At 38.7% G+C, this 121896-nt stretch overlaps 2 protein-coding genes across 2 annotated transcripts; one reads left to right on the top strand and one right to left on the bottom strand.

Moving 5' to 3' along the window:
- Window positions 1–1990: 1990 nt before the first annotated feature.
- MFSD9 (major facilitator superfamily domain containing 9) lies at window positions 1991–12273 on the bottom strand (the record flags this gene model as incomplete). The annotated part of the gene is made up of 6 exons (XM_084235440.1): window positions 12238–12273; window positions 8723–8810; window positions 7686–7729; window positions 6188–6317; window positions 3867–4076; window positions 1991–2781 (listed from the first exon to the last, which is right to left on the bottom strand). The coding sequence occupies exons 2-6, from the start codon at window positions 8790–8792 to the stop codon at window positions 1991–1993; spliced, it is 1245 nt and encodes a 414-aa protein (XP_084091566.1). The 5' UTR covers window positions 8793–8810; window positions 12238–12273.
- Window positions 12274–23286: 11013 nt separating this feature from the next.
- TMEM182 (transmembrane protein 182) lies at window positions 23287–60618 on the top strand (the record flags this gene model as incomplete). Its single annotated transcript, XM_084235866.1, has 5 exons — window positions 23287–23418; window positions 23655–23754; window positions 25339–25437; window positions 44789–44926; window positions 60398–60618. 5 exons carry the CDS (start codon window positions 23287–23289, stop codon window positions 60616–60618), a joined length of 690 nt encoding a protein of 229 aa, XP_084091992.1.
- Window positions 60619–121896: the final 61278 nt, after the last annotated feature.

Here is a 121896-nt window from a genome sequence, read left to right as displayed (position 1 = left end):
GCTTGCATGTCTACAGGGGATGCTGATACTATGGGTCCTCAGCCAGGCTGAGCAGCATCAGACTGTTTAAGAGGAACTATAAGAAAGTGTCAGCTAAAAAGGAATCATGTGCATAAAATGCTGAAATCACTAATGGATAGTATTAAAATATTTCTCTACTCTCTCTAAGATCAATCTTTGGTTTTCAGATTTCCATGTGTCTGATTAATTATAAACTCATTAAATTTATAGGCTTATTTTAACACTGAAAATAGTGCTTTGATTTTAAAAATTAAAACATGGCTATATTTAAAAGCTCCTAGGAAACAAGCCTATTCTCTGAGAGTAAAAAAAGCTTATCTTTGGAGAAATTTTTCTGAAATTCTACTTCATTACATAAACCCCTATTTCTTGTCTATTGAGTTGGATATCCACAATTTAGCATGCTTCTGAATTTTATATTGTATTTCATTCTCATTAGTAGCACTTGGCACTTGAATAAAAGTTCACAATTACAACACAATAGAAAGTTAATATTTTTCTTATAGCTGGACAGGAAAAAGGATAAACTTTAAACTTCCAATTTGTTCTTTATCATAAACATTTGAGCTTACCTCACACAACTTCTAAAACTACAAGAATATGTTTTCTGCTTTACACATAATAAATATTAAAGTTAAAGCAAATCACTGCATTAATATATTATTTGGAATTATCAATGGATTGGGTTGAAAACAGGAATAATATCCTAGTGGACTAATTTAGAGGACTTTGCTGGCTGTGTGAGGGAGAAAGGAAGTTCCTAAACAATTTTTATTGAAATTAACATCATCCATACAGTCAGCAAGTGCCTTGCAAGCAGCTCCCTGTGAGTTTGTACTCAGCTCACTCTGGGTCTCTCAGCTGGTCCCTTGGGCAATGTGTTTGGAAGGGTGATTCACTCTAGGCCTCACAAAAGGCATATTAATATTTCCCTGTAGATCACTACAGTGCTCTGTCTTCAGGTGTGGTAGTAAAATGAAATGAAGGAAATTATTTTCAATACAAGATGCTGAAGAATTAAGTTCCTCCAACGTGGCATGATACCTGACTCTCTTACTCTACATAAATCATTCCTCTTCAAAGCATTTCTGTGCTTTGGCTTCTATCACCAGACTGGTAGAGTGCTGGCCTCTAGAAGCAGATCTGCATGCCTGACATCAGGTAGATTTGTCGGAAACACAAGCTCAGCTGTCTGTGGAGTGTGGGGTTTCAGAGGCAATGGACATGGAACAGACCCCACAAAATGCTTTCTCCTATGATTGCACACACTGGAATTATACAATTAACACTGATTATACAATTCTAACAGCTAGCTATTAACAAAAACAACCAAGTTTCTGGCTTTTATTTTAATCAAGAGCAGTATATCTCAAAATAATTATTTTTCTAATAAGAAATTGCAAGTTGTGCTTACTAAACATAGGAAGTTTCTGGGCCTCACCCAGGCCCATGAATTAGTCTCTGAGTTTTAACTAGTTCCCCAGCCAGAACAAGTATTGCTAACCTTGTTAGGACTTTCCTGTTGTAATAAAGCAGCTTCTCCAACTCTAAGATTTTGATAGCAGAAAATCTCCTTCTTAGCTTATGGAATCTAACATGAAATCTGGGCCTCTCTTTTCATTTAGTAGGGAAATCCTTGCGGTCTCTTCCCTGCTTGCACATATTATGTTCTGTTGTCCCACCATTATTTCCTTATTCTGTAGTGGGGAGCATTAACACTCTTGAAAATTTTAACTACACTGGCCCAGAACAGACTTAGGTAAATATTTAATATCTTTCAATTTGGAAAAGCTTTGCCCTGATTTTAACCTTCCTCCATCCGGGTCTGACTTGGATGCCACCAAAACAGTCCCTCGGATGTAGTTGTTTCACTTACACCATGACCCCTTCCAAAGCCCTTTTCTACTCATGCCTCTGTCCCTCATTCATACACTTTGAATTTTGTTTTCTCATGTAGTCCAAATCAGTTCTATTCACTTTTCAATTTATCACTTGTATCACCACTGTATAGAGGTTTGTTTAGTAACATTATAAAAATAGCCACTAGGGCTAATGCTGCTCCCAGACTGGGGGGGCCACAAGGGCTAACCTCCTGGGCAACTCCTGAGAGGAGGGGGGCAATGATCCGGCCCATCGCTGTCACTGACTGCCCCACACCGATGAGGGTGCCGCTGGCCTGGATGCCCCCGACAGTCAGCTGGAGGTCTGTAATGCACGTCCTGCCAACGGCAGTGGAGAAGGAAAGGAGGGTTGAGGAGAAGATGACCATGCTGGTGGTGTGTGCCGTGGAGTAGAGCAGCAGCAGCAGGAAGGTGAGCATGTTGGAGTGTAGCAGGATGGTGTGCGAGTCATGCTTGTACAGCCGCATAAGGGGCCCCAGGGCAAAGCCCGCAAGGGCCCCTATTGCGCTGCTGTAGCTGATGAGGTAGCCTGTGGTCTTGGGCCTCACCCCAAAGCGTTCCTCAAGGGCCAAGACAAAATTACTATGGTAAAGCATGACCGCCACAGCCATCAGCAGGCGCACTAGAAATATGTCCCACATCTCAGAAAATATCAGGCTCTTCATATTCTGTAGTGTGGACACCACTTCCATCCAGGGCAGCCGAGCTTTCTTCTCACTCGCCGTGGTCTCATGAGTGGTATGTGCTCCCAGCATTTGATGGTCTCTATTTCCTAACCCCCCACCATGCTTCCTTAACCACAGGCCATTCTTTGTGCTGTCTAGTTTTACTTCATTCCATGGAAATAGCCAAACCAGACCTGTTAAAACGGCACAGGATCCTGTTTCAGTAGGCTGAATGCACACCATTCACACAGTGTTCCACAGGGGAGAAACAATTATTTGTATTAGATTACTATTCTGTATTTCTGTATTAGTAAATTTACTAATTTATATTTTTTAATCCAATTTCTAACTGTTCCCACAGCTACTTCTACTCCACTTTGATAGCAGGGTTCTGCTATTCACATTTTAGAAAAAAAGCATCTATACCTACAAAACATTTGCTATTTTCCCCTTAGCTCAAGAGCCAATGATGTTTTCCTAAATCCCTTTACATCTAAATTCTTATGTTTTATGTTTAAATTCTTCCCTTCATTAACTTTCTGATTCTCTGCCTATCTACCATCCATCCATTCATCCATTCACCCGTCTATCCTCATGCACCCACACACTGATTATTTACAGAGCACTTTCAGAATGCTAAATCCTGTACTAAACACTAAGATTATATTAATAAGACATGGCATAAAAATCCTGCCCTCAATACAGTTAACAGGATGCTCCCCAGGCTACTATCACTCTTCTACTCCTCTTCTAAAGTTTTCTTGGCTGAGGGGGGAGTAGGAAAAACCTGACACCAAGGACTTGTCAGAAAGTACGTTTGGTTGGGAAGAGACAGATTTGGAAGAGCTATGAAGAAAACTGGATTATTTTAGACATAATGATCAAGGAAGACCTCTTTAAAGAAGCAAATGTTTGAGACTTGAATCAGAAGAAAGAGTAGTAGAGATAAGGGGAGAAGTAACAGGAAGTTACAGTGCTCTCCTGTGGAATAAGCCTAGAATGCAAGACGTCAACTGGGAAGCTAGTGCAACTGAAGTCACATGGAGGGAGGCAGAGAGGCCAGGGCCAGTCGCCCATGTGGGGCTGTGTGAGAAACATGTTCGTTAGCCTGGTGGGAAGCCACATGAGGTCTGCGGCAGGGGAAGACATGGTCCAACATTCATTTATAAATAATGAGTCTGCCTATTCTAAGAAAAACAAGTTGTAAGGAGATAAGAGTAGGTAAACTGGTCAGAATGAATGCATAAATCAATCTTCTCACAATTAAATGTCAACTTACCAGCATTGAGAATGAAGACAGAAAAGCAGATGAAGGCTGTTAGATAGAATCCACCATCTAGTTCAGTAAGATACCCTCCAACCATGGGGCCTAAGATGAAGCCCACACTGGATGCTGTATTAAAATGTCCAATTACCAGTGGTCGTTCCTTCTCTGCAACCAGATCAGAAAGCAGAGCCCTTGAAATGGAGAGTGTGTGTTTAAAAATACCTGCAAGGGAACAAGAAACATGTTCTGTCATGTTTTCCGAGTCAAAAGTGTCTTGCTTGTAATCCTACCCTTTAAATGTTTCTGATCTCTACTTTCTCTGAATGTCTAGAGCCTGTAGGTTCCATCCCTAGCCTGTCTGCACATTTAGTTGGTTATCTTCCCTTTGTCAACCAAGAGGTTGAGCCCTGTTTGTCCACCACCTCTCCTGATGTCCCAGTGTATCCAGGCCTCTGTTAGCCAACTGTAATTCATAGTGGCTCCTATATAAGAGCTAGCATTCTGTAGTCATTCACTCAGTGAACAAACATTGACTGTATCCCTACTCTAAGTCTGGCACTGTCCTTCACCTGATCCTGAGAATAATGCAAGAAACGGGGGGGGGGGGGCGGGGGAGGGATCCCTGTTCTCAAAAAGCCTGTGTGTGTGTGTGAGTGTGTGTGTGTATGTATATGATGACATATCCATCTAACCAATTCCCATAATTCCAGCAGATTTTCTACTAGTAAGCAGCTTGTGAATGTATTGATTAAACAAACTGAGAGCTGTTATCTTACTTAATGAGATTAAAGTGCATTTAACAGCTTTATATCCCTCATACTTTGCTTACATATTTGACTTATATGCACTCATATACCCATATGAGTAAACACACTCATAAATACGCTAATGGACTCTGGTGAAATATGTGTCCTATGATTTTGATCAATACATACATAGTGGGAACTCAATAAATGCTGCTGTGGGCCTGCACAAGTTGCTTCTATGTGTGACGTGACACACGGCTGGCTGCTGGTGGTCTCCTGTGAGGAAGCACTGCTCCGTGCATCACCATACTTAAACACACTAATTAGTCCTGGGTTCTGGTTCCTGTTTTGTCTCAAAACTTGAGTGGGCCTTTTTCTGATAACCAGCAACCAGATCTTTGAGAAAGAAACACACAGATCCTTGTTGGTATTAGATAGAATGATTCTCTCCATCTATTTCCTTAAATGTGAGAAAGGATTAGGCTAGAAGCTGACCTCTAGGCCTTGTAGGAATTCCATGATAAGTTCTGAATAATATGGATGCCAGTTCACCTTCCACACCTGAGGGAAGAGGACTATGGTAAGAATATCTGTGAGCAACCCAGACAAGCCTTCTCCTGCCTTTCAGAGGTGAGCAGTGGACAGAGGAAAGAAGAGAACACAAGGTGTCCAGCTCTGGCATTTTAACCTCAGGCTCACTTTTTCGACACAAAGAACTAAACTTACAACTGAGCTTGGGCAGCAGAATCCCAGCAAAACCCTCCAGGGCTCCCTCATGCTCATGGACCATCAAACACTGCAGAGGTTCTATGGACATGAGAGCATTTTTCTGTATAGCTTTCCCTGATGGCAAAGAGTATGGTGTCCACATCACAGAACTATCACTGTTCAAACCAGGCTCACTGCATATTAAACAAAAGCATTTAATCCTCCCCATAAATCTCTACCCATTTTGTAAAAGAATGTAAGTTCTATTCATCTTATCTGTTTCTCCAGACTCATGAGTAGCCTTCTCACCAAATGGAGGAGCATTTTATGTTGTAAGAAGAGACACCGCTATCCAAACCAAGAATATACAATAGCTTCAATGCACATGCAACAGCTATCAGTTGATTTTTGTAAGTGGTAGTTGGGCTTGTGAGGGTGGCTGATCACATTTAAAGTAAAGACTTTCATAAAGCATTTTCTAAAGTCAACAAAATGTCATGGCATGAATTTTGGAGTGTGAAATCCAAAGACTTTCAAAGTAAGTATACATATCACAGAAATGGTGCAGAAATCCTAAGTAAGCTGATAAACTATATGTTAAAATGACGTATTTTATGCTCTATTCCTTTGGGTATTAGTTTAAAACAAGCCCCATTTCAAAACTATGGGCTTTGACAGGGAGAGAAAAGTAAACATAGAGCTGTCAAAGGCACTGAACAAATTCTCACTGACTGAAGCTGACAGGTGGACAGTAGGCGAAGGTCCTGCTGCAGATTAGCATGCTTTATCACAGAGGCCATTAGGGCAGCACTATGTACATGTATGTACATGTAATTGATTTGTTTTGAATGAAAACACACACACACACAGGCAACTCACCCACAGGGACTCTAGCCAGGGTGAACAGAAACACATTGGTTGATGCTCCAAGAATAAGGTAACCTAGGGCGCTGAAGAGAATGCACACTAGCAAGGAAGATCGTCTTCCCACCACATCACTCCAGCAGCCCTGAGAAAGCAAGAAATACAGAAATCCTTTGATTCACTGTAGAGCCACCACCACTACCAGCACCACAGAAATGTCCCCAATTGGGGCCTAGTGGAAAACTTCAGGGAATTTGGTTTATGATCCTTAGGTGCTCAATTCTGTAATACCATTTATCAAAATAAATTATTTTCTTTGATCTTTCCACAAGTAGAAGGGTAATATACATTTAGCTGTCTTTACAGACAGAAAATTTAAGATAGTCCCTATGATGACCTTCATTCTAATTACTCCTATACCATCTGATATTCAGCATTTATTTACTTCTTTGGTCACTAAAGCAATGACAGATAATTTTTGCATAAGAAATAATATGGGCTCAGAGTAGATACTGAGATTAAGTGACTTCATCAAAATATTTAGACTCTATGTCTTAATTTCCTCATTTTACATGAAAGGGAGATTCCAAACTATTTTGCTGAGTTATTGTAAAGGCTAAAAAGAGAATAAAACTATTATTGTTATCACAATTTGATATATAAAAGATTTTAAGATCAATCAAGAAATAGTTTTAGTTACCTAATAATTCATTATGGAATCTGAACAAATTTTATGTTTTACAATTTATTTTACAAGCAAGTGACTATCTGAAATGTATAGTACAATTTGAGAAATGTGAGACCAGCCGCTATTGAGATCAAGGTCATGGCTGATAATCTTTGGGATTACACTGTTCTGTTTGAACTGCCTAAACAGCCACAGGGCACAGGTCTCAAGGCCACAGTGACCACTGTTGTGTGCACAGAGGAGCAAGAAGGGCAGGTCAGTTAAGTATTCTGAATTTCAAATTGAGGAGTCAGAAATGGAGTGACAAGCTCAGCTCTGGGTCTTCCTATCCCAATCTCGATATACAGCCTATCATTCCACACAGTTCCTTCTGTCTATACCTTAAGTTGTATGATTAATAAGGTTGAAACACACAATTTCAAATAGAATCTTAGGGGGCTGAATGGATATTTGATTATTGTCAATTAATTGAATCAAACAAAACTGGTAATAACTTCTGTTGCCAATCATTTCTCCTAGTCAAAAGGTATCAGGGCGTCATGGGAAGAACATGATATAAGTCATCAAGTAGATTCTCATTCTGACTCCATGTGGTTCTTTCAGAATAAGTCATCTGAGTCCATTAGGCCCTTGTCTTCTCAGGTGTCAAATAAAGAGCCATGATTGAAGGATCCTTCTTGACCTAACTATACTGTATTTCCTAATCATCTGCACATCTTCTTTCCTTGTAACCATCAAGCCTCCAATTTTACTGCAGCAATGAATGGCTGCCAGAGGCGATTAACTATGCTTTTAAGACATGCTGCTGGATAAAAGATAACTTACCACCATCGTGCTAGAAAAGAGTTGCAAAATGCCATAGGAGGAGCCTGCAAAAAAAAAAATCAATAACATCAATAAAATAAGCAAGACCCATCGCCTGAATGGATTAAGGTGTTAACAATTACATAGAAATTAATGAAACACATTAGAGAAAAAAGACAATTTTTAAGATTACCCCACATTTTTAAATTTTTTTTTAATAAATCTTTTTCTTTTTTTTTATATTTACTTATTTATTTATACAAGCACTGGGTACAGTCAGAGGAGTGGGAGGGTGAGAGAATTTACCAGAGACAGAGCGGGGAGCAGAACAGGCAGAAGGACCAAAGAACACTGCTGAGGGGAGCAGCAGCAGGCATCAGGAGAGGTCTGTGCGCCACGTGGGACCCTAACCCCGCGGCCGGGCTCTAACCGGCGCTGCAGAGGCTGCAGGCAGCTTTGCAGGCCAGTCCTCAACCGCAGTGCCACCAGGGGAGAGGCCCTACCCCACATTTTTTTTTTCAGTTAGGAGAATGTAAGTACTTCAGTCTGTGAAGAGTGTGTAGCTCCTATTGAGGAGACTGCACAGAGAGAACTCAGGGGAGTAAACATTTGAATCTTGGAAAAATTCTATAGAGTCTTAAAATTTTAATATTATCTCATATCTCAACACTTCAGTTTTACAAAATTTAATTTTATAAAGAACTAAGAAAGGTTTATGGAGAGCTTTCAGCTTTATAACATCCTATAACATGTCCCCTCTGCTCTTCATAAGAACCTTCAAGCTCCTGAGGGTCCAGGATAGTTTCAAGCACACTTTTCAAAGAAAATACAAATCATGGCATGGGCCAGGACTTACCAAATATTATGCACAAAATGGTCCAAGAATATTTGCTTTTGTGAATGATCAAGGCTTAGTCTTAACAATTTCTCATTAGTTAGGACTGCTCTAAATCCTGCTATTTCTACCTCTTTAGGCCCAATACTGATTTGTTCTTAGGTACTTAATTCAGGGGATTTAAAATTCAGTGCATGGAAAATGCACAGTATTAACCACTCACCTACTATTCCAGCAAGTGTTGGACTTGCTCCAAGAGATTTGACATGAAGGCTCAATAAAGGGACAACCATGCTTACACCAAACAAATCCTAAAAAGCAAAACACTGATTAAATCAATTTAGAAACTGAAGCCTAGTTGCTTTTCAAGTGGTGATATTAACATACTTTTAAAAAATAACACCAACATCAAAAACTTTGAGCAAACAAGAAACCATAATTGTATTCTATAGTATGTTGTACACATCAGGTTAAAGTTACCAACAAGTCCAAATACACTGTATACAGCTGCTGCCTGTAAGTATCTGGGCCACCCTCACCTGAGTTTAGTTTTTTTGTAGTGATTCTTAATATTCAAGGAAGGATGTGCTGCAAAAGTTCTTTAAATAAAAAAACAAAAACATCTGTATGGGTAATGAAGTAGGAGAGGTGAGTAATGCATACTTCTTGGCAAAGAAGTACTTGTTTAATAATATGAATTTCCTTCCCAAGAAAGTGAATGATCTGTGATTTACAGTCTATGAGATAATACTTGAAATGAAAGTCTCAGCAAAGCAAGAAGGAGAGAAAAAAAAGAGCAATGCTGAGTGATGGCCTTATATTTAATATCAAATAATCTTAAATAGCTCAAATTTATGCTACCAGAAACATAATTTAAATTTTAAGATAACTTAAAATTTCTTTTGGGTAGGAGCAGTTTCTTTTGGGCATTCCTACCTGCTTTGTTCATTCAGCCTAACTGATATTTGATACCATTTAAAAGACTCAAAATATATCAGCTACCTATTGTATTTTCTGGATCTTTCAGAAAAGGAAATTTTCCAACAAAATTGTTTTTCAAAAATTTTCCAGTGCCACTTGTCACTTTTTATTCAAATGTTTATTCTAAACAAAGGCAAGAAACCAAATATTTAAGTAGATAGGCTGAGATATAAGGGAGTCTCACTGCTAGCTTTTCCCCTCAGGAAGTTCTGCTCTAAAAAAGGTCTTCTCCTTTACTATAAAAGGCAACTGCTCTCTTGTGGAGTCACAGTTCCCTCAAAACCACCCTTTTGAATGCATTTAAAATTTGGCAACTTGTCATGTGCTAGTAACCATGTATAAGGAAATCAGACCAGAGAGATGTCAACCTTCCAAGGAATAGCTACATTCCAAAGTTTAGGACCCTTTTCAGGAAATGAATGCAAATATTTCTTGATTTGTGAATTATTGAAAAAAATTATCAATTGACTAAAGCTGAAGAAATGGAATTCAAATCTCACCAGGAGGAAAGAAAGGACTAAAATCCTAGATCCTAGCAAATCTTAGCATGTAAGCCAAAAAGGGCCTAAGGGTCATCTTAATCATTTTAATCTTCATTTCTAAACAAATTAAAACCTGGAAGCACAAATAAGAATTAAAAACAGAATATTTTGTTAAAAGATTTTTTTAATCTTGTTCCCTTCCTCTCAATTACAAACCATTTTCCCAAAAGTCTTAGGGTCTTTACATCTCTAAATATATTAAAAATCATAACTGAATTATGTGTAATATTTCCTAGATTGTTATCTAACAGTCAACAGATCCTTCAAGGATACCCAAAGCTATATATAATTGTTCACATTTTCCATTAAAAAAATTCCTACTCTTAACTTATGAAAAATCTTTTATTTCCCTCTGAAGATATTAGCGACCTAATGCTTTCCCTGAATATCTTATTAAAATTTTATGACAGCCACACAAGATTCACTATGTGTATAGCACAAAGAAAATATGTGAAACGCTCTGAATATTCAGATTTGTATTGCAAGTCTGACTATAATGAATGATCTGTGAATTTGTTTTATTTTAAGCTAAGACTATTTTGAATTCTAGGTCATCGTGGTTTCCAAACTCTATGAACCATATTCTGGATTTTCCAGATGAGAATGCAAATGCTTTTCATTTGGCAGAACCACACAGTAGTACTACCTGGGATAAGGCAGCAACAGCTTAGGGTCTCCATGTCCAACCAGAAAGGGGATGACAGCTACCTCCCCTTTCAAATTTGAAAACCCGTCCCACTCAACTGGTTTTGAATACTTGTGACTGGACTGGAAAGCAGAAGAAGCATCTACATCCTGAGACTGAACTAAGAAAAAGATGAAAGCAAAGGAAGTAAGAGTGCCACACTGAATTAAAAGACACTGAGCCTAGAGGTGAGGTCTGCAATGTCAACTAGAAGAAAAGGCCCTCTCTATATCACTGCCCTCCCTGAGTGTCCACAGTGGTGTGCTTACTGTGACTTGGTGAACATGCATTCATGACTGCCTTGACTGTTGAACACTTTGCTTAAGGAGAGGAAAGGTCAACTGCTTACCTGCTTCCTTCTTCATTGATATGGCCATTGTCCTAACTCTAGCGAGGTACAGGACTGGGGAGAAGTTGTGGTCTTAACCTGCATCTAGGCAGAAAACATAATTCCTTTTTTGCCAGGGCCCAGTCCCTTAAGGACCTGAGGTAGTATTCTTCCAATGACACATAATATGACCGGTTCCGTTTGATCTCAAAGAGGAAATCCTACTAGATACTGATCCAAGTGCCCTAACCTAAACTGGCTCAGGACTAGGACAACTGAACCAGGTTTAAACTTGGAAAGAGGGGGAAAAAAAAAAGGCAGTCTAGGATTCCTGTAGATAGTGATTCCATGAACTACCAGCATAAACTTTCTAAAAAGATTATAAATTCTTCTGGCAAGAACTTTGTATTACAGTGATGTAGCTCCACAGTACCTATATATAGGAGGTTTTCAGAAATTCTACGAATAATAGGTAAATGCATGGATGGAAGAATGACTTGCCCTAACATACGCTCAGCTCTCTAAGCTTTCCATTCTAAATGGAAAGAATTATCCTTATTAAACCAGGCCACACACACACACACACACACACACACACTCCAAACAAAATCAAATCTGCCTTGTGCAATATACAGTTTGTCAAAGGCAGATGTGTATGAGTCACTGTGACTTGACTTTTAAACGTTCCAGTCTACTGGTAACTTTAATGAAAATGTGCTTAATTCTGTCCAAGTGGGGTCAGCAAGGGTGATCTCCCTGATCTGGCCACATAAAAAGGCCTGTGTGTTCTTACTACAGCCACTGGAGCAGCTGGGCTTTCCCAAGCTTGCCCTGGAGCCCAGGCTCTTGGTCCAGCGGGCACCCACGACATCATCTAACACCTGGCGGTCACCCTGGAGCGTACCTGTCCACTAGTCATACCCGAAGCAATTGCTGGCGTGTGTCAAACTGCAGGGAGGGGCGTGGCGCCATGAAGTGTGGCCAGTGAAAGCACGAAGGGCAAAAGGTAACATGGGCAGGTGTACAGTGACGAGGATTATGGGGCAGGAGCAGGTGTGCGAGGGTGGGAGGCACCACGGGCACGTCGCTGGGAGGCTGCCTGGGTGAGCGTTACATCCGCCTTGGGCACTTCAAGAAAAAACACGAAACTGGGTTCCAAGTCTGGGACTCAGTCGGTTCTTCGCCCCCAGCCCAGCACTCACCAAGAAGCCCACCAGGTAAAGGCAGAACAAGAAGCGGCGGGTTTGCAGCGGACTAGGAGCTCCCGCCTCGGTTCCTGTCCTCGACTCCCGCCGCGATTTCTGTGTCTCCGGGGCCAGCCCCGGGGCAGACCGCAGGGCCCGCTCGTGGCCCGGCCAGTGCTCCATGCAGACGTGGGCAGGGGGTGCATCGACGCCCGCAGCAGCCGTCGGGACCCGCCTCGGCGCTCCGGCCCCGCCCCTAGCGGAAGCGGGCGGTGTGCGCCTGCGCACAAGGGAGCACAGCGAGGCTGCCCCCAGGCGGCGGGAGGCTGCAGGTGCAGCTCGCGGCTTGCACGCACCTCGAGGCAGGGGCGGGCACCTTGCCCCCCGCGGCCCGGGAAGGATGCACTGGTTTCGTGAGGGTAATGATAATGCCCTCCGTTTCCTTGCTTAAAGACCCTAATGTCCCTGCCATTGGAGGGCGGGAGGGAATTGTGTGATGAGCCGTACCTCGGAATGTGGAGGGGGTGACCTGCGCTGGGAACAGTTCCAGCTGGAACTGGATTTAGGGCACGAGTTGATTGACCCAGAATAAGTTTGATTTGGCCCCACCAAGCTTCAGTTTGCTTACTTGAGAAACAGGAGGAGATAATGTACACCATCCTCACAGCTGTGAGGAGTCTGAGGATGCTTTACTGGACACTTCTCTGGTGCTGTGCAGCGTGAACAAGATATATCTCAGCCCGAGTCTCGAGTTTCCTGATGTACAATAAATAAACATGGTAAATAGCAAACAATAAATACAAAATATTTAAAGAATAATACCTCAGTGAATACAAGAGTGTACTGACTAGTGATATAAGAAAACATAGTCTCGTGGAGGCAGAAGATGGGGGAGCTGCATTAGGACATTAGCTTGGATGAGATGACATGTAAGCTGAGAAACTTTAAAGGAGGTAAGTATATGTGCCTGTAAACTGAACATTCTGAGACACCAGAGCTGTAGGCAGGGGTGCCAATCATCCAGGACCTAAAATGCCATGACTTGGGCCTCCCTGGTGGCACAGGGGTTAATATGCAACCTATGAAGTTATCTGCAGCCACTGCAGCACAAGTTCAATCCTGGGCTAGGGAGCTACCCACATAGCTCAGCAGACCTCTGCTGTCTCACCCACTGCTCCCCTCAGCAGTGTGTTTCAGTCGGTCTGCCTGTTCTGCTCCCCATTCTGTCTCTGGTGAGACCTCTCACCCCCCCACACCTCTGGCCTGTACCCCAGTTCTTGTATGCATAAATAAATAAATCTTTAAAAAAATAAAAATAAAAAAAAAAAGCCATAACCTATTGTGACTTCAATAAATGGGAAAAGCAGCACATGGCATCTAATAATGTGTATACATCACTTAGCACGTTTGACTGACACAGGGTATATACATAATACCTAGCAACTAGGTTTATTAGACCTTGTATGCAGGGACTTACTTCATCACTTATTTAACTTTCATTCTGGTATCAAGAAGAGCCTGAGATTTTGATGAAAATGTCAAATTATTTGTGCAGATTACTAAATTAGAACCTCTCTTGAATTCAATTCTGCAGCTTTTCATGTGAAGTTAGGACACTATTTAGGAAAGATCAAAATACTGGAATTTTAAATGAAGACATGTGCTGGATCCAGGTAAAACTGACAATATTTTCTCTTTTTAATTCCTCATTTTTTTGTTGAGGTGGCATTGACTTAACTCCTCTTTAAATATGTGTTAGCACAACCGGCGCACTACCAGACACCATTAATCATCCACCTCCAAGATGAAAATGAAAGTTATATTAGTTTTTTACATTATAATTCTTTGACAACTGATATTGAAATGGAATCTATATAGAGCATCTAACTCCTGGTCTTAGGGTGATACTTTAGTACCCTACTCTTATGTTTTCACTTAATCTTAGTTACTCCTATAGAGTTTGTAGACCCTATCTCCAAACATACCCAGGGCATTCTTGTTGGGGTTAGGAATTCAACATAGGACTTTGGTGGGACACATAATAAGAAATCCTGCCATAGAAAGATTCAGAGTTGCCTCAGTCTTCTCATTGATAAAATAGGTGGGTGGATTGTCTTGCCTCTTACAAGTCTCCCCCACCCCCATTGGGAAAATCATCTGGAGTAGAAATTAATAGTCCACCTTCTTCTTATGGACAAAAAAGGACAAAGTGACAAAAGTATGTAAGGAGAAGGCAACATATCCCAGTGCCAAGAATAAATAAATATTTCTCTAAATTAAGACTCAGGTCATTATTCCCAAGTTTCATGTAAAGTACTTTCACAACCAATAGATGAGGGGAGCCTTTTCAGTCACAGAATTTTCAGCATATGGAGTATAACATGTGCCCTCAGAAAGAATTTCGAGCAAACAGGATGAGTAAATGATATCAAAACTGCAATTTTTTTAAAGATTTATTTATTTATGCATACAAGAACCGGGGTATAGGCCAGTTGCACAGGAGGGTGAGTGGATTCACCAGAGACAGAGCGGGGAACAGAACAGGCAGACTGACTGAAATACACTGCTGAGGGGAGCAGCGGGCGAGACAGGAGAGGTCTGCCACGCCATATGGGATTCTCGGGTGGTGGGGATCAAACCGGCACTGCAGAGGCTGCGGACAGCTTCACAGCTCTGTGCTCAACTGCCTGCGCCAGGGGAGGCCCAAAACTACAATCTTCTAAAATGCATATTGGCCATGCAATAGATGGATGCCTGTAAGTTATACATCATTTTGATTTCTAGTTCTATATAGCAAACATTTCTCTTTTGGTCTCCAGTTTTGTTTCTGAAATGATTTTTTTGTATTGATTGAAATTGAAATAAACAAATTCTAAGGTTTTTAGTCCCTTGGAAGAGTTAGTGCCCTTTAAGTGCACTAATAGAATTCTTTATGGAGTTGAGCACAGAGCTAGGAAGTGAGCCTTTTTAAAGCAAAGGATATTTCTGTAAAATAGCTTCGTTTGTGTGAGTTACTTGTATAAGGATTCTCAATTTAATGAAGTGTAAATGGCCTGAATTAATGAGGTGAATAATCTTATGGGTCTTGCTAGTGTGCTGTTCAATGTGAGCTGTTTCATCAGTGCCTTGGTAATTTGATGGAATCATCTTCGTTAAGGCTGTTCAGCGTCAAACACTATGAAAATAGTAAGTCCTGGTAGCACAGTCTTTGTGTTATATAAAATCCTAACACCTGACCAGTGTACCATGAAATGCAAGTTTTATGTTTGGCCACCAGATGGCAGTGTTCAACCCAGTTCATTTTAAGTCACTAGGATTGCTATTTGATCAGCTAAATTTTACTGAGCACCTATCTACAGCATTATGTTAGGTGTTAGGGATGACACAGTAAGCAAAAAAATAGAATCACTTATAACCTCCATAAATTAAATTTGTTGTTCCTGTACTATATATGAGATATGAAATCCTGTGAAATAATCTTTAAAGATTATGGGATGTGGCCCTGTTTCCTGATGTCACATTGGTGGATGGGGGATGCAGTGGGGAGAATGACACATAAAAAACAAGAACATACAGATATGATCAAAAAGATCCTTAGAGACACAGAGAAATAGTAATAGTTCATTGGTAGTAAACATCTGTCAAAGATCACAGGGAAGCAATGGATTTTAGGGTTATCACTCATATGGTTTTATGTATAGAAAGGACTGTGGAAATATGGTCATTTGTTTGTTTTCCCCCAGGATAAAATGTTTTTCGAAACCCAGAATTTTGGAGATGTTGAAAAAGTAATAATATGCACTTTCCATACATTACCTAACACCCTCACTGGAACTATAAGATCAAACACTTTCATACTTATGTAATAAAATATATGAGAATTCACACTAGCTTATATACCCCATCATGTCAGTTAGGTCTAATTTGCTAAAAGCTTTTGGTTATTGGAATGGCAGATAAGTATTCTGGACCTTAATATAGAATCTACCCCCAAATTCCCCCCAAATCCATTCCAGTGTTCTGGAACATAAATCACCAATTTGTAGAAGCCAGAGTTTGATTTCAATATTTATTTACAAATTTGTTCAGCATTGTTGGGTGCTAAGCATTGTCATTCTTAATTTTTTTAAAAACAAACTGAACCATAATTTTGTTTTGAGAATATCTAAATAATTTCATTATATTTTGAGATAATTAAGAATAAATTGCAACATCAGTATTAGAAATTATGGCCTTGGAAAAAAAGAATGTTTTGCTCATTAGCACTCACAAATTAAATATGACTTAAGTTTGCTGCTAAGTTTCAGTGAATTTATGATTAAAAAAAGCACAGTTAACTAAATAAGACACTGGATCACAAAACAGACAAAACTTTCCACTGCTTACAGACATCCAGCCTTTGGTTTTTATTTAATTTGTAAAAAGCAAGGCGGAAATTAAAAACACTGTTTTGGAAAGCCAATGATCTTATTGTACCCTAGATTTTAAAAGCTTGACTTTCAAACATTTTTTAATAAAAAAATTAAAAACACTTTTCTACAATTTATCTAAGTGCCACAATTCCTCTAAAATGGAAGTTGTTTCCAGAAAGTCAGAAGTCTCTCCAAATAAAATTATAACAGTAGAAATAATCAGAATGAGTGGGAAAATAGGCAGGAATGAGCAAAGAGTTCAAGGAACTTTTAGAATGAAAAAGCAAAATGGAATAAATTAGCCAGTGTTTTAGCTGGATATAGTGTACCTTCTAATGCTTGGTTTCACAACATGTCTCTGCTTGTCTGCTTCCGTTTACTCTTTATCTGTTCTCAAAAGTATTTGGAGTTCCTGGACTCTACTGCTGCTGTTATTAGAAATGGACCTGCCCATCCAGGTTGTCACCCTCACCTGTCCTTGTAGTGGTCTGGGCTGCTCTGCTTTTTAGGACTTGGCTTCTTCAAGTTGAATGATGATGGTGACCTGGGGATACGAGATGTCCCATCCCCACCCCAACGGGAAATCCTACTAAAAAAGAAAAGTATTTGAATTAGCTTAAATGAACACATACAAAAATAACCACAGGTACCAGGTTATAGAGTTATGTGTTCAAGAGAAAAATTAAAGGCACAGAGAAGGAAACTAGAGAAGATGGGACAGGAAAATGGCCCGGGTGGGAGTGGGGGATCATGGATGTCATTTGATCATATATACATTTTCCTCTGAACTTCCAGGTACCAAAGTGAAGTGAGGAGGAGCATCTCAATGTCATGAAAATATAAGCTTTCTGAGGTCAGAGAGCACATTTTATTCACTATCACTATTCCAGGACATGGTAACCATAGAGCAGGAAAGTAATAAGTGTTTGATAAATATTTGTCAGTGAATCAAGATTTATAGAATCCATAAGTCTAAAAGCAATAGTTGTGCTGGAAACACAAATGTTTCTTAGCAGTTAGAAATTTTCCCTGATCTTCTTAAGAGGATACTGTAGATGTCCCTGGGGACCAACATCTCCACTAACATCTTGAAGAATAATGGGCAGATTTTATATGGGGCTTTCATTCATTTGTTCATTAATTATTCAATTAATTCATTCACTGTACAAACAATTCTTGACCTTTCCCCCAAGACACAGGAATTCAAAAGTTGTTTAAAAGACAAAGATATAATTAAAAAAAATATTGGTAAGTGCTACCCCTGTGTTTATCGCAGCACTATTCACAATAGCTAAGATATGGAAACAACTTAAATGCTGGAAAATGGATGATTGGGTCCAAAAGATATGGCATATATATACATGGAATACTACTCAACAATCAAAAAAGATAAACTCATGCCATTTGCAGCAATATGATGGAGCTGGAAGGGATTATGGCCAGTGAAAAAAGTCATGAGGAAAAAGAAAAATATTGTATGGTTTCACATATAGGGGAAATATAGGGAAACCAGGAAAAGGGTCAGAGGAAAAAAAAAAGACAAAGCTAGCAGGCAAATTATAGATCTGAGACTGAGCAGGGGTGGGAGAGGGAGCATTCGAAACAGGGGAGGGAAGAGCACAAAGGACTCTTGCGATGGTTCTCGGGTGAGGTGTGATGGGAGACTTATGGGAATTACAACTGAAAAGAAGAGAAATCAAATATTGTACAAAAATGTATTGTACAAAAATGAACAATAATGTAAGAATTTTTTTAATTGTTAAGTACTTTGAGAGTGCTTTGCCAAAAAGCATGCAATAGAGACTTGGGCTAATGTATTAATGGAGAGTCCATCAGATAGATGGATGAGAAGAACCTTCTAATCAGATGTAAACCAAATAGGCAAAGATTTAGGGACCTGATGGTGTCCCAGGAAGGAGAATGATATATAGGGGTATAGGGCGGATTAGGGGTATTTGGTAAGAAGTTAGCCTGTTGAAGTAAACCTGAATCAGATCTGAAATGCTAACTAGCTTACGGAGTTTCATTTTATTTTATTTTATCAATAAAGATCTCCAGCTAAAGGCAGGATAGAAGAGAACCCTAATGTATGTAATGCTGAACTCATTTAATACTACAGTGCCATAAAACTAAGAATCAACTATAAGAAAAAAAAAAAAGCAGGAACACCAATGAATACATGAAGACTAAAAACATGCTGCTTAATAGCAATTAGATAAAGAGAAAAATCAAAGCAGAGGTTAAAATGTACTTTGAGATGAATAAAAATAATGATACAAGGTACCAGAATCTACAGGACACAGCAAAAAAGTAATTGCATTACAGGCCGGCATTAAAAGGCAAGAAAAATTCCAAATAAACAACTTAATATCACACTAAAATAACTTGAAATAGAGGAACAAACAAGACCCAAAGTTAGTAGAATGAAGGAAATTATAAAAATAAGGGCATGAATGAAAGAAATAGAAGTCAAAATGTCTATTCAGAAAAAAATTAGTGAAACTAAGAGCTGGTTCTTTGAGAAGATACAAAGTAGAAGATACAAAGTAGAAATACAAACCTCTAGCTAGGCCAACAACAACAGCTACATAAAAAGAGAAAACATTAATAAATAATAACATATGAAAGTGGAGAAAATATTTACAGAGTATATATATAACTAATAAAGGATTAATATACAAGACATATTTTAAAAACTCACACACTTCAACAATATAAAATAAATAACCCAATTAATAAAGGGGCTGCAGATATAGACAATTCTCCAGAAGGCCAAAAGACCTGTGAAAAAATATTTATTGCCACTTCTGATAAGATAGATACAAATTGAAACTATGAGATACCATCTCACACCTGTGATTAGACACACATTGAAAAGACCCCCCAACAGCAAGTATTGGAGAGGATGTTGAGAAAAATGAAACCTCTTCCCTTGTTGGTAGGAATGTGAACTGTTGCAACCGTTACAAAAAGCAATCTGAATTTACCTTAAAAAACAAAAAATGGAAATACTGTGTCAACCAACCAGCAATTCCACTCAAGCATACAGCTATAAAATATGAAACCATCAACAACAAACCCCATATGTTCCACAAAGTTCATAGCTACATTATTTATAATAATGAGGACATGGAAACATCCTACATGTCTATCAAGAAAATGTGGTCTATACACATATCAAGAAAATGTGGTCTATACACATGATTGAGCATTGTATAGACATAAGAAAGGATGAAAAGATCCAGTCATCTATTTTTGGGCATTTGGGTTGTTTCCAAAACTTAGCTATTGTAAACAATGCTGCTATAAACATAGGGGTGCAGGTGCCCTTTGGAATTAATGTTTCTGTGTCCTTTGGGTAAATACCTAGGAGTAGAATTGCTGGATCATATGGAAGCTCTATGTTTAGTAGGTTGAGGAATAGATGAGTGGATCAAGAAAATGTGGTACATATACACAATGGAATATTACTCAGCAATCAAAAAAGATAAACTCATGCAATTTGCAGCAACATGGATGGAGCTGGAAGGGATCATGCTCAGCGAAATAAGCCAGAAAGAAAAAGAAAAATACTGGATGGTCTCACTCATAGCAGGAATTTAGAAAACTTAAATAAGGGACCAGAAAAAAGACTAATTATAATAAAGTAAAATTCAAAATCAACAAGCAACTATAAACCAGAGACACACTACCAGGGGTGGGGGGGGAGGAGTGATTAGGGATTAGGGTCAAAATAAGGGGGGTGAAACTGTATGGGGAATATAACCAAAATGAAAATGCATGCATTGTGCAAAAATGAAAAATGATGTAAGAATTATATAAAATAAAATATATTAATAAAAAAAAGAAAGGATGAAATGCAGCCTTTTTTTTAAGATTTATTTATTTATGCATACAAGAGCTGGGGTACAGGCCAGAGATGCAGGGGGTGAGAGGATCTACCAGAGACAGAGTGGGCAACGGAACAGGCAGAATGACTGAAACACACTGCTGAGGGGAGCAGCAGGAGAGACAGGAGAGGTCTGCTGCGCCTTGTGGGTTGCTCCCTGGCTGGATTGCTTCATGGTGTGATGCTTAACCCCTTGCGCCACAAGGGAGGCCCGAAATGCAGCCATTTTCAACAAAATTGAGAGAATTGTATGCAGAAAAGTCAAAATGATTAAAACAAGTACTGAATATATACATAGTAGATAATTCAATAATGTAAGACACTAAAAAAACAGAGGACATCAGTGAACATTCTGAAGGCTCTGAGGTTAAGAGGGAGAAGGAAGGGGAAAGGAAAAGGGATGGTGGTGAGGGAAAAATAAATAAATAGGGCCTCCCCGGTGGCGCAGCAGTTGAGTGCTGGGTTGCGAAGCTGCCCGCAGCCTCTGAAGCGCCGGTTCGATCCCTGGCTGCTCCCCGGCCACCGGAGGAGGGTCCCACATGGCGCGCAGACCTCTCCTGCCGCCCGCTGCTCCCCTCAGCAGTGTACTTCGGTCCTTCTGCCTGTTCTGCTCCCTGCTCTGGCTCTGGTGAATTCTCTCACCCTCCCGCGCTTCTGACTGTACTCAGTGCTTGTATAAATAAATAAATAAATAAATCTTAAAAAAAATTAAAAAAAAAAAATAAATAAAAATAAAATACTTCTTTCTTTTCCAAAATACCAATCCTTGAGAGGCTCATTTTTTTTCATATAATTTGACTAAAACAATACCTGGCTCTACATAGATGCAAAAGCATAGATGAGAACTCAGCTACCTTTTATTAAACCAGGAATTGCAAGAGAATTGGGAAAAAAATGTAAGTAAAGCCATACTTTTCAGAATATATTTTCTTTGGGGGAAAAGTACTGCTTTTCACAAAATATTTATATTAACATAATGGATTTGTTATTCATTTTATTAAGTAGCTTTAAATAATTTGTCAAATTTAATTTCTAACATGAGATGATATGTATCAGTAAAAATACTGCTTTCAGAATCTACAAGCAGCTATAAACCAGAGACACAGTAGAGGGGGGGAGGAGGGATTAGGGTCAAAATAAAGGGGGTGGGAATTTTATGGGGACTATAAGCAAGATGAAAATGCATACATTGTGCAAAAATGAAAAATGATGTAAAAATACATAAAATAAAATACTTCTTCCCATTAAAATCCCTTTGAGGGCCTCCTGGTGGCCTAGGGGTTAAGTCTTAGGACTATCACTGCCATGGCCTGAGTTTGATCCCCATCTCGGGAGCTAACCTACGTATAGCGCAAGAGACCTCTCCTGTCTGCAGGCTGCTCCCCTCAGCAGTGTATTTCAATAGATCTGTCTGTTCTGCTCCCCACTCTGTCTCTGGTGAATCCTCTCACCTCCCTTTCCACTGACCTACACCCTAGCTCTTCTATGCAAACAAACAAATAAATAAATCTTTAAATAATAATAATAGTAATAAAAAAAAGTCCCTTTGGTCATGAACATACTGTAAACATGCAAAGGGTTTCTGAGACCAAGAAGTTTTCACACCACTAGCATTGCATATTACTAAGAATATTTTTAGATGCAAGATACAAACTCAGTTTGAAGGCCATATGCCAAAGATGTGTCTCTTCATTTCTTGGTCTTTCTCCCCCGAGTGCTGGCTTACTACTCAGTGGATTGTCCCCAGATAAGGGGACGATGACCATCAATAGCTTCAGGTTTACTTCCTTATTAGCTTAAAAGCAACACTTTTCCCAATGCAAAAGCTGTGATATAGACTTTCTTCAGGCTGGCTTCCATCACACTGTATCCCTTAGACATCACCACAGCTCTGCTTGACCAGGTCGCCTATGGTCCATCCCTGGAATGGAGACTTGTGTTCAGTCAGTCAAAGAGTAGGTAGGGCAGCTCATCTGAGCACCCTAAGAATGTTTTCCTATGGGAGGGAAAAGAGGGATCAAACTGATTTGAAAAGTGCTATTTTTACATCAATAGTGTATACAAGTACATTTTTATACTTTAAATCATTTATTCATAATCTTTCAAGCACACATCTGAACATCTAGGTTATAAACTTGAACATAGCATTGTTTGACTGTTTGACCCACTACTTATTTTCTGTCCCCAAAATGTCCAAAAGAAATTAAGAAATTACTTATAACTTCAACTGTCTTCAAGAGAAGTCTCTGTGGTTCTTTATTTTTATGACTTATATACCTTCAAAGAGTGTCTTTCGTGTCTTTAGGGTTGTAATGGTCATTCTAAACTAAATGGAGCTTGTTCAGACACTTAAGACCTCGGGCCAATAAATCAATGACTTCATACTATTTCATCTTCTTTTCACTTCTATGGATTACTAAATAGCAATAATGATAATTCTAACCAATTCCTAATACTCCCTTTTACAGCCAGGGGAAGGTCAGCTATTTTTTGATTCCCATGGGGGAGCGAGAGCAAGCTTCTCAATAAGTATCTTAAAATAGCTGGCCATTCTCAGCTGCTGGGCTGGAGTCCAGACAGGGGAGAGCAAAGGGAAAACAAATCCACCAGCTGGTGTGGATGAGAAGCTACCAAAACATGAGCGAGAACAGGCTTCTCAAGAAGATTCTGTCTACTCAAAAATCTTTATTCATTTTTTTTTAATTGAGAAGTTAGGTGTCTGCCATTTCTAATTATTTTATTTAAAGGGAAACAAGTGAATCGAAAATGAGACTAAATATTGCCATCTTTTTTGGGGCTCTCTTTGGTGCTTTGGGAGTTTTTCTCTTTTTGGTGGCTTTTGGATCAGATTATTGGCTTCTTGCAACTGAAGTGGGGAGGTGTTCAGGTGAACAGAATGTGCGTTTCTTCTTCAAAATATTGATGTACTTGGAAGTGAGGAGGATAGCCTTACATATCTTCTTGAAATCAGAGAATAGTAGTGGAGTGTCTATTTCTTCATAGAAGAGATGTAGAAATCTACCAATCATTATTTCTTGGAATAAAATACAGTATTTGAAATTTTCCTGGATGGAATTGTTTTAGATTATGTTGCTTGTGTTGATAGCAAATTGCTTCATTTGTGTTTTGTGCAGATAGAGAACATCACTTTCCATCATGAAGGATTCTTCTGGAGATGTTGGTTTAATGGGATTGTGGAAGAAAATGATCCTGATATCTGGAAGTTCTGGTATAGTAAGTAAAATTTAGTTTTATTTCCCCCATGTCTTTAAAATAAAAATGAATGGCTTCTAATGTAGTGCATGTTACTTACAGAGTAGAATTGTATTCTTAATTGTAGAATCTCAATAAGTTATCTTCAAAGTTCATGATGTGATTCTTTTTTAGTAAAGAGAAATAATTTTATTTTGTAACATAAAATAAGAGTCAATATTTATGGTAAAAGTGAATTATCTACTATTTTTGCATATATTTAAAGTACCCTAACCTTAATAAGACAAATGCTATCTATAATTTTTTTCAAGTGTCTATTATTGCTGTTATCAATAAATGTATTTTTTTTTTGGTACAAACCCTTGAAATCTCAAATTTAAAAATCTGGAAATAGGGATGTGTTACTTTATATTTGTGACTTCAAAGCTAAGAACAATCTTTTTTATAATGAAACTTAATTACCAGCAGCAGTAGATGAAAGCTTCCTCTATTTGGGCTTTAACCAAGGCTGTGGGCAATCTCAAGAAATGCCTTGCTTTTGATGTTTGCATTCTCGCATAGAAACTTTAAAGTTCCTTTTTGAAGTAGAATAGCTTCTTAAAAATATGAGGTATTCTTTTAACTGTATTTCCTAGATTGTATTAATCTTTGAAAATCAATTCATTGAAAATAACTAGCCTTTATCTTATTGTGTCCAGCCCACAATTACCTACAGCTTATTGTGTGTTGAAATTATTAGTCTCCTTATCAAATATTTCTGCGATAAATCAAAGTATTGTATTTATATAATAGTTAAGTTTATGGAATATATAATAAAAATATGAACTTACTGAAGACCTAAGCAAGCTGATGGCAAGGTGAGATATATAAAAGTAATAAAGTAATGATGAGATGGTATTTTGAGAGGGATACTTGATAAACTATTTTATAGTCCTTTGGGGAGGAGAAGAAACTAGCAATTTGCTGTGAAATTATTTAAACTTTGGCAGTGGAGTAAGTCAGTTGGCAAGAGGAAAATTTTGACAAGGACATAGAGAAAGGAAGAATATTCTACTCCTTTTTAAAGAGCAGAGAGCAAAAACTTCACATTTTCAAACAACATACAGTGTTGCTTTTTCAAATGCTAAAAATGCATTTGAATTAACATATGTGATCTAGCATTTGTATCTTTCTCCTAAAAATAGAATGAAGGGAAAAAAAGTCATACTAATTGGAACTAATCAAGGTTAAATCTAAGTTTATTAGATTTTTAAAATAATTTTTTGTGTACCTGTTATGTGCCAGCAATTATGTTAGGAACTGGAGAATGTGATTGTGAACATAAATTAAATACGGTGTATTCAATTTTGAGAGGATATTAGGGCATTTTCTCTTTTGAAATATACTTTTGCTAGAGATTTTGAATAAATCCACTTTCTAGGTCTCCTCTGCTTATTCACATAATTTTTTTAGGAGTTTGTATCTTACTATTCAACAAATCTCTGAGTTAAATTGAACCTGCAATTTTATTTTCCTTGTGTACTCTCAGAGACTGTTCTTCTCTTCTTTCAGGAATGACTCTTCATGCAGCTTTTCAATAACAAATAACATTATTTTTCTTCCTAGCCAACCAACCATCATCAAAGAACTGCACCCATGCTTACCTGTCTCCATATCCCTTCCTGAGAGGCGAACACAATTCTACTTCTTATGACTCTGCAGTTAGTAAGTACTTCTGTCCTAAGAATCGTTCTAAGAAGGACTTGTCTTTCTAAAATTTATGTGGGCAATTAAAAAACAATCTCAACATTTTATCTGGTATCAATCTATTGTATATAAAATAATAGGATATCGTATCAAACATACCATTTAGAATTCTAATAGAATATGACATTGGTCCAAAAATAAAGCCTTTAAAATTTATTTGCTATTTTAAAAGGTAATTTTTGAAAAGTGTTTTGTAATTTGAAATCAGAGATGTTCATTAGGATTTAATGACCTAAAACTTGTTAAGGATTTAAATGACCTAAAACTAACCTTACACATTGAAAATATTTTATAATATAGCCTGCTTTTAAAATTTTTACTTGTAATTCTTACATACAAGAATATAATTTTACTATTGTATCCTACTAAATGACTGAACTTTGTTGTATGTGATATCCCATAGAAGAAGGAGAGATGTCTTTAACTAGGAGTTGAGATTATCTACTTCTTTTGTGTTTTCATGTTATTTGTTCTGTTGAATGAACATAAACTAGTTTCTATACAAAGTACATAATGCAGAGTACATAAATATATTTTTATAGGAAATACATAAATTTAATATGTCAACTTTATTTTCAGCTGATTTCATGAAGATTTTAATAAAGGGTATTTATCAAACCTTAAAACTATGGATTAGTATAGAATTTCCCAGTGGTATAAACAGAGCTCTCAAATTTTACTTTTCAAAGAGAAGAGCCAATCTACTTAATGCTCTAAATAAATTTATATTAGGATGAGAGAAAGGAGTAGGGGAGGATAGAAAGAGAGTTTTAAATTGAAGGAGAGATTTGAAGGCATTGATTTGTGATTGTGGAGTCTGGCAAGTCTGAAATCTGTTAGCCTGAAGGCAGGAGATTCAGATAAGAACTGATACAGTCTTGAGTCTGAAGTGTGAAAATTCTGGTAGGATTTCTATGTTGCAGTCTCTGGAAGAGTCCCTTCTTTAGGAAATCTCAATTGTTTCTCTTCAGCTGATTGGATGAGGTCCACTTCCCATTATCTACTCTAACTATAGTCTATTGATTGTAAATGCTAATCACATCTAAATAATACATTTACAGCAATATCTACACTAGTCTTTGACCAAAAGCTTGGCACTATAGACTACTAAGTTGACACATAAAATTAACCATCACTTTACATCATTTGTCCATTTTTGGACATGAAGTTTACATCATTTGTCCATTTTTCATCTTTCTGTAAATATACATTTTTATATATTATGGCTTCATTTTGAATTTGTCAAAGGATATAGCATTTTCTTATATCATATCATTAGCATGACATTTAGAGCCAGCGTGAGGTCTGCTATGGAAAGAGGTGCTCTGGCGTGCAGCTATGCTTGTTCACCAGGATGCTGTGGTCTGTCATCTTTGAAATGTGTGTACAGTGGATGCCTGGTCCCATTGAACACTGCATGAGCATTTTATTTACATCTCTTCTCATGAGAGAAGAAATTGCATGCAAAGAATGGGATCATTTTATATTACAAAAAAATTGCAAAAAGCATGTCCCTTCCCTGTCATTCTTACTTTATAAAATGAATTAAGAAATAGTACAGGTTGACTTTTCAGAACATTAAGTTTCATGAAGGGCTGCAGATGTTTTAGTATTGTGGTTATTATTCCTATGTGGAGGTCCTGTGATGAGAAGGTATGTAAGCACCATGTATTTTTAAATAAACCTACATATTTGAAAATCTGTACCACAAGGAGATAATGGTGAACTTAAAAAAACAAGGTAGTATAATCTATGCATAATAATTATGATGGAGGTGGATAGTAAATGCATGTCAGAAAAATTATACTGCAATTACAGTTAGAATTATTATGTAGCACTGCATATAATTACTGTGTCATTTTTTTGGATCTAGTGACAAAACCTTATTCCAGTTTTTTTTTAAATTATCAAAACTCCTCTTTGGCACACCTATTGTAACTCTTTACTGACTTTAAGCAACTTTATCAAACACTTTGAGTAAAAATGACTGAGAGGCAAAGAAGCATGTCCCACAACAGAAGTAGTATATACAAGTCTCATTTATCTTCATAATAATGTACAACAATACCTGATATTACATTTGAGTGGAATTTTTTTTTATTTCCTTATCTGAGAGAAAAGCATGGATATCATCCAAAGGACTCTACTTGGCTAAAATTTGTGTTTCCTAGTTAATGAGACCACATAATCTTCACTAGACTCCAGAACCACTATTTGACTTCATAATTATCAGGCATTATAAATTTGCCAAACTTGTCAAATTGAAAGTATAGTCTATAAAATCTGATGTATTTTGACCTGTCAAATTATTACTAAAATTACTTAGTATTCTTGAGTTTTTATAGTTAACATTAGCCAATGTATAAATCAGTGAAAATGATGCAGTGGTATACGATTTTTCTGGAAAGACTATTTTAGAATCATTGTATTCTGCTGATGAAATTGTTCTTTTCATAGTAAGGGGACTGAGATGCCACAGGAAGCCATTTGGCTGTTTTCACACTGCAGAGTGGATACAAAGGTGCAGCTCTTTGGATTTTGTTTATTGATAATCTTATAAACAACAATGAACGAAAAGGCTAATTTTAGTGCCCACTATCATATCTTTTTAACTATAAGTCTTCTTAGTTATATTTCAACAACAATAATAAACCAAAAAATAACCAATAATAAACCAGGTTAAATTTATGTTGGTTTTTCTACCTTTCTATTGATATATGATCTTGTCCTATTTGCAGTCAGATCAAATATGACATTTTGTTTCATTTTTAAAACCCTTAATACATATTTGAAATTCAGTGATACTCAAATCTAGTTACTTAATATGGTCCCCAATCTAGAGAGGGTGGTCTTGTTCTTAGAATTTTTTTGGAGATAGACTTGATAGTTCAAAGTTCATTAAACATTTCTATTATCCTTTGAGTTCTGTCGGAATTTAGATGTATTTTATTCATGCTTGAATTCAGTCACAGTTCATTCCTTTAGTATCAAACCCCTTAGTGATTAATCATGTCTTGCTTGGTGTCCATAGCCTTTTGATCCTATCCTACCTCCATTAAAGTGTTTATTACACTTTATTGTATTATTTGTTGCCTCCTTTCCCCTTTTATTTACTGGAACTCATTAAAGGCACATAATGTAAGTGACTCATATATATAACCTAAGATTCTTCTGCTAGGGTTAAAATCTGAGCTATAAATGATCAAATTAAAGAACGGTTTTATAGAAAAGAGCCTGGTGTCATCAGTGATTTCACCTTTCATCTGTGAGTTGGAACAAACATGCACACATAAGCTCGCCACTTCAGAATCAGTATTTGTCCTCTGTCTCAGGGTCTTCATATGCACCACCCTCCCCGCCAAATGTTGTGCCTCTCTTCCCAACCTCTCCTATCGATTCTCTAAGAAAGCAGGCTTATTCTCTGAGCTACTCCAAACTTCAGTTTTCTAAGGTAGTCTCCCTTGGCTGTCCTGTTCTCCACTGTCAGTGGACCAGACCAAAGTCTGCTTTATAAAACCCATTCTTTAATTTTATCATTCATGGCACAGTATTCATCTATTTACTTGTGTAATTCTTTTTGGCATGTGCTTTTACCCAATTCAATTCCAAATCCCATGGAAGTGGAGGTTTATATATTTGGCTATCGTTGGATCCACGGTAGACTGAATAGTACATTAATAATTTTGAGAGTCTCTGTACTCTATATACTATACTATGTGTACTATATTGTATTCTGTGATGTTGTAAGTACCTACCGATATGTGTAAGGATTTTTAAAACCTTTGCTAAATGTATCTAGATTACTCTTAAATTTTGTGAAAACTTTTTGTAATTTTCAGGTCTTTAACATTGTTATCATATTTAGATGTGTTTTGCTTTTATTGTCAGCATTCATTTATTTAGTATTTTGTCCAGGTCTTTCCTTCATCCTGAAGTGAAGATACAAGGATAGAAACAGGAAAGAGTCAGCTAGGTAAGATATTAGTTAGCAATGCAGTAGGCTCTAAGAAAAAGAAAATAAACAGTAGCTAAAAAAAAAAAAATTAGAAATATTTTTCTCCCATAACAAGATGTTCAAGTGCATCTGCCATAATGATGCTGTTGGGAGGGATTTTTCAGCCTTTTCCCCCACCATCCTTTGGTAATGGTTAGCCAGCACCTTCGTATTCTTTCACCTTCTGAAGAGAGCCCCTGGAATTCTGTCGTTTATGAATAACAATTCTCTAGCCTTCAGAATTGTGTTACATGGCTTCTGCTGGCTGGGTCATGGACTTGTTATCTTTCTAGTCACTGGAGTAGTGGAGAAGGAGGCAGAACTAAGAGTGAATGTTGAGAGGATCAACCTAAACTATCCTCACCAGCAACTAGCTTCATGATCCTGCCTGAATGTCAGCAGGCTTAAACAATGGCAGAAAAGCAAAGATGAGAAGGGAATAATAGAAATATCCAAAGAGTTGATGTGTAAAAGTTGGCAGTCAAGTAAACAAATAAAAAGCTAGAGAAATCTAGGGAGATGAAAAAATTTCCTTTTGAAGAAGGTGTCATTCAGTTTAAACAATTGACAAACAGTAATATTGTTACTTCCCTTCAGTTTTAGTGTATTTCTCTCCAGTCCCTTCTATATGAGTATTGTACATGTTTTTAATCATTATAAATACTCATGTATGTTTCACCTTTATCATGCGTTTCTCTGTGTTTTTATCTAAGAGCTTCTCAAATTTTAAATATGCAACTTTCTACTTCCACTTTAAACATTTTATGAGTAATTTTTTCATAATTTATCTCCTTTAGATTATATTTTAGAATGTAAATGGTGAATCAAAAGATAGGAGTTCATTTTCTTAGTTACTGTTATTGTGCCATAGCATCAAATCACTTGCCACCCAATATTGAACTGTGAATGATTTCAGCGAGGGAAATTTGATAAGGAGGACAGAAATATGAGAATCAAGAGGAGGAGACAGGTTTTGAAGTGGAGGATAGGGATTTCATTTGGATTTAGACATATTATATGTGCATTGATGTTGGAATACCAGTTTGAAATAATTCTGCAATAGCTTGATGTGTGAAATTGACTTTGCTGAAAACATTAATTAGCATAACAGATGCTGGTGAGCAATAACTGAGGTGGTTTTTGATATCAGAACAATCTTTCAGGAAAAACATCACAGAGAAGAAGACAGTAAAATATCTAATATACTTAGATGGAGAAAGAAAGATGTGAACACAGTCTACAAAGGAGAAAGAAAAGGAAGCCTTAAGAAGCAAGATGAAGAATAGCCTGGTGTATTGTCAAAGGGGCAATTGTCCAATGAAGGGGACAATCTTGGGAAAGAGTTTGGGTTTTCAATGAGAAAGGCAGATGAATGAAAATAAGAAGGGAGAAAGAGGGAACTAGATAATACACTAGTAGTGCCGAAGTTCTGGATGGCCAGTAGCACCCTTCCCACCAATGGCTTAGTTGCAGGGGCCCATAAAGGCAGTCTTTCCAGGCATATCCCTCTACAGCTAAACCTACATGCCCTGCTGATTTTGTCTGAGATCTTCAGACCTTCCGCTCTGCCTCCGACTGCTGCTCAATGTCCATTCCCTTGGATTAGATCTCCGGGGTCCTGTCCTCTTTTCCTGGCAATGCCCTTCTTCTCCCAGGAAACCTGTCCATTTCCCAATATCCTGTTCAGTCTTCTTGGACACATGTGTTTGTATGGAAGGAGAGAGACTGGGGAACCTTATTATAGATGCCAAGGGTCAGAGTTTAGGGTCCTCTTGGACTTTGCCATTTGGAATGGATTTAGTTGGCAGGGTTTGGTTTTTTGGTGTTTACTGGTGTAAAGTGGTTATTTTCGGAAATGTTTTTGCCTTTACTTAGTCCATTGGATCAGCAGTTTTCCTGGAGTGTGATAGACCAGGCTTTTGTTTTCTGTGTCTGTTACCTTTTTCTGGTTTTTGGTTCCTCTAGCACCAAGAATGAGATAAAAAGAAAACACACAGAACTGAACACTCTGTCATTCCTTGGGTTCCAAGATCTGTAATTGCTCTTTCTCCCTCTTCATCTTTCTAAATCCTTTTTGGCTTGTTTCTTAAATGATTTTCAAGGGGTTTAGCTGTAATTAAAAGAAACAATTGGAAAAACATATCTGCTTCATCTTCCTGAAAGCAAAAGCTCACTTTATCTGGTTATATGCTGAAGGAACAGCTGGCCGGATTTGCTAATGGACTGGGCGTGGGGTGTGAAGGAAGGTACACAGCCAATGATGACCGGTTTTTGTCCATAGCAACTGGCGGGATGAAGTTGTTATTATTAGAGATGGGGAAAGCTGAGGGAGAGCTTGTTTTTTAGAGGAAGCTTTAGTAATTTGGGGGCATGTTAGGTTGAGGATACCTAGTTATAGAGGTTTTCGGATAACAGAGTCTGTTAGCCAAAGGGCTGGGTAGGAACTGCATGTGAGGTCACTGCGTAGAACTATATTTAAAGCCATGGAAAAGAGGAGATCATTTGGGGAGTGAATGCAGAAAAGTCCTTCAGTCTAAGGACTGGGCCCAAGGATGCTCCACTGTGAAGAGGTTAGGGAAAAGAGGGGGCCCCACTGAATATGAGCGGCTAGGGAAGTAGAAAGTAAACTAGGATGGTGTTCTAGAACCCAGACAGAGAATTTTTCTTAGAGGAGGAAGTAATAAGCTTTGCCAAGTGTTGCCAAGAAGGCATGGACTGGAATCTGACCTTTGGATCTGGCAGACAGTCCACAGCAATCTGACCTCGTGTTTTATAACCTGGATTTCTTCCTTCTCAGACTCACTACTACTACTTTCCTTTCAATAGATTACATTTTGTGTCATCTTTTTTTTTCTTTCTTCCATCTGTCAGGGTAATATATGAATGATAAACATAAATGCTGCTTGATAAATTTCAGTGCTGCCATGAGGAATTAGACCTAGTGAATTTATCAATAATTGGAGCCATATAGTGCTGACACACCATAACGATTTCTTCAAACCTATTCATTTACAACCTCATTTCTTATTTCTGCTTATTTAACCTACAAATCTATTGACAAGTAAAAAATACTTTTGTTATCTTAAAATATCACAATTATTACAACAAAAGGACTTATTTTGTTTCGTATTATGAATTGAATGGATTGATGGGAACAGACATGGAGCTCCTATTATCTGTGCTCACTGTGCTAACCCACCTACTCTGCATATATTGCCCTCTGGGATCTTAAAGACAGCACTGTGAAGTAGAATTTATTACTGTCTTTTCAAAGCCAAGGAAACCCAAGTGTTTTTAGGTTTCTCAACCTAAAGATAAAGTTCTGCAATCAGCTGCCTGCATCTCCATAGCCACCTTCTTGATAACACTGTAGGGGAAATGATATTTCCTTTACTCAGCAAGTAGTATGTACTTTAAAACAAAATCGGGGCCTCCCCGGGGGCGCAGCGGCTGAGCGCTGGGTTGCGAAGCTGCCTGCAGCCTCTGCAGCGCTGGTTCTATCCCCGGCTGCTCCCAGGCCACCGGAGGAGGGTCCCACATGGTGCGCGGACATGATGCTCAGACCTCTCCTGCCGCCCGCTGCTCCCCTCAGCAATGTACCTCAGTCCCTCTGCCTGCTCTGCTCCCCGCTCTGGCTCTGGTGAATTCTCTTACCCTCCCGCACTTCTGACTGTACCCAGTGCTTGCATAAATAAATAAATAAATAAATAAATAAATAAATAAATAAATAAATCTTTAAAAAAAACCCAAAAATCGATTGGTTAATTAGGGAAGAATTGGTAAGGTCTATTATTCTTGTTTTTAGTTTTGCTATATCTTGAGTTAATATCAGTCTTTCTTTTACTATTTGTTGCTCTTACAAACATGTTTGGGCACATAGAAATAAGATTAAAGTGACTTTTAAATACAGTTATTTTAAGATATGATTGATTTTTATGAAGTGGTTTTCCTACTACTCAAATTCATTGCTTCCAGTCTGTGCTAGTGGAAGGTATTATTTACATCAATAGAGCAATTGATTTCATTGTTGAGAGATGTGAAGCATTTTATGGAAACCAAAGTGTTAACTTGTTTCCAGAGCAACAGCTGTTGTTATGCAATCTAGGGGTTATTTGCTGTAACAGCTTGCTCTATGTTGAGTAGCTAGAGAGGGAAGTTTTCCAAAGATGTATCCTATCTCTGCAAATAAATAAAACCAAATCCCCCAAATAGAGTGTACTGAGCAGCTAAGGGAATGTATGTAATACATGTTTGATCTTTTCAATGGTTTTCTCCATAAATGGCTAATTTCAGATGGCTGTCTTTTTGAGAGGAGACTTAGAAGTTCGATCTATTCAGTTCATTATCAAAGGGAAATATTGACAATCACTTGCTGGGACTCTAGCCAGAAGATTTAAAAAGGACTTCTGAGACTGTTGGTTCTACCTTTTTTAAAAAAAAATCCAGACACATAGCAATAGATAGGGAGGTTGGTTAAGTTACTGGCTGCTGAAGAACACACAGCAAATAGTTGGCAAGTCTCGAGAACTCAAGGCCGGCAGTAGACATCATTTCTACCACATTCCATCAGATTGATCCCTGGAGGAAAGTCAAAGCAAGTCAAAGCAAGATACCCAGGGCTGCAGATACTTGGTCAATTCGTGTATCTTGGAGAGAGAGTGGAGAAAATTTGCCTCTCAAGTCTGTTGGTGAATAAGCAGAGTGTGAATGTTTGTCCACAGTAAAAGAGACATGCTTGTCCTGCCAGATGCCAGCTATGTCCCAGCTCCTTGTCTGTCCCCATGGGAGGCTCATATTGCACTGGCTGTGCTAGCACTCCTTGCATACGTGAGTCACATCCCTAACTACGCAGGCCCTGACTCTGAGCTGGCCAAATGTCTTTCCAAGGCATTTGCTGGCAGGGACAGGCGACTACTTGCCTACATAGCCCTCTCACCCCAGCAATGGATAGTCACTCTCATCTGTCTGCCTTTATCTTCCTCCAAGATTCAATTCCTGCAGTCCTGCGTTTCCCTTTAAGAATCACTTCCTCCAAGAAACCTTCTGAGTATGCTAAGATTGAGTCAAGTGCCCTTCTCAATTCTTGCATAATGAACTGGAGTTTCTCTCCTTGCCTGTGGCATAGCTGATGGTCATCTGCCTGTATATTTCCATCCTGCTAGATGGCTTGATGGCACATGTTATACATTTGCTATGTCCTATCAACAGTAAGTGTTTATCTCCCACAGTGCCTGAAACAAGGTTGATGTTGAGTTAGTGTTTGAACATGGGTGAGTAAGAGAGTGAAACTCAATTTTGTTGTTCATCACTTCTTTCGATGGGTGTTTTTGTGATAAAATAGAGGGGGAAACATCAAATTTTAGTGCTATGGAATTCTGAAACAAACTTTTCTGATGCAAAAATAGTAAAAACTACTTTGGGTCACATTCCTAAGAGAAAGATTCCTGGATGTATAGTTGCAGTATGCCAAAAGACCATGAAATTCCCTAGAGAAATGTGATTTCCAGTCTGTTAGAGATTTATAGATGCAAATTATGTAAATGATGTGAAAATGAAGATTCAGGGGTCCTAGAGTACTTATAATAGAATGCTTATGTCTAAGTAAACAAGACTTTGCAATAATTATTTTATTTTCTAATTTCTGTACAAAAGTTTTGGGCAAGCAGGTTTAAATTTATTGTTCAGAAAGTATGCAAAGTGGTCCTAAAAATGTTCCTTTAATGACTTACTTTAAAGAGTAACAGATTTTTCTCTGGTGTAGATCAGACTTAAAATGGGAACTGGTGAAAGAGAAAATTTGTTTCTCCTCTGCCATTTTTAGAATTGAGCAGGAATACTTACAGAAATCCTTGTTCTTGATTATTATGCACTGGGTATTCAGAAATATAAAAATGGTGATTACACAGTCCTTAGTACTCTTTCAGTGTCCAGGAATTAACATCTCAATCTTCTGATTCCTCAGCTCTTCTTTTACAAGTGCCTATTTCTCTCTCTTAAGAACTTAAGTGACAAAGATTCTCCAACTATTGTGGTAATGAGACCAAAATCATGAGTTCATTTCTTTATATTAGTTTGCTTCATTCTGTTCCATGACCATCAAATACTCCCCTGACCTTAGCTATACCTTGACATTTTAGTGCGGACTGAGTGATAAATTGATTATTTACTTATTCGTGTTTTAAAAGCACCTATTACACACTAGGGTTAAAACTTCTCTCGGATTGGAAAGATGGGGAAGACTGACCTTGTCCAAAAGGAGGAGTAGAGGTGGCTATCAAAGAAAGATAATTCAGAGGGCTAAGTCAATGGCTGCCTTGTGTCAAGAACACTTAGTGAGCAGGGGTGTGGGGAAGGCATTCTGCTCATTGTTTACCTGTACTTAACTCTTTCAGTTATCTTAATACTATAAGTATCATTATTATCACATTTTAGAAGAGAAACTAAGGCATGGAGAGGCTACGTAATTTACCCAAAGTCATAGAGCTAGGAAGGAATATTCCAATTTGTGGGTCTATCTATACTCCTATTAATTCTATACTTTCTGCCTTTTGGTAGAATTAGGAAATAACTCCACTACGTCTTTTCAAGGAGGGAAGGATACTTGATCAAATCTGGAAGAAAAAGTAGGAAGACTTTATTTTGGCAAGAGGAAATGGAATTGCAAATCCTAGAGGCATGATACCAGAATTTTAACCCAGAAAACTTCAATGTCATTTCAGCATTTCTGCAGGATAAAATAGGAGGAGCCAGAGAGGGAGGATTTGAGTCCGGAAGGCTTAGATGAAGCAGTGTCAATTTACTTGAAAAAGCACAGGTAGAGACTGGTATAGAGACTAATGGTGTCTGAGACAGAGAACAGACAGCCCCAAGTTCAAATTTTGTGACATTAATTTTTGGAACTTTACTTAAGATATCTGTGAATTATCTATAAAATACAAAATAGGAATCATTGTGATGGCTGTGACAGATGAAAAAATTCCTGCAAAGGCTGACCCACTGCGTAGTGACTGGCTCCTTCTCAATGAAATGCCTAGCTGCAGAGAGGCACTTTAGTTTATGGGCCTCCACCTGACTGCACATTCCATTCTCGAGCCCTTTAAAAGTACGAGTGCTTATGCCCACCTTCAGAGAGTCTTAATCAGGCTGGTCTGGAATCCTGACCTGGCTATGATGTTGGAGTCTGCTGCTCAGACTGAAGGGCACATCCAATCCAGGAGCTTCAAGGCCACGGGGGTCACAAGAAGACTTGGAGCTGGAGGTTGACATGGTTGCTCACCTCATCTCCTGTATTGAAATCAGAGGGTTTTTACAATAATATCTCTGGTCAGGAAGCAAAAACTGTTTTTCTTTTCCCCCTTGGGTTCAATGAATAGGGCCCTGCAAAGTGGACTGTACAAGGGCAGTGGGGAAAGGTTTATTATCACGTCTGTATATGGAGGCCTTCATAGAACAGTGACGACCCAAGGGAGCCTATATCTCTCTGAGCTTATATACCATTTTAACAGAAAATTAATGGAAGTTAATATTTTCACTATATTGGATTTTCCTTCTGGTGTGGTCACTGTAGCTCTCCTACCACCAAAGAACCCACTGGCCTCCGCTGTAGTCCCTTAACAATGCTACTTCATTAATAACCAAACTAAAGAAACAAAGTGTTAACAACAACAAAAATAGTCATTTACTATTTTGAAATGCAAAAAAAAAATACAAAACAAAAACCAACAAAACAAAACCAAGAAACAAAACAACACACAATGAAAGTGAAAATGTAGGTAGGAGTCTAGCTGGGGTGGTAACCTGTGGGAATGTGATTAGGAAATACATTGAGGGAAACTGATGGAAGATCAAGGTTGTTGTAGTAAGGGTTGTTTGCAGATACATCTTGATGCTGACTGTCTTCCTCATGGTCATGGAGGGCATTTATGTCAGTTATCATTTCTCAGAAATTTTTCTATTAGCAAAGATAAGAAACTTTTTCTGCATGCTTAACTCTTGCATCCAACTCAGAATAATCTTTATTAATTAATAATTCTTAAATAATCCTTGCCTAATGAATGCCTAGGTGGCAAATATAATGTAGTGTTTACTGATGATGATTTGTGTGCTAGACCAGAAACTTATACAATGTTATAGACCAATGAAACTTCAATAAAAAATTAAAAAAATAATATCCCACAGTGGCATATTCTGGAGTAACATATTCTGATCCCTTTCACCTTGTTTCTGAGAAGCTTGGTTTGCTCCCTAATTTGACCCTGAGGGAGCTGGCTGTTGCTGCTGTCCAGCTGCATTCCTCTCCTAATGCCAGTTGTTGCAGCCACTGTGCCTTCTACCTCTAAAACTACAGAGCCACCTTGCCCAATAAGTCTTCTCTCATACCCCTCTCCCCCAAGATCTTTAAGAGGGAAAAAGGAGACAATGACCGTGCATACACTCTCAAACCTAGAAAGGTCCCTACTCAGATGAAGGAACCCTAACTTCTGCTTCAGGAACTTATCCAAGGTATTAGCCAGTGGGAGGGTGAAGGGCTGCCTCTCCTGACTCAGGCACTTCCTCCCTCTCAGTTATTTCTCCACTGCCAATATTTACAGTAGGGCTGCCAATAAATGTCTATCAGGTCTCTTAGGGTTCTTTTTGTCCTGAAGAAATCAATGGACCGTGCAGAGCACATGTTTTGGCTTGGTGAGTCCACAATTATGGAGCTCAAACATGGACATACTGTATTGCCTGTCTCTGCTTTGGTGCAGGCATTACTGTATTTTTAGACTCGCCTGGCACTGCCAAGATGGTAGTACATAGAATTGCAGGACAGGCTTGTTGGCCTGTGTAACAGAAGCGATTTGCCTAAAGCTATAGTAACATATGCTGAAGGCTCTCATTTGCTGCTGGATATGGTGGAGGAGGGTAGTGTGTTTTGTTTTGGCTTCATTTAGAACATTTTATAGCACTTCACAATGTGTGTGCTTGAGGATGTGTTGAAACATAGGATTAGCTTATGAACTAGCTTTGTGAGGTGTCTGAGGCAAGATAGCAAGTTTTGAGAAATGAATCTTAAGTTTATCTTTAAACTGCAAATACAATATTTATATTTTTACATACACAATGAAATAATTTATCAAAACACTATGAATTTGGAGTTGTGATTGTTTGGGTTGACTTTTCCCTCTATGAAAAGAAAGAAGGTTTGTGGTAAAAATGAAAAGATTAAGAAATCAAGAGGAGATTTCTTAATGTCTTAACAGAACAAACTCTTCTGGCATACAAATGAAAATCCATAAAGACAGCCGGTATTCTTTCTCACCACGTATAACAACAGTATTACCAAGGTTTATCTCATCTCTATACCCAAATGTCCCATTTAGGTCCCACTGAGTTGCTATAAATAACTATTTAACTCGTTTTCATTGTTAGATGCTTTTTCTTGCCAGATCATTCCTCATACTGTTACAGGAGTGACATCCTGATATGCATTCTGTCTGGGACCCACGGAAAAGGGCCAGTTCCATTGAAGAGCATGTGAGGGCTTACTTCTATGTTCATCATTTCCTGTTCTCCTCATCAATCTGAGGAGTAGCTGCAGGGCACAGCTTTTTATTCTAGAATCCATGGAATTCTTTCCTACTCTGATTGGAACAACCTTCCTTCTGCCTTGTGGCTAATGAATGCCTAGACAAACGCAAGATCCAGCTCCACCATACTTAGTGCAGTAAGAGAGCTTTTCACACCCCTGTTCAGTCCTGACAGTGCTCGATGTACAATAGTCCAGTCGCCTCCTTGATAATTCTGTGCATATCTCCCTTGGGGCTCTCATATGGTATTCCCTTGGTCAGACTAAATTAGTGAGGACATAGGTTATGTCTTAGTCTGGTTTTTGGTGCCTGACACATGGAGAGCCGTTGAAATATGTTTGCTGAATTAAGTGGCTTTTGGTTGTCAGCCCGGCACCCATTTACAAAGCAAGCCTGCCGGGGTCCCTTTTAGCGGTCTCTTGTGAGACACCAGTGTGAGTTATTGGATGAATGTGAATGGCTTGGAATGGAACTTATTCTAAAATAAGCCACAGTCAAAACTTCAGACGGCTTTTGCTTGTTGTCTAAATTAATGAGGTCTTACTGCAATTTTACTACATTCTTATTGCAAAAACAAATCCAGCAGCGTTTTATTTTTTTAACCCTTTATATGGTATTCAGAATAGATGCCAATTCTGCCATTCACTTCTGGTCTGTGGTAATCTGCACACAAGAACAAATATGCATGCGCACATATATACATACAAATACATATATATTAACGGGTATAATTAATAGATTTATTTATTGATGTATACAAGAACTGGGACACAGGCTAGAGGTGTGGGGGGTGAGAGAATTCACCAGAGACAGAGTGGGAAACAGAAAAGGCAGATCTACTAAAACACACTGCTGAGAGGAGCAGTGGCCGAGACAGGAGAGGTCTGATGCTCCATGTGGGCAGCTGCCTGGTGGCTGGTGGATTGAACTTGTGCTTCAGAGGTTGCAGATCACTTCATAATGCTGTGCTTAACCCCTTGCACCACCAGGGAGGTCCTAGCTCATTATTTTTAATGATCTTTTCTGTCCTGTAATTTTGGGTGATTTTTATATTCCCCCCTAAAAGATTCTTTATAGATGACTCTGTACACTTTCTAAGTATGCTACTTAGGGATTTGACTTTTGAGGCATACTCTAGATATGAACTGCTTTGATATATGTTGAATTCTGAAATTTAAATATGAAATGCCATTAATACTTTTTTGTGATGTACTTTTTGTGACTAAAACTGAGATATATGAACATAGATTTGAATATCTGATATACATTTAGTTAACAAAGTAGACAATTACTAATGACTTGGTGTCTCTTTTCTCTATTGAAAAATAATGGGGTTATCTTCAAATGAAAACTAGAAAGTGCTGTATGTATGTGAGAATATTGTAAAAGATATAAAATGATATACCTGCATGAAGTACACTGAGATAATAATTCAGTATACTCAGGGCTGCTGATTTTCAATCAAGATCTACTGGAACAAAGTTATTAAATAAACTGGTAGTGGTAATATGCAAGGGAACAAGTTTTATCTCTTTAGGAAAATAAAGTGAGTACTCTAGGAGAACCATTTCTGTAGTTAGACTAATTACTAATCATCTTCCATGTAACACCTCCTGACCAAAGAGCACTTGGTAGGTTAAATCAGCAATTTATTGAGAATCAACGGAACTTCATTTCTTTGAAAATCGCCATTAATTCTTGCATTTCACAGATGAAATGAAGCTTTCCTTTAATTAATCCAAGTTGTGGTGATATAGATTACATGTAACTACATGTCGTTAATAGACATTCAATATTGGTTAAGCATTAGGTTATATTTAATGGTACCATTGGAGTTTTGAGATGTTTTCATTTGGCATGCTTCAAAGACAGAACTCTGTAGTTTTTAAGGGCTCATAGAAAGAACAAGGAAGCAAACTAAGTTTTTTTGAGAAATATTCAAAATCTAGAAATTTTAAACACTGTAAACCACTAATCGAACAAAAATGTCTTCCCCACCAAAATTTCCAAGTTAGTTATATATTGAAACTGAAAGCTTGTCCCCATCCTAAATCCATGAGATTAATCATAGCTTTTAAGGGTCAACTGCATTGTTGACAAGAACATTTTTTGACAAAGTGTATACTACTACTACTACTGCTACTAAATATACCTGAATGATCATGTGTTTATTGTTTTCATATATTTTCTCAATCCAATATTATAAACTTATAGGAAGAATTTTTTTTTTCATATTAGAAAATTGAGGTCTGTCAGTCACACGGTTAGTAAGCAGAGGGCTCCTGCTATCATGTGGGATTCTTTTTTTTTTCCTTTATACATTTTTTACATCATTTTTCATTTTTGCACAATGTATGCATTTTCATCGTGGTTATAGTCCCCATACAATTCCCACCCCCCTTGTTTTGATCCTATTCCTCCCCCACTTCCCTGTAGTGTGTCTCTGGTTTATAGTTGCTTGTTGACTTTGCTTTTTACTTTATTATAATTAGGTTTTTTCCTGATCCCTTACTTAAAACATGCTCACTTTTCACTTTATTCTAATTGCCTTAGTTTTACTTCATAGTGGAAGTACTCTACCCACTTCCATAAGATGGTTCTTCATGACAACTGAACATTTTAAATTTGGAATCAAAATGTGTTGCATATGTAAACTAGGTAATATAATTAGCTAACAAACTGGAAGTTCCAAGAAATTTTGAAATAAGCTTGAAGTTATGCACTTTGGAATGTTGAACACAGGCAGAAAAATAAAGCACGTGGTGACGGCAGTACGGAATCTCGCTTCTTGCTATTTCTATATGGTCAAAACTCTCTAGGCAGCCAGGTTCCTCTTCCCTTTAGTACAAATCTGTTATTCCCGCATTTCACATGGGTCCCAGAATCAAAGCCAAGCTGCTTTGCTGGAGCCAATGGAAGGACAGTAACTAGCAGTTGTCAGGAACAACAGCAGCTCTTCGGATCTTTTATTGCCCATTTCTGTCTGACTCTTTTTCTCTCTTCCCCTCACCAGGCATTTCTTCTCTTTCCTATAGTACCTCTGCTTCTCTCTGTAGGAGAACCAACCTGCTTTTCTTCCTTCTCTATGGCCTGATTTATCCTTTTTGCCCTCTTGCTTACACGTGACCTGGGAATACCATAACCTTGGAATACCATGACCTTGGAATACAATGCCCCTTCTGCACCCAACTTCAAATGCTTCCCTGAGTTTCAGTTCTACTAATCTCCTCACTTTTCCACTTCTCAAAGATTAGTCCAACACATCTTTTCAAAATGTAGATTATAAGGCATGGCCTAGATGGAGATCACTGTGTTTTGGCTCTCTTTGTGCCAAGTGCCTGACCTCATTGTCAATATTTTGGGTATTTTTGGTAGAGACACCTGGTGTAAAACATGGCCAGTGCCTTATCAGTGGTTTGTACATAGGAAACTTCCCATAGAAGATAATATGAAAACTTTGTAAAACTTTCTATATCGGCAGTCTTCTTTCCCAAATACAACATCTGTACTGCTCTCGAAGCTATAATCTAAAGGATTTCCAAATATTAGTGGTACATAAAAAACAGTGTGCAAGGCTCTCTGAGGGAAGTAATTCACTTTCCTATTATGGAACACAATGCCACCTGCTGTGTACTGTTAATGCAATTTAAGAATAACAGCAATAAATGCAACCACAAAATAAATGTCATTCTTTGTTCATGCTACACACTTCACATACATTATTAATTATTCTTCTTATAGCTATAAAGAATATATAAAAATGTTTCTCTTTTTTCAGAAAAGTTATAGAGGTTCAGGAAACTTTAACTAGTATAAGATTACATAGCAAGTGATAAATACTCAGCTCACTTTAATTCCAAACTAACAAATTTTTTACTCAATTATGTGAGCATTTTTTTACTTTAATAATAGTCAAAGATATTTTTAAGAAAGTAAGATGAGAAAAGGAGTCTACTATATTTGCATAGATATTTGCCATTTCTGCTTTATTCCCCTGCATTCCTAAAGTTTGATGTCGTTTTTTCTATAACCTAAAGAAATTCCAGTTTCTCTGGCTAGAAAGTTAGTGTTCTTTCAGAGTTTCAACACAGTTCCAGGCGATTGTGCCGCAGTGCAAAGTTGCCAGAGAAAAGAGAAAAAAAAGGAACAGATTCCCCTATTCACTGAGTAATGGGAGCCCTTTATTCTAATCTTCAAGCCAAAGGGTTGGCTCATATTTTGGAATCTTAAATGCCCATGTCTACCCTGGGAGAAGTGCAGAGACTGAAGTTGGCCTTGAGACAGGACTGGGAGAATAAAAAGAAAGAAATAAATCAGGGGATTTCCCCCATACTCTGGCCTGCAGGGGTCCCTTCTGCTTCTCTAACCAGAAGGATGGCTTTGTTCTGTTTTGTTTTGTTTCGTTTTGCTGTTTGCACCTTTTATAGTGTTTCCATTAGGCTTGCCACGAAACCTGCTGTGGGTTAATAACATAAAGAGAAGGAATATGTAAAGTGTAAGAATATCAATATCTAGTAAGCTCTGGTAGGGCAGGATGGCAAATATTTGGTACACAGTCTGCACTCTGATTTGTCACACACAAAAGGATCAGCGCTTCTTTCCTGCTCTGCTCCCACTACCACAGACTACTTTCCTAATACCTGGAAGCTCCTGCCAAATGAACAGCATTGACATGTGTAGAAAAAGAACTACCTTTAATTCCTTGCTTCAAGGTTTAGAAATTTCATTGTTCCTGTCCCATCTACAATGATTTCTTAACTCAATTTTCTATCTTCCCATCCACTTTTTCTCTCTTTAAGATTCTAGTTGATTGACATAGATTTTATTTAACAGGTAGGTTTGTTGAGGAAAAAAATAATCATTCTTTACTTTCAAATTGTAGTTTGGCTAATATGTTTTACTGATTTTTCCTTTATTTCTACCAATAGAAATTTATTTTAGTGGTTTAGCCTTTAGGAAATGATGAATTTGTTTAATACATTGGCAATTATCCTGCTCAAAAATGGTCATTTATTAAAATCCTTTATTTGATTACTGTAACTCATCAAATCTACTATCCATTTATCAACAACTTATCCATGAAATCAGACTTTCCGGTCCTTGATCAAAAGACTGATATAACTTCTTATTTTGAATCATTGTAGTGCTAAATATTAATAGGAAGCTGTACGCCTTAACTCTATCTGATTTAAAATCTGTTTGTACATTTTTTTTGTTTTAGTCATTGTTTTTATTACCTTATGACTACTTTCCAAAAGAGTCACATCTACATTGAATTATATAATTTGCTAAATGTTTGCCATTGTTATAATCAACACTTAAGAATCACTGTGGTATAGGCATTACCTTAGCTGTAAGTAAGAGGCAGTAAGTAGCTTTTCATACTTCTGTACATTGGTATGAAAAATCTAAAAGTAACCCAAGTGGGCATTTACTCAAAAAGGTTATTTCTAGAACTCTAGGTGTTCCCTTTTCTAAGGTGGAAAATATGGTGAGAAAAATGAGTTCCAGAGTATATTAAGCATTCGTGTGCTACTAATACCAAACACCTGTTGATTGAAGGCCAACATCATTGATTCCAAAGTCACCTGGTGAGGTCTCCTTTTAGAGATAATTCAGGGCCTGAGGCTGGAATCTTGGCTAGAGGTGCTATGGTTGAAATGTTAAAAAAGAAGAGGAAAGAAACTCACTGTGTGACTGTCTGCCCTGCTCACAGTCTCTTCTCTTTTTCTCCTGGGGTCTCCAGTATACCATGGTTTCTGGGCAGTGCTAATGCTTCTGGGAGTAGTAGCTGTGGTGACCGCAAGTTTTTTGATCATCTGTGCCGCCCCCTTTGCCAGCCATCTTCTCTATAAAGTTGGAGGAGGCTCCTTTATTGCTGCAGGTATGTATAGTATAATGGGTGTGTTTTTCAGCCATGGTGTTTCTCCATATTTGCATATTTTTCACTTTCAGTTTCAGGTGAAGGATTCTAGTAGGAGTAATGAAATAATATACATAGCTAACATTTCTGGAGTGCTAACTAGATATTAGACACTTTCCCAGGGATGTTTCCATTTTCCAGGTGCAAATACTTAATTAGCATGTCAGTCTTTGCTCTTTGTATCCACATTAAATGGATGAGGACACTAGGTGGGAAATCTGGGCTACAAGAGCTTTTCATTTATTTATTTATTTTAAAGATTTATTGGGCCTCCCCGGTGGCACAGCGGTTGAGTGCTGGGTTGCAAAGCTGCCCACAACCTCTGCAGTGCCGGTTCGATCCCTAGCTGCTCCCCGGCCACCGGAGGACGGTCCCACATGGCGCGCAGACCTCCTGCCGCCCACTGCTCCCCTCAGCAGTGTACTTTGTCAGTCTGCCTGCTCTACTCTCCGCTCTGACCCTTGTGAATTCTCTCACCCTCCTGCACTTCTGACTGTACCCAATGCTTTTATAAAATAAAAATAAATAAATCTTTAAAAAAATAAAGATTTATTTATTTATGCATACAAGAACTGAGGTGCTGGCCAGAGGTGCGGGGGGTGAGAGGATTCACCAGCATGGAGAGCAGAACAGTCAGATCCAATGAAACACACTGCTGAGGGGAGCAGCAGGCCAGCCAGGAGAGGTCTGCTGTGCCATGTGGGTTAGCTCCCTGGCTGGCCGGGGATCGAGCTCATGCTGCAGAGGCTGGTGATAGCTTCATAATGCTGAGACTTAACCCCTTGCGCCACCAGGGAGGGCTATGTTTAGTGCATTATGTACTATAACTAGGATATGGTCACAACCTAAGAGCCAGTGATAGAGAATTGGATCAAGAAGATGTGGTAAATTTATACAATGGAATAGTATTCCGCCATAAGGGAAGATGAAATGTTGCCTTTTATGGCAAAAAGGAAGGAGTTAGAGGGAATCATGTGTAGTAAAGCAAGTCAGAATGATAAAAACAAACGTTGGACATTTCCATAGCAGACGATTTGACAAAGTAAGACGCATGCAATAACTAGTGGACACTAATAAACAAAATGAGGCTTCTGACTTAAGAGTAAAAGGACAAAGGGCCAAAGAAGCATGAGGGGTGGCAAATAACTAAGGATGGGAAATAACTAAGAAATGAAATAGAATAAGATACAGTAGGGCCTCCCCTGGTGGCGCAGCGGTTGAGCGCTGGGTTGTGAAGCTGCCCGCAGCCTCTGCAGCGCCGGTTCAATCCCCGGCTGCCGGGCGAGGGTCCCACATGGCGGGACAGACCTCTCCTGCCGCCCGCTGCTCCCCTCAGCAGTGTACTTCGTCAGTCTGCCTGTTCTGTTCTCCTACTCTGGCTCTGGTGAATTCTCTCACCCTCCCTCGCTTCTGACTGTACCCAGTGCTTGTATAAATAAATAAATCTTTTTTAAAAAATAAGATACAGTAGCACCTACAAAAAAGGTCAGACTCAAAATGATTAAGTTCTATTGTAACATCAGTTAAGAAGGACAAAGTGTTGCCATATGAGACAGGGATAGTAAAGGGAAAGAGCAGATGGATGGTTTTCAGTTGTCTCTATAATCATTGCAGGGACAGCTCATGATACTATCCACCTCACTTCTTCACTAGCCAATTGTGGAATGTTCCTTTAAGCACTCTTTTTGTATAGTATTGTACCTAATTTTTCAGAAGGAATAAAAAAAAATCAGATATGATTCGATTTCTTTGTTCAAACAGCAAAAAACAACCTCTTCAAGAAGAGAGCTATTTATTGTCTTTTTTTCCAACTCTTTTTTTTCTTCACTGTCCACAGTGTTTTTCAAGGACCTGCATTTAGCCATTTGACCTCATAATTTTAAAATAATTTTAAGAAATTGAGATATAATTCACATAACACAAAATTTACACCTTTTAAGTGTATAATGTGGTGTACTTTTACAGGTTGTACACCCCACAGAAAACCTCATGCTCCGCTCTCCACTTTCATCCCTGTCCTTAGTTAATTATAAAGTATTTACCATCTTTATGGATACTAAATATAAACGTAATAACTCACTGTGTAGCCTTTTGTATTCTGCCTCTCACATCTCATAATTTATTATCTCTCATCTTTAATTCTTGATTCCATAAAACCAAACCCCCTATATGACTTACAACTGAATATCTTCTTTACCCAATATATTTTCTCCTCCAAACTGCATTTACCCTTGTTTCATTCAAAGCTCTAGTTAAGGTGAATATATTTCCATAGTCTTCCTAGAAATAGCAGCTCTTAATGAAATGTGTTAATATTTATTTCTTTTCATTTCTTGTTTTTTTTTTCTAACCTATAAAATCTTGGTCAATAAGAGCAACAGTTTATTGCTAATACAATATGGGCAGCTCAAACTTTATAATGCAAGAATGCTCTCATCCTGGGTTTGGTTTTATCAAAGGGGTGTGTGTGTGTGTGGTGTTGTATGTTTAGTGCTTTAAAAAAAAAACTTGGTAATTTTTTCCATTTATAATATACTTTGTGTGAGAAAGAAGTATATCCAAAGAGTTATACTTGGTTGATAATTCTATAGGAAGAAACAGCATTTGATATGCATTCATGTACTATGAATGCCTATGACTACTGAGCCTTATTTTTCAGTAAAATTTTTGTTGCATGTGGGTTGGAGGCTGAAGTCCACTTTTCCTAGGTCTTCATGCAAAAGTCCCCTGGGAGTTTAGAAGTGTTCCAGTGGTGTTCTTTGAGTCAATTCTGAAAGACACTAAAGTAGACAATTATGATGATACTTCCTTTTAAATTTGACTTTTAATTTCCTTCATGGCACCATGCTTTATTGTTTATGTATGATTGTTTCCCCAGGACACAGAGAGACTCATTTAGACGAGATAAAATATTGCTAGTCATTTTATCAATATATCAGTGCAGGATAAGTAATGTTCTCAATAATAGCTAAGGTTTACAGTCTAGTAGCCAAAATGTTATAGTGCAGATTATAGGACCAATAAATCACCCTTAAAGTGGAATACTTACTGACACGAGAATTTCTTAAATCTTGCAGTTATCCATTATTAACATTACCAGATAATGTTCTTAGGCAACTTATCCTTTCAAAGTTGAAGATAGAAACTTATATGCTATGCTACGCAAAGATGAGGAAAAATGGAGTAAACGCTAGTTTTGTCAGCCAGCCAAATTTTTTCTGTGCCACATTTATTATAGAATCATGCATTAAATTGAATTGAATTTATAATGCTTTCTTTGGTTAGATTTTTTATTTTCAAAATGCAGTGTTCTCATGCCACACACTTTAGTTTTCCAAAGTCTCTTCCAGGCTTGCCTCATCATTCCCCTCCTGAGTCTTCTGCGCTGCCTTTTACCACACTGTGCTATGCCCAGCAGTGAGCGACAGGTGTGGCTTGGGACCCCAGTTACTGTGGCTGCTTTATCAATGCCACAAACAAGGTTGAACACTCTCTTTTTATTTGGACAGATGCCTCAGGACAGGGAAGATCCAAATCCCAAATGGTATTTTTGGGTGTGTGCACTTAGAATGTCTATGCCATCAACAAGAGGACTGTTCTGGGGCATTCCATGCATGGACGAGGCGTGCTGGAGTCACAGCTGTTCCCTTGAGTCAGGACTGGACCATGGTATCCCTCGGCCTCTGTCAACTGGCTTAGAGCAAGGTTTGGAGGGCCACTCCCTGCTCTCCCTACCTCAGCAGGCAGCCCAGGCCATGTGTTTCCTGAGGAAGTTCAGTTCAGGACCAAGGATATGATCATTGTCAGGACATTATGAAACCGAGCCTTGCTTCAGTGAGTTGCATCACACAACTCCAGCACACCTAAACAATTGCTGAAAATTGTTTACTGTGGACTGCTGGAGACCTCTTAGATGCAAAGGAGCTGACACTTGTCTTTCCCTAACCCTGTGATACTACAGGTGACAAAAAAGATGCAGGAAGAGTTAGAATGGGTAGGCATGGCATCAAGAACATCTCAGTAATATGGAGACAGTTATTGTTCAGCTGAATATCTCCAATGTCTGGGCAAAGCAACATACAGATAGGAATAGCTATGCATGAGTAAGACTTCTGAGTGTGCGGGAAAGAATTGTGATGTGATGTGGGTGTTTTGGCAGTAAGTGAGAAGCCACAAAGCTAGAAATTGGTATTTTATCAGTATATCAGGATAGGAAGATTTTTCTTCCATAATTGAAATGAACTTCTCCTGGATGACAAACTGGTGTTACTTTTTTCCACTAAATGTTAAGCTAGATAGAGTCTCACCATGGTGGAGTGCCTAAAAAACCTGAATCTTGGCTAGGCACCTTGTTAGATCCTCAGGTTGGTAAGATTGCATAGACATTTTTAATCCAGAAGAATATAGGGGCCCTTATTCTCACCCCAGGTTTGACAGTAGAGGAAAAGATACCTTTGCATTATAATTAGTCTTTTGGAACATGATGAAGGCCAAATGGTGTTGTGACTCCTGCCACCTGTGGCCTCTGGTTGTGCTCCTTCTCCAGAAGAAGAAGGCTTTTTCACAGGCTATTATGGGTCACTAGGAGCATGAGTGGAGTGAGTTGGGGTGAATTGTGTAAATCTTCCACCATGTGGGATGCATATCCCAGCACATATCCTTCTCTGGTTCACCCTGCTCCTTTCTGTTCTGGAGGATGGTGCTTTCCAGAAGCATAATGGTGCAAAGCCTCTGAAAAGTAAGATGTGAAGGGAACATACAATTATCATATCTATCAGGTAAAACTGACTCAAAGTAAATAAGATTTGTGGTTGTTTTCCTCTTGCCTTCCTTCAGAAGATCAATGGAATTTAAATAGCTCACCTATAAGCCACATTTATCTTGACATGAGATAGGAGATATATTTGTATATATATATAGAAAGAGAGATATAGATGTACACATGTGTATCTCTGTATATAAAATGGATGCATAATATTAGAGATACTGGGGGCCTTAATCATAGAAAAAAATAACTCACAGAAGCCAAGAGGCACATTTCAAACACTTATTTTCCTTCAGCCAGGGATGACCACAGGACTCACAGGCAGCATTTGGTGTCATGCCTTTTCTGTACTCCCTCCTCCAGATAAAGCAGAACACAGAGCAGGCAGAACAGAAGAGTATGTGGAAGAAACAGAAGACCAAGAGCAGGAAGGGATTAGGAAAGAATTGCTGACAGCATGGAGGCAGTCGTTCTAAACTTACAGGCACGGCATCTCCCTGCTCACACCTGCTGTCTCCTCGTCTATATAGTGAAAGATCTGAGCTATAAACAGCCGCTTACCCCATCAAGGAAAGATCCTCTGTGTGGTTACAGACCTGGACAGTCAGCCTGATTTTCTTAGGTTCTGTGTTTTTCTTACTGTGCAAGAAATAGACTTTCAGGAGAAAATCAAAATCATCACTTTGTAATAGGGGTCAGAATATTTCACCAGGTTCCAGGACTAAACATTTTTTCAGAGTTTCTTGAGGCAGGAAGTGAAAAGAAAAAAGGTGATTACTAAAAACAATGTGTTACTGATATTTTCACAAGATGTACTTCTTGTGGAGTCCCTGTTTCCGATTTTCTATGAAACAGAACTGGCAGATGGATTTCTCTTTTGTTCAAACAAAAGACTTAGGTACACTAGGTAAACAGAACCAGCAGATGGATTTTCCTTTTGTTCAAACAAAAGACGTAGGTACACTAGATCTGCTTTTCAAGGAGCAGTTGCCCTCAGGTTGCTGCTTTGCTTCATGTCTTTAGTTGTCATATTTGGGATTCTGTCTAGAAAAAAATACTGTTTTTGATACTGACACTATTGTAATGTAAGAAGACCTTCCTTCACATATTGATGTGGGATTTTAATTTCCTCCATCTGACATTTCCTATAAATGTCAAGCGCTAGAATAAGTGAACTTTGGTTAATATTATATGTGAAGGAGCTATGAAGAACTTTTGTTTACTAAAATATTTTAAAGCCATAGTACTTTTCTTTCTCAGATACTTCTTTGAAAGTTTATTTCCCCCCCATATTGCTTTTTAGCTAAAATAAGTAAAGCGGGCTGTCCGAGTCTGGTCTTTTCTTGATTTTGATGGGGCACCAACATAGTAGATATATGACACTGAGGTGAGGAAATAAGTTCCAGAGGAAGGTTTCAAAAGGACATGTAAGACCAAGTTCTGTGAGTCTCTTTGGAAGGAGAGAGGAGAAATAGCTGTTTCTCTGGAAAGAGCTGTGTGGGCTGGGCTGTGTATGTCCTTGTGGAGAGACTCTGGGTTATGATCTAACCCCTGCCCAGAGAAATCTAAGGAGTGCACGGTCAGCTCAGTAATACCTTCACTGGAACTTTTCTGGAAAATCTTGAACTTCAACCTTGAATCAGTGTTCCCCACCCTCTTGAAAATATATGTATTTGTACTGCTCTTCTGAGAACGAGGATGACAGGCCTGGCAAGTGAATGCTTTTATGCACATGACATATTATTACAGGGTATGATTAATCTCCACCCTGAAAGGGAGTTTTCAGATGTGTAAGGTACCAAGATTCTTTCTGGCCTATAAATAGGCTCTCTGGTTTGGGATTAGGTTTGTCATGGTGGGAAGGCAGAATGTGTTTCCATCTGCTTCATTCTCCTTTTCCAAAGTATGGGTATAATTAACATCTACTATTTACTCTGTACTGTAAGGGATTTAATTTCTTTGCAAAGGTTCTCTTTCATTCCACACCCTTTCCCCAAATAGTCACTTGTTCAGAAATAACTAGTAGTGAGCGGATAAGGCATAACTGATTTCTTTACTGTATTTTGTTATGCATTTTCTGAGACTTTTAAAATGATTTATACTTTCTTATGTAGAAAGAAAAGTCATTAAATATAAATTCACCTGCATGACCCATCAGCACATACTGACTATCCTAGAAGGAATTTTTACTTCCTATAACAGAAGGACTCTTGGAGGGGGCAGGAGGTTTGTGTGATTGAACACTTTAAGCTGAAAGTGTCCTTAATATGAAGGAGTACAAGTCTGGATTCTCCTGATCTTTTCTCCAAAATGTTAAGTAATGGGACTGTGAGGTGACTGGTGCCACCTGGTGGAAAATTCCAGTAGGACATTGCAGACATTGGCAGCAATCTTTCCCTTATTTCTCTGAGGAAATCTTAGAACAGGAAAGCACTGTGGTGGGCTTATTCTCTTACTTCTTGGATAGTCATGAAAAAGTCCAGCCATATGAAAAAAATCTTTAAAATAATTTAGAGACTAATACTTGTTAGTCATTAGCAGAAGCACATGCCAAAGCTTAATAATAATAATAACAAAACTTTCAGTGTTTGTTATGTGCTGGCCATGTTCCAGGCACCAAGATATGTGCTTTGCCTCCATTAACGAACACTTTGTGAGTTGGGCACTTGCATTATGTCTGTTTTACCAATGAAGACTAGAGAAGTAAAAACTTGCTCAAAGTTACTCAGCTACTCAAGTGTCAAGATTGTCAGCCAGTAAACCTTTGGGATGGGATTTGACCCAGGACAGTCAGAAGCCAGGCATGTGCTCTTCAACCACTTCTTACTTCCTCAAAGTTAGTTATTGTGAGGATACACTTCCTCGGCATAAATAAAACTGTGCTACTCAGATTAAATCCCTAAGTATTGTAGAGATGATTTCACCCCCATAATAATTCTCTACCAATAATTGATTCTCAAGATATTGTAGAGTACTGAATATACAGCATGTTTACCTAAAATTATTATGCCAGTCTAAGAAAGTAATAAATGTTTGAGAAATATAATAGATATTACATAGGTTTGGCTAAGTAAATAAAAACATGAGGCCAGAAAATGAAAGGGGAGAGGCAATTAGTTTATTAGGAAAGTGGTAAGATGAAGTCTGGGCAGCAATGAATATTTAGAAATTAGATCAATGTATTAAGGTTTCAGAATATCTTAGGGGCCTCCCTGGTGGTGCAGCGGTTGAGCGCTAGGTTGCGAAGCTGCCCGCAGCCTCTGCAGCGCCGGTTCAATCCCCGGCTGCTCCCCGGCCACCGGAGGAGGGTCCCACATGGCGCGCAGACCTCTCCTGCCGCCCGCTGCTCCCCTCAGCAGTGTACTTCAGTCCTTCTGCCTGCTCTGCTCCCTGCTCTGGCTCTGGTGAATTCTCTCACCCTCCCGCGCTTCTGACTGTACCCAGTGCTTGTATAAATAAATAAATAAATCTTTAAAAAAAAATCTTAGAAAATTGGAGAAAAAGCAATAGAAAATGAATTTGAGAAATGAAGAACAGAGATAAGGCTGTTTATGGTAGACCATTATGTATTAGTAGTTTTATAATTTCTGAAACATGTAAAAATAACATAATTTAATTATAAGAGAAAACAGTAATATATCAGTATAAAGAAAATCATTAAAAATGTCATTTAAATTATATTTAAAATCTTCCAGCTTACTTTCCCAGAAAAATTAATTTTATAATGAATGAAATAATAGATACAAGGCAATGTTGAAAATACATTACAAAGTAATGGTAATTTATTACTCTTTAGAAAATGTTAGAATTACAAATTTTCTTTTTCCCATCATATACTTTTAGAAAAATAAGTATATATTTTAGTCACTGCAATGGACCTTTGACAATAGAATTTGATAAATGCCTCAACACTGCAGTTGTAAAGATTTCTAGTAGAATAAAAGTTAATAAATATTAATACTGGTTTGCAAATACTGTGGCATTTTTAAATGTTTATATTCAACATATTAGTGCTCTGTGCCTTTAAAATATGTACATAAATGTAATGACCCTGTATATAACTTACTTTGTGAATTTTATCCAGTCTTATGTGAATGTGGGGCACAAATGAAATAATGGGCCTGTGTCATCCCTAACATGAGAGAGCACTGGGATTATCATTCCATTAATGCTACTATCCTCGCCCACACTCTCCCACACTCTAGTTTTTTTTCTTCTATACTTAGCATGACGAGTCCTCTACCTTCCAGACAGCTCCATCTGGACAAGCAACCTAGTCTTCTACCATCAACTTGGAATATTTTCCTTATTGCAGAATGTTTTAAAATGTCTTCAGCCTAATGTGTTAGACCCTCAAGTTTTCAGTTTGAGTTATGCCCTGAGCTAAACTTGTAACCTTATACAACCACTGCAGACCTCATTCTCATCCTTTTGAAACGAGACACAATGCATGAGCTGATGCTTTTATTCTAAGTAACTTACTTTCTAGTTCTTCATAGATGCCCCTGCTGAATATTGTCCTGTCTCCAGCGTGTGTGAATTCTCCACTGAGATGTATTTTTCTCATTCTAGTTTAGTTTTCACCTTAACTTCCTTCATAATGCATTTTTTTTCCCTTTGGCAATGGCCTTTCTAATGCCCACTGAAATAAGTTGCCACATCACTAAGAGAGACCAAGGAATCACCTTGAATTTATGACTCTTCCCCAATAACTGCTCATGATTCAAATTGTTAAAGTCCATCTCAAAGTTAGTTCAGTTACATATAATGGGCCTCCCCGGTGGCGCAGTGGTTGAGCGCTGGGTTGCGAAGCTGCTGGCAGCCTCTGTAGCGCTGGTTCGATCCCCGGCCGCTGGGCGAGGGTCCCACATGGCGTGCAGACCTCTCCTGCTGCCCGCTGCTCCCCTCAGCAGTGTATTCCGTCTGTCTGCCTGTTCTGTTCCCCGCTCTGGCTCTGGTGAATTCTCTCACCCTCCCACGCTTCTGACTGTACCCAGTGCTTGTATAAATAAATAAATCTTTAAAAAAAAATAAAATCAAAAGTCAAAGGTCGAGTTTATTGCTTTCAGTGACTACAAAAGACTTATAATAATAGGTAGATGTACTTTTAGGCAAAAATATAGGGGTTTGACCTATGTTTTTGAAAAAGAAAATTTTCATTTCTGTGGCTAGCTTTTCTCAATAACATTTTTTTTTAATATTTTAAAAATTTTTTATTTAAAGCGGGAGAAACTACCTTTTTTTTTTTTTTAAAGATTTATTTATTTATTTATACAAGCACTGGGTACAGTCAGAAGCGCGGGAGGGTGAGAGAATTCACCAGAGCCAGAGCAGGGAGCAGAGCAGGCAGAAGGACCGAAGTACACTGCTGAGGGGAGCAGCGGGCGGCAGGAGAGGTCTGCGCGCCATGTGGGACCCTCCTCCGGTGGCCGGGGAGCAGCCGGGGATTGAACCGGCGCTGCAGAGGCTGCGGGCAGCTTCGCAACCCAGCGCTCAACCGCTGCACCACCGGGGAGGCCCCCAGTAACATATTTTTAAATCTGGTTTTTATAATACAGTCTGAAAGGTCTGTACAGTCTGCCTCCTTTTCCCACTCAGTTTCTGTGGAATGTTGAGGACATGCAGTTTTATTTCATAACCTGTAACTAGGGATTGGGGAAATTCTTTTTTGTTTACAAAATATGATTGCTTATATATTGTTTTTCATTAGCAACTGTGCTCCTAATGAACATTTGTGACTGCATTTGATGGGGCCTTGTTTCAGAAAAAATGCTTACCAAGCTGAATTCATGAAATTTAGAGGGACAAATTTTCACCTTTATAAGAGAATTCAGGGCCTCCCTTGGTGACGCAGGTGGTTGAGCACGGTGCTGTGAAGCTGTCTGCAGCCTCTGCAGCATGGGTTTGATCCAAGCCGGCAGGTAAGGTACCCACATGGCGCAGCAGACCCCTCCTGTCTCACCTGCTGCTCCCCTCAGCAGTGTATATCAGTCAGTCTGCCTGTTCTGTTCCCCACTCTGTCTCTGATGAATCCTCTCACCCTCCCGCACATCTGGCCTGTATCCTGGTTCTTATATGCATAAATAAATACATCTTTAAAAAAATAAGAGAATTCATACAAAATCATAAGCTTCAATAACTTCCTCCAGCCAGTAAGTAGAGATCTAATAAGTTCTTGGTATAACTCAATTATTTGACCATATTTTATTACAATCACAACTCTTCATGGGCTTTGGGACCATATTTTAATTATGACTCCATTGAGCTATTTTATGACTTTTTGTTAGACTTCAAAAATGGGTATTACAAAATTTAACTGAAAGTAAATTATGATTTCAAATGAATGACTAAATTTAACTTCATTTAAACAAATTATTACCTAAATATTAGCAATATTGAAAATTAAAACCTAAAATCACAGTGGCAACTGTTCAAATGTAACTCATTTATTACTCATGACAGTTATTGCTTATGCTTGTGTGAATAAAGGTCTTAAGATATCAAGGGATAATGATTAAGTTTTTTCTATAATATTAATATTGTCCCACAGAAGAGAGATCATTTGGTAGATGGACAAAATAAATATTACTTTTATATCCCACCAGAAGAAGATGTGTCTTTCTAACAAATGTACTTTGTATCATTTCTAACAAATGTACTATCCCAACATACTTTTTTTTTTAGTCATTCATTTTTTGTTTTTGTTTTGAAATATTTTCAGATTTATGTAAAGGGTACAAGTCCATTTACTCTAAGACTCCAAGTCTTGCTAACTTTTCCAATAATGTGTTTTATAACAAAAGAATCGAGTCCTGGATTGTGCTTTGCATTTAGTTGTTGTGTCATTTCAGTCTTCACACCAGGACAAATTCTTTTTTGACCTTTGTGATCTTGGCTCTTTTGAAGCATCCAGGCCTGTGATTTTCTAGAATGTCCCTTAATTGGTTTGTCTGATGTTTCCTCATGATTGAATTTGGGCTCTGTGGTTTTGGCTGCAGTATCATGGCAGTGATGCTATATTCTTCTCATTATGTTTCATGAGTGGTGAGTGACATCAGTTTGTCTAGTCACTGGTGATATGAACTGATCACTTGAGTAAGGTGGTATTTGCTGGATTTCTTTAGTATAAAGTTATTGTTTTTGCCTTTACAATTAATAAGTTTCGTGGAAGAGATTTTGAGCCTATGTAAATATCAATTTTTATTTTATCTACTAGTTTTAGCATCTATTTTTGATTCCTGCCTGAATTATTATTTAAGTGATTGACAAATAGTGATTTCTAATTCATCTATTTCTTCTACATTTATTACTTGAATATCTTCTCTTTTCCTCACTTATTCATTAACTCCTTTATATCACTATGGGTTCATGGATTTTTATTTTATTCAATGAGATATAATTTGCCACTGTCATTATTTGATGATCAGATTGTCTCAGAACTGACTAGGGAAGCCCATCAATCTGGTTTCTGAAACACCCCATTTTTCTCTGAGTGTACCTTTACTTTCTGTTGTAACAAGATGTTCCAGACTCTCCTTAAGCTTTTTGTCCTAGCCTAGATTTCACTATTTCTTTGATAAACCCTCTTCTTAGTTTTTAGAAACCATGATCTATCTAGACACTTGGCATGTTCATTACAACTGGACATTTTCAGGGAACAGTTAGGAAATATATCTAGGTATATACACATAGGTATATTCTAAAATCTGGGCCTCCCTGGTGGTGCAAGGGGTTAAGCACAGCACTGCGGAGCAGCCCACAGCCTCTGCAGCACAGTTCGATCCCTGGCCGGTCAGGGAGCTACCCACATGGCTCAGCAGACCTCTCCTATCTTGCCTGTTGCTCCCCTCAGCAGTGTAGTTAAGTCAGTCTGCCTGTTCTGCTTCCCACTCTGTCTCTGATGAATCCTCTCACCCCCACACCTCTGGTCTGTACCCCAGTTCTTGTATGCATAAATAAATAAATCTTAAAAATTAAAATAAAATCTATCTAATCTATCAATCATCTATCATCTGTCCTCATCTAAAACCATAAATTCATACTGATACACAGCTGCAAACAAACACCATAGAGCTTATTCTAGCTTTATCCCTTCTCAGTTGGGAACAGTGAAAAACCTGACTCGAATTTGCCTCTATATGTTAGCTATTTGAGCAATCTGCCTGTGTGTAGCAGCCTCCTAAATCCTCTGTTGCAGGTCCCCATCACCAATTCTTACTGTAACGTCAGCTAATTCATTGCCCCTCAGTATACTTTCCCCATGTTTGTTAGCTATTTTCTTTTCTCTGTCTGCCTCTCTGTGTGCATCTGTGTGTGCATGTGCATGCACACACACACACAGCACTGACAATTTAATGGATAGGGAAATTCTGTTTTACTCTATGGATAAGATATAATCACAGACTGATCTGATATGAGTTAAATGGACTCTGTCTTCAATTAGTGAGCAAGTTAAAGATTGTAGTGATTGAAATGCCTATTATTCATTACTTTCAGGATATAATTACTCTCCATTTAACAGCAATATTTAAATATAGGTTAATTCTCCCTTATTAAGAATCATCTACATGATTACCTGCAATATATATATTTTTTCAATATTAAATTCAGTAATGGGTCTTGCGAATTTTGAAAAACTATGTGTAAGGCTACTGGTTTTTCACAAGGGCAACTTTTATTTTTTTAATAAAGATAACAGAAAAAAGGAGATATTCCTATGACGCAAAGAAGATAAAAGCCGTATCAACAAATAATAACAAAGGTTTGCAAAAGACAAATGACAGTATGCAAATAACAAAGTCAAATCTTCACACTAACAGAGAGTACTGTCTCTATATTTGCTGAAAAAATGTTTTTAAATGCAGAGTTGCTAGACAACACATGGCATTGCCATATTGTTGTCAAAATCTGCTCTGTAAGGAGTTTTCTTGCTGGCTATGACTTAACTATTTCTCTCTGATGGAGCTATTGTTCAGCGGTTAAATTGCTCCATTCTATGCTCCAGTATTTGCATTTACATTACAGACCCTGGTGTGGAGGATGTTTCTTATTAGTGAAGCATCTTTGTTGATTGTTCATTGCTCTGAAGCTTGTATGATGATTATAAGAAAGTTTAAGCTCTGATACTAATACACCTTGACATGTTTATGCATCCTTATCCTTTGTTTTTACCTCTCAAGAGTCCTTAAAAATTAATGGCCCCAGAGAGAGAGGGCATCCTAAATATCATAGGAGCACAATTAACTCAAGAAAGGAGACTCATGTCTGGGTTCTTAAAACCTATTTCCTGCCAAGATGCCTAAGTCCCTGCTCGTAGGCATGGGGTTATGTTCACTTTCAGACAGACCAACAGCTAAGTTATGGAGATTTTATACCTGGCCTGACTGTTCATTTCATTAATTCACAGTGCATAATAGATCCTTGACATGTTTGGATTGAACTTTGGGGCAGATAGAGAATAATGTCAAGTATACTGTGCTTCAAGACAAATTTAATCTCTCAGGCTATGTGGTTTGTATGTGAGACCTATCACTCACTCACAATCAGCTTAGGAGACTCTCCTGTGTTTGCAGCTCAGTACAGGAGCATCACTCCCTGCTGTTTGTTACAGTAACCATAACATGGAAAAGTATTAGTGACAGTCTCAAGTTTTAGCATTTATGAGCTCCTCTGTCATACTGCCTCTTCAGGTCAAGGGTCCAGCCCTATAATACTTTCTCTAATTTTTTTCTCTATAATTCCAGTAGTATTTTTGAATGATGAATTCAGTAAGCAGTGACGTGATCAATTGGGATGTTGCCTTATGGTTAGTGGTTAGGCCCATCTTTCTCTCCCTTCCTTCCTTCCTTCTTTCCTTCCTTCCTTCCTTCCTTCCTTCCTTCCTTCCTTCCTTCCTTCCTTCCTTCCTTCCTTCCTTCCTTCCTTCCTTCCTTCCTTCCTTCCTTCCTTCCTTCCTCTTTTTGTTCAATAAACTCTTGATCTCAAACCTGTAGTTTTGTATTCAATAGAATATTTTATTATCAGTTCCTCAAAGCAATAGTTCTACTTGTTGAAATCAACCTTTGGCATATATATTGCATTTTCAATCTCACATATACTCATTTATATTTGTTCAGTGTTTTCATCTTTCTTCTTGTCTGGTACTTACCTTGGCTTCCATTTTCATTGCCATATTTAGTTGCAGCACTAGTTAGCTGGGTTTTAATAGTGTAACAATAGTTAGAAAGGCCTCAGCTAGGAATCAGCTCAGAAAACCATGAGCTCTGTCTGCACATACTTAAAACTGGGGTTTAATAGTACACATTTTATCAGTTTATTGTACCTATTGAAGAAATAATGTATCATAGTGCTCATCACTAATCAAGATCATAGTAAATATTGATAAATATTGAAATATAAATTCCTCTTACATTCAAAGCATCTAATACAGTGCCTGACACACAGTAAGTACTCACAAATACTTGTCAGCTGTTGTCATTGTCCTTATCCTGCTCTAGCCCTCAGCTCAATGTGGATATTCAGCACATAATAAGGGATATGACTAAGTAGGTGACTTAGCTAAAATTGTATTTTAGGAACATATTGTCAGGAAAATAAGTAGTCTAATATTGTCTTCTTGGGAAAACATCTTCAGAAAGGCTAAAGGTCTTTTGTTTTGTCTCTCCCAGGCCTCCTGTTTTCCCTGGTGGTGATGTTGTATGTCATCTGGGTCCAGGCAGTGGTTGACCTGGAAAGCTACAGAAACATGAAAATGAAAGACTGCTTGGACTTCACCCCTTCTGTTCTGTATGGCTGGTCATTTTTTCTGGCCCCAGCAGGGATATTTTTTTCTTTGTTAGCTGGGTTACTATTTATAGTCGTTGGACGGCATATTCAGCTACATCACTAATGAAACTGTTGTCTCCAGTGTTTTCTTGAGAGATTGTAAACAGCACATTTATTTTTCATTTTGTTTCAGTGATCCCAGCATAGACTTAACTGATTTAATTCTTTTGCTTGTGATTTCCTCTAACAAGAAGTCCTAGAATTGATCTACACACAGACACATTTCTATGTTATCTAAGTGCTATCAAGAACCTACTTTTTTAGGGAGCATGCACCCCCCTTTCATTGAACTTGTTAGAGCTCATGCAGGTGGCAGAGGCCTAATAATAGCATAATACCACCACCTGGGCCAAATCAAGTGTTGATTTAAAGCTTCCTTGACATTCACTTCTGCTGCTATTTAAAAAAAAAATCTTTGGAGAACAATTAAGAATGGAAAACAAATGCTGTGGTATAAATTACTCCATTTCTTCACACACGTATATAGCCACACACACATTTACAGTGAATGTGTGAGCAAATTATTATTCATTATTTAAAAACAGATAGCAGTTGTTATTGTAGCAGGAGTCATACAAACTGATCAGTTACAATGGGTCCCAATAAAACTGAGAACATGTACTTATTCTGCTTTCTTAACAACAGCAGTTTGGTTACTTAATTTTATTTATTTAATTGTGCATGCTTACATAAACCTTACACAATATTTAAAAGTAGCAAACCTGTGCACCAAATTATATGTAATGCAGATTGGATTTTTATGAACTTAAAATGGTTAATTATATCTATGTAATGTGGTTGAAAATATGTAAAAAAAATAGCACCTTAGCTTACTACATAGTCCTACTTAATATTTTAAAATTCTCATTTAAAAATTGTATTTCTACTATGTTCAGCATTTGAAGATTTATTAATGAAAGGTGCTTTTAATAGGCACTAACTGTAAATTTTCAAAATACTTCATATGAGGATGATAGTCTTGCCTTATTAAAGACTTGACATATTAACTTTTCACAGTATTTTATGGGTTGTAGTTCTTCTGATCATTTGATTCCCTTAATCATTGCCCTTCAACTTTTTTATCCTTACAACAGATGTACTCACATTTACAGGTCTGCTATTTCTTTTAATCTCTCCAAAGAAAACTTTTTGCTGGGACAAGGGGGAGAGTTCTTTATTATTTACTAGCCCAGACATTCTGCACGTCAAAGATGTTTCTTTGGCACTAATTTTGATTGAAATCAAATCTGTCTGAGAAACCTTGGTTGTTTTGCATTTGGAAGCCTTCCCTGCTGAGGAAGTTGGTGTTAATGAAGAAACAGAAATGACATAGTATGCTAACTTTGTTCCGGAGCAGCTTTTTGCTCCACAGCTGTCATGAATACCGAAGGCACGACTCAGACGCAAATTAACAGTGACCATCTAGAAGATGTGTGGATAGAGGGACGTCTTCCCATCCATCTGTTCCCATGGTGGAGAGATTGCCAGAGTCTTCTCGTACATCTTGTACTTTCCATTAAACCTTGTATCAATGGGAGGGAGCTCTGGAGGATTAGCAAAGATCTGAGGTATCTGCAGAATCATGAAGGCATTTTAGTAATTAGTGACAGACCTTGCCTGTAATAAAATAACACTTTAGGGATTTAACTAGTTTCTTAAACTATTTGGATGATTTGTGATATTTTGTCTTTTTCTGTTTCATTTTTATATTGATTCATTGATTGCTTTCAGCTTGATTATTAGAAAACATAATTCTGGGTTCCTTTATTCATATTGACTGTGATATTAAGTTGTGGCATGCCATTAAGTTTTCCAGATGATACTAGATGTATTTGATTAGTTCATGACATCTGTAAATACAATTCCTTTTTTTGTAGAACTTTGAATGGAGCCTTTTTCTGGTGTATTATGTGTCATTTAAATTTCACGTCCAAGTTGCTTTTAGTAAAGGTTTGAATATTTATAAATTTCAGATGGTTATCCTCACTTTCTAACACACGTATGTGGATGCCATATATTTATCACAAGGTAAGTGGCTGTATATCGGAAGTGTATGGTACTTTTACACAGAACCACACTTTGGAAATATTTCATAGTCATGATGCATCAACCTCCTTAATTCAGATGCATTTCATGATCTACTTGGTGGAAATCCACAGAAGGGATAAAGGTAAGTTGTGCTTGCTATGTCAATGAGTGATATGTATGGGAAAATAGCAGAGATATCTAGTATATTCTTGTAACAGCCTTATATCTGACCAGGGATAATATGTTTCCTTTCATTTCTGTACTAAATATTTGCTTAATTTTTTAAAATTTTTTGTTTTGTTTTTAAAAGATTTACCTGTTTATGCATACAAGAACTGGGGTACAAGCCAGAGGTGTGGGGGGGTGGTGGTGAGAGGATTCACTAGAGACAGAGTGGAGAACAAAACAGGCAGATTGACTGAAATACACTGCTGAGGGGAGCAGCGGGCGAGTCAGGAGAGGTTTGCTGCACCCTGTGGGTAGCTCCCTGGCCAGGGATCAAACTCATGCTGCAGTGGCTGTGGATATGATCATAGGTTGCATCTTAACCCCTTGTGCCACCAGGCCCTGCTTAATCTTTAGAAGCTTTCAAATGAAGCACTACAATCATTTCGAAGAGTGTTGATTTTGCATTTTAAGGTTACAATTGAACAAGATTTTTTTGGGTGACACTTTTAGAGAGTGAAATAATGGGACAGGGGTGATGGCTGTGGCCACAGTGGGAGCTGTGCTCACTACATGTCATCTTGGATTAGTGGGTTTAGTTCCATCAGGCAGCAGGTAGCACAAGCATTGGAACTGGCTGGAAAAACCATGCAGAAAATCTGAATGATGGTGTGCAACTTGAGGATTGAGGGTAGAACTTTGAACAAAAAATATTAGGTCTGAACTTACTGGTGATTTTGGTCACTTTTTTTTAAAGATTTATTTATTTATTTATACAAGCACTGAGTATAGTCAGAAGTGCGGGAGGGTGAGAGAATTCACCAGAGCCAGAGCAGGGAACAGAACAGGTAGACTGATGAAGTACACTGCTGAGGGGAGCAGAGGGCGTGGCAGGAGAGGTCTGCACGCCATGTGGGACCCTCGCCCTGTGGCCGGGGATTGAACTGGCACTGCAGGGGCTGCGGGCAGCTTTGCAGCCCAGCACTCAACCGCTGCACCACCGGGGGAGGCCCTGGTCACTTTTTTTTTTTAAGATTTATTTATTTATGCCTACAAGAACTGGGCACTTTTATGTCTACTCAATGAAATGTATGTATTGAATCTGGAGATTGAATCCATTTATAAAGGTAGGGATGAAGGAGGTGTTGGTATTTGCTAATATCTATCTGTCATCTGTCTATTGACACATGTGTGTGTTACAATTTTAAGGTTGGATAGAAAGAGAAAAAGTGATTGGTGAAACCAGTATATTTGAGATATGCAAGTTTAAAACCGTTTCTCTCAGGGATAGTAAGCTGTGTTTGAGGATGGCCTATTCAATTCAACACATTATTTGATTTATATTTTCATGAAAGTGATCAAATTAGGGTTAAAAAAACGTAAAATGTCAGAAGGGTAAGGCAGGTATAGTTGCTAGCAAAAATAAACTGGACACAGGTTAGCAGGTGGGTAGCATTGTAGCAGTATTGGAAAAACCAATAGTGCTGGGTTGCATGGGAAGAAATGGATTAATAAGTAAGAGGATGGTCCCCAATTTAATTTTGGTGGGACTCCAATGGGTATGGGGAATTCATACTGAAGAGTTGAAAGATAAACTAATTTTTTGACTGTTTGAGGAGTTAAATAGAACTTTTCAGTAACAATCTAGTATTAGCAAATAAATTTCTTTTTTTTTTTTTTTTTTTTTTATTTTTTTATTTTTTTTTATTTTTTATAGAGGCATGCCTTATTTATTTAGTTAGTTTGTTTGTTTGTTTTTTTTATACATGCACTGGGTACAGTCAGAAGCGCGGGAGGGTGAGAGAATTCACCAGAGCCAGAGCAGGGAGCAGAACAGGCAGAAGGACCGAAGTACACTGCTGAGGGGAGCAGCGGGCGGCAGGAGAGGTCTGCGCACCATGTGGGACCCTCCTCCGGTGGCCGGGGAGCAGCCGGGGATCGAACCGGCGCCGCAGAGGCCGCGGGCAGCTTCGCAACCCAGCGCTCAACCACTGCGCCACCGGGGAGGCCCTTAGCAAATAAATTTCAACAAAAACTTAGGAAAAGGAAGACAATATATCTGACATGTTAAAAACTTACATGGGTGAGGAGATAGTTAATATCATACATATTGTAATAAGAATATGTAATAAGAATAAACTAAACAAAGGAACATTTAACATGGCTAACATAGTAAAGAGGAAAGTGAGAAAAACACCCAGCTGGAGTTTAGAATTTCCAAACCAGCTAACAAGCAAGAGCTAGGAGTTCTGTCTTCAGGAACATTAAGATCAGACTGGACCCATTCATGGGGTGAGGAAATTTAGAGATAAGTCTGAAGTGACGATGGAGATGTGCTAGGAGGTCAACTCTGACTCTTAGCAGATTGTTTTCCTCCCTACTGTGTAGCTATGATGGTCAAAAATTGAAGGGGCGGTTGGACAGTGGAAATTTGTAAAATTATTCACTTCTGGAATCACATGATATAGCTAAGACGTCTTTCTGAATGTATTCTATTATGCAGAATAGATATGTGTAATATGCATATATGCATGTAGATTTGAGAAAAAATAGCTGTGACTCTATAAAATGTGGTCTTATAAAGAAAAATACACAAGACATATTAATAGATAAAGCCATGGTTATTGGATAGTTCTTCCTAAAGGAGAAAATTCTGAATTTTCTGATACATAAATAATGTTAAAGGATCATCCGGGTGAAAAATGACAATAGGAAGTCCTCAGGGATGGTGATTAGTGGGAGAAAGGACCTGAAAGTGGAAAAGAACTTGACATTTTCTGGGAAATATTGCAAGGGAGAGATTTGTGATGAAGTTGAAGCTTTTGAAGAGAGGTCATATAGAGACATAGATTTGATGTGCAATGTGATCTCAAGAAGTCTAGAGAGGGGGCCTCCCCTGGTGGCACAACGGTTGAACGCTGGGTTGCGAGGCAGCGCCAGTTCGATCCCCAGCCACCAGCGAGGGCCTCACAAAAAAAAAAAAAAAAAAAAAAGTCTAGAGGAGAGAATAATTTGAGAAGGGACTGAATTTTAAGCTTTACTATCGGTAACACTGTTGAGAAGATAATTAAGACAAAGAAAGAAAGGTGACCTTGGCTAAGGAAACTTAGAGATCGCTAGTGGCAATGACAGTAGAAGTTTTGGCATTAGTGTTGGGTATGGAAGCCAAATTTGTTTGGTTTGAGGAGTTGATGAGAAGTGACAAAGTGGAGAAACCTTATTGTGTAACTTGTAAAAGAAAACTGTCATTGAAAGAGAGCGGAATCATAGGTCTGGGTCTCTTGCAATTTATGGCAACATGGATGGAGAGGATTATGCTAAGTGAAATAAGTCAGGGAGAGAAAGACAAACACCAGATGGTGTCACTTATATGTGGAATATATAGAAGCCAAAGAGGGTCAGGTAAAGCTAAACTTAAAAACTGACCCTTGAAAAATGACTAAATAACTGAGGATATCAGAGGACATGAAGAGGGAGGGGAAGGAGCATAATAGGGGAGGCGGCAAAATAGACTTCAGTGGACTGGGTGTTTTGGTGGCAGTGCAGTGTGGTACTAACACTCGATGGGGAGATCCTGTAATTCTAAAATATAAACGATGTTGTAAACCAATGATACCTACAGAGGGAGAGAGAGAGAGAGAGAGAGAGAGAGAGAGAGAGAGAGAGAGAGATGGGTTTAAGCCAAAAGAAAGCATCCTTTTTTTTTTTTTTAAGATTTATTTATTTATACAAGAGCTGGGATACAAGCCAGATGTGCGGGAGAGTGAGAGGATTCACCAGAGACAGAGTGGGGAACAAAACAGGCAGACGACAGAAATACACTGCTGAGGGGAGCAGCGGGTGAGACAGGAGAGGTCTGCTGCGCCAAATGGGTATCTCTCTGGCTGGCCGGGAATAGAGCCAGCGCTGCAGAGGCTGCGGACAGCTTCACAGCACTGTGCTCAACTCATTGCGCCACTGGGGAGACCCAAAAGAAAGCATTCTTTAAGACCTGGGAAATGAACACAAATTTGTGCATTTTGAAAATTATTTTATAACAGAGGAATTGATGTTGTGGAAAGAGACCATATAAGAATGGAGTTGGGCCTCCCCTGGTGGCGCAGCGGTTGAGCACTGGGCTGCGAGGCTGCCCGCAGCCTCTGCAGCGCCGGTTTGTTCCCCTGCTGCTGGAGAGGGTCCCACAAATAAAAAAAAAAAAAAAGAAAGAAAGAAAGAAAAAAGAATTAACATATAAGAGTGGAGTCATGGAGTACACCAGTTCATATGGAGGTACCCCTCACCCAAAGGAGGTCACATTTGAGTTTGAAAATAACCAGAACAAATCAAACAAACAAAATCCTTACGTATATTTATCATGTACTAGTTCCAACATTAGGTGTTGGTATTACAGAAAATTTGGCAAATCTCTTTGCATAGGTGAAATGAGCAGTTTTCATAGTTTATCAGACAAACATATAAACAATACCCCAGAGAGTCAATACACTTGAAGGTTAGATATATTTAAATTTTTAGTAGAAATAGAAAATGACAGCAGACTCTGTATGTTAAGATTATTCCTCTCTAGAAGATTCCATCTTGCCAGTGAAATTAAATGCTTCCTGACTTGCTTCTCTAGTTAAGTAGTTGAGAGGCTATGGCTTGCTTTTATCTGATGGCATTAGTTTTATTCCTGTCTGGAAGAACCCAGTGCATGTCAGAAGACCATCCAGTGTTGTAATGAGAACACACATGGTTTCCTGTTTGTGGACAAAGGACATACCAGATGCCATGTAGTCCTGAATCTAGATTCCATACTATTTGTTTTAGGTCCTCTTATGACCTAGGAAAATGCAATTAGATAAAGGGATCACACAGTATATGAGAGTAATGAAATACAATGATCAGAAAGAGGATTTTAAACGTTGGCTTAATTTGGATTCTAAGAAATTTTTCTACTAATTTATCAGTAATACAACTGAAGGTGTTTATTTTTAACAGGGAAAGTAGAAGAGTTTTTTTTTACTATTCTCTATATAAAAGACCCTATTGACTACTCACAAATGGGAAATCGCAAGGATCCTGGGAATAGTGACTACATCTTAATGCTTATAGATACTGTAGCTTTGATTAATCAATGATATATTATCAGCATAGTTCATGATTTCTAATACTTCTACCTGTCCACATGATTGTTCAGAGATAGCAGCAAGATCTTCCAAATAATCTGGTTGCTTCATAATGTTGTGTTTTTTGTTGTAAATATTCTGAACTCCAAAGCCTACAAATTCACTACCTGTTAAGTTTTCAGGAAAATACAGCTTCTGTTACTGCCTTTTCATTAAAGCAATAGGACAGGGAAAAATAGATCTTAGAAACAATTTTTAATTCTCCAACATATTTTTCTTTTCAAATGTAATTCATATTTATCACACAACTTAGAAAGTACAAACGAGCAGGAAGATAGTAACAAATTTCACCCATCATATCCACCACTAGTGTCAAGCCATATAAATAGTTCTAATAGGGAGCTAAAAGAGGGTCATACAGAACAAAGCTTTGCAAATTTAGTTTTTTATTTAATACTATATTTTAAATATTTTCTGTTATTAAATGTCAAAAATTCTCTATAATCCTTCAATAACAGCTAAACCAGCACAGCTCAAACATAAGGCAATACCATTTGTGCTTCAGTCTTTGACTCTAAAGAATCCACTGGGTTTTTTTTTTTTTAGTCACTTATACTGTTCTGCATGTGGACATATATTAAAGTGGAGAAATAATTGTGACCAGCCACCGTAGGCTACTGTGTGCTAAATTATTGTGGACAATTAAAAAATCTATTAAAAAATAGTACATTTACATTGACCACCTCTATGTGTCAGCAGATTTTCATACATAATCTTGAGGATATGTTTCTGCTGGGGCGTTGAGAAAACTGAAACTGAGGTATGTGATTTGCCAAACTGAGTAAATATTGGAGATTGTGTTCCAGAATCTGGAACAATGTTTAAATGTCCATACCTTTTCTATGATAGCAATTAGCTTCTCCCAAGGAGGGAAAAGAACATTTCTACCTAGGGATATGTTTTATTTGAATAAAGACAGAAAGATTTCTGTAAGTGGTTAGGGCAGCTTGTTGGATTAGTTGCAGGAGTGAAAAACCGAATTGCATGCTCAACTACTTTTATATTCTCCACTCATTTTGATACAGTGTCAGACTTCAGTCTTTAGATGGGATGGTGTGGTATGTTAAGGCCCCTGTGGCATGCTCAGTGACCTCAGAGACCAAGAATCTGGAGTGAGGCAATTAGTCTGAAACTACTTTCATGGTTCTGCCACTCTGAGAGCAAAACAGAAAGCCCACTATTTAGAAAGCAAATACTGCCTTGCAGAAATGGCCTCCTGGCATTATTGGAAGTGATTGCTTTCAGTGTTAGAGAGAGGACACCCAGTTATACAGTGGGGGGAAGATGACAGAAATCTGATTCTACAGCTTATCTGTGTCCCTTCAGATAAGTTACTGTGCCTCTTTGCTACTCTCAAAACAATGTGATTGGGCAGAGCTCCTACTTCAGTGTCTGGTCTACTATAGACTTTTCACATAATTCCCACTCAATGCCAATTAAGGTAGCAGGGGTGGAAGACCTTGGCTAAGAGACCTCTCTTAACCAAAGGATGAGGGGGAAGAAAGAAGAGTGAGAGAGAGGGCCTCCCTGGTGGCTCAGGGGGTTGAGACACAACCTATGAGGCTCGCTGCAGCCACTGCAGTACGAGATTGATCCTCAGCCAGGGAGCTACCCACATGGCACAGCAGACCTCTCCTGACTCACCCGCTGCTCCCCTTAGCAGTGTATTTCAGTCGATATGCCTGTTCTGCTCCCCATTCTGTCTCTGGTGAATCTTCTCACCCCCCTGCATCTCTGGCCTGTACCCCAGTTCTTGTATGCATAAACAAACAAATAAATAAATAAATAAATAAATAAATAAATAAATAAATGAATAAATAAATCCTAAAAAAAAAAGTGAGGGAGAGGGGAGAGAGAAAAGATAATTCTGACTGGAATATGAGTTCCACCACTAGCAGTATAACCTTTAACAATTATATAACTTCTGTATGTCACAGTTTCTTGATCCATGAAGCAAGGATAATACAATGTTTATGCAAGTTGCTTAGAGCAGAACCTATCACAGAGTGTGTGCTTAATAAATGTGATCTGCTTTTTGTTATTATTATTATCATCATCTTTATTCCAGTTTTGAAAACCTATGTTTCTATACTTTCTGATCCAGTATGTCACACCCCAATTTTCCAAGATCAATAAATGTAATTTTTTCCAATACTATTTCCTTTCCCCTCATTCTTACAACCATCTTAGGAACATCTTCTATTTCACCACCTCTGCTTGTGTAAGAATGCCCGGCACATGATTTGAGCCAAAACAACTTAGGGGAAGGTCTGGAAATGGAAATATCTCATTCTCGTTAGAGAAAAACAGACCCCCGAAGATGAGAAGTTATATCAGAGATTAGTTGGGTGGGCTTCCAAATGTGCTTGTCCCCCCACTTCAAACTGAATTAGCGTCCTTTAAAAGTGGAGAATACATTTAAATATCTATGAGAAGAGAAACACAGAAAGATAACGAGAAGCAGCTCCCCTGAACATCAGCTTTACTTTCCCCTTGTTTGTGGCCACACTTTGAAACAGATCTCTCTGGGGTAGGGGAGCATGTGGTCTGCAGCCAGCCGCCACGTGGCTATCTGGCAGCTATTTAAAGCACAGATCATATTACTGCCTGGCACTGCTAGGCATCCATGTTCCAACTGGTATACAACTGACCTAAACAAAAATCAACTTCATGTGTTCTCTGGAATTAAATGTGAAGAAATAATCTCTATGATCCTCATTTGCCTCCCTGTTTTGTGTTACTTCTTTTTGGAACTGTATTTTGCTTGCACCACAGGGGAAATTCAGTTGAGTTATCAGTCTGATATACATGTTATCAGACATGTTACCTTTTTATTCCCTTCTACATTTGCTTAAGAGCTTCTAAACTGTGGTGAATAAAAAGTGCTAAATGGAATAAAATAACCTGTCAAGGTATATATAGTATTTGTGAATGACTTAAAAACCTCCCTCAGTTTCAAGGCCCTCACATCTGAGCTGCTACATTATCTCAAAGCCGTGTCTTTTTTCTTTGCCTTCTTCTCTTCTCTTTTCAAACTGAAGTACTATGTGCTTCATTGATCTTGGAAGATTGTTTTTTGAAAAGAAACCGTTTTGCCCTTACCTAAGAAACCTCTCATTTGGAAGTGTGACTGAATGTCGAGCCTCAGAAGAGCAGATTTAAGCTTCGTCTATGTTATGATACAATATTTATGTCTCACAGAATACTGAAAAAAGACAAATAACTAACTTACAAAAAGAGTTGACTAAATATATATCTAGGATAACAATGATTTGCAGTTTTGGGATTAGAGAAATAAAAATAATTTGGAATGTGAGTTGCTTATCAATATGGCACTTTATAGCTGTTAACCAGAGCAGAGAAATCAGATTCCTACCTTGTGAATGCTGAAAGGGTCTTAAACATCTCTCAGATCACAGGTAATAGAGTTATCCCTTATGGAACAAACTAACTGGATTACTAGCAGTTGATGGACAGTGGGGGTGAGGACATTGCTTTTACTCATGGCTAATATATATAGTAATCTTAGCAAAGACTTTATTTTTTGTTTCTATGTGAAATTGAAAGATTCATCTAGAGAGTTTGAAAAATGAGATAGCATGTCATTTCCCACATTGTGACATCTTATCTTTGCAAAAAAGTCATAAAGAAAACTGGTCATGGTTTGGACGTACGAGATGACCTGTCAGTCATGTTCATTAAGTCTCCAGAGTGACTTTCAAGACAAAGGGAGTGCTGCTGATGACCCCTCTCTAACCACATCTCTCCAGCAAGCGCTCAGCAAATGTTAGCTGAATGAATGATGAAGTGGAATGGATAGCTCAAGCTGCTGTAAAGTTTTGGCCCAGAGCAAGGTCACATTTATTGATGACTTAGAAGAAAATGGAGCACATGTAAATATATGGAGCACATTTCTGTTTGTAAATGTTCTATCTATGAACATTCGAAAAAATACACATCAGAACTTAAAAGACAGAGCAGAAGTTATTCTGGATTCTTTTTTCTCTTTTTATATACTAAGGAGCAAGTTGTTCTTTCAGTTCTCAGCAGGAGAAATTTAAGTACAAGACAGGTTATGAGGTAACTGGTGTTTTTCATCAGGTAGTGCTATTTCCTTCCTCTGAACTGAACATTCCTGAATTAATACTTTCCTGTTTATTTGGATCATTCTTTCTATACTTTCTTGGGAGCAGGTCCCTAGTTTATGGAACAGCTAAGAGTGGCAAGGTAGGACACCTGGCTCAAAGTCAGCCAGTCCACATGCTACCCACCTACTCTTGACTGATGACCTGTAGCCCAGGGCAAAAGTTAGGCATCAGGTTTTTCTCCCTTTCTCCTCTCTCTTCCTTTCTCTTCTTCCCCAATTGCTGCTGTCTCAGTAATTTATACTGGGGATTCACCGGAAGGTGTTAGGAAGAGATAGAGGCAGAAGTCTGAAGGATGCATCAGCGATCATCATGGGAACAGTGGAGACAGTGATGGGAACAGTGAGAAGGTAAAGGAGGGGCCATAGACCATTAGAAAGCATGTGAAGAATTTTGCCAGCAGAAAACCACCCACATGGAGAATGCAATTGTCTTGTTAATATCAGATGGTTGTCATGAGTTCCTGAGGCATTTGCTGCTATGACCGTTGGAGCTGCCTGGCATCCAGCTCCGGGATCCAGTCATTCTAAGTGTTTGTATGTCCTGTTCTTAGCTTTTTGTGAGACTTTTACATCTTGTACTATGCACGTATTTTGCTTGAACACTCCCCTCCCACATTTACTAGACTGAGAATGTCCCAATTCTTGGCAACCCAAAGAGTAAAACCAAAATAGAAAAGGAAAATTTACAGTTTCCTCCCACCCCTCAATATGTTAACGTCCATGTTACCTGTAAGAGTAGTAGTTAAAAAGTAACAGGAAGTATGTTCATGTTGTATGTATACCATTGACACCAGCAGGAAAACTCTATCAATTGAGAAATTTCTATTCAGTCACTCTATCAAAGAGTTTATATCTCTCATAGAATACTTGATTTCAAATTTGCCCCCCCCCCGTTTATTGTTATAATTATTTAGTTGTTTTTGTACTGTAGCTACTTTCATGTGTCTGAAACTTCACCTATTATTCTCAATGTCATAATCCTCAGTCTTAATGAACAATTAACTTTTGACAATAAATTCATACAAATAAGCATGCCTGCCCCAGACTTGGGACTCAGTTCTGAAGTGTTGGATTGCTGGTGCTAAGCCCTAATGGTATGTGAATTCATGGGACATCAGCACATATGTTAAGTATACCATAGATAGAGGTGGTCAAGGTCATTATACCAGCGCTAATGAGTTGGAATGATTTTGTGAGCTACCCAAAGGATTTTGTGAGCAGTAAGATGTTGACAACATGGGGGTTGTAGAAAAATACAATCTAAGTTATAACCAGCTAACACATTTTGGAACACAGGCCATTTATAAACAAAGCTCTGCCTGCATACATTTTCCATGCAATCATATAAAAAGGAAAGTGATGAGATCTCAAAGGTAGAACTTCCGGTGCTTGGGATATTCTTTTTAATATGTTTCCACCATGACCTATTGCCAACATGATATCACCAAACACTATGGTATTTGTAAAGAAGGACTAGTTATAGCTTTTGTTACATGCTCCTTTTTTTCATAGTACCTAGACTTACAATTTCCTACTAAAGGTGAAATATGTTTGCCAAGTAGAGAAAACTCAAGGAAGGAAAAAGGAAACTATTAAGATGGTTCATTTTGCTGTGCCCCTGTTTCCAAGTGCCTAGCATGGCTCAGCATGGAAGTGTAAGAGATTGGCCTCTGGTCTTAAAGAATGCCATGGTTGAAAATTTCATCGGACTTTGCCTGCCTACATCCTTTATTTTGCAGAGTTTCCACTTTGTACATAATCAAAACATAGTCCAGGGATGTGTTTCTGGGCTATGAATTAACCCTTCCATTTCAATGACTTGCCTCAATCTTCCTCCAAGTTCTATCCTCTGAAAGTCATCCTATTTTTTATTATTGTAGTAATTGTTGCACTTTTCTACTGGATTTATATACCAGTATATACAACACAGTCATTGCACAGTTCTGATTGAAGGAGAGAGACCTCACTCAACATGAGGCTTGACCATCAACCTTTGAAAACCTTCAGAGGGTTTCATTTTATTTTTTATTATTTTTTAAAAAATATTTATTTATACAAGAACTGGGGTATAGGCCAGATGTGCGAGAGGGTGAGAGGATTCACCAGAGACAGAGAGGGGAACAGAACAGGCAGACTGATGAAATACACTGCTGAGGGGAGCAGTGGGTGAGACAGGAAAGGTCTGCTTTACCATGTGGGATTCTCACTGGCCAGCAGGAATCGAACCCGCGCAGCGGAGGCTGCGGACAGCTTCACAGTGCGGCGCTCAACCACCAGCGCCACCAGAGAGGCCCAGAGGGTTTCATTTTAGCATTTACATTTCTCAGGAAATGTAGACACTGGGGCTAGGATGTCTGAGCCAAAGGCAAAATCATACACAACTGTGCTCAAGTCCAGAACTTAAAATATAAGCCAGAAGAAGTTGGATCTACAATAATCCACATTTATAATATCATTTGAGGGACAGCTGGGGTCAGTGCTAAATTTTAAATTATCAGATGCAGAGAGGCAACTCTTGCATAACAATAAGCCCAGGCTGTCACATTGAATGGAAAATAACCACATTTTCACCTTGGAAAATATATTCTAAATACGACAGTAATTGTTTTTAGAAAGCTATTCAGTGACTTACTTTTTTTCTCCCTACCGTCAAGAATTGCCCAGGAATAAGGTAAACTTTTTATCATAATTTATACAATGTGGTAATTTTTTGAATAGTTTAGAATTTTTATAACCTGATAACAGATCTGCCAAATTGCACACAGCTATTCTGCACTGGCAAGGAGACGGGTTTGGATGACCTGCTGGGTCTTTCTCATCTCTAATGTCTGTGAGTCTTTGAAATACATCCCGGAGCTTAATTATGACAGCGGTCTTTATTATTCTGGGCCCCTATCGGCATACTTCATGAGAACAATGTAAAAAGAGAAGAGTTGTTGCCTTTGCAATGGTTGACATACAAATTGGCACATGCAATGATTTCAGGAGGGCGCTCCCCTTTTTCAGGCAGGCAAAAGGTTGGAGGAGGAGGAGTAGATTAGGGATAAGAGGTTGCTTATCCCTATAAGCGGTTGCTGACAGGAGCTGATCAAAAATAATTCTCAGTTATTCATAGACTGGTATAAATCAATTATGGATATGCTCTTTGTAGAAATAACAACCATGTAAATTTTGACTGTTTGCATCAAGTTAAATGGAGTGGCTACCATTGCCCTCCCCACCACAGCGGGTCCTGACTCTTGTGTCTACTGGAATTGTGTTTGGGGATTGGAAAATCAAGCACTGTGATTTTTTAAAAATTATTTTTACTTTGAAATAAATTTAAACTTACAAGGCAGTTACAAAGATAGAGCAGAGAACTCCCACGTACCTCTCACCCCTTTTCTTCAAGGTTAACATCTCATGAAACCACAGGACAACTTTTACAAAAATTAACCATACTATAACACCACAAGCTAAAACTACACATTCCTTTTGGATCTCACCAGATTTTCCTCCATGGTTTTTCTGTTCCAGCATCTGATCCAGGATCTCAATTGCATTTTGTTGCAATATCTCCTTCGTCTTCTCCACTTTGTGACATTTCCTCAGACTTCCCTTCTTTCATGACCTTAACACTTTTGAGGAGTTCTGGTCAAGTGCATTGCCAATATCTCTCATTTGGTTTTGGTTGATGTTTTGACAAGTTGGAGCCATGGATTTTGGAGCAGAGTAACACAAAATGATGTGCCCTGGGGCCTCCCTGTTGGCCCAAGGGGTTAAATCTCAGCACTGCCAAGCTATCACCAGCCATTGTGGCCTGAGTTCGAGCCCCAGCCAGAAAACTGACCCACATGGTGCAGCAGACTCTCCTGTCTTGCCTGCTGCCCCTCTCAGCAGTGTATTTCAGTAGATCTGCCTGTTCTGCTCCCTACTCTATCTCTGGTGAATCCCTCCACCTCCCACACCTCTGGCCTACAGTTCTTGTATGCATAAATAAATAAAAAATAAATCTTAAAAAAAAATGATGTGCCCGTACAATGCACATTAGGTGCAGGATTTTAAACACCCTATTACTGGTGATGAATGTTAATCAAGGTGGGGTCTACTAAGTCAAGGACATACAGCTTATTCTGCCTCCAGGGCTTAAGTTAGCAAAGGAGCCCCAAGTAACCTATGTTAACTATTATATTAGTAGACACATGTTTTATTTTTATATTTTTTAAAGATTTATTTATTTATGCATACAAGAACTGGCATATGGGCCAGAGGTGTGGGGGGTGAGAGGTTTCATCAGAGACAGAGTGGGGAACAGAACAGGCAGGTTGTCTGAATTACACTGCTGAGGGGAGCAGCAGGAGAGTCAGGAGAGGTCTGCTGTGCCATGTGGCTATCTCCCTGGCTGGGGATCGAACTCATGCTGCAGTGACTGCAGACAGCTTCAAAGGTTGCGTCTTAACCCATTGCACCACCAGGGAGGCCCTAGACACATGTTTTAAATAGCACGTAGGTGCATTGACCAAGCATTCAATGCCTTGAATCATTGATTTGGACTCGTGTTTTAATTTCTATGCTCTATAATCTGTGATCATCATGATGTGCATACATCTTTATACATCTCTAGTTATATTGTGGATGTCTGACTAACAAAGGGTCAATCCCTAACCTCACTTTACCTAGACCCTAACTCAAAAGCTAAAGGATTATCCATTGATAAACTTGTACAATAGTCCATCTAAAGAAGGAAGCTCTGCTGCAATTATCATCTTAGGAGTTTTATGTCACATTTATTATTTTCTTCTCCCTATCCCTGGAAGGTGGGCAAATCAGAGAGACGGTTATTGCTACTCCATGAACTGAATACAACAAAAACAAAAACCTAATGAATTGATGCTTAGAGAGGTTCAAGGACTTGCCAAGGTCACGTGACTGTGCAGTGTTCAACCAGTAATTGGGTATCTACTCCCTGAGACTTAACCCTCTGCGCTGCCTCCACACTCACTTCATTCCCACAAAAGAGGTTCTGGGTGCCTGTGGGCCCAGAGTCCATAGCTGTTCAATCTATAAGCAGGTGGCTCGACTCCAAAATTATCACCAAGTTATTACAGAATCCAAGCAACGTTAGTTAATCACTCTGGTTTTTCTCCTTGCTGGTTGTTATTTCAGGAATAAAATATTCCTGGGTTCTATTTCTAATTTAATGCCAAGATGCAAATTGTGCCTCACCTGTTTCACCTGAGGTGTTATTTATGCCAAATAACAGCTCCTACATGAGGACCCATTGTGCCTGTTTCCTCCTTTGGAAATTAAAGATAATAATAGTAATCAGCTGTGCACAATGTAATTGTGGGGGTTGTGGGTGGGAAGGCCTAAAAAATTGTAACAACTAAGGGAAAACTAAAATCAAGGAAGAGTGCTAGGAAATGCTAAATGAACAGTAAGAATTATGACATCTTTGCAAATTCACCAGCGGATGTCAGGATAACACAGATGCTTGTAAACATTAACTTTATTTAAGAAATATATATTGGCTATACATGACATCAAAATCTAAAGCTAGAAAGGATTTTTAGATAACAATAACTACCTTTAAAATATTTAATAGGTTATTTTTCTCTTTTTAGAGCCGTTTTAGGTTCACAGCAGCATTGAACAGAGAGTACAGATATTTCCCCTGTACCTCTTGCCATCTCTCAGCCCATAATCAACATCTTCCACCAGTGATACACTTGTTACAATAGGTGAATCTGGTTGACACACCATTTTCACCCAGGAGTTCCTCATTTAATTTTGAGCTCCTATTGGTGGTGTACATTCTGTTGATTTGGACATATATACAGTGGCATGTATCCACCATCACAGTGTCATATAGAAGAGTTTCACTACCATGCCCCATCTACTCATCTCTCCTCTGCCTTAGCCCCTGGTAACCACTGAGTTTTTACTGTGTCTATAGTTTGCCTTTTTTAGAATGCCATAGGGTTGGACTTATACAGACTATATAGTTTATAGAATTTTCATATTGGCTTATGTCACTTAGGAATATACATTTAAGTTTCCTCCATTTCTCTTTCATGGCTTGCTAGGTCAATTCTTTGTAGCACTGAATAATATTCCATTATGTGGCCATACCACAGTTTTTAAAACTCTGTTCACCTACAGAAAATATTAGTTGCATCTAAGTTTTGGCAATTATGAATAAAGCTGCCATACACATCCACGTGCATGTTTTGGTGTAGCTATAGACATAGGTTTTCAACTCCTTTGGGTGAATACCAAGGAACACAATTACTGAATTATAGGGTAAGAGTATGTTTTGTTTTGTAAGAAACTAACAAATTGTCTTCCAAAGTGACTATATTATTTTACATTTCCACCTACAATGAATGAAAGATCTTGTTGTTCCACCTTAATTCCTCTCCAGCATTTGGTGCTATTACTTTGGATTTTGACCATTCTAATAGGTGTGTAGAGGTCTCTCATTATGCTGAAAGTTTTTGAGTGCTTTCTATGTGCCTACTCCTGGGTCATGCACTTTAAACATTTAATCCTTACAAAAATCTTGTAAGTGCATAGATTTTTGTCTTCCTATTTTATAGAAAAGTAAAGGGGGGTTTAAAGATGCTGTGTAACTAACCCAAAGTCCCATAAAGAACAAACACAAAACCAAATGCTCAGAGGAGCTCCCCTGAATGGGAAGCTTCCTGTATCAGGGCTGGTCTGCTCATCCCCAACCTCCTTTTACAGAAGGATGACAATGATTCCAGATCTGTTAAAGGATTTACTGAAGGTCACGTGACTATTTAGAATCAGACACAGAAAGAGAGCCCCATCTTAGTCAGCTTACCCTCTTTAGCACATACAACTTTTCAGTTGTCAATTATGTCAAGATGGGCCTCCCATATAAAGTGTGTGGTCCTTGGCTTTACAGCAAGGATCCTGCTGTGCGATACCTATGCCATGCTCCTCAGACCCAGTGCTCATTTTAAATGTATTTAATTCAGTGCTCAGATTAGGGATGGAAGACCTCTCTTCAGTGCAATGCACACTTAGCATCACTTTGCTCTGATGTGAAATATGGTGTCTACACAAGCCACAGATGAGAGCTCTGTGTTATTACGTTAGCCCCCTCCAAAGTTAATTGTTTTCTTAGGTAGTTTCCACTTCAAGTTCTATGACACCCCATGGTGTTTCTAATTTTTTGTATACATAATAGAGAATTCTAGAACATTAGTTCCAACCCAATTCAATTTTCAAAACAAATGTTAGACATAGGGTGAAGCTTGTGGATTTTCTTTTCAATTCAGTGGGTTGTAATTCCAAAAATGTCAAGAGTTATAAAGTTGTTCACTGAGGCAAATACAAAATTATTTTTTTAACCTGAATTAGAGAACAGTGAAGCACCAACAGTCCAGCGTTGACTAACTTGTACAGATAAACCATAACATATTTGTTAATAGAGTGGACATTCTGTGCTGGAAAATATGAGAGCTCTTAAAACCAATGGCAGTTTTAGGGTGTTCAAAGCCAATGTTGGCCTTGTGGAAACTCTTTGTGTGGAGATATTGCAGAAAGTTTGTTGGGCTCAGGAGCTGTTGTGATACTACCCTGATGGGACCACCTTTTTTTTTTTTTTAAAGATTTATTTTTATTTTATTTATGCAAGCACTGGGTACAGTCAGAAGCACGGGAGGCTGAGAGGATTCACCAGAGCCAGAGCGGGGAGCACAACAGGCAGACTGACGAAGCACACTGCTGAGGGGAGCAGCGGGCAGCAGGAGAGGTCTGCGCGCCATGTGGGACCCTCGCCCGGTGGCCGGGGATCGAACCGGCGCTGCAGAGGCTGCGGGCAGCTTTGCAACCCAGCGCTCCAGCACTGCGCCACCGGGGAGACCCTCGATGGGACCACCTTAACTGTGAGAATGGATGGAGGGGTTTGGGGGTGGTATGTGAATGGCTGTAAGAAACAGAAGCCCCTGTGAGAGTATCTCTAAATTAGGGAGATCTCCCAAGATGTTGGCAGAGGAAGGACATTGAGGGTGAGTTAGATACAACTCTGCATGTGGAGAATGAGGGGGAGAGGGAAGTCATGCAAGGGTAAAGACCCACTCGCTATCTTCTGCAAGGAAGTATAGTCCAGTATTTCATCTAGGGAACAGCATTCATTATTAGTAATGCCCCCATAAGCACTGTGCAGTAGTAATTGTGCTTGTGTTTTTATGTTCCCAATACCAAGTTCTCAACTGCCTTTCTTGTTTGTTTTGGTTCCTCCTTCAATGGATCATGAGCCCTTGGGTCCCTAGAATTCTCCTTTTTGTCTTTTATAACTAATGTTTGTCTCACAGGGCATGAACAGTGGGTTCTAAATGCATGCCATTTTCTGACTGATTAGAATGCCAAAGAGAGAACATCAAATCTGTTTAAAAGGCTATGTGCATTTTCACTATTGATTGAAACTCTTAGAATAGGAGATAGAGTGATTTGCAACTGCTTAGGAACACATCTGAGTTAGCACCAACTTGATTTCTTTGCTTTTAGCAGCTTCACATCATACTCATTGTAAAAGTACAAACCTTCACCAATTTCCAGCACCCTTTCCTAAATAGTCTGAAATTTGTCTTTTCGGTTTGTTGTTTACTTTCAATGTTTTTTTGTTTGTTTGCTTGCTTGTTTGTTTTGAGTGCAAATGTAGGTGTGGTGGACATGGCGGACAAAAGACCTTTTTGGAAATTATTGAGACACCGTGAAAATTAAATGCATTGTAGCAACAGTTCCTGGGCAGAGTGACCCGAGTCCTCTGTGAAGACGGCCATGCCCTTGTTATATTTCTGTTCAAAGAGAAGGGCTCGTTAGGTGCCTGACAGATTGCCAGTGTGGCTTTTTCATTCTCTCCAGGCGACCTGAGAAGTCAGGAGGCCGGCACTTCTACAACAGGGAAGCACAGGAGGTCAGGGACTCACGGTTTGATCCTCCAGCAGCCAATGGGTGAGAATGAATTGCATAGATTATGACAGATAAAGATTCACAGGGATGCTGAAAGCTGAGGAAAAGGGTGTAGAGCATTTTTGGGGGTGGGGAGAAGTAACTCGAAATGAGATTTACATCTACTTTAGTGAGACATTGCTTTGTTTTTAGAAGAGAAACTGAACCAGCATCCTCAAAAATCTTAAAAATAGAAGCTGTAACTTGCAAAGTTACCACTAGAGGGCTCATTTCATCAATAAAGAAATCTCTGAAAACCCAGGAACTTTCTCAAAGGCTTTTGAAGTACCTCCCAAAGGGTGGTGAGGATTAGGGTGCAGGTAGAGTTATACTCTTAGCTACACCTTTTGGGGAAGGTGTGTGCCTAAGTGTGACATCATCACAGCCTAAGATGCTCCTTTTCCTGATTATGTGATCTCAATACATACCACACATATTCTGGGGAGAAATTAAAGACTATTTCAATGTAACTCTTCTGTGGAGGAGGGCCAGGTCTAATGAATGTTCAGTTCGGCTCCAAAGAACCATTCACCTAAGTGGGGTAGAAACTGAAGTGAATAAAGGGCGTATTTGGGTCTTCTAAATATTTTATGGCAGAGAGTCGGAGGGTACTGGATGAGAGCCACAGAGAGGCTGAAATAGAGAGCTGAAGGGTAAAACCAAAAGTGAATTAAGGTGAGAAAACAAAAATGAACACTTGACAGGGGAAGGAAATCTCCAAATTCTTTCCAAGAAAGCAGAATTTTTCCAGAAAGCAGAACGTTCCCAGCCAAAGGGGGGAGTCAGGACTGAAATAAGAACTCCAATTTTAGACGGTCTCTATTGGTAGTCCCTTAATTTTTTTAAAAAAGATTTATTTATTTATGCATACAAGAACTGGGGTATAAGCCAGAGGTGTGGGGGGTGAGAGGATTCACCAGAGACAGAGTGGGGAACAGAACAGGCAGATTGACTGAAATACACTGCTGAGGGGAGCAGCGGGCTAGTCAAGAGAGGTCTGCTGCACCATGTGGGTTGCCCCCTGGCTGGCAGGGAATCGAGCTGGTGCTGCAGTGGCTGTGGATAGCTTCATAGGTTGCATCTTAACCCCTTGCGCCACCAGGGAGGCCCTGGTAATCCTTTAATTTTTATAACATTTTTCCCGCTCTGCCACTGCAGGAACTCCAAAACTGACAAATCTTCAATTCACATTATATTTAAGTGGTTTCCCCCATCACTTCTCGCAGTTAAAAATACATCACATAAATCACTATCCTGCCTAGTGAAATATGCAACAACTCTGTTGTCTGCTGTTTATTTCTAAAATATTTTGGCACTTTCTGTGGAAGTCATGTTCTTCTCAGTTATGCCAGGGGACTTTTTTCAATTTTACTTTGATATTAAGTACAGTAACACAGTGGTGGCAGCGATGGCGCCTTGCGGAGGGAACTACTGGCTGCTGGCAGAGGTGGAAAAGGGAGCTAGAACACTCAGAGAGAAGGAATTGTAGGATGTTCTCTTTATTTGCCAGTCTTTGGCATGTCTTGTTGCTTTGGGATCTGGCTGGAATTCCAGACCAGCTCTTAGGTGCACTGGAATCTGGGCATTAATCATTTGGGTAGAATTCCACTCTCATGCTATACAGCAGCAGCTGCATGTGGGGTGGGGGGAATCAATAGGATTGGCCCCTACTGTGCCTGGAGCTCTTCACAGTGAGCCCAGCACTCCTGCAGGGGACCTGGGACTCAGCAATTCTTTCTCCCAGCAGGTGTCACTGTGGAATTATTCAAATAGGGAGAAGAAAAGAAACTGTGTTTTTTTGCAAGTTGAGCCCCAAATAAAATACCTTGGGCCAAAATTGCACCCTGGCTATGGGGCAATGATAGAGAGGAATTAAAACTACTCCCTCTACGGCCTCCAATGCTATGAATATGCACTCTCTATTGTCTTTGAATCTTTAATTCACCTGGATTTTCAAGATTTAAGAAGCAGAACAATAATTCATTTAGCTATTAAATTATATATATTATAGATATATAGATATCAAAGTGTCAGTAACAATTTATGTTTTCATCCTATTTACTGACTGTGTAGGTATTTTTGTTTATTTTTAATTAGGGGAGGTAACTAGATGTCATGGAAAGAACTCAGGAATCCAAAAATCTGGATTCAGATTTTGCACATCTCCATCCATACATGTAAGTTACTTCGAATAATTTACATAATTTAGAGCCTTGAGGCTCAGTTCCATGACAGGTTAATTGTGAAGGTTAAATAAAATAATATTCATGAAATTACCTATGGCTAGTTAAATCTGTATCCAGATGCATCCTTGAAATACTGTTTAGATTTTATTATTATCTTAATATTTTAATTTCATTTTGAATAGATTTTGTTCATACACTGTTACCCATTTGTAAAGTGTAACCTCTGGGTAACCTGTTTATCTCTTTGGGTCCCAATGCCTACTGACCCTCCTTGCTCTGATGTCTGCTAGGACTCAAATGCAAAATCTATATGGCTCCATGTCCCTTTCTGCTTTCTTTTGCGCTCTTTGATGATGCTGTCTCTTTTTCCTGAACCTGGAATGGTTAGGATCACCTCAACATTCCCTTTGTCACTATTTTCCATATCCAACTAGAACCCTGAATTGACAACTTCATTTTTGAATGTGGCATATTTCTTTGTCTGTCTGTCTGCTAATTTCTCAGGTTGGTGGGCAGGACTACTAGTCTGGTCTCCTGCCTCTGTGGCTCCTGGGTATCCTGATGAGCTTTCTTAAACATCTGGGACTTCACCCTAGATCCATGGCATCAGAATGTGTGGGGAGGGGGAAAAGATAACATGGCTTTCACATACACAAACAATTCTGACCTCAAGTCAGTTTTACCTTTAAATCCAAAGGGCACTTCTCAGAAAGAATATTCTTCTTAAAGTCCTGTTTTCATTGTGTTTCTTTCCTGCTGCACATCTTCGCGATTTCCACTTCAGGGTGGCCTGAACCCCAAAATTAGGTGATGTGATTTCATGACAAGTGCCTGGCATCTGGTAGGTGTTTACTTACAGTAGATCTCATTGGATGGTGTCTGGATTACAACTATTTCCCCTTCCTCAGGGAGGGTCCCCAATGAATAGGAGGGCCTCTGCCCTGGCCATTGGCTATAGCTGCAAATGCAGGATGCAGGCTTTTGAGCCAATGTTTGCAGAAGATACTATTTCCAAAGAATGTGAGAGCTGAAATAGACATGGAGATCCAAAGCATGGGAAATTGGTTCATGAAAGATGCCATTTACCCTTAAGAACTCTTGATATTTAGCTTCTCCAACAGAACCCATCTTAGGCCTTGGCTGCTCAGGTCTATCCATTATAAGACACCCTGGCGCCCCCAATAGTCTTTTTTCCCCCCCTTTTACTTAGGTCACCTGGAGTCAGTCTCTCTTGTTAGCAGATACAAGAATAATCTGATACATTAGGGGAGATTCAATTTGTTCACAATATACTTGCAATCTACCTAATTTATGTTATTTTTCAGTTTCCTGACGTAATTTCTTCTTTAAAACCAGTGACCTTCCCAACAAATTTTACTTTTTTCCATGTGGAATCCCTTTTCTCTCTGTTCCTCTAGTCTCTCCAGCTCTGATGTCCCTGCCCCTTCCCGAAACCCCTATTCGTCAACGATTTCCTTTTTTTCCCAAGCTCTTGTAACAACACACGCTGGTATAAATCACTCAACATTTATCATGTATGGATTTACATTGCTGTTTATTTTCCCACTTATATGTGGTGACCTTCCCAATTAGTTGCAAGTCACTTGGAAACCAAGAACAAGTTTAAAATTTATTTTTATTTTTTTTAATTTTTTTTCTCTTCAATGCTTGATGATTAAATGCTTCTCTATTTCTCTTATTCCTAAATGTTTATTGTTAAAACATTCTCCCCTACTATATACCTTATAAATATTTATTGACTGAATGGAGGAAATGCATACCTGCTTATATTTATAATTAAAGGGAACTGGGGATTATAGTATTTGTTTTTCCAAAAATGCTTCCAATTATCCATTCCCTCATCAGTTCGCATGTAGCAGGGAAATGCGCCATTCCCTTCTTAGAAGGTCTGCTTTGTAATTGCTCCTGTCAGGGTGATTAATGGATAGTGGTTTGTGACCAGGAACCCTCTGGTGACCCGCTGGTCAGTAGAGGCCACCTTGTCTCAGATATTTCTATCCCCATCTGAGATTTTTTTTTAAAAAACAAAATCATGGCCATGGAAAATAACTAAGGTTGCATTATGGATACATTTGCATACAGACTCCCAGAGCTTGTTGTTGGCTAATTGCATCCAGGCTGGAGGGAGGACTGACTTGCTTATCAGGTCTTCCTGACTGGGAGAAGGGACAGTGCTTCAGGTTAGAGCCTGCAAGTGCCTTGGGCTGGCTGTTTTCTTCCTTGTGGCTGTCATCTGCCTGGGCCTGCCTTCTGTTGACATCTCCATGGAGGGGCTTTGCACTGGTCATGCAGGCAAAAGTTGGCCATAGTGGAGGATCAGGGGAGGGGGGTTAGGACACAGGGTGAATAGGAGTAGGGGATCCCCACTCCTCTACCATTGACTTAGAGTCCAGTCTCTGAGGTGAAAGGACTTTCTACTCCAGTTATATTCTTTTTTTTTTTAAAGAATTATTTATTTATGCAGTCAAGAACTGGGGAACAGGCCACAGGCGCGGGGGGTGAGAGGATTCACCAAAGACAGAATGGGGAACAGAACAGGCAGATTGACTGAAATACACTGCTGAGGAAGCGGGCGAGACAGGAGAGGTCTGCTGTGCCATGTGGGTTTCTCCCTGGCTGGCTCGGGGATCGAACGTGCGCTGTAGAGGCTGCGGACTGCTTCATAGTGTGGTGCTTAACCCCTTGAGCCACCAGGGAGGCCCAGCAGTTACATTCTTGCTGCTCCTGTGTCTTGTTTCTCTTTTTCTAAAACCCCAAAATTATTCTCAGCTATTACTGTCCTATTCATTTGATAGACAGCAACACCCTTCCTGAGGAGGAAGAGAGCAATGACTGAAGCCAAGGGTGGAAGGCTACCCACAATGGAAGTGGAATTGTTGGAGGAAGTATGATTTTAGGTGGTGACATTCAAAGACTGTGCTCCCAGGAAGCCAGATGAAGAACAGCTCTTGCCTTGCAGCCTACACCCAGGTCATTGGAGCTACTAGCGTCCTAGGAACAGTGACCCCATATTAGTGTCACAGGGCACACTAATGGAGTGACGACTGTACAGGTTTACACCTGCAATGGGTTTTCTCATTTAGCCCTCCCAATGATACCAAACACCTGCCTCAGTTTCCCTCAGTCAATAAAAGAAAGCAGAGTTAGAGGAAAAGGAAAGTGGTTTAATTTGTCAACAAATGAGGAGAGCAGCTGACTCATGTCCAAAAGACCACCATCCTGCTTTCTGGCAGAGTGCAGGGGTATTTATACAAAGGGAAAGAAGGGGGAGATGGGCACGGATCTGCAAAGGGGATGGGGAAGGGATCAGCTCTGAGACAAGTGGGCACAAGCTTGCTTTTTTTCAACAACTACTGTTTAACTCCATTTTCCTTGGAATGCAAGAAGACAAACCTGTCAAACAAGGGGGAAATTGCAAGAAATAGGGGAAAGACAAACTTGTTAATGCTTATCTGAGAGACCAGTCATTTGTGACTGCATCACCAACAATCACGCGATGCAGGTGCTTGCATTAATCCCAATTTGCAGAGACATAAATGGAGATAGAGGTTAACTAACTTGTCCAAAGCTGCACAGCTACTATTCTTATAGCAAGTATTATTTTTTAAAAAGATTTATTTATTTTTATACATGAACCGGGGTACAGGCCAGAGGCACGGGAGGGTGAGAGGATTCACTAGAGACAGAGTGGGGAACAGAACAGGCAGACTGAAGAAATACACTGCTGAGGGGAGCAGCAGGCGAGACAGGAGAGGTCTGCTTCTCCATGTGGGATTCTCTCCGGCCGGCTGGGATTGAACCTGCGCTGCAGATACTGCGGGACAGCCTCACATCGTGGCACTTAGCCGCCTGCGCCACCAGGGAGGCCCTAGCAAATATTCTTATAAGAACAATGAAAATCCTATAAGAATACTAAGTACTTTGCTAAATGCTTTTGCTGATGAACTCTTAGTGACTAGAGATGTCTTGCATTTAGACTCCAGACATCACTTTTACAGTATGCCAGCCAGTCGCCTCATCCTTAAAGATTCAGCTATGACTTACTGGAAATTAACCTGTAGTCCTATTCTACACATTTAAGAAAAGATCAATAAAAGACAGGTGCTCAGTATATAGTTTAGGAGAAAACAGGTTTGTCTGCCTTTCTGTCTCCTTATTTATGTCTCCAGCTGGGGGTAGAACCGCATATCGGGGACCCTGAGGATGTTGACCCTGGTACAAGTCCCAGGTCAGGCCACAGGCCTGGTGGAAGGACAAAGTCCTCAGTTGGCCTGTGTTCCCCATGAGTGGCTCCATCACTCGCAGCCGCGTGGCCTTGGGTACTCATTTCACTACTCTGGATCTCAGTTATCTCATCTGTAGAGGGGGATGAATCTTAATTCCTAGACTGTGGGGACTGCTGTAAGGATTAGCAGAATAAGCACATGATGACTGCCTGCGATAAGGATGGACACATTGTAAGGTCTCCAGAAGCTGCTGATGGAGGATAAGGATAGAAAAAACTGGATAGGGGGTATCACAGGACCAGAAACCTGGCTCACACAATGCCAAGAACTGGAGGTGGGGTTAGAAGGGATTAACATAGCCATTAACCCAGCTATAGGAACTAATATCCTTAGACAATGCCTAGATCACAAAGCATAAGAACCAAGCTGGTATCAGACTGCTGTAGGAGGTGTCAGGAACAGACCTGAGGGTGAAGATATGGAAATTGAGGGCCATTGCAGAAATCTGGCCCCTGTCAAACTCTACATAGTTTATTCAAAGTCAACAACAAACAAGACACTCCAAGAAGGAGAGAGCCCCTCCCAAAGAGAAGAAGACTGTACCAATGCAATCTTTGCACTGACTGGGGGCAACAGTCCTTTTGCCCATCTGTGACTATGCAGGTGCTCCTTTTTGCCAACTCTCTCCCTCCTCAGGGAAGCAATCTTACTGCCTGCCTGTTCCCTTCACTGACCTCCCTCAGTGGAGGCAGCTCTCCTCAAGGACACCTGCCTGCAACCATGTAGGCCTCTCAGCAAACCTGTCCCTTTTGGGAAGCTCTTCCTGGCCGCTTGTGTCTAAGCAAGTGTCCTTTATTCTTCTCTCCCTTTTATAATAAACTTGTCCTTTTGGATATAACTAACATCTCTGTGTCATAGAGAAACTCACCTGGGAACTCGCCAGTGCTGGTGAAAGGGGAGCACTGGTGAAAGCTTCTCCAGAGTGAACCTAAGGACCCTACTCTCTGAACCCAACAACTCCAAAAATAACATCATCAAGACAGTTGTTGCTCTTGGTGTGTCTCTACAAAGACTGTTAATTTGGAAAAAAGCCCTTCCTTCTGGAAGTCTCACACACACCTTTCTTTTCCCCAGGCCCTGTCCCACAGAATCATGGGCTGTCCCTCCTGTAAAGGGCGTAGTTCTCTGCAGAATGCAAATTCCCCTCATGCATGGCCACTCAGGACCTACTGTATGCCAGACACATGACTATTGCAAAAGAGACAGGCTATTTCTCTCCCTGCTGGAACTTAGCCTGGGGGAGTGTTTATTAAACAATTGCATTCAAACACCAATAAATATTGGAAACCCAAGAATCATAAGGAGACATTTGGGGGCATTTGACCTTCTCAGGAGCTGTGGTAAAGAAAGCCTTCCTAAAGCAGGCCTGAGGGTGAAGCTGATATGAAGGAGAAGCTGGACTTTGCAGGCCATGCAAAGCAGGGAAGTTTTCTCACTAGAACAGAAAGTGCAAGACCCAGAATCCCGAAGGTGGATGGGGGCAGGGGTGGGGTGGGGCCACAGAAGGCCTGTTGCTTCTGCCTGAGGGAAACTGAATGTTGCCCCTCCAGTTGGGTAAGCTTGGTGGGTGCTCTGCCCAGTTATTTTTCCCTGAGCATTTTGTCGAATCTTCGCAACAGTGCTTATGATTTAAACCCATTTTTAATCTGAGAAGACTGGAGAGCTTCACTTGTCCTTGCTCCTCAGGGGATCAGGCTGGTAATTGCACTCAGGTTATAGCATAGAGCCCTGCCCTTGGTGATGATAGATCAGTTCCACACTTAACAGTGAGGCCAGGCACAGGGCTTGCTGGTCTCCTCTGCATAAGCGCATCTTCAGAGATGTGGCATTTCCTGAAAGCAAAACCCCTCTGTAGGGATGAGGAAAATGGCAGTGGGGAAAACGGAAATAAATTCAATGATTTTTTTAGCACCTTCTAATCACCTAAAATGAACTTCTTGCTTCAGAAACACTAAATACATTATTAATGAGATTATTGGTGTACTGATGATATTTGGTACATTTACTTATGGCCACTGCCACTGACCCCAAGCAAATAAAGCAAAGTATTAAAAAATAAGAAATGCTTTTGGAGAGAAATATTTTTGTAGCTATTTTTAGTGGATTTTTAAAAATTCAGTGTAAAATGACTTTAATGTCTTTGACCCTTTGGAATATTTTCCTTGTCTTCCATGTTGTTAACCTTTTACAAAGCAGTAGTGGGACTATCAAGAGTTATTGTTTTTGTGAAATTCAATCAGAAAACCAAAGCTCACTAGAACCCAGCTTCATGAGAAAATGCTGGTTTGTTTTATTTCTTGAACATATAAATGAAGTCTTACTATAAGGCCTCTTTTTCTCGAATTTGAATACAAAATATTAATGTGATTCCCAAAGTTCAGATAAGGATGTCACATCATCATCAAAGATGGGTGACTTTCCCTCCTGCTAAGTTCCGGAGAAATATATTAGGGTGTGTTTACTCTTTTTCATGTCATAGGAATGAACGAAGAGGAAAATATACACATGACTGACTCTCAACACCAAGAGAAGCCTTTAACCAGAGAAGACAAAATGGACTCCTAAATTGCTAAACCTTCAAAGTGGTATGGTGAATGCTTTGTTACATAAAGCTGTTGTTTCAAAGACCAGTTGTTGTTTTTTTTTTTTTTGTAGGATTTGATGTATCATATTTACAACTGCATATGTGGCATCTGATGTGGTCACTGTGTGTCTGCATGTATGAAGAGAAAGGTGGGAAGTTTAGGAAATTAGCCACAGGATTTGTAAAAAAGTAATATCTATTTTTATATAGTATCATATTAAGCTCAGAACTATCAATTATTACCCCTGTAAACTGAGATTTAAAAAGCCTTTATTTTGAAACATAATAGTATAAAGAGGAGTAAAATAGTGCTCCCATGTGCCCATTCCCTGGATAGAACAGATACCAACGTTCTTCCTGTCATCCAACATTCTTCCTGTCATCCATTCTCACCCCCATGTTTTTCTTGGAATATTAAAAAATGAATCATTGATACTATATTATTTCACTGATGGGTACTACTTACCTTAATAGATACTCTGTATCTATTTAAAAAATAAACCTCAATATTGTCAAATTATCAATTTAGATTCAAATTCTATTAACTATAATTCCTTTACAGCATCTGATATCTGGGTTCTATCCAATTGTCCCCACGTCCCTCTGAAATGTGTTTTGGTTTTATTTCTTTCTTTATTTTTTTGCTTCTGGTTTGTCTGAATCAAGACACACACACACACACAGACAGACACACACACACACACACTTTGAGTGTGTTTCATTGGTTTGTCTTCTAAGCGTCTTATAAATCAGTCCCCCCACTTCCTATTACCTCCCTTTGATTATTTTCTTCTTCCTGCCAATAATTTGTTGAAGAAGGTGGTTAATTTGTCCTGAAGAGTCATGCATTTTGGATTTGGTTGATTGAATTCTTCAGTGTCATTGGGCATGGAAATGGATGACAGATCTGAGACTTTATTAGATTCTGATGATTAACAAAAAAACCTCAGAGGAGGTTCTGTTTTTATCTTCATAAATCTCTCCCAATAAAGACTACCTAGTGGTGGTGGTAGGTGCTTTGCTTTCAGAGGCGTCTCTGCATGAAACTGACCTTGCCCTTTTACTACCTTAGCTTTCTCTGCATTTTCCTGGTGCTTGCCAGCCATCACAGTGTCAGCACATGCAAAACGAACAACTCCAAGCCCGCTGACAACTCCTCTTCTCCATAGCCTCCTCCCTGAGGTCTGCCCACGCCTATAATGAAGATGGCAAACAAGCACCGAACAGCCTGGTTTGCTTGTCCTGTCATAGATACTACCAACACCCCTCCAGATTATAGGGAAGTGCAAGGAAGTTTGGGTTGTAGGCTGTGGTTTTTAATTTGAGTTGACATGAGCAAAAAGACATTCAGGATGTGTCTGTTAATTTTAAAATAAAAACCCAAGATGTTTATTTCAGCCATATTTCAACCTTTCTCCAACTCTCCTTTTCGGCTTTCCCCACAAATGATAATGATTGAATTAGTTGGCTTCACCTTCCATTACTAAGGCATTTTCAGGAAAACAGTGACTCAGTTTTTCATCCCAATATGAGGCAACTCTTGGATAGATCATTATATTTTTCCAAACTGCTTCGTTAAAGATATCAAACAGGAACAGTCACAGCACAGGGAAAAATAGCATTGCTTGGAAGTAGAATCTACCACATTAAGGTTCTGGCACCAAGTTACTGAATCATATTTAATCTCAGTTTATTCATTTTAGGACATAAATAACTATCCCTAGTACAATTGGTGTACCTGTCCTGGATTGCTGTTGAAACATTAACATATAAGCAAACAAACTCAACCTAGTTATATTGGAGCTTCAAAGTTGGAGTTTGGTGAATTTCAGGCCATTACAAAACTTGCATTGAATTGTAACAGTGTGATATCCATAGAAAGGGGAGGTCCCAGTTTCCCCACCCCACCTAAGGAAGGGTGGAGCTGAGCAGCTGAGGAAAAAGTAAAAAGAACTTGGGGGAGAAGGCTGAGGAAGGAAAGAAGTGGTTAGGAGGAGACAGAAGGAGGCACATGGAGCAGAGAGACATGTGAAGAAGAAGCCGCATGGCTGAGAGACAGGTAGGGAGGCTGACATGGCAGTCTTTATCTTGACTTGTTTCTTTATTTTGCCCCTTTCTTTCCAGATTTTCCTGGTCCCTTCTGCCTCTTTCCTATGTGATCCCACCAGAGGTGCCTTAGGCTTTCGGGCCTCAGAAACCCTGCTTTGGGCCAACCCTGTTTAGTTGGGCGTTTACTTATGAGGGGATGGATAACTTTGGGTGTTTAATTGGAAACTTTTATTTTATCTATGTATGTATGTATGTATGTATGTATTTTTTAAACATTTATTTATTCATGCATGTAAGAGCTGGGATACAGGCCAGTGATACGAGGGTAGGGCGTGAGAGGATCTGTGGGAGACAGAATGGGGAAGATAACAGGCAGACTGACTGAAATACACTGCTGAGGGGAGCAGCAGGCGTCAGGAGAGTTCTGCTGCGCCATGTGTGTTGCTCCTGGGCTGGGGATTGAACTCGTGCTGGCAGCTTCATAGGTTGTGTCTTAACCCCTTTAATTGGAAACTATTTTAGATATATTCTTTCTCTTCTCTTTTCGCTATTGCACTGAAATTGTATTAAAGTGTTTTTTTAATTGAAGGTTTTATGCACTAAAACCTTTATGCTTTGTTTTTATGTGGCGGTTGGTAGAATTCATTTAGTTTTTTTTTTTTTTAAAGATTTATTTATTTATTTATATAACCATTAGGTACAGTCAGAGCGTGGGAGGGTGAGAGAATTCACCAGAGTCAGAGGGGAGAGCAGAGCAGGCAGACTGACGAAATACACTGCAGAGGGGAGCAGCGGGCGGCAGGAGGGGTCTTCGCTCCATGTGGGAGCCTTGTAGGACCCTCGCTGGCTTTTGGTGATGAACCAGCGCTGCAGAGGCTGTGGGCAGCTTCGCAACCCAGCGCTCTACTGCTGCGCCGCCAGGGAGGCCCTGGTAGAGTCCATTTAGAAAAGGCAGGTTTGGGGGGTCCCAGAACACCCCTCATTCTGTCTGCTAACAGAATGACAGACCTGATATTAGAATAATATAAAAGGACATTGTTTGAACTATAGCAAAATAATCAAAAGAGAGAAGCTAGCTCACTAATATGTGATTGGTGCACTGGGGCTCTAAACTGGATATCCACAATTTATTTATTAGTTAAAATTGGGTAAGAGTTATTTTACCTGGAGTATTTCCTTCCTCATAATTTAAAATTAAACCTTTAGTTTAGGCAGGTAATTGTAATTTGAAGGAATTTCAGACTCTATTGCTGCAATTCTAATTTCTCCCTGCGTCTGTCTGGCATATAGTTCTCATGCATTAAAGCATCTTTGTTGCTGTGATTGGCTCTCTAGAGAAATTCACTTTCTTAACAATGTTGAGTATATTATTTAGAGCATTTAAACTGCTTTTAGGGAAATTACTGACCAGCATATTTCAGCCCAGCCCCAGGTCACTGCAAAGAAGAGAAAGAGGAAGAAGTAAAATATATTGTGCATCATCCAAAGCTATAATTTATGGTCATCAATAATCTTCTGCTCCTCTGACAAATGATTGGATGTTCAGCAACTATAACTTGTTGAAAATAATTTAAAACATATCCTGCAAAAAAAAAATCATATGGTTCTTTCTGTCACATTTTGAATCTGAACTAATTTATTTGATGACATACCAATGATGAGAAGAAAACAGGAATATTTAAGGAATTAATGATATAGTGCCACGAGAACTCTGCCAATCACTTAAAAAAAGAAGCCAAAATATTAACGACATAAAATATGTTTATATACATTCTGAATTTTAATGAGATGCCTATGATATGTCTTAAGTCAAATGCCAAGATTTTCTTTACTTAAGCAGATCACACAGGTATTAAAGAGAATTTGAGTAGTAGATACAAAGGCAGATTTCAATTCTCATTGAGAATATTAATAAAAACTCATTCCTAAATCGAACAGGTAAAATCCATTGAGATTATTCATTGTGTGTCCACTGAAAAACAAAAGTTAAAAAATTTTATGGTTAACTGAAAAAAAAGCTGTGGTTTTTTTTTTATAGATTTTTTTTCTCTCATTTAGACTTGCTGGATAATTCTCATTTCTACACTGTAATTTCCAGCTTATCCTAAATATAGACGCTGGATTTGAGCCATCCTAATTAAACTGTGAAGTTCTTTTGTAGTGAGCGCTGATGCTTCTGAAATCAATTTCAAAGCTTACACAGTGTATGTTACCTTCCTGGTTTTCTTTATGAATTTATATAGAAATGATAAATTGCAAATAATATTTTAGTGGCAAATTTGTGCTTTTTTGGTCCATCCTGGTTTTTTTTTTATATGCCATTATAAACTTCCTTCTGTAGATATTTAATTCCTTCTTTCAAAAGTTTCCCACCCTAAAGTATCTACCCTCTTTTTGCTCAAAGCTTAAGTCTTTATATTCTAAATGAGGAAAGTGAGATAAAACAGTTTTGCCTAAGGCTACCTGGAAAGACAAGTATGGTATCCTTTTGTTGTTACACAAGATTCATGTCTTTTCTTGACACACAGCTGTTAGAGATAATGGTATTTTCACTAAGGGAATAGAAGGTGAGAATCAAACACAAACATTTCAGTGCAAAGAAACTGGCAGGATAAGGCAGAAGGCTAGTCCTATATCAGTTGGATGTACAGTTTGAGAGTAATTATAAAGGGACTCTGTTTTGGGGAGTGGGGGTTCATGCATTTGTGGAAATTACCTATGTGAAACTACCATTTCTTTTTTATTTTTTTCATTTCATTTCTTTTTTTTAAAGATTTATTTTACTTCTTTATTTTTTAAAAGATTTATTTATTCATTCATTCATTCATTTATTTATACATACAAGCACTGGGTACAGTCAGAAGTGCGGGAGGGTGAGAGAATTCACCAGAGCCAGAGCAGGGAACAGAACAGGCAGACCGATGAAACACACCAAACCGGTACTGCAGAGGCTTCGGGCTGCTTCACAGCCCAGTGCTCAATCACTGCGCCACCAGGGAGGCCCTAAAGATTTATTTTATTATGCATAAAAGAACTGGGGTACAGGCCAGAGGTGTGGGGGGTGAGAGGATTCACCAGAGACAGAGTGGGGAACAAAGCAGGTGGATTGACTGAAATACACTGCTGAAGAGAGCAGCTGGCGAGTCAGGAGAGGATTCTCGCCAGCTGGCAGGGATTGAACCGGCACTGCAGAGGCTGCGGACAGCTTCACAGCGCTGTGCTCAACCGCCTGCACCACCAGGGGAGGCCCAAATAAATAAATCTTTAAAAAAAAATTAGTTTTAATATGCCTTTTTTAAAATGAAGTAATCACTGTTTAAAATAGCAATTAGAGAAGGGAGAGCAAGCAAAGATGCAACGAGAGGTAAAATAGCTGACTGGCCAGTGCAACACCCAGAATACAAAACAGAACGAAGGCCCCATCTTATAAAGGGAAGACCATTGACCTGGAGGGTTGGGTTTACTCTGAGTTGCTCCAAGTTATGAAGACAATGTAAAAGAAAGCAGAGGTTTAAAAAAACAAAATTCATAATAAATGTAATAGGTAACATTTCTTTTTCTTTTGTTTTTCTAAAGATTTATTTATGCATACAAGAGATGGGGTACAGGCCACAAGTGTGGGGTGTGGTGTGAGAGGATTCGCCAGAGACAGAGTGGGTAACAGAACAGGCAGATTGACCGAAGTACACTGCTGAGGGGAGCAGTGGGTGAGTCAGGAGAGGTCTTCTGTGCCATGTGGGTTGCTCCCTGGCCCGGGATGGGACTCCTGCTGCAGTGGCTGGGGATAGCTTCATAGGCTTGCGCCACCCAGCGACGCCCAGTAACATTTCTTTTTTTCAATTGGTTTGGTACTATAATGAAAAAAGATACATTTTAGGTATAGGTTTCATGCCACTTTAGTACTGTCAATTTAGCATTATGAAAATCACTTAAGAAATGGTCCATCACTACCATAATGAAACACCTTAAAAAGAAAGCTTATTCCAGTTCAAATTATCGAAGCAGTGGTTCCACACTTGCATGCAAGACAATCATCTATAAAGACTATTAAAACACTGCTGGGTCCCATCCTGAGTTTCTGACTTAGTATCTTTGTAGTAGGACCACAGAAATCATTATTTTTTTTTTCCTAATTTCTGGTATTTCACAAATGACACTGGTCCAGGGCCCAACTTTGAGAACTTTTGAGAACCATGCACGCTTAGACATTGTGGCTATGCCAGATTGCCATACAGGCTTCTGAATATTTGCTTTCAACTTTCTGCCCTTTTCTCCTGAATAGATAACAATTAGCAGATCACTACTTTAAGTAGCATGGGCATAGATTATTTTTTACCAGGCACAGTTATGACTTTGTGTCTCCTTTTTTATGAATGTCACATGTCAAAAGAAGCAGAAATGTAAGTTTACCAAAGGCTTAGCAAAACCAGAACTGTGTGTGTGTGTGCACTCACGTATGTATATGTATACACATACATACATACACATATGCACATATACACACACACATATATATGGCTATTAAGTCCTTAAGACAAATAAATAGTATGTCCCAGCAGATTGAACTATAGCTTATTGTGTTCTTTGCATATGAAATATTAAAAGTATATCTCCTTTCTAAAGATAACCAATGAGACCTCAGCAATAGAGAGCATAGTAGAAACGGGGTCTTTGAAGTCAGACAAACTTGAGATACAAATTCAGTTGCTGCTATTTCCTGACTGTAAGTAAGGGTAATTAATCACTGTGAATCTTATCCATTTTTCTATGTAAAAATAGATACAAATTGTTTTACAGATCCCTGTTTTAAAGTAATGAGTAGATGAGATGTCACATAATAAATAAGTATACAGGTAGTAGTTGCTCACAAATGTTAGTACTTGTCCGTTTGCCTCTGAATGATCGGAAAGAACCTCCTTTGAATGTTTTAGAAATCACATAGGCATCTATATTGTGGCTGGGAGTAAGGCAGAACAGAGGCCTAAGTAGTTGACATTGGTATTGGTCATCTGTTCTCCAAAGGGCAAATAAAGATCCATAAGGGAGAGACTAAGCACGAATTTTTTTTTTTAAAGATTTATTTATTTATGCACACAAGAACTGGGGTATAGGCCAGAGGTGTGGGGTGTGAGAAGATTCAGAGTGGGGAACAGAACAGGCAGATCTACTGAAATACACTGCTGAGGTGAGCAGTGGGTGAGACAAGAGAGGTCTGCTGCGCCATGTGGATAGCTCCCTGGCCAGAGATCGAACTCATGCTGCAGTAGTTGTGGATTGCTTCAAAGTGCTGATGCTTAACCCCTTGTGCCACCAGGGAAGCCCCAGAGTTAGTTTTAAATGCCAGTGAAACCTTGATATCGAACCTTGAGAAGGACACCAGAGGAAAGGAAAATTACATGTCATTCTTACTCATGGACATAGATATAAAACTTCTAAAAAGAATAATACAAATCTAATCTGGAAAATTAAAAGAAACATAATACATTATGACAAGTTGGGTGTATTCCAGGAATGTAAAGTCAAATTAACATTTGCAAATCAGTTGATATCATATTAGCAGAATAAAGGAGAAAAGTTGTATGATCATCTGCATGGATGTAGACATTTTAAAATAAATTCATAATTTTAGAAAATCTCAGCAAACTGGCAATAGAATGAACTTTCTTAACTTAAAAAATATCTATAAAAAGCCTACAGCAAACACTACATTTAGGGTGAAATGTGAAATCTTTCTTTTTGAGATCAGAAAATGACAAGTTTTGCTGTCACCATTTCTATTCAATTTTGTCCTTGATGCACTCGAATAGTAGAGTAGGATAAGGAAAATGAATAGGTGTAATAATAGGAAGGAATAAATTCAAAAAGTCATAAACATTTAATGTAAAAATAATTACATATATAGAAATTTTAGAAGACTCTATAGATAAATTACTATAATTCTTAAGTTAGTTCAGTAAGAGAGCTAAACCATAGATGTCTTTGCAATTAAGGCTGCTATTAAAAAATATATCATAGTCTGGGTAGTCTCAACAACAGGTATTTTTTTCTTTTTTTTTTGCATAGTCTGAACACTGGGAAGGCCAAGATCAAAATGTCTGGTTAATACAACCTCCAATATAAAAGTCAAATTAACATTTGCAAGTCAGTTGACGTAATTCATCATATTAGCAGAATAAAGGAGAAAAGTAAGATTGCCCTGACAGCAGGTGTGACTCAATATTTATAATGGATGGGCTGACATTGCCAGTCTTTATTTTAAATTGTTATGGAAATACCATTATTTACAGCCTTGCTAGTATCTTGACAGTGCAAGCCCCCCTTCAGGTGTAGTCACCAGAGCTCGCCCACCACTGAAGCACCTTAGTACTTCACCAGAGTCCACTGTATTCTCCTGGTTCTCCACCTCCTGTCTTCACCAAAACCAAACCTTGAAAAGGAATTTTAAATTGTGAACACAGGGTCAGCATTTATCCTTAAACTACACGTGAGACAACTACTATGTATAGTAAAAACATACTTGTCTTGACAAATGTGATGAAATAATTTGTCCCCCTAAATACATCAAAAGCCTTTGGTGGATGCTATGGTGAAGAAGAGGCAAGATTTTCTTATTCTTTCATGGAATTTAAAGTCAAGGAAATGTCAGAAATACAGATGCAGCTTGATTACCAAGAAGGTTGTGGTATTGTTAAATCCCGATTTGAAAAAATCAAATTCTACTGATGTTCTCCCATGTGGTTAGGAAGTGTTCGAGGACAAGATGGCTGATGAGCTCAGCATTGAAAAATGAGTCGACAGCAAGCTCTTCAAGCAGAGGAAGGTCTCAGCCTGCCCTTTATGGGTCTCTCTGCTCCTCTCGGTGCTAAAACTTTTTGATTCCAAAACTGTGTGAGGGGACATTTTCTTTAAAGACAGCCGCATGCAACACCATCATTTACATAGTGCAAATAGGTGAACTTACTCTACAGGGACGAGTTGCAACCACTAATGTCACATGAAAGTGGTTTAATCGAATATTTCAAATAAGTATTTGCAACACTCTGACAGGTGCTGTCATGATCTAACACCTCTTTTTTTTTTTGTTCTGGCACCCTAATAGACTGAAATGATATCACATTAATGTGATAGGAGATGACAGAGAGTTGAGGATGTAATATACAGGTCCCTCAATGTGTGTGATTAGAAAAAAAGAGTGCTGAGAGGATCTGCCAAGAGACAGACTCTTGGCTTCTCCAGGTCCTTTCGTGCAGAGGGGAGGTGTAGGCAGGGGAGTGTGGAGATGCCCTCAACAGACATCTTGAATGTAGCTAGAGACTGAGGTATCTGTTACTGCTCCACCTACTGGTAGGAAAGGTTATGCTCACCGAGAAACTGCAGGGATGCAGAGAGAATGGTCTGCCCACTGGATCTTCTCAGGGTGGATCAAATGGGATCATCTCTGCCCACACCATGGGAAGAGGACTGGGACTTAGCATACAAGTATATGCTGCATACAAGTATTTGCTTTTCCAGGATCTCTGGCTACTTTATTTTTCTTGGTCTCTGTTATATGTAGAATAAAATATTTAGATTAGTATCAATTAGTAAAATTCAGTCATTGCAATTTCAAATCTCTATTATTTAAGCCATCCATTCTGTGATATTTTGTTATGTCAGATCAAGCAGACTAACATGCACATCTAACATTGTTAGTAAGCTGGAAAAAAAAAAAGATGAGTAGTGCATTAGTCAGAGTTCTCCAGAGAAAGAGAACCAAATATTCTGTCCATATATAGGTAAATATCTGTATCAATTTCTATCCTCTCTACCTCTACCTCTATCTCTCTCTATAATGAGGGATTGGTTTATGTGATTATGGAGTGTAGAGATTAGGAAGTCCCATTACCTGCTATGTGCAAACAAGAGACCTAAGAAAACCCGTGATGTAATTCTGGTCTAAGTCTGAGGACCAGGGCAGCTGATGGTGTAAATTCTAGTCTAATGACATGAAAAGATCAATATCTCACGCTTTGAACCTGAAGTGTATATATATATATATATATATATTCAATGCAGCTTTGAACTTAGAGTTAATACAAAAAGTATTACTTGAAGTCAGAGAAGGAAAGTTCAACAGGGCAAGAGTAACACAGGAAACATCACATGTGACATCGTAAATATCTGCTCAGATTTAATGGTGTAGGACATGCCAAGCAAGAAGTGTCAGTGTTTGTCTCTGTTCCAACACCTCTGGAACTTCTCCATGGCTGCATGCTGGGTTTCATTCCTCTTCACCCACACATGATAATGTGTCATGTTCACTTCATGTAGATCCATTCAGCCTAATAATTTGATCTCAATAACCTAATGTAATTACCTAGCATATTGTTCATTGTGTTGGCTTTGTTTTAAAGTTTGTTGAATCAAATTGGAAGAGTGAAAAATTTGTGAGTTTTAATAATGATTATATTCCTATAGACAGATTTATTTATTTATTTTTTAAAGATTTATTTATGCATACAAGAGCTGAGGTAAAGACCAGAGGTGTGGGGGGTGAGAGGATTCACCATAGAACAGAGTGGGCAACAGAACAGGCAGATTGACTGAAGTACACTGCAGAGGGAAGCAGCAGGTGAGTCAGGAGAGGTCTGTTCCCTGGCCAGAGATCGAACTCATGCTGTAGTGGCTGCAGACAGCTCCATAGGTTGCGTCCTAACCCCTTGCACCACCAGAGAGGCCCTATAGACAGATTTAGAGAAGTAAATTATACCTGTAACTAATGCCTGTATCATACTTAGAGATAATGGGGCATAGGAGACACATACAAATGGCACTAATGTACAATAACAGGGTTTGCTTCACGGTACTCTTATTTTTCTCATTAATAATACTACAAAACCAAACAAATATTCTTTCTCTCTTTTTTTTCCAGATTTTTTAATTTACATATACAAGAGCCAGGGTGTAGGTCAGAGGTGAGGGGGGAGAAAAAGGAGGGGATTCACCAGAGACAGAGTAGGGAACAGAACAGGAGGCTCTATAGAAGTACACTGCTGAGGGGAGCAGTGGGCGAGACAGGAGAGGTCTGCTGCTCCATGTGGGTTAGCTGCCTGGCTGGGGATGGAACATGTACTGCAGTGGCTGCAATAACTTCATAGTGCTGCGACTTAACCCCTTGCATCACCAGGGAGCCCCAGATATTCTTTCTATTGAAACATAATATTGGAAATATTGTTTCTATTGAAACATAGTTTTTTCTTTAAAAAACTATTAAAAAAATTCAAAGGACAGTATTATTGAAAAAGGAAGGGAATAGAAGTTAGAGATAGATGCTGATAAGTTTATGATCTACAAAAACAGTTAATTTTTTTTTGATCTGTGAAAGCTTTTACCTTTGAGAAATATATATTAATTCATCAAAACTGGAAGTCAATTTGCACATTTTTGATGGAAAAGAAGGACTGTATACTGAGGCTCACATTCTCATTCGAACTTATTTATCTTCTCATAGTCTAGTGCATGTCTCAGAGGCAAACAGAAAGATACCTGAGAGACAGCAGTCAATTTCTATACCAAAAAATGTGTGAATTGTGAATGGATCCATTTGGATGGCAGTCCATTACTTGAGTTTCCTTACATGTAGCTCATCCACTTCCCAAGCCCAAAAGTAATATGTTTAAAGATTTATTTTTATTTATTTATGCGTACAAAAACCGGGGTGTAAGACCTTCCCTGCTGGCGCAGCGGTTGAGCGCTGGGCTGCGAAGCTGCCCGCAGCCTCTGCAGCGCCAGTTCGATCCCTGGCTGCTGGGCGAGGGTCCCACATGGTGCGACAGACCTCTCCTGCCGCCCGCTGCTCCCCTCAGCAGTGTACTTCGGTCCTTCTGCCTGTTTTGCTCCCCGTTCTAGCTCTGGTGAATTCTCTCACCCACCCACGCTTCTGAGTATACCCAGTGCTTGTATAAATAAATAAATAAATCTTAAAAAAAAACAAAACTGCGGTGTAGGTCAGAGGTGCAGGGCAGAGGCGGTGTTGAGAAGACTCATTAGAGACAGAATGGGGAGCAGAACTGGCAGATCTACTGAAGTACACTGCTGAGGGAAGCAGTAGGTGAGACAGGAGAGGTCTGCTGCACTATGTGGGTTAGCTCCTTGGCCATGGATTGAACTCAGGCCACAACAGTGATATAGTATGATAGCACTGAGATTTAACCTCTAGGCCACCAAGGAGGACCACAAAAGTAATTTTTATTTATATTATTTCATTTGGATTTATTTGCTTATGGCAGAGATTAATTATTTTTCTTTTAAAAATCATCATCTATCAATATTTAATTTTGGGATTAGAGTATTTCAATTGTTTGACATTCACTAAACTGATTTTCTGTTTGACTTTTTCATGAGTTATACATTTCATTTTTTCTTTTATGCTTTCGAAAGATACAGTGTCAGGAGGAAGGCCAAAACATAACAAAACAAATAAAACTAAGCCTCTCCCAGTTAAACAAAGCAGTGGAGTCTTTGTCCTCCTAATGTAATATGTCTGCTGAACCTGATGGAGTGGAGAACTCAATGCACCCTGAGGCTAATATTGAACATTTCTCATTCTGGAATAAGTAGATACTTTACAAACCTCATTTGGAATAGATTCAGAGGTTATTTTTTTCTCCAAAATCACTGCATTAAAGTTATGCCCATGTGCTACTGAAAATAATGGAGTTGCATGGATTTTATCAATAAAAAATCATATAATTTGGTTATTTAGTGTCTTATAGACAATCTAGTCATTTGAATAAAACGTTTCTCTGCAACCTAAAACAAATTATCAACCATCGGTTTTGGTTCCATGTTGACCCAACATCAATCTGAGTATCATAGCTGCTTTTGGTTTTCCGGGGTCAGCTGCATTCTCAGAACAGAGGAGACTTTGAGTCTTTCCTGACCTACTTCACACATTGACTAACTGTGGTGTGGGGCTTGGTGATAATGGAGAGTTGTGAATGTTATGAGGATGAATCCACAATCTAAATAACGGAGCCACATTTCATCAATGCCATGAGCCTCCTCATTCCCTTCCTTTGTAAAAATTCTGTGGATGTTGTGAGAATGCAAAATATAGGAAAATGTGACTGACCAATAATAATGACAGCAGCAGTAAGGATGGGCAACACTTGTTGGACTCTTAACCATATGCCAAGCAAACATAACCTGTACCAGTAGGGCCTTGGCATCTCACTAATACTGACTGGGGGAAGAAGCCTAATATGAGAAGGGCAGACAGGAGGACTTGTCTGAAGTTGATCTGGGGATGCTGAGGCAGAGACATTCTCCTCTTAGACTCAGTGGGGTGAGACGGTAAAGCCTGCAAAGACTGCAATAAAAGGGTAGACCCTGGACTTGGCAGCTGCATGCCTGACATTGCTCCCCACTCACTATTTTTTTTCTTTTTCTTTCAGTAAGACAGTTTGATTCAGATTTGTTTGGCTTACAAACAAGCCCAGATTCATGTCTTATTTAATGCATATAAAAACCTGTGAGACCAGTGCTAATACAATTCCCTTTTTATAGATGAGAAAAATGAGATTTAGAGAAGCTAAATTACTTGCCTAAAGTTACTCATCTACTGACAGGACAGAAATTCAAACATCTTTCATGGCTTCCCAGAGCATAATATTTAGCTATTTCTCTATACTTCATTCCATTGATGTTAATTTCTTTTCTTTTTAATAATAAATTTTATTTTTATATTCCCCATACAATTGCAACCCCCCCATTCTGACCCCAATCCCTCCCCTCCCGCCCCTCACCCCCCAAAAAGTGTCTCTGGTTCATAGTTTTTTGTTGATTTTGATTTTCGCTTTCTTATAGTTATTCATTTTTCTGGTCCCTTATTTAAGTTTTCTAGATTCCTGCTATGAGTGAGACCATCCGGTATTTTTCTTTTTCTTTTTGGCTTATTTCGCTGAGCATGATCCCTTCCAGCGCCATCCATGTTGCTGCAAATTACATGTGTTTATCTTTTTTGAATGCTGAGTAATATTCCATGGTATATATGTACCACATCTTCTTAATCCAGTCATCTATTTTTGGGCATTTGGGCGGTTTCCAAAGCTTAGCTATTGTAAATAGTGCTGCTATAAACATAGGGGTGCAGGTGTTCTTTGGAATTGATGTTTCTGTGTCCTTTGGGTAAAGTGCAAACTGGTCCAACCACTATGGAGAGCTGTGTGGAGATTTCTGGACCTACTAAACTTAGAGCTTCCATATGATCCAGCAATTCCACTCCTAGGTATTTACCCAAAGGACCCATTGATGTTAATTTCTAATGAGGGGGGGGACTCAATTATTTGGGGGGAATATAGTTATTTGTACCACAGCTATGATCAGGATGACACTGAACATCAGCAGGTGACGGTACCAGAACCGAAGCTGGCTCATGAACTAGTTGAGTGCTATGAACTTAGAAAAGAGCTGGATTAACTAGAAATTGGAGCAGATATATGAGAATTTTCAGTGGACTTTGGAAAGACATCAAACAAGTTTCAAAGTCTAGACTCATGTGGAGAGGAGGTCAAGAAAGATGAGGTAGGGCATCCCTGGTGGTGCAAGGGGTTAAGACACAACCTATAAAGCTGTCCGCAGCCTCTGTAGCACGAGTTTGATCCCCGACCAGGGAGCTACCCACATGGCGCAGCAGACCTCTCCTTTCTCGCCCACTGCTCCCCTCAGTCTGCTTGTTCCTTTCCCCACTCTGCCTCTGGTGAATCCTTTCACCCCCACACCTCTGGTCTGTACCCCAGCTCTTGTATGCATAAATAAATAAATCTAAAAAAAAGATTTAATAAAAAAAAAAGAAAGAAAGATGAGGTAGTCAAACTTTTGAAAATAGCTTCCTAAACTGTTCTCAGGTTTCTAAGCTTTCTTATCCTTGTCCTTTCTCCAGGAATCATGGTTTTTCTAAGTCTCCAGCTACTCCTCTCTCCTTCTCCAACCCTTTGAACATTACCAATTCTCAAAGCTATGCACTATTACGGGACACCCACCTGATTTCTCTGGATCTTGGTTGTTGTGAAGATCTCCAGCTCTGAAATTTTTGGATCAACTCATAGTGTCCTGAGTTCAATCCTCCTTCCATGTAACTGTGACATGGCCAGGTCTCTGGGTCTCACTAGACCATGTTCTCTTAACTTCTAAAAAGACAATACATTCAATGATTAGTCAGACCACCTGCTCACCAAAAATTGTGTGGTTCTTCTGTTACACACACAAAAAAGTAAATTATAGTGAATAAATGAAGATTTGCTACATCATTTCTGGAAGGTTGCTGACCTCTAGTGTCTGCACGGATCTAACAAGAAAATTCAAACCTCCATGTTAGTGTTCATTTCACATTTCCATCAAGATTTCTCTTACCTCTCTTTCCTTTTTCCTTACGGAGGAGAAGAAAATGTAAAATACTTCAAATTAAAGTTCTATTAACTAAAGCTTCATTTGCAGAATAAATATTTCTGCTGACATTTGACTGATTATATCAGTTTTGAACTTCAAATTTTAATAAGGTATTACCAAGCCTAAGAACAAACAAGCTAATCAGGCCCAGTTTCCTATTTCCTCTTTTGTATTAAATGATAAGTGAATTTAAACCTATGCTTTGTCTTATTAATATCTGCTAAATATGGATGAATTACTGAATATATATTTATTCTTAAACTCATTTGGAGGCAAATATTTACAAGGCTTTTCTGTTATAATCTGATTTTAATATCTCAACTGAAACTGATTTATAGCATGTGACTGCAAATGTGTGTTAGTTAAAGAGGCCAAGAATTAATTAGCTGATTCTATCAAGGGTTTCTTGAAACTGATTTTAAAAGAAGAAAAAGACTCAGTATTTTTTAAAGTCAAATTTTAATTGTAAGAATTTTCATGGCAAATATTAGAGTCCCATGTAAATAAATCTTAAATAATTTTACCTGTGCATATATTTGATTTTTCCCATATTATTATTTGAGTTAGAAACTAACTTTAATATTTTGTGCCATCAAGGGTTTCTTTATTATGTAATCTGAAATTAGTACAGAGGAAGTTAGTAAAATTTGTTTCCTGGAGGGCCTCCCCTGGTGGCACAGCAGTTGAGTGCTGGGCTGCGAGGCTGTCCACAGCCTCTGCAGCACCAGTGCATTCCCCTGCCACCGACAAGGGTCCCACAAAAAACAAAAAAAAAATTGTTTCCTGGAAATCTTTAAAATGTGTTGGGTATGAGACATGGGGTGTTGATGACGGACATTGTTGAAAGCCAACCAATCGTCTCTCCTCTTGTAATTATTAGCTAAATAATATTACCCATGTATCATTTTGTACTTACAGAGCTCATATCTTACTAGATGTGAAAAGCAATAAGTGGCAGGCATTTTTAATTTTCTTTTCCTTGAGTTTTATACTCTTCACTTATGAATTTAACATACAAGTGTTATGAAATTAAAAAATCTTTAATATATACATTAAAAATAAGATAGAAGGATTGCTTAATCCACAGCTAACCTATTTTGGAAGAGAAGTATTTTAGTTATTAATTTTGCACATTTGTGCCATAAACTCTTCCCTTACTTTATTATCTAGACTTTTTCAGAGAAAGAGAACCATTGGCTGTAGATGTCTATGACTACATCATGTATCCATCAGTCTGTCTGTCTGTCTTTTTATCTGTCTGTCTATCTATATCATCATCTTCATCAGAGAGAGAGACAGAGAGGTTTTTTTTAAGATTTTATTTATTTATACAAGCACTGGGTACAGTCAGAAGCGCTGGAGGGTGAGAGAATTCACCAGAGCCAGAGCGGGGAACAGAACAGGCAGATTGACAAAATACACTGCTGAGGGGAGCAGCGGGCGGCAGGAGAGGTCTGCGCACCATGTGGGACCCTCGCCGGTGGCCAGGGATTGAACCGGCTCTGCAGAGGCTGCGGGCAGCTTTACAACCCAGCACTCAACCGCTGCGCCACCGGGGAGACCCAGAAACAAAGAGATTTTAAGGAATTAGCTCAGGATACTATGGAGACTGGCAAGTCTGAAATGTACAAGGCAAACAAGCAGACTAGAAAATCCAACAGGTATCAGTGTGGCCATCTTGAATCTGAAGACAGAATTTTCTCTTCCTTTGGGACCTCAATCTTTTTTCTTTAAGACCTTCAATTGACTGGATGAGGCCCACCCATATTATGAAAGGTAACATGCTTTACTCAAAGTATATTGATTTAAATATAATCACATCTAAAAATAACTTTGGCATCATCTGGTGCCATAAACTCTTTCCTTACTTTATTATCTAGACTTTTTCAGAGAAAGAGAACCAATGGATGTAGATGTCTATGTCTAGACACAAATAGACTGGTGTTTGAGCTAATAACCAAGCTCATACATATAATTAACCATGAAATCCTGTGACACAATTATACATGGTTTTGTTTTAATATTTTATTTTAAAGTCGTTTGTATTTATCACATAGTTATTCACTAGGTCCAATTTGAGATGAGTTGAAATGTTAAAATTATTTGAAGAGATTATATGTTAAAATTATATGAAGAGATTATACTATCTGAAAGGCCCACTACAGCAAACTTTTCTTCACTTGGAGACATCCAATTTTAATCTGCATTTTATTAGTTTTATTTCATTTTTCTTTGAAAATAATGTTGTTTGCTCAGGTATCCAGTCATCTGGGTCACAGGATATGAGTTCTCTTGTAAGTTATGATGGTTAATTTTACATGTCAATTGACTAGGCCACTATGAGCAGATATTTGGTCAAACCCTGGATGTTTCCATGAGGGTGTTTTTGGATGAGATTAACATTTAAATCGGTGAACTTTGAGTGAAGCTGATTACTCTCCATAATGTATGTGGGCCTTTTCCAATTAGTTAAAAATCTGAATAGGACAAAGACTGGCCTCACCTCAAAGACTTCTGAGAACTGACTGCTTCTGGACTGGGACTCAAGCTCTTCCATGGGTCTTTATTTATTTATTTAAGATTTATTTATTAAGGCATACAAGACCTGGAGTGCAGGCCTGAGGTATGGGGGAGGTGGTGGTGAGAGGACCCACAAGAGACAGAGTGGGGAACAGAATAGGCGGATTGACTGAAACACTGCTAAAGTGAGCAGTGGGTGACACTGCTGTGCCATATGGGTTAGCTCCCTGGCTGGGGAGTTAACTCATGCTGCAGTGGCAGATGATAGCTTCATAGTGCTGCAATTTAGCCCCTTGTGCCATCAGGGAGGACCCTTCCATGGGTCTTTAGACTAACAGCCTAACTTGAAGATTTTGGACCTGATCTTCCACAATCCTGTGAGCTGATTCCTTAACAGTTATTTCTCTCTATATATCTGTTTATCTGTATATACCTATATCTATATATACATGTATGCACATATGTATGTATGTACGTACATACGTACGTACGTATGGATTTCCCAGGGGAATGCCAATACACTCCAGCAATGGCTTTGAGTCCATTTTCCCACCAACTTTCATAACCTAATTTTTTCTGTCAGTGGGTTTCTCAGATATGGATGTTTGTTTGAAATGTTTCTAAAGAAAGTTTAAAAATGAAACATCAGTTCTTGTTTAGGCCATAGGAAAGGATGGGAAGAATGACTGGCTGATCTGAAAGACTTAACTCAGATCTTTCTAGTCCATGGTCTGTGAACAGCACAGCTATCAAGTACTAGCAAGTTCAATCACTGAGCGCAGTACAGCAGCTCACATCCTCCAGGGGCTGTGATAGACACAAACCAATTTTAATGCCTTGTGTCAGGCATCCCTGCTGCCCTATAACCATTCTTAATAATAAGACAAAAGTGATATTTTAGGGTAACAGTTAATAAATAATGTGACTTATCCAATCACACCTTTCACTAAAATATTATTATCTTTTGGCAGATTCATTACTGTAGAGACATCAGAATCTGATGAAACATTCTCTAATTCTACCACTAGTACATTTTCCAGAGTTGTCTTTCTTTTAATTTAATTCTCCTACTCTGAAAGCATACTGTCCATTGCAATTACTGAATGAGCATTTAATCTCACATAACTAAGGCATTTTAATCTTTTCCTATGGAGAGACGATTAAAAGGTCCTAATAGTGCTTTGATTTGGATACATTTCATCTCAACCTAGTGAATCAAAGTTTCCTTTGTTCTCATAACTATAAGTTGAGATAAATCAAGTTTCCAGGCACTTGCCTGCAGTGGTTAAGCTATATTATCACAAGGTGTGATAAAGTTCTCAAAACAAAGTCTATTGAATAGAGAGGTTTCCAAAATCTTCCTTGGACAGAGAGCCTAGAGGTGGAGAATCACAAGAGAAATTTTTACAGTGTTAGGTAGCTTGATTTATAGTTGATTATATTTTTCTCAAAGCAATAAACCTTGGCACTTTTAAAGTGTTGTTACTAACAGAGCTAGTGAGTCACTTTAAAACTGGAAGGGTCGATACTGTTATGCAATATATTTCTACATTAATAATTTCAAGATTTTTTTTCTGTTAAGATATTAGTCTGAGGCTGCTATAAAGTTTAAGAATTTTTAAATTTTGTCAAAGTCAATACCCTTTCCTGAATTTTACTTTCATGTTGCTTTTCTATTTCCTTCGTACAACAGCATGCCATTTTTAAAGGATTTTATACCCTGAATGTTTTCAATGCACATGAACTTTAGCCTATTATCAACTCCACTGAAAATACATAAATATAAATCTGCAATGTGTTGTTTATCAAAGAAGGTAATTTGTTCATGATTATTTTGCTTGGCCTCTAACCATTGACATTGGTATATTTATTCCAATGTACTGGTCACTGTTTTATTAGAAAAGACCTCACACTACATTATGTATTTTCATAATACCTTGAGCTTGGTTGAGAAATGTCATATCCTTTTTCTTCAACCTCCATTTCTCAGCCACATCCATTCATGACCTAATTCTCCCCTTCAGAATTGTGGTGATATATACAGGTCACAGATGAACAAGTTTGCACTTGGGGAAAAAAGGCAACTCCAATTTGATTTTTATTATGCATTTATTCCTCAAAGAGCATTTCATATTTATTGGAAGTTCGAATAACAACAATTCCTTTCATACTTTTAGTGATCTGTTAACCAATGTGAATTATATTTGTAAAACAAATAGGGATTTACCTATTTCTCTATGAAAACATACAGATGGCTGAAACAGCTATTATTGTACAATAATTGTTATATTTGAACTTCTTAAAGATAACCTTTAAAATAATACATTTTCTTTAATTCTTCTTTATATGCTTTGTTGTTACATTTTCTTAAGGTTTTTTAAAAATTATAGGAAAGTTTACCTGTAAATATTTTGATTGAAATAAATAGTACATACTGGCATAAGAATTATTCATGGATATTTCACTTTTTTGGGTGATGATGACTAAATCATAAAAGCACAGAAAGAATATGTAAGAGCTTCTATCTATACATAAATTCACAAGGCTATAGATGTGCTTTGTTTGCATATTGCTCCTTTATTAACCAAGAGCTGCTTTGATTATTTGGGCTGAGGTGTTGACAGCCCAAGGTATGCTCCTTGATTAAATAGGTAAAGGAATATACATTAATCTGAATAGAAAGCTGATAGCAATGTAGGGTAAGTACATTTAATTAGATGCTTATTCAAATAACCTATTCATTATTTTTCCCTTTAAGAATGAGATCTGTGTGTTTGTGTATGTGTGTGTGTGTGTGTGTGTGTAGGAGAGCAGAGAGGTGATGATATTGGTACAATTTTGGGAGGAAGAGAAGAGATAGGAGTTCAATTTACAAAATGTAAGCTGTGTAACAATCTAAGGGGGGCAAAAATGTTGAATTTATAGACTTTTTTTAGGATTTATTTTATTTATTTATGCATACAAGAACTGGGGTGTAGGCCAGAGGTGCGGGGCAGGGGGTGAGAGGATTCACCAGAGAATTTATTGGTTAAAAAATGTTAATAAGTCAACAGAATAATTAAAAAGTCAGTATAAGTCAAAACCACAGTGAGATACCACATCACACTCATGATAATGACCAGTATAAATATAAGAAGTTAAAAAACAGAAGTGACAAGTGTTGTTGAGGGTGTGGAAAGAAAAGAACATATATACTGTTGGACACTTACACATTAGTCCAATCCCTAGTGAAAACAAGATGAGATTTCTTCAGATAGTAAAAATAGATCTACCATATAATCCAGCAATTCCACTCCTACATGTCTACCCAAAGGATACAAAAACATTAATTTGAAGAGATATATGTACCCCTGTGTTCATTGCCGTACTATTCATATTAGTCAAGTTTTGAAACAACCTGAGTGGATTAAGAAGATGTGGTATCTACACACAATGGCATATTACTCAGCTATTAAAAAAAAAAAAAAGATGAAATCCCACCATTTGTGACACCAGGATAGAACTGGAGGAGAAAAATGCTAAGAAAAATATGTCAGGAGGAAGACAAATACTAGATGCTTGTACTCAGATGTGGAATATAAGGAAACAAAACAAAACCAGGCAGAGCTAAACCAAAATAAACTCTAGAAATCTGACTATAGATTTAAGCCTACCAAATGGGAGGATGAGGCGTGGGGAGGAAGTCAGGGGAGGGAACCCTGTGGGGTATGGGGAAGGACCATGGATGCTTTGGTGGTGGGGGTGGTGTGGTAACATCTATCTGAATAAGTGTGACGCTATAATCCTAAACCATAAACAGTGATATAAACCAACTTTGCCTGAATAAAAAAATAATGCACTTTGAAGACTATCTCTCATTGAAAAATAATTCCAAATCAGTTTAAAAAACTGCAAAAAAGTGAATGGACTATTTTAAAAAAACAAACATTTTTAACAATTACCATGTTGTTAACTTGGGTTATTGGTTTTTCCCCTAGAGCTATATTAGTACTTCTTTTTTTAAAAAAACACAAATGAAATGAAACAAAAACAAACAAAAAACTAAAAACATTTTAGGAATAAATAACCTGTTAAAAGTACAGAACAATCATACCCTCACCTGAGGCAGAGTTTATGAATTCTGAAAGGGGGAAAAACATAATAATTAACTATGTACCTACCCATCCACACAGTGAATGTGGGGTCCTAGTCCAATTTTTGCTGGTTTCCACAGGCTCTGCTGCATTGAATGGTCCTTTAGTCTTCTGGGAGAGGGCGGTTGCGTGCAAGGCTTAAGACACCCTTTTTTTTTTTTTAAAGATTTATTTATTCATTTATACAAGAACCAGGGTACAGGCCAGATTCACGGGAGGGTGAGAGGATTCACCAGAGACAGAGCGGGGATCAGAACAGGCAGACTGATGAAATACACTGCTGAGGGGAGCAGCAGGCGAGACAGGAGAGGTCTGCCACATCATGTGGGGCCCTCACCAGCCGGCTGGGATGGAACAGGCGCTGCAGAGGCTGTGGACAGTTTCACAGTGCGGCGCTCAACTGTCTGCTCCACAGGGGAGGCCAAGACAACCCTTCTTACACTTAGGGATTTGGGGTCTTTGTGAGCAAAGACAGTAAAATTGAGCCAGACTGCTGTTTCTCTTTGAATTAGAAGCTGGAAAGTCTGATGGTGCAAGAACACCTAACCAACCCATGTTTTCTGTTGTAGGCATTGTTTTAAAGTGTTTTATGAATTAAGTCATGTTGATAACAAATCGCTGAAAATACTGGACCCAATACTACTATTGTCTGACTGAATTGCTAAATTCCTGTATATTTATGTCAACATCCAAGATGTAGAAATATGAAACTTGTTTTGCCCAATAATATAATTCATTTGTGTAGACATTACCAGATTAAGAAACATTTAATAGAAATTTCCCAAGACTCTGTGCCATTATTTATTTATTTATTTATTTATTTAAATGTTTTATTTTATATAATTCTAACATCATTTTTCATTTTTGCACAATGTATGCATTTTCATTTCGGTTATATTCCCCACACAATTGCACCCCCCCTTATTTTGACTCTAATCCTTCCTCTCCCCCCACCCTCCCCCACCGTAGTGTGTCTCTAGTTTATAGTTGCTTGTTGATTTTGATTTTTACTTTGTATTAATTAGTCTTTTTCCTGGTCCCTTATTTAGGTTTTCTAGATTCCTGCTATGAGTGAGACCATCCTGTATTTTTCTTTTTCTTTCTGGCTTATTTTGCTGAGCATGATCCTGTGTAGCTCCATTCATGTTGCTGCAAACTGCATGTGTTTATCTTTTTAATTGCTGAGTAATATTCCATCGTGTGCCATTTGGTTGAGCATCTCACACAATTTGCCAAGTCATAATATACTTTAGACATTAAATTGGAGGGCCAGACTCTCCTTCTACCAGATGTTCTTTCACTGGTTGTTGATTTACATTGTGCTAATTTAAAATAATGTTTCATTAATCTATATTGAAAAGTTCACCACAAAACTATCAGGGAACCAGGGTTCTTTTGTGTATAAATGTAGGTCAATTTTGTATATGTTTGTTTATTAACATGATTTTCTCCATTTTCTTTCCAAAGTAAGAATCAGAATCTGTGGGGATTTTTCTATAATGTGATTTTGAAGTTTTATTAGTGTATTAAGGCAACTTTGAGTTGTTTTTTCTTAAATTTATAAACAAAAACACATACTTTTTATGTGTAGACAGTCTTTTGTTTTTGAGTTTAAAGGACTAGGAAGAGAACATAATAGTTTTAAGTCAGAATATGGATATGCTTAATTTTAATAATTTTTATTTGGAAGATCTTATATTTCTATTTGATTTTTTTTTCCTTATAGGGCCAAATAAGTGGTAGAGAATGATTTTGGAAGACTGCTAACATAGATAATATAAAAGGTCACAGCTCAGCTGTGGAGCTGCTCGAGGTGCAGGACTTAAAGGGGACTCTGCTTCACAGTTCACCTTGCAGCACACACACACCTTCTGGGCCTTTCCATTACTTCCTAGCAGCCCCTTGCTCTCAAGCCCATCATAATCACAGGGTGATTCCTGGGAACAAGGAAGAAGTGGGGTGGCTGGGGTTCTCTGCCTCTTCATCTTCTCCTTCCCACCATTACTTTTCCTCCTTTTCTTCCATTCTCTTGCCCCTTAGCAGGGAGAGAGAGAGAGAGAGAGAGAGAGAGAGAGAGAGAAGCCAAGTACAATTAATTTTTTTTCTTCCCCTGAGCTACTGGCCTTTAAGGGGCCTTTATGAGGAGGCTGAAATTCAATCCAATTTTAAGAAAAAAAAGTATTTCTTTACACAAACACAATCTGGCTGGCTGTAGGTGTTCCAGGAGAGAACAAGTACTCAAAATACTCGGGAAATCGGCTATAAAGGATTGAACAATAACCACCAGGCAATTTCCTGGGGATTAATGAGTAGCTGGGAGGAATTGGTGGCCTTCAACTGTACTCTGGGCAGTTAACCTCAGCTAGTCAGTACTTGCTAAAAAACACTGTGTGCTCTGGTGGTGATTGCTATTGTGAGATATGAACATATCAGAACACTTTTTGTGTGATTTTACTTCAACGTGCCCTTTGCTTCTGAAAGACTGTGTGGCACGGCGCAGGGCTTTGGTAGCTAATAACATAGCACTCCTTACCCAACACACACCTAGTCACATTAACCAAGCTGATTGCAACAATGTTTAAGGGGGAAAATTAATATTTTGTTGCAGTAAAAAAACATCTTGGAGAAACTTGTTAAAATACTAACTCCACAGCCAAGTCTGTATAGAATTTAGAGCCAACCAGGTTGGATTTTATCACAAGCACAATGATAATATTTCTCTGAAGAGGGAGGGATTTTCTTCATAGTGCTAAGTTCACCTCAACAACTTTAAGATAAAATAATTTCTGTCCCAACTTTTTGCTAAGAAAAGCTAAAAGATCCATGACCCATGTTCACTTTGGTTTGAATTTCAAAGGGAAAACATGGAAAAATTAATTTTAGCCTGATATGCCCTGGTAGGTAGTAATGTTTTTCCACTTAGCATTGTGATTCTCAGTCCATGTTTAGAAAACTTATCTCAACAGATCAAATACTTGCTCAGCCATTTATGTTGTTTGCGTCTTAAACGAACTAAGTTTGGGCTCGAGGTTGGCACTAGTCTAACTGTTCAGAGAACCTAAGCTACTCATCCTTGAACGTCTCCATGAGCCTCTTAACCATCCAGGGGACTGGAGAGCTAACTAGCCGTTATATCAATTCCAGAAACATGGGCCATAACCCTTCCTTCATTCTCTCTCTGAGTATTCAGCTGGGCAATAAATGAATCAGGCATGTTCTTTAATTCTGTTTCTTAGCTGAACATAATTTTAAATTTAATATTTCTAAAAAATGTAAAAGAAAAAACCTCCAAAAAATCCTAAAAACCAGAAGCCAGATCCACACTGCCTAGCAGTGAAGATACCAAGAGAAACTGAGGCACAACTTGTAGGGTGAGTCTAAGATCTGCGGTGAGAAAAGTTAGAAGTGAGTGGTCCTTTGTGTAAGGGCCTGCAGAGTGTCTCAGGTATCTGGGTCCTGCACCTCCTTGGTTGTTCTGGATCTGCTCTGTGGATAGGCTCAGCTTCTGAGTGGAGCAGGGACTGAATGTTCCAGAGTTTCCTCTGCCTATCAAGGTATGTCGCCCAGTTTTTATAGCAGTCAGGAATATAATGGAGCTTTCCTGGAGCAATGTGCTGTCTACTTGTCTAATTCCATCATGTGAAAACGCATGAGTTAGGTGGAGTAGCACAATGGTATATAAAGCTATATGAGAAGTCCTAACTAATTTATTCAAAAGATGAATATGCATAGAGGAAGAAAAGTAGAGATTAAGGGGGAAAACTAAAAAATATGAATGGTTTAAATTAAGGTGGGTAGAAATCCAGGACTGTTTTAAATAGACCATGTAGTAAACCCATGTCCTTCATTCCACCCGTGACTTCTGAGAGCTCAGGCTCACAGAGGTGGCAACCCCAAGCACATGCAAGGAAGGAACAGAGAGCTGTAATTAATGGTTAAGTCAGGACCTCCATCCAACATACACCTGGCCATCTATCGAGCTGTGATGCTGAGCGGGTCACTTAAGTCTTCCTGTCCCAATCCTCTGGTGGCCTCTAGGTCTCAGTACCCTCCTCTTCAACCAAGTTGTTGCTTAATTATTGAAAATCTTGGGAGAGCATTAGTTTCAATTTGCCCATTGGATTTGTCAGTAGGATTGGGACTTTGGTGTTCTCATCTGTGAAATGGGGATTAAAAACATCTTGTAGGACTGCTGTGAAGATTCAAGGATGATAATGATAACCCAGTAGCTAAAGCAGATTATTTAATTTGATCCTCACCACAATCAAGCAGATGTGACTAATACCCTTGTTCAACAGATGTAGACACTGAGACACAAAGATACCAGAGTGATGCTCTCATCACAGAGCAAACTTTCAATAACTGTTAGCTTGGCTAGTAAATATATTCTGATATAGGTGATCTCAACAATCACTACCTAATACTGTCAGGTATTAGCCATGCCCTTAGGCCTACGGCCTTAATATTCCTTATCTCTTAGCACAATGATAAATAAGTGTTGTACTTAGTACTAATTTTTTGACAATAATCCACTATTTTTTTTTAATACTTCCATTTTTTTTGAAGATTTATTTTTATTTATTTATATAAGCACTGGGTACAGTCAGAAGCGTGGGAGGGTGAGAGAATTCACCAGAGCCAGAGCGGAGAGCAGAGCAGGCAGAAGGACCGAAGTACACTGCTGAGGGGAGCAGCGGGTGGCAGGAGAGTTTTGCGTGCCATGTAGGACCCTCCTCCGGTGGCTGGGGAGCAGCCGGGGATCGAACTGGCGCTGCAGAGGCTGCGGGCAGCTTCGCAACCCAGCGCTCAACCGCTATGCCACCAGGGAGGCCCGACAATAATCCATTTTCTATAACATTATTCCCAAATTTTATATGGCATCAGAGAATAAATGCAATACAATCCTGCGATTTCATGTTATTCCTTTTCTTTGTTCCTCCTATCAATTTATGGCCATGAAAATGTTCATTATATGACAAATCAGACTTTAAAAATCTCAGAATAGATTCTTCTATTCTTTATTTTGTTAGTAAAAATTTGGAAACACTTTTCATGGAAAAGAGGCAAGGATTTTGAAGGCAGAGATTCAGATTCTTGCTCCTTCAGTCAAGATTTTTGTAGACTTAGGCAAAATTTCCCTTGACAGACTGTTCTCATCTGTAAAGTAAAACATAAATAGGAGAATCTCTGTGCACATCAGACCCTGCTAGACACTTACTCTATTGCATAAGAATGAATTGTCTGGCTGAAGGTAAGGTATATCTTTTCTCCATACATATGCTCTGCTTTCTCATACTTCAGGAATAATTACTAGGAATAAATGCTAAAAAAACTTAGCAACAGTAATAAGCCACTGCCACAATAATAATAAAAGCTAATATTTATTTAAATGTGTCAGGTACCAGACTAAGTGATTTACATGGCATTCCTGTTTTCCTTGTCCCTACACTTCATAACGGAACCCACTTTACTGATAAAAGACCTAAATCAGTTAAAAAAAATGATCAAGATCACACCATTTTTGCTACTAAATGGCAGCCAGGATTAGTGTCATTGGATATCTCATATAGATATTAATGAAGTCTTTTGAAGACATAATGGGAAAAATAAGAAAATTCTGAGTTATAGCACTAAATAAATAAAAAAGAATTTCCTGTAGCCTCTGGCCAACTGATTGGCCATACATATTTTGGCCCAAAACATCATAAAAACCAGAGGTAGAATCTTTGTTGCTCTAAACACTTGGTATGTGTCAGATTTCAAAATATCCAATTATCTTCATTTGCATGCTACAATAATTGTTGAATATGGTATCTCTTGATATTCATTGGCCTCTTGACTAGCTAATGTATCTACAACAGAACACTCAATACCTGGATGCAAACTAAAAGAATGCAGGCAGGGTTGGATGCCATGACAGAGTGCTATGAAGATGTTTGGCTATTTCAGACACACATCACAATCTGTGGTGAAGGATAACTGACTGTATTTTGAGAGTTTGATGTAAGCCACTGGACCATTCTTGTTTTCTTAATACATTTAGACAAATTGCCTTAAGGTAACCACCTGAGTGAGGTGACATGTTAGCTATTTCCTCAAGTGTTTCAGTTTCCCTCCAGGATAAATAAAAATCATACATTTTATACTAGAACTATAGGATTTCAGTAGAGATTAAATAATAGTACAGATACAAAAATATGTGAACCCCCAAAAGCTGCAAGTACTATAGAATAATTTGCCTTCTAAATGTAAACAAATGGGATTACATCAACCTAAAATGCTTCTGCACAGAGAAAGAAACTCCCGGAAAAACAAAAAGACACCCCATAGAATGGGAGAAATTAATTGCACATAAATATCAGACAAAGAGCCGATATCCAAAATGTATAAAGAACTCATGTAACTCAACAAAAACAAAGTAAAGAACCCAATCAAAAAATGGGCAGAAGAGCTAAATAGACACTTCTCCAAAGAAGACACAACTGGCCAACATGTACATAGAATACAGTATGGAGGTTTCTCAAAATACTGCTCAGCTAAAAAAAAAAAACAAAAACAAAAAAGAGATGTACTCTTGTGATTTGCCATTTCATGAACAGAACTGGGAGGATAATGCCAAATGAAATAAGTCAGGAGAAATACTAATACTGTATGGTTTCAGAATATAGGGAAATAAAACAAAGGGCTAGACAAAAACAAACCAATAACAAACCCTTGACAGCTGACAGCAAAACTGAAGCAAACAGAAGGGGAAGGAGATGGCTTGGGGTCAGGGGAGGGAGGACCCAGTGGAGCATGGTGGGTGGGTGATTATTGTGGCAATGGCATTGGATATGGTATGAAAACATGCTTTTGTAGATATTTGATCTAATAACCACAAACCAAATACAATGATGTGAACCAAATTTACCTCAAGAAACACAATTGGAAATATAAACAAAAAAATAAATATATCAATGAAAAAATAAATTTAAATAATTGCTTGCTTTCTTACTATTCTTGAACTTATTCTCTCTGCTTGTGCTCTTTCCTCCTGTCCTTTCTCCTTCTTGCTTCTTGTTGGGATCCTTAATCCCTTGGGGATGACAGTTTGGTAGATAAGGCAGTCAGAAGCCAATAACTTCTCATTGGATTGACTTTGTTCTCTCAGCTGTTAACATGGACAAGGAGAAAGATACCCTGAATATCATCTTTTCAAAAAATGGGTTTTGGTCTTTAGCAAATCTTTTGTAGAACACAATGAAGTGCTGTATTTCAGATGGGGATACAAGGATGGGAAGTGGACTTGGAGCCTCCTCCACAGCACAACTCCAGAACCACCAGCTTCCTCAGAAAACTGAAATCAAACTTTTTTTTTTCCCTCCAAACTCCTCATTTTATACAAGAAGACATAGAAGACCTGAGAGGGAAAATGACTTGCAATTGGAGAAAGGATATCTTGGGAACAAACCTTTGATAACTGAAATGATCATGAAAATGAATTGTCTCATGCTTTGGTTGAAGGAAATGGATCTCCTACATTATGCAAAGGAGGGCACCATCTCATACAAAATAATATAGGATTGTGAAATCTATTCTTTTTCTGCTTTGCCTAGAGGTTGTTGACCTCTCTCTGTACCTCAATGGGTCCTTCATTTGCAAAATATGGGGCTGAGGAAATGAAATTTAAGATTCTATAATTCAAAAATTTCAGCATTTTTTCTTCTTTTTTCTTTTAAAGGAGAATGGTGCTTTAAAACCCATGAGTATTTTTTGAGTGACTATCATGTGCCAGTCATTGTTTCAGGTATTTTGGGGCAAACAAGTGAACAAAGCAGAAAGATTTGCACTGGTCTCATGGAGTCAACTTTTATCCAAGGGCAAGTTGCTTGTGTGTGTGTGTGTGTGTGTGTGTGTGTGTTTGAGAGAGAGAGAGAGAAAGAGAGAGAGAGAGAGAGAAAGAGAGAGAGAGAGAGAGAATATCTATGCCAGTAGATTTGGGCAGATTGGTCGAGTCTGGTGTACTGACACTCATCTCCAGTAAAATTTATGAAACGTCGACATGTCCTGAAGACTTTATACATTTTACTTTAATCCTCACAGCACCCTGTAAGGTGGGTGTTATTGTATTTTACAGATAAACACAGTGAAACTTAGGGCATTTGTACAAATTACCTAAGGCTACTTTAAAATGGAGAGGCTGGGATTTACTCCAGATACCTCACACTTTTTTTCTGTCCTCATTCTTTGCCCTCTGCAATGGTAAGCTCAGAGAGTTTCTTCCACAGAACAAATGGGCCATTACAGAGTTTCCTTCAAGGAAAAGACTTTCTGTAGTTCATTTAAACTAATTTAGCAAATAGTATTTCAGAAAATAAACTGTAGTACATATGCTTTTTTGATTTTAGAGCTGGAGTGAATACACAGTATTTCTGGGCATAAAAAGCCCAAAGACTTGGCATCACGAGGTCTTTCCAGCCACCTCTGGAATCCAGCACCGAATTGATTTATAGTGATTGTAATGCCTGTGTAATATTTGGTGTCCCCAGCCAAGACTTTATTCCTGTTGCCTGACTTTCCTGCCTTATTATCTCTGAGTTGAGCCTCTTGATTTACTTTTGTAGTCCTCTGTGTTTATTGATCAAACCCTGTCATCTCAGAGATGGTCCTCACATTCAATTGAACCCTCCACCTTCTAGACTCTCCTTCCCGCCTCCTCAAAACCTCTGGATAGCCTTTCACCTGGGCTGTCAGAATAATGAAGGCTTGATTTCAATACTTTCCCTCATTTCTCTCTTCACTGCTCTGCGGGTTAATGCAGATTCCAAACTTCAACAAGCAGCTGTTAAACATGTCATTAACACTGCTTGGGCTGCAAATGAGACTCTGCTACTGGGATTACTCTGTGAGCTATAGTTTTGTGATGAGCTTTGTCAATCACAGCTGACCTGCTGTGTACCGAATGGAACTCAGATTATCTTCTTTCTTCCTCTGACTCTTGTCATTTTTTTTCACAAAGAATTACTATTCTACTCCCCGAAAGATTGATTACTTGCACAAATAAGAGAGTCTGAGACATTAATACAAAATTCACAGGCTTTTCTTTATCTCAAACCTGCAACTCCCTCTACATTTCCTCCTGGTAATTATATTAGAATTGTGTACACTAGGAATTGCCATCTGATTATTATGAAACTAGTTTTGTCATGACAAAAATGAGCTTAAGTCTTGTTTTTTTGGAAAATGATCAGTACAGTGCACTGGATGAGAGAGAAGGAGATTAAATCCAACTTGCTTTCATCCATGAATGCTTTCATCTCTTTTTCAAACACAGGAAATGATTACCACTGCTATAAGCTGCAGTTCATATGAGTGAAAAAGGATAAGGAAATATTGAAAATTCTGTAACCATCAGTAGGACATAATATAGGTCCCTGGCACCCACTGAGCTACATGTACTTTATTTTTCCATACTACCAATGTCAAGAGTTTCCTGTTTTAAAGGGAGTCTTACCTTGAGGTGTGACGTTCCTGAAGAATAAAAAAATTGATTTTTTTTTTCATTTGGATCATTTTACTTAAAAGATAGTTCACACACACACACACACACACACACACACACTCACACAACTTGAGATGATTTTATGCCAACTTATTTCCCAAATCAGTCTCTACAGTGGATCTTACTTT

Source organism: Talpa europaea (genome assembly GCF_964194135.1).
Source record: "Talpa europaea genome assembly, chromosome: 6".
Classification (NCBI taxonomy): Eukaryota; Metazoa; Chordata; class Mammalia; order Eulipotyphla; family Talpidae; genus Talpa; species Talpa europaea.
The sequence above is the reverse complement of the archived record's forward strand: the minus strand, read 5'-3'. Positions and strand labels throughout refer to the sequence as shown.